This window comes from Castor canadensis, chromosome 9 (genome assembly GCF_047511655.1).
Source record: "Castor canadensis chromosome 9, mCasCan1.hap1v2, whole genome shotgun sequence".
NCBI classification, from domain to species: domain Eukaryota; kingdom Metazoa; phylum Chordata; class Mammalia; order Rodentia; family Castoridae; genus Castor; species Castor canadensis.
The window spans coordinates 85304012-85448190 of NC_133394.1; the positions used below are offsets into that span (position 1 = coordinate 85304012).

The 144179-nt window shown below is 40.0% G+C and overlaps 1 protein-coding gene across 2 annotated transcripts; it reads right to left on the reverse strand.

Annotated features, from left to right (window-relative positions):
- Window positions 1-52809: 52809 nt before the first annotated feature.
- Gpat3 (glycerol-3-phosphate acyltransferase 3) lies at window positions 52810-106267 on the reverse strand. Of its 2 annotated transcripts, none has more exons than XM_020159092.2 (13): window positions 106127-106267; window positions 105602-105843; window positions 99626-99692; window positions 73059-73329; window positions 69384-69458; window positions 68758-68847; window positions 67155-67248; window positions 62359-62474; window positions 60601-60656; window positions 60041-60126; window positions 59399-59527; window positions 58693-58772; window positions 52810-54095 (listed from the first exon to the last, which is right to left on the reverse strand). In XM_020159092.2, exons 2-13 carry the CDS (start codon window positions 105740-105742, stop codon window positions 53984-53986), a joined length of 1317 nt encoding a protein of 438 aa, XP_020014681.2. In that variant the 5' UTR covers window positions 105743-105843; window positions 106127-106267; the 3' UTR covers window positions 52810-53983. The 2 variants fall into 2 exon arrangements, with proteins under 2 accessions (XP_020014681.2, XP_073897957.1); XM_074041856.1 differs by lacking the exon at window positions 106127-106267 and adding an exon at window positions 105939-106085.
- Between the last annotated feature and the right edge of the window lie 37912 nt (window positions 106268-144179).

Genomic DNA, 144179 nt, shown 5'->3' on the forward strand with positions numbered 1-144179 from the left:
CACCCTCAGAGTGCTTCCTTCTATACTGCAAAGCCTGGAAAGCTAAAGACACAGTTCTGACAAATGGCTGGAATTCTACATGCTATTTAGGTGTGACCCATCCAGTGAACCTGAGCAATGTCTGAGGTGAGAGCATACCACTGCATACTTTTGACATTTCCTCTCGTTCTGTAAATAAGCCCAGCAGGGAAGTCCAGCAAAATGCCCCATAATGTGATAATTTGGTACAAAAGTTTCAATCACTGAAAATACAGGCTGGTGTTATGACTTAAATGTAATGACCAGAGAAAGCCCACACAGGTAGCCAACTGGGAAGTTCTGAGGTTCTAGCTACACACTGAAATCCATTCGGTCCTAGCTCAGACTTGGTGTCAACCATGGAAAATTTTTCTCCAGCTTTATCCTCAATGATACTTCCAACACAGAGGCAGCAATTCCAAGAATTCCCCACTTCATTAGTACCGATCTTTGTTATCCCCATCCAGAGAGATTGAGTTGAGAAAATACTGAAGGTACAGTGACCTTCCTATGCCTCCCACTCCTCAATATAGGCCCACACGGTCACCCTCCCTTCAGCCCTACCTATTCCAAGAAAATGAGTATTTGACCTACTCACATTCTCACAGAAGTGAGTGGATGATAACAGCCAAGCACTTTCTATTCTTATTTGGATTATTTTTTGGCTGCATCACCATGGGCCACCCCCCCACCCAATGGCTGCACTAGCGAAGAACCTATCACTAGCTCTGTGGGAATTAACAGGACATGGGCAGGTACTTTGCCAGTGTATATCATAGCAGGCACAACACAGTTCTGGTTCAAGAGATGGTAGCAGTGACAACCCCAACGTGGGGCTTTCTCACCAGTTGCACCTGCAGGAAATCCCATCCTCTGTCACTGAACTTCCCCCACCTCTTCACAATCCTCTTTTGTATTACAAATACTTCACCAGCCTTTGGCAGGCAGCAAGGCAAACCCCTATTTCAACTATCTCCCTAAATGAGAACATCTAAGAAGGTGTCCTTCAATAAAAAAAAGATACTTTTCTGAACACGCTTTTCACCACACAGTCTCATAATTCATGGTTACTCACTACTCTTTGTTGTATAGTTTATAACTTACATTGTTTACACATGTGTTAAGTTGAACCCTATGGAGCTGCTATTTTGCAGAGCAATTTCATATGGTTCAACCTAATGCTTTAGATTTGTGTGGGATAAGCAATGGGTTACATATAATATTCTCTAGATGGTTCCAAATATAAATGAATTTATGACAAATATTTCTATACTACCTTGTAAGGTGCTTCAGAGCAACATAGTGTTTTATTCTCATTGTTGTAAACCTTACATTTACCATAACACCTTATACATCAAACTACTCAATAAATGTCTGTTAAATAAACGGGGAGTGTGAATGTCTTTCATTAGAAGCCTGAAACAGCAGGATTTTTCTCTGCTCTTCCATTCCTTTAAAACCTACTCATAATCAGCTTCCCACAGCTCCTCCTAGATTTCTACCACCGTTACTCATCAGGCTGGTCTATTTGTGCTGCATATTACAATTTCAACTCCATTGGTTTCACTAAGTTTATACCATCTTGCTATTTTAAGTTCATATTGCTGATCTCTGGTGAGCATAGGTCCTTCTCCTTCATTACTGTTTTAAGTATTTCCAAATTCTTGAAATACTGTTTTGTATACTTCCAAATACCGTTATGTTCACAGAGCTTCTTAATCTGAGGGTAGTGACTACGAGAGCTAGTGGATAAAATTCAAGTGATCTAAAAATTTGCACAGGAAAAAAATTCATATTTTAATTTTCATTAACTTTTAACTAAAATTTAGTCTTTCCTTATTAGTGCAAGTGTCAAATCACAATGAAATAACTAGAACTTAGAAACTTAAAAAAAAAACAGAGTGTGTATCTATACCTTATTCCTCAAAAGATACAAAGAAAACAGAACTCATTCTAATAGTCAAATTATAAAAAAAAATTCATAGTTATTTCCAGGGAAATTTTAAAAGAGAAAGATTAACATGGGACTAAAGCATTTAGAAATATTTCTAAATATTAGAAATATTTCTAAGTATTTGGAAATATTTTAATCATAATCAATTCAAAATTCTAAGCTACCTTACTACACAGGACAACCTATGCAGAGAATCCCTATTTGCTTCAGTGTTCTACGCTTCAGACTAATCAAACCAGGCTAAGGGCTTCCTTTCTGGTCCCCTAGGGTTGGAGCCAATCTGGATCAACTCTCAGACCTGAGAATTTGAAGACAAAGATGGAAAGTATCATTCACTCAGACTGAATTGACTCATGAAGAATTTACAAAATGTTGAAAGAGGGGTGGATGGATTCAATGGTACATGGAGAGATTTTAAAAGATGGACAAATAGATGGATTGATAGAGAAAGACAAATAAGCAGGTAAAATTATATCCAAAAACTATGAGGAAAAGGAGAACAGAAAGATATAGTAAATGTCTCTTGACCTCTGCCTGCACACTAGAGATGGTCTCCAGTCTGGACAAAGCATTCTTTCTAAAAGCAGCAGGTATGACGTGTGGTACCCACGTGCTTTACTAAGTACCTGTTTCAAAGCATCTTGCCTTGGCAAAGCTCAATTCTGCTGAGCACACTCTCCTGTTAGGAAGGCTGAACCCTGATGATTACTAAATAAGAACATAATTAATTATTTCTTCAACTGAATAGTCCTGAATTCTACCACAAATCAATCAGTTCTTCTAGCCTAAGAAGCTCTGACTCTATTTTAGCTCAATGAAAGCAAAATCAATGAAGGCCAATTATAGCCCATCTCGTTAGAGTATGCAAATGGTATACCATACAAATGTGTAACAATTACCTCCTGAGCAGCGGAGGAGGCTGGAGGCACCAATTGTGGACTGCTACTGGCCCCTAGCTGCTCAGGCCTCACAGTACGGCCTTATGTGGATTCTTGGGTAGGAGATCAAGGGAGGGTTTCCTTCCTCCCTTCTTTCCTTCCTCTCTATCTCCTTCCCTCACTTCCTCCCTGCTTCCCTCCCTTCTTACTTCCCTCCCTCCCTTCCTCCCTCCCTCCCTCCCTTCCTTCCTTCCTTCCTTCCTTCCTTCCTTCCTTCCTTCCTTCCTTCCTTCCTTCCTTCCTTCAAAATCATGCCGTTAGAGGCTCACATGCAGAAAGCATCATGTTGGATCATCCAGGTTGTGGGGCAAGTGTAAAGGCAGATATTTGATGTCCAGGGATATTGATCTATAGTCCAGTGTCTCATCTGAAAGCTATTTTTTCTTACAATTTACAAACCTGAAGCCTGATTACATGGTACCAGGAAATTTCTAAGCAATGATAATGTATTTGTCACAAGAGGCCAAACAAGCCTCAGGCACAGACGTATCTAGAGGGTTGATAGTCAAGAAACACTGAAGAGATGCAAAATAAAGCTCACCTGCCCCCCATCAGGATTCACTGATACCCACTGCAGCCTGACCACAGGACTGAAATTCCTACCACTCTATCACTTCTGAGAATTAAGGCATTGCATCTGCAGAAAGCCCCTATTAAAATGCAAAGGCACTGGATGGAAAGAGTAGATAACCAAGATACTGGTTCCCAAACAGGCATTTGCACATACCATCCCCATTTTTCCCCATATCAGAGAGTACTCCCTATGGCATTATTTATCGTATTTCATTGAACCTAAGACGTTCTGATGCTGACCTTTCTTGATTGAACCGCAAATACCAACTGAAGGCTCTATGGTCCCCTAAGCTGACTTCACAGGCATGGTAGGATAGCATCATTTGCGTGGTGATCATGATTTCAGAGAGGTCTAAATATCAAGGGAAATGTGAACTTTTAGGGCCTGGGTAATATGATAATATTTTTTTCTTTAAATCAACTCACTTGTTTTTCTTAATAAATTTCTTTTTAAAAGAAAACTTTTTGTCATGGTCCTAAAAACCAATATCACTAGCATAAATAAAAGATCCATGTAAATAAATGCAGTAAGAATAGAGGAAAAAAAATAAATTCTAGCTAATATAATTAATCTTAGCCTATATTTTTATTTATACCCCCTTCTAGTGTGTACATTATACTTCAATACCAAAAAAAGCTCAAGAAATAATTCTAGTTTTCAAGACTTTGAGCCTGAAGCCCACACTTGCTTTATTTAAACAGGGAGAATTTGCAGTTTTTGAATATTAAAAACACACTAGTGCCCAACAGATACTTTCTCCTTGACTGAATCACAAAGACTTGAGAAGAAATTGAGAGGGGAATAAGTTTTGCTCTATGTGATTCAAGGTTAAATAATGCTACTGTCCCATACAACCTGGAGGACCATCTCACAGAAAGCCATCTGGGAAGATGTCAAAGAGAGCTCAGAGGGCCAGCCCTGGACATCTGGACAGAGAGGTTCTGGACTGTATCCACAAAAAAAAGAGATAATTAGAGGATAATTGGGAAGAATGAGAAACAAATGTTGTAGATTTAGCCATGTTGGCATCATACCAGAGTTCCCATTTAAATGAGTACCTGTTTATCATTGACCCTTGTAAGAATATTGCTCTTCCACTCAGTCAAGATACAGAAGGTTCTACAACAGCACTAGAAAACCATGTTAGATAGGGAGACTGGACTATGATGCTAAGAATTTGTGAGAAAACTACGCCTCCATTCTGGCATTAATCACTATTAATTTAGTGATTAAGTTTACGTTAGTTCTTTTTTAACCTAATTCTCTTAGTACCAATATATACCAAGTGCCTAATATCTTCTCAGGAACACAGGAAAGACAATTATCCAGGATGGTTTTCACAATAAATTATTTTACATACAAACTGTCTCTTTCCTAAAACAAAACAACCCCTTTCTTTTCTCCTGAGGATATAGCCACTTGGATGTAAGATGCAAAGCCTTGACCACAGGCAGCACCACCTGGAAGTTGGTATTCTGAACAAAAATGACAAAGGAATGGGGAATTTAACTTTTTACCCCAGCCATTGGACTGTCTCACTTATTTTTTGTTCCATTCATCACTTCGTGGTTCTTGGAACTTAATCATTCCTTTTAAAATACAATGACCAAAATCAGCAATTTCAGTCTAAATAATGGTTGATCAATGCTAAGTATTAGAGAATGTGTCTTTGCCCTTTTCATGTCATACTCCTGTTAATACATCTCTCACTCATATTCCTGTTTTTAAATAATAGCATTACATATTGCTGACTCATATTCAATTTATGGTCCACAATACTTCAACCAATTCTTTTAGTACCCTTGGATGCAAATCATCAGGCCTGCACATTTAGATACAGATCTCACTTACTTAAGTTCTCTCTCCACATCTTCTTTTTCCCTTTTCATTCTCTTAAAGTATGCATTGCCTATTTCCAGAATCCCATTCTCTTGATCATGCAGAAAGGTTTTTCAAAAAGACACTGAATATCCTGTGGCCTTTCTCCTGCTTTCCTATCTAATTAAAGGACAACACTCTAGTCTTTTTTTGCTCCTGATAGAGTTAAAAAAAAAAAAAAGAAAAGAAAGAAAGAAATGTTCTATTTCGCCTTTGAAAGTTGCATCTCATTTCCTGCTTTAGTAATTCTGACCTTATTTTTATGAATTTTTCTACAGGAATTTGTCCTTGAAGCTTCAGCTTTCTCTGGACTTTTTCTATTTCAAATGCTTGTGTAGTTCTTTGATAAACCAATCAAATGTTTTGTATCTTCCTCAATTTTTTTGAGATGTTTTTCTCTTTTGCTCTTGACCAAGTTCTGTAACATATTTTAAGAAATCTAATCTCATATTTAAGTAATTAGTTGGCAAGGAGGTGAATGGAAAGAGCCCAGATGAACAGAAATGATGTTTAAAAACAAATTAGAACACCAAGAGTGAATCTCAACAGTAACTCAGGTCTTTGCATAAGAATGATGTGTCAATGTAGGTTCATCAATTGTAACAAATGTACCACTTCTTTGGGGGCACTGATGTCATGGAGATTATGCCCGCACATAGATTCCCACAGGGGTTATATATATGCATAAGCATATATATGTATGTATATAGGTCATCTCTGTATGTTTCTCTCAATGTTGCCAAAGATTTTTTTTTTCTTTTTCATTTTTCTTTTATTATTCATATGTGCATACAAGGCTCGGTTCATTTCTCCCCCCTGCCCCCACCCCCTCCCTTACCACCCACTCCACCCCCTCCCGCTCCCCCCCTCAATACCCAGCAGAAACTATTTTGCCCTTATCTCTAATTTTGTTGTAGAGAGAGTATAAGCAATAATAGGAAGGAACAAGGGGTTTTGCTGGTTGAGATAAGGATAGCTATACAGGGCATTGACTCACATTGATTTCCTGTGTGTAGGTGTTACCTTCTAGGTTAATTCTTTTTGATCTAACCTTTTCTCTAGTTCCTGGTCCCCTTTTCCTATTGGCCTCAGTTGCTTTAAGGTATCTGCTTTAGTTTCTCTGCATTAAGGGCAACAAATGCTAGCTAGTTTTTTAGGTGTCTTACCTATCCTCACCCCTCCCTTGTGTGCTCTCGCTTTTATCATGTGATCAAAGTCCAATCCCCTTGTTGTGTTTGCCCTTGATCTAATGTCCACATATGAGGGAGAACATACGATTTTTGGTCTTTTGAGCCAGGCTAACCTCACTCAGAATGATGTTCTCCAATTCCATCCATTTACCAGCGAATGATAACATTTCATTCTTCTTCATGGCTGCATAAAATTCCATTGTGTATAGATACCACATTTTCTTAATCCATTCGTCAGTGCTGGGACATCTTGGCTGTTTCCATAACTTGGCTATTGTGAATAGTGCCGCAATAAACATGGATGTGCAGGTGCCTCTGGAGTAACAGTCTTTTGGGTATATCCCCAAGAGTGGTATTGCTGGATCAAATGGTAGATCGATGTCCAGCTTTTTAAGTAGCCTCCAAATTTTTTTCCAGAGTGGTTGTACTAGTCTACATTCCCACCAACAGTGTAAGAGGGTTCCTTTTTCCCCGCATCCTCGCCAACACCTGTTGTTGGTGGTGTTGCTGATGATGGCTATTCTAACAGGGGTGAGGTGGAATCTTAGTGTGGTTTTAATTTGCATTTCCTTTATTGCTAGAGATGGTGAGCATTTTTTCATGTGTTTTCTGGCCATTTGAATTTCTTCTTTTGAGAAAGTTCTGTTTAGTTCACATGCCCATTTCTTTATTGGTTCATTAGTTTTGGGAGAATTTAGTTTTTTAAGTTCCCTGTATATTCTGGTTATCAGTCCTTTGTCTGATGTATAATTGGCAAATATTTTCTCCCACTCTGTGGGTGTTCTCTTCAGTTTAGAGACCATTTCTTTTGATGAACAGAAGCTTTTTAGTTTTATGAGGTCCCATTTATCTATGCTATCTCTTAGTTGCTGTGCTGCTGGGGTTTCATTGAGAAAGTTCTTACCTATACCTACTAACTCCAGAGTATTTCCTACTCTTTCTTGTATCAACTTAAGAGTTTGGGGTCTGATATTAAGATCCTTGATCCATTTTGAGTTAATCTTGGTATAAGGTGATATACATGGATCTAGTTTCAGTTTTTTGCAGACTGCTAACCAGTTTTCCCAGCAGTTTTTGTTGAAGAGGCTGCTATTTCTCCATCGTATATTTTTAGCTCCTTTGTCAAAGATAAGTTGCTCATAGTTGTGTGGCTTCATATCTGGTTCAAAGATTTTTGAGAAAATTAGCCTTACATTATGACATTTAATCGCTGTTAGTTTAGTGCTTTTTTGGTCCAATTCTCCTGAATACCAATATATAACAATAATCTCATGCTCCTCTTTGGAAAATAGGAAGGACAATTTTGCTGTGGACCTAAAACTACTCTAAAAAAATATAGTCTATTACAGAAAGAAAGCAAGGAATGTTATGATCTTGCTCAAATTTTTTAACACCAAAAAATATATGATTCCTCTTAATGGTAACATTTTCTTCCTTTTCCTCTTCAATGCTTCCTTTTTCTGAAATATTTCAGAGGAAGATGTTCCATATTATCTCCATCTACCCAATCTAGCATGTGTCTTTGCTGCCCTTTTTCTGCTCTTAAGCTAAATTCCTCCACTTGCCACCTGAGCCCATTTCCTTCTACAATGCCTGCAGCATAGTAGGAATGAAAACCAGATTGGCACTGTTCTCAGTACAAACCTATTGCTAACTCTCTAGTTCAAGACACCTGGACATCTGCAGTACCCCCAACTGTCAACCTGCTTCTGCCCCCACCTCACCTGCAGTGTATTCTCCACACAATAGCAGAGGGATCCTTTAAAATATACATGACATCATGTTGAGCTCTTTCTTGTTTTTAATGCTCTGTTGGCTTTCCATCACACCAGAATAAAGCCCCAACTCCTTAGGTGGCCCACCATCTAACACCCTCTGACCCCTAAACACACTCCTCCCTGCCTTTACTTTTATTGGGCACACTTTTTTGGTACCAGGACCTTTGCACTTGCTGCCCCAGCCTAAAACATTCTTTTCCTTTCACATCATTATTTGTCGAACTATCAGCCTTCATTACCTGGTGCTGATTTATTTTTCTTTATTTTAATGTCCAAAACTGAACATTCACTACATGTGGATGTATTTGTTTAATACATCTCCCCTCCCAGAATCTAAGTTCTATAGAATGAGGATTTTCCCTATTTTGTTCACTGCTGGGTTGCCAGCAGCTGAAGCAATTCCTGGCAAACAGCAAATGGAAGTAGTTTTGGAATGGTTAAGTGATGAAATAATCTTTGGTCTTTTTGCCTGGTGTTTTTCAGACACAAAATTACACACCATGATGAGAACAGACTGCTTGTAGCTCAAGTCTCTGTCTTCAGAAGTGTCAGATGAAAGAAACCTACCTGACTCTACAATAATAATGCCATTTGGAAATACCTCATTAAATACTGTTCTGGGTCATTCATTGCAAGCTCACTAAAAAAATAATTTTTAGTCTATAATTTGTAGAGGAAAATTTTGCTTTGCCCACTGCTCCTTGCCATTGCAAAAAAGACAGCATTGATCAGGGCTTGGGAGTAGAGAGAAAGGCTGAGGAAACAGTCACTCTGGGCTGGGTGGTGAAACCTACAAAAGCAAGAGCAATGTGGTGAGAAGTGCAGTAAGGACTTGAAAAGAAAGCTGGCGTAAGGAAGTTCCAGGAAGAATGTGCTCTCTCCACTGGGACCAAACCACATCTGCCAGGGAATTAAAAGCCCAAATTATAATCACAGTGTGAACCTCATGTGACGTCAGATGTGGTCTGGAATAAAAGCCCTGAAGAGGGAAATAATTGTCCATGAGATCCAGAGACTGTTTCCATAAGCATTCTTATTTTTGCCAATTTTTTTTCTTTTGGTAGCACTGGGACTTGAACTCATGGTTTCATGCTTGTTGGGCAAGCGCTCTACTCTTTGAGCCACTCCACCAACAAGCATTCTTATTTTTGAAAAATGGCTCAACTAGGGTTGGGGGTATGGCTCAAATGGTAGAGCACCTGCCTAGCAAACACAAAGCCTGAGTTCAAATCCCAGTACCACCACACTCAACTAACCAGGCATGGTGGTACACACCTGTAATCCCAGCACTTCAGAGGCTGAAGCAGGAGGATTACAAGTTCAAGGACTGCCTGGGCTACATACATAGCGAGACTCTGTCTCAAAAAAAAAGGAACAAACTTTTTTCCAAAGGAGAAAACCCGTTAAGTTTCCCATTGTTTCACAACCATTAAAAATAAAGATGTGATCTATTTAGCAATTATTCATTCATTTAATCCATTTTTCATTTTAAAAAATATCAGCAAATGTTTGTTGCACACTTTTGTGCCCATTGTGCATATATGTGGCAGGAGGGAGAAGTTGGTTGAAAGCTGTGACATCTAACCTAGGAGAGACCACAGGTCACTGTCTTAGTCAAACAGACCTCAAACATAACCACTCTCTGGTGCTCTTTCTGAAAAAAAGAGTTGATTTTGATCCAAGCATCCAGCAGCAGCTAAATAGTCTAAAAAGAAGTAATTTTGGCATTTATTTGACCATGGCCACAGAGAAGTGGTGGTTTTCCAAATATATTACAAAACAAACAGCTCCATTAAGCTCATCATTATCAAATACGCTGTCTGTTGTGAGAATTTGAATGGTTATTTATGTCTTAATGAGGTGTTACTGGGTGTGGGTTTTATAGATAGTTTTAAAGGACAGAGACTGCATCTTCCAATAATATCCCAACATTTTAATCAAATTGCCTTTTCTCTTCATGCACCTGATGTTAGCAAAGTGCTGGACTTAACTAAAGTCCAAATGATTCAAGTTGTGTGACTAAATTAACCATAGGACCAAGATAAGGTGGGCATGTAGTTTATCCGTTCTTTACACAACACAAACACACACACACACACAAAACACAGCAGAGCAGAAAAGAGAAATCTGAAGCCTTCCAGCACCCCAGGTTCCCCTGTGTAAGTTTCCACAGTGGCTTGCTTGGCATCCACTCCAAAGTGTCTACCAAGTCTTCATGCACTGCAGAAACTTCACAGATGAAAAGCTCATGTTCCTGACTCATCCAAGATGCACTTGGACAAGACTTGAATTCCAGCCTGGGTTCAGAGGGAGATTTCATTTTCCTGGTACAGATTTGGCAAGCAGATCATGGCTCCAAACCCAGCAATGTTGAGCCAGCATCCTGATCCCCAGATTCTGACCCTGGGGTATGCTTCTGAACTTGCAGAGTCGGCATTGGCTTCTGACCCCAGACTCGCACCTAAGATAACATAACCTTGTAACCCACAGTGGGCCCTATGAACTGTTCATTCTCCAACTTCCTGCCTATGCCAAGGTCATAGTTCCTTTGCCAGGCTAGTTTGGGCTATCCTTCTGGTAACTGCTGGAGGTCCAGCCTGGGACCTGCTTCTCCACACTTCCCACACTTGTTCCCTGTATTAAGTCTACTTCTGCATTAAAAAACTGAAGTGGTTTCTCCTATGCACAGCTGAACACTGACTGATAACCACAACCTGACCCAAGAGTGAACTGTCAAAACCAGGAACCTTCTGTTTTTTCCATTTGTCTACAGAAAGTCTTTCTTGAGCCTTATCTAAACAAGACTTTGTGTGGCATTTCAAGGTTTTTTATTTTATACTACTTTAATGACTCCTTAAAAAGAACATAAAATTCCTTTTATGTCTCCTTGTCCTCTCTCCTCCATTTTTAGTCAGCCTCCATTTCCTGGGTCATGGTAACCTCCTTGAAGTAGACACATTAATGCAAGGGTAATAAAAACAAGACGTGCCTTGAAAATATTGGAAGAGAGCTGGGTGGGGCTGGTGGAAGTAGGAAACTCCATTTTTACTTTAATACAAAGCATTTTACTTAAAAAAAAAAAAAAAGCTCCACCCCCCCCAAAAAAAATAAAAATCTAGGATGTCTTAGTTCCTTTTAAGATAGAACACTACAGATAATGTAGTCAAGCCTTCCAAAGTTGACTAAGAGAATGAGAAACTTAGATCTCTGCAATTTTTAAGCCAACTACCATCTTCCAGCAGGTAGCACAAAATTATTGTAATAGTAACAATACAAATAGCGATGATTTGTTGAGAGCCAATGCTATGCAACACCATATGATAGATTAATGACTATTTCCAAACCTCACCATCATCATGAGACATCATTCCTTTCTATAGATTAAAAAGCAAATTTAACCCAAAGCACAAAGGAAACAAGTACATTACTCAGGGTTTTAATTCCACAGTGAAAATAGTAATCCTACCACTACATTCATTCAGTTATTCATTGAACACAAATTTTTGAGCATCTCACAGGACTACATTTCCCAGAGGGCCACACCTTCCACGTCAGGGAATGAGAAAAAGATATTTAGTTCCGTGGAGATCAGGTGCAGTGTACAGCATGCTCACCTGTTGAAATAGGAGATGACCAGAGGTCGTCACTGCTCCGGAAGCCTCATGGGGCCAGCTCTCAAGACCCCAGACTCCATCTCTTCTAAAGAATGCCTTATCCTGATCTCTTTACTTGCTTTTGTGCCTGAGTTTGCAACTCATCACAGCTACTTATTGGCTGAGCAACCTGTTTAAACTCACTGGGCCTCCTTCTCCTCATCTCTCAAGAGAGCACAATGAAATGACCTAACTCAAAGAGGGAGGGTTGTAAGGACTAAACACAGACCATAAGTAAAGCATTTGGAGGAATGCAGGCAGACAGTAACCGTTCAGTAAGTGTTAGTTGTGGTTGTCGTTATCATTACTGACATATTACTCTGGAACCACACGACATTCTATCAGTATTGACCAGAGTATGAGAAAATCTCAAGGTATTCTCTTCCCACAAAAAAAAAAAACAAAACAAAACTTTAGCTCACTCATTTTAGTCTGGCTTGGTTTAAGCCTTAAGCCAGTCCCTGATTCTCAGCTCTGTGGGATATTTAAGTTTGCTTCCAAAGTCAATATTGATTTCTATCTCCCCAAACTGGAAGTACATTAGTACATCCCATTGATCTCTCAAAAAGTGAGTCCCTTTGTAACAGGCCATGCTGTACCACCAAAATCCCAATTCCAAGACTGAAGGACTTACTTCCGCAGCTCCTGGGGATGCTGCCCTCCAACAGTCCTTTGGAAACTGCCCTCTTTTAGCTGATGACACCCATGTCACCAAGTGTTACCCCCATCCCAGGATGAACTCACATCCTTTGACTCACTGATGCAGGAGTATAAAAATCCAGTCTCTGAACCCTACCTGGGAACAACTCCATAGGGTTACCCCAGATGCAAAGTTCCCCCAAGGGTCAGCCACATCACAGCCTAACTTCTCTTCCTTCCCAATCCCTCCCTGATAGTTATTAAGCCTAAAGGCATGCTCCATAACTTCCTTGCATGCTAATCTTAGATTTAGAGTTCACCTCCCAGGTACTATTTGAATGTGTCTCCAAAGTTTATGTGCAAGAAATTTAATCCCTAAGGCACTAGTGTTGAGTGGTGGGAACTTTAAGAGGCGATTATGAGTGAATTAATGATGTTATCTTGGGAGTATATTATTTACATGAAGAGTAGTATCCTTATGAAGGGTAAATTCAGCCTCCTTCTCTCTGGGTTGCACACTGTCTTACTCCTCTACCTTCCACTATGGGATGATGCCGTAAAAAGGCCTTCGGCAGATACAGCCCCTCAATCTTAAACTTCCCATCCTTCAGAACCATAAGCCAAATAAATTTCCTTATAAATTACACAGTCTCATGGAAACAGCCAAGATGCCCCACCACCAACGAATAGATTAAGAAAATGTGGTATCTATACACAATGGAATTTTATGCAGCCATGAGGAAGAACGAAATGTTATCATTCGCTGGTAAATGGATGGAATTGGAGAACATCATTCTAAGTGAGGTTAGCCTGGCCCAAAAGACCAAAAATCGTATGTTCTCCCTCATATGTAGACATTAGATCAAGGGCAAACACAACAATGGGATTGGACTTTGAGCACATGATAAAAGCGACAGCACACAAGGGAGGAGTGAGGATAGGTAAGACACCTAAAAAATTAGCTAGCATTTGTTGCCCTTAACGCAGAGAAACTAAAGCAGACACCTTAAAAGCAACTGAGGCCAATAGGAAAAGGAGACCAGGAACTAGAGAAAAGGTTAGATCAAAAAGAATTAACCTAGAAGGTAACACACACGCACAGGAAATCAATGTGAGTCAACTCCCTGTATAGCCATCCTTATCTCAACCAGCAAAAACCCTTGTTCCTTCCTATTATGGCTTATACTCTCTCTACAACAAAATTAGAAATAAGGGCAAAATAGTTTCTGCTGGGTATTGAGGGGGTGGGGGGAAGAGGGAGGGGGCGGAGTGGGTAGGGGGTGGGGGCAGGGGGGAGAAATGACCCAAGCTTTGTATGCACATATGAATAATAAAATAAATAAAATAAATAAATTACACAGTCTCTCACATTCCATTGCAGCAAGAAGAGAGACTAAGGTACCAGGGAATCCAACCCACAGCATCCATCCTGTAAATGTAAACTTCAAGTTTGCTGCATGTCAAACTGATCTTTTCAGAGTTAATAAGTCCAACTTAATCCTACACATGAACTCTGCAGCTTTGCCATTCACCAATATGGTCTATGTTGAGTCCTGTTTGTATAGTCAGCTCCCCCTTTCTAGTTTTTTATCTTGCTTTATCTAACCTATCCACTCATAAATTTGAAGTATCGGATGTTCAAATAATAATCCTCCCAACAACTTACTCTGGCTGTGGTTTGGGCCTAAGCTCATAAAGCCTGCTTCCTACCTCACTTAGGGTGAGTCCTTTCCCAAGAGGCTCCCTAGAACTTGATGCAAATAGACTCTGTCCAGCTCTCTGGACCCCAGCTACAGACACAGCTGATGATTTCATGGTTTTCTCAATCCACATGACTTACCATTAACTGCTTAGGGTCAATTTCTGGCAGGATATGAGCATACATATTTGCCTTCTGGGCAGAAAAGAGTCTAATTCAGCCTAGTCTGAATATTTTTTAAAAGACTGAACAATTTCTATTCCTTGTGAAAGTAAAAGAAGAGTCTTAGTAGCAAAATTCACCCATGTAAGGCTGAGTTCACACATCCACTGTTCACCTGTGTCCAATGTCCGGTCTGACAAATTGGGGCTCTGCTGTGCAGGGCTGGCACTTTACACCTGTCTCTCTCTTCGTTGAGCACAAACCCAGCCTTAGCTGTGTCTGATTCATGCTCTCATCACTGTCAGAGCACTTGAGGGAGAGCAATCCCCAACACCAGGCCAACCTCTGCCAGTGTGGAAGTCAGTAGGGCTGCAACAGAAGAGAAAAGCAAAGCAATGCGGTTGTGGTGGAGGGAAAAGGTGGTTTCACTCTTCAGTGGCTCCCATTATGGGTCACACATTCATGCTGTACTGACAGCTAGGTGTCCGTGGTTCTGGTCCCAAATGGAATGGACAGGTCTCCTACTCTTCATCCTGGTGAGAGCAGGTAACACAGTGTATGTATTCACAGATGTGTTACCAGAAGAGAGAATAAACTACATCCCAGAGAAAACCCAGGTCCTCTCCCAGAAAGAAAGCTATCACTTCTGAAAAAATCCTATATCAGTATTTTGAATGAATAAATGAAGCAGCCTAATTTTTTAAAATCCTACATCAGCTTTTGTTAACATAGGTCAGATTTTAATCCTAAGAGATTTATCAAATGGATTTGGTTGAAATCTGTGCATCCTCATAATTATAGTAGATAGCAACAAAAGAATAATTTTAGTTCAGGGAGAAAAGGAGCACACAAATTGACAAGAGAAAGAATTCACTCATGTTAATTCTTCATAGCAATTGAATGAAAATGGTACATAATGATAGTATTCTAGCTACTATGTGTGGACTCCTGTGTGCCAGGCATTGTGCTACATTTCATACATTATCTCATTCAATCCCTATGCTTAGACTAGACTGAAGGAATTAAGCCCTGGTTTACAGATAAGAAAATAAAAATTTAGAAGGGTTAAATCCCTCTAGATTACATCACTAGAAAGCAGTGGGGATAAGATTCAAGACTGTCTGACTCATCCCTCTGTCTCTACTCTTTGGCCATCTCTTTTTACACCTACGTGTAAAAAGACACATAGACTCAAACCAAGACAGACACTCTGCATTGACTGTGCTTTCTCCTTCTGTATCTTCTGTATTTGTAACTGTACCTGTCCCAGGGACTGCCCATCTTGGATTAAACCAGAGGACAACTTTACTTGGTGCCCGAGGCCTCTTGTCTGAAGACTCTCACTTGTCAGCTTGGCTTCTATGCACATAGGATGTCCCCAGTGACTAAGCCCATTGTTCTCTCCCCTCACATCCAAAGCCACTTGACCCTGGACGCATTCTCGAAAGTTGGAAGCATGTCTCCCCATATTCTACCCAGTCTTGGTATGGAAGACGATTACATCAGAAGCTCTTATTCATTTTCATCTTCAAAACTTTCAAGTAAGCCCAAACTCATCTTGAAAGCCAGTAGACAAACTCCGATTAAAAGGCTTCCTTACATATTTTTATCTTCTGAGATAACAATAAACACTGAACTGCAGCCATGTACCACCTAAAGACATTTTGGTCAATGTCAGAATGATATGTGACAATGGTCCCAAAAGATTATATCGCCTAGTGACATTGTACCCATCTTAGTTTGTGCAAACACACTCTATGATGTTTGTACAACAATGAATCACCTAGCAACATATTTCTCAGAATATAACACTTTATTAATTGCTGTATAACTGTATTTGCATGACACTTCAGAGCTTCAGATATTTTACTTTATTTCTTTTTAGGGGTGGTCAGTGCTTTTTTTTTTTTTTTTTGGTGGTATTTGGGTTTGAACTCAGGGCCTCACATGTGCTAAGCAGGCACTTGACCACTTGAGCCACTCTACCAGCCCCAGATATTTGATTTTGAATTACAAAAAGAATGCCTGATCACAGCTCACATCCATTCTGAAACAGACATTCCTTCCTGCTATTCCCACTCTATGTGAGGACTTCTTTAGCACTTGGCTGTGTCTCTGACCGCAGGGACTTGATTCGCCAGCTCTTCCATGTAGAAAACTTATTGACAATAGATTTGTTTTGTAATCGCCTGTTCTTGGAGGCCTTTGTAAATGCTCAAAAAACAGTTGTCATGTTGAATTTTATCTTTAACCAGTACAGAAACAAAGCTCAAAGAAAACCTGCCTCTAGAGTTACCAATGCATCCTGCCTTCCCAAGGACTTACCATGGGGGCACAGAGAGACTTCTGCAAACTCCTCAGCTTTGGGCAAACCAGGAGGCTGTTTTATGCCTCTCATATGCACCTACTTAATGGTCAGCCTCCCACCCCCCCAAAAAAAAATCATACATACACCTTTGGCCTTTTCCAAAAAATATAAAAGGGAATCTAATATGACAGATTTAGAGACATTATCAGCTTGAAGACAAATTTTAAAAGACAAGATTGTAGCTTTAAAGATATTTCTTTTCTATTTGCTTTTAAAGAACTTCATGATCATATCACAACCATTGAAAGATACGAGGGGTGGGGAGTGATGGGGGAGAAGTCAGATCCTCAATGTGTGCATCATCTCATGGAATTCCAACGCGATGGGAATGAAAGGTACCTGTGTGAGTCTAGCAACATACTGCACACATGTTTTAAAAAATCAATTTTTCTAAAGAGCCAAAGGGTTAAGGAGAGGTCACAGGCACAATTGAAGAGCCTAAAAGCCAGATATTATTTTTGAGGGACAATAATAGCCTGGTGATCAGTTCAAAAAATCACAGTCATTCAAGATGATGTCTTACATGTACTGGCTTCTCTGCAAAATGAATTTACCTTTTCATTATTATTTACTGAGTGAGCCAGTATTTCATTTGTATGGATTTTATCCAGCAACTATGGAGAAAAAACACAGAAAATCTAATAAAAAGATGAAGCTGCTGTACAATATTTGGAGTCTGTATCCAGCCTTTGGAGGTCACATTGCTGTCTTTTTTTATGATGTTCATTTTAGAAAAATGAAAAAATGCATACATATGGAGATAAGCATTTTCTGTACTCCAACTGAGGGCAAATTTGACCTGACAAGTGTGAAGATACACTTATCAGGAAGGACAGCAACAAGGTAGTGGCAAAAATAAAATCACAACCTCACAAGCAGGCTGGCCCCATTGGCTTATCACTGAAATAATAACATATACTCCCATCTGCCTGGCGAGAACTCAGCACCACCACCTCAGGATGGGTGGTGGGACTGTAACACAGTGAGAGTTAGAACACTGTACCATTCCCCATGGAGAAAGCTGAGCCCTAGGAAGCACGTTCATTAGCAAATCCCCTACTCTTAGAAAAAGGGACTGCCGCTAAACCCCCAACCCTCATTTCTCATCATCCACCATTAATTCTGGGGGGTGGGGAGCTTCACAATTAAACATTGAGTGTATAATGTTGGCATTGTGTTACCATGAGGGTCGAGTTTACTAAATCTTTAAAAATTAAAATCTCTTGTTTGATGATTTTCTAACTTGTATGTCCCAAGAGTTGTGAGGGACCTATGACTCCATTTTAGATTTTCCCAATCAATAGATACAAAAACTATATATAGCTGCTATCACATGAGGGTTCTTAAACTCTTTAGCACAAAAACAAAGTCTTTATCTTCAAAAAGGTTAGAAACCACCCATCCAGTGGGGAAAGTCTGGATAGAAAACATAGAACCCAGAATTTACCCTACCACAAAGACTGACTAGCTTTTGGATCTTACATAAGTCATTTGTCCTCTTTATGCCTCGGTTTCTCCATCAGACAAACAAGACAGGCAGGAAGAAGCTCATGAGGAGGTTTAAAAGAGAAAACATTTATGACCTACCCAGCCTCTTGCCACATCACTAATCACCATGACCCCAGACGCTGTGTGTCTGTACCGCCCAGGTCCACAGCCACTGAGGCAGCTCCAAACCATATGGGTCCAGCCGGAGAGAGTCCACGGTCAGTCAGCACACACAGCCTGCTAGAGTTGAGGCCAAAGCTGTGCCACGGTCCCTGGAAAGGCAGGTAGGACAAGATGGTCTTGCTTTTCATATAAGTGAGCTCTAGGCCCAGTTTACTTGTTGCTGATTTTTCTTAATTTGAAAACTCAAGCTAACTCCTAAATCTTCACTTGAGTGCAGCAATTCCGAACAGTAGCAGTGTCTGACAAAATACAGCAACTGATACTTTAAAAAAACTTTCAAAAATTCAGTACTACAAAGCTATTTGAAATAGCTCTGCATACCATCTTGATGGATATAAATAACATTATTATTTCTATGAAATAACATTAAAGAAGAAAAGTCGAACACTAAATGATATTGCTTGATTATAACTATGCAGGATGCTTATGTGAACATTAGTAAAGATAGAAGATTAGTTTGAATAGTAAAAAGTGATTATTTTGGCAAATTTGGAAGGAAATTCCAATGGGAGAGAGCAATGTACAAAAAAATTCAACATTACTTTAAGTGAACCAGTTTTACACAAAGCACTCTGTACTACTGTCCCGTAAAATGCTCCCTTAGAAACCAGTCACCCTCAGGGCCAAATATTCATAATTCCATTATCTAAGTCCAAGGGTCCATCCTGGTCATTCATTACCATCACCTTGATCTTTGTTCTTCGCTCCACCCAGACCAGAAGCTACAAGATGTTACAGAACCAAAAGTGCGTCCCCACTGGAGATGCGTAAAGCCCCCCAAATGTTTGGTTAGATGGTCTCATCCATCAGAGCTGGGGGGACACAAAGCCAGTCGAGAGCAGAGACTCTGGCTGTATGTTAATGCTGACCTTCTCTGAGGCAACATGTTCTCTTTAGCTTCCACATATGTCGAATCGCTAGGGAGTTGTCTAGCTACACGAATTTTTCACATTTGTCAGCTAAGTCAGTGCTCCAAATGCACAATGCAGCACTTAGAAACATTAGGTGAATTTATTAAATTCTCTGGAGGACTTTGGGTCCATAAAGCAGTAAATTGATTACAGGGAACCGAGGCCATAATATTTTCATCAGCAACAAAAGCAGTCATGCTCCCATATTGCCCATGGCATGTAAAGAGAGACAGTGCTCACTTCACTTGAGCCAGCTAGGCTGACAGCCCCGCAGCCGAGGAGGCAGCTCTGGGATGTGTAGACATAATGTGTCATTGAATCAGTTTCTTTTAGAGGACCAGCTTTCAGGGACACCATGTATAAGGAAACACATCAGAAATATTAACACGCTCTTCCTACTGGGGATTCAGCTATGAATGTTTTCATAGTTAGCCTTGAGATCATGGCCACTCATTGACTTTGCTATCAAAATGAAAAGCATTAGTAGCCAACCATAAGGGATGATGGATTGATATCAATGACATAATTTTGATCCTACACATCCTTATATGTGACTTGGTGACCATGTAACAGACTACCAATTTCCAAAGAGGAAGAAACAACCCCAGCATTTTCTAGGATGCGTATATGCTGGGAATGTTTATAGGTGTTTTCCCATATGTTCTCCTAGTGCTAGCTTTGGAACAACTTTAAGAGTTAGGAATTATAATTCCTGTCTTTAAGGTGAGAACACCAAAGCTTAGTATAGTGAAGTAATTTTCCCCCAATCAGAGCTGATAAGTGATTCAGTTGTGATCCCAAGTCGGGTTGTGTATTTTTTTAAGACTTACATATTTTATGACCCTACTACAAATTATTTGCTACTTGTTCCTTCTAAAATCTTTGATTCTTACAGAATGAAACTGGGTATCTTTCTGCTGCTGCATGGGAGATCTTTTACCCTCTGGAGTATTTCTGGATGGAGGGGAAAGGGTAAATGTGGGGGCAATCCTGTTGGTGTCTTGGCTCCAGAAGTGTCATTTCATTGCCTTTGTGTCAGCCATCCTGGAAAAGGATACAATTATAAACATCTAAAATGAACGTCATTGTCTCCTCTGTGCTGAAGGTGATGGCTCAGTGGCATAATTAGAATCAACACTTCCTCCTTGGTTACCTTCAAGCTAAACTAGGTCTCTATTAGAGAAGTAGAGACCTTGCTACAGACAGGACCACAGATTGAGTAGGTGTCAACTCCTCTTCTTGCACCACAACCCTGACCAAGTTCCAGAAAAGAAGCAGGATCTCCTTGAGGTCTAAAAACTCTGGGCTAAAGGTTAACACAGAAGGAAAGGCTCTTGGCAGACTGCCTGGTGTATGTAGACCCCCCAATGAGTCTGGTTAGACTCAACTGAAACATTAAGAGAGCACAGTCGTTTGTCAAGTCATAAATATCTGAGTATTGAGAGCCACTTTGTTTTAAATACAGTAATTTACAAACAAAATTGTATTCCATATGTGGTAATTTCCAAAGCTTAGTGCAGGAATTCCTGTTCACCTTTAAACTGTATTTCAAGTAACACATGACTTCATAGGAAAAACTATCCATTATCCATCATATCTGAACTTTCCCACCATATGTGCCCTTCCAGAACTGTATTTCCAAAACTGGAACTATCCAGGCCACACGAGGGCATATAATCTACTTGGAATTAGCCACTATTTTGTGTATTTCTTCCCCACACTATTGGCGGCAAGGGCAGAAACTCTCTCTCCCTCTGACTTTTTTGGCTACGGACAAAATGGCTGATTTTATCTACTTTATTGCTTGTCTAATGCCAAAAAACCTATCAACCATTCAGAAATTAATCTAATTCATTTTGAGAATGTTGTGAACTCTTTTTAAATGGAGTCCAAACCTAAAAAGCCTTATTTAATGACACATGATACAGCACCACCTACTGGTACCATTGTCACACTACACCATCATATCCTCCACCCTGAAATCCATCCAATTCTCTCCTGCCCACAAACTTTCCCAAGTAACTTCACAAACAGAACATATTAGAAAGATTTCAAATATAAGCATTTTAACAGTACTTGGTATAAAACCCAGGTCCTCTCTCATGTTAGGCAAATGCTGTATAACTGAGCTACATCCCCAGCCCTTAGAATACATTTCTTACTCTATTTAACCTTCAGGAGAATTACTCCTCACAAGTTTTGCTTAAAAAAGAAAATATGTGATGTTTGCCTTTTTTTTCCCTTGGACTATAAAAGGTAACAGTTTTCTTTAAGTCTGACACCAGTTTCAGAAGTGTCCAACCCAAGCATTTCATGTCTGTGTTCGATGAGCTCAGATATATCATTCCACATGGAATAAATGTATTTCCTTACAAAACACCAAAATTAGCTTTGAGAATAATTGTATAGTTAGGGCTCCACTGTGAACACTGATTTATTCCTGATCAGAATACTCATTCAACAAATATTAACTGGTCAACCAAGTTTGGGAATGCCACAGAGAACCAATTAGACCTTGGCCATGCCAAGAATGGAAAGGATGCACAAGCCATACAAGGTTGTAACTTTTACAGCAGGAAAAACATCTGTGGAACTACAGAACCAGGATTCCTATAGGCAAGGGACATTAAAGAACAGCCTTACAGCTGACCCTTCTGTACCTTCCTGATTCCCTTGTCACTCTGAAGGTCACTGGATGCCTCAATAAATTGTTCTTGTCACACTTACGGTTTCCTACATGAAGCACCTGAATTTCCCTGACTGAATAAATTTACTAGCCACAAAATTGGCAAGCTAAAAGTTCCAGGAAATTGATACTGCCAAAGCAACCCTCAACCAGGGGTGGGAGTTGATAAACACCAGCTTTCTCACCCTCAATAGATCATTCTGAAGTGTATTCTACTCAAGCTTTCAGAAAGTCCCCAGTGGAATGTGCACAGGTATGTTGACAGGACCGTTGTGATTTCAGCAGGTTTAATAAATGACATCCATCTTTTCCACAAATGTTGTCAAACAATTCCCAGGTCAACATTCCAGGAGAGTTTGCTAGGACAATGATTCCCCCACAACACCACTCGATGTAAGTTTCTGAAAAACTTTGTGACTCCCACACTCAATTCTCACTCCAAGTGACACTGGTCCCCAATTAAGACCCAGTAATCAATAAATACTTACCACTAAATTAATAGTCTGAATGATGTTAATAAATGGATTTTAGCCGTGTAGTACCTGCCTATAAAATGCACTTACGACAACTTTGGTTTTTTCTGACTTCTCAACATTTATTGAACTGTTACTATGTATTATACCACTGCATGTGAATTCAATAACCTTTCAAGGTGAGTGCTATATGATCCCCACTACTCAGATGAGGAATCTGAGATGTAGAAAGGTTAAAAAACTTGTTGGAGGTTATGCCACTAATAAGTGAAACCAGGACTCAGACCTTGGTCAATCTTATCCAAACCCACACTCTTAAACGCTACCTGGTCCTCCTCCAATCATTATGCTAAATGTATGTCTTAAAATAAGTCATTCAATTTGCTTTGAGTTAGAAATTTCAATAATACAATGAGCTCTGAAACCAACTAATAAATAATGCAAATTAATTCAAATATTCTCCTTCCTGATTCATTAGTCCTCAAGTGCACAAACCAAATTCTGCTCGGAACAAAAGTCCAGAAAAATGAGAAAGGGGGGGGCAAATATTCCCATCTTTTTAGACATACAATCACTAAATATCTTCCAATCTGAAAGTAATCCTAGTAATACCTCTTTGAGTTCTATTTGTCCCTATTCTCTGGATCAATGAAATTCTCTAATTTCATTGGTTTAAATTTTCCAAAAATATCACTTGTGAAATACATGCAATTCTATACAAATACTATAAATGCAGTCTATATGCAATTCATACTACAGTTACAGATCCTTAGTGCTTAGTAGTGTGATGATTTTTTCATGTCTTTAAGTTCAGGGATATATCTCTAGAAGCCTAAAATGATACATGACAAATATTAAGGGCTCAAATAAGTGTTTATTTGAAATAACATATCAAATGAAAGAATCTTTTAAGTGCTTGGCTCACTAAAATAAGACTCTTGTAGGATTTGTCCTTTTGGGAAATTTTCAATAACATACATGTTAAGTGAACCCAAAATAGGTTAATTCAAACCAAAGGACTTTGAGGTCAAGTTTTTTTCTTAATTGAAATAAGATTCTGAAACAATATCTGCTTGGAAGTGAGGGGGTGGGGGTGAGAGGGAAGAGGTGGGATGAAGGGAGTGGGGCAAAGGGGGAAGTAATGACCCAATTATTGTATGCACATATGAATGAAGGAAATAAAAAATACATTTAAAAAACTCCAAAAAAAGATTCTGAAACAAGAATAGACACTGTGTTTGAACTTAAGTAATGCACATAAAATACTATACTCAGTGTTGATCACATCAATTCAACAGAGGTAACCTTTGAGTTACCTCCTCTTGGGGAGAAGATGAGTTTCTGTGGTTGTGTTGTCCTCAGGAAAGTTACAGTATTTAGGCACTTACATAACTACACGCAAGGTGGGAAAAAGTATGTATGTTAACTTGGGTCTACATGGTGGAATACATGTGTTTGTTCCTTTTAGTTTTCACACTTGCCCAGTAAGTATTCCTACAACTACCACCATGCCTCCCTTAGGGAAGATAATCTGTCCTTTTTCTTCAACTCCAACCACAGGGGAGGATCGCTGGACTCAAGCTGACTATTCACAATGTCCCATTGCCCTGCAATATGATTGGCATGTGACCCTTTGAGACTTTTCTATTTGTACCTGAGTCATAATGTGAGAAAGTATTTGAAATCTGTATTTTGATCAATACTTTTCCTGATACAAGACAGAATAAAACCAAATGGAAATGAGGAACAGGGAGAACAGTGCCTGGTGAGATTGAGGCTTGAACCAAGGCCTTGGTTACCACAGAAATTTGTCGACTTCTGTGAGATAGCTCCTTTTCTTGATGAAGCTAGTAGTAATAAGTTTCCTGTTCAAATCTCAGCAGCCCTCATAAACTTTGAACACAATCTTTTTTTGGCAAGTTGAGGATGTTGAATTTGATGCATTCGTTACAGGGACCACAAGATGGCACCCAAAGCATTCTTCCAACCGCTTCTCAACCATTCTAGCTGAGAGCCAAATTCTGATTTATGCCCTACACAGATTCTCCTAGATTGCAAAATCCTCCTATTTTAGATAATTCCATATGTACTCCAGTAGTTACAATGTGCCTCACAGACCATTCCTGCATACAACGGTTTTTATGAATTGTCAAACACCAAAGCAAACAAATCTGAAAAGGTGAAGTTTGGTCAATATTCAGGAAATTTAGTCAAATCAAAATGCTCTGTGAAAGCTATCATGCCCCCATTAAATTAGCCTGGTTAGCTTCTCTTTATTCTGGACCAAACATAACTTTATATTATTTTTAAGTTGTTTTCCCTGCTGACAGCTTAAAAGTCACAAGTTTATGTCCCTGTCTAAACCAGATTTAGTGTACCAACTGGCTTGAGAAGTCTCTTTAAGACTGACCTTCAGTTTTCAGTAACAACCTACCACACATACATAAATCCAATAACAAAATATATTACATCTTAAAGAGTCTATTTTGTTTTGAGGTGAGTTTATAAAAATGGAAGAACAAGGTCTCTTGGGGGAAAAAAAAAAACAATGTTCCTACTTTTATAACAAAAGTTTCGTGAACTCTGTGGAAAAGCTCTTCCTTCTTGTCCCTCATTTGGACATCGTGTGCTGTAGTCTGATCATAGCTCACAATTTTCCTTTTGACCATTTGACGTAATTTGCCCAGTTTAGTTATTTGATATTTCTCTCCCCTTCTCTACAGTTTTCCGTCTCCATTAGGAAGAAACTAACTCTATTTTGTACCACAATGTTTCCTATGATTTTAGCTTGCACCTCTTTTTCTTCAATGCCCATAATTCATAATTTTGGTCTTTTAATGGGGTCTTGGAGTTCTTGCACAGTCCATATGTCTTCATTCTTCTATTATATCTGTTTTGTCTTCAAGCCCTGATATTCTGTCTTCCTTTTGATTCAGTCTGTTGGGGACACTTTCAACTGATTTTTTTCCTTTTTTTGCGTTAAAGAGTTTTTCATTTCCAGAGCTTCAGTTTGTGTCCCCGCCACCCCCACCCCCAGGATATAAAATTTCCCTTTCATGCCTTGTGTTGTCTTGGCTATTTAATTATATCCTCCTTGAGTTCATTCAGCTGTTTATTTGTATCCTTTTTGAGTTCACTTAGTGGTTTATTCATATTCTCTTTGATGTCTTCTTTCATCTCATTAATCATTCTCATCATCACTCCTTTTAGTTAAAATTTGAGATTTCATACAATTCATTATCATTCTGATCCTTTGTTGTGTGGTTTTTGATGTTTTGAGGTATCATATTTCCTTGCTTTGTTATATTTCATCTGATTCTATGTTGAAATCTGCTCATCTGTAGTCAATTTGTTGGTCTGGGGTTTTAGTCACTTTCAGTCGTTCCTTTGAATTATTCTCTACATTCTGGCAGGACTGGGCAGTGGCAAGGTTGATGTGCTGTTTGTTACCACTGGCCTGGGAGTATAACTCAGCAATAACAAATTCATCAGCACAATACCAAATTAAATATTTACATAAAGTAAGATACCATTTTCAACATTATCTATATAACCAATCACACTATATATGGAGAAGACTTGCATTTTTATGTGGTATAGAAGGAGTTGGAAAAATAAAACTTATTTGCATAGAAGTTACAATTTAGGTAAAAAATAATGAGGATAAGTGAAGAAATAAGGAAGAAAGAAGATGGGGAGAAAAGGAGTGAAGTGTGAGGGCTGCAGCAAACAAACATTAGTGTGTAGGAATATAGTTCAATTATTGTAGAGGGGAGTGCTATTATCAAGGATCACCAAGGTTAAGCATAAAGAAAGGAGGTAGGATAAATCACTTGTACAATAGTTTGTAACAGACAGGAAAAGTGAAAAAAAAAGGGCTATGTAAAAGAAATAAACAAAAATTAAAAAGAAAAAAGTATTGCCTCCTTGTTGAGAAGAATGTGTGCCTACTGGGTTCTACTAGTACAGTAGATACTCTTCTCTAATCTCTGTTTTCTTGGCTTTCTGTCTGCAGTTCTCCTGTTGTGTTTACTCACATATCCCCTTGGGGCCCTGAACTGACCAGGTGCAGCTTGAGGGGAAGGCTCTGGATCCAGGGCAGCTGCTGGGGTGTGGTGGGGCAGTTGCTGCTGAGTAGTAGCAATTGCCAGGTGTTGGTTGGGCTGCTCCTGGGGTTCAGGAGGGCAGTTCCAGGAATGCGAGATGGCAGTTGGGAGTGGGTGGTGGTGTCCCTAAGCACAGCTACTAGGTCAGAAAGCACTCTGCTCACGTTTTTTTCCCTACTCAGGGAGTCCAGTAGCTTCTCCGACTTGTCCACAACAAGCTTTTACTCCCTGTTCCACCTAGGCCTCCACTTTAATGTTTCATTTGATGAGTGATGGATGAATAACTCTGGTTACTTGTGTGTATACTTACATTGCTGGACTGGGCAGTGGGTTAAGGGCTTTAGCCAGCTGGTCTTGGGATAAAGACCCAGATGCTGTGCTCTAACCAACCAGCCTGTTCATTTCTGCACTCTTTCTCTGGGTAAAGACCCTGGTGCTGAGTGGCTTCACCACCACCACCACCACCCACCAGGCAGGGACTACATGTGGAAACCTTTCATTAGCTTGCTTAGCCAAAAACTTTCTCAGGGGTCAGATGTATTTGTGTTCACATGCTGATCTTGGGTAAGTGGTGGCCCTCAGGACTGAAATCCACCCCACTGGCTTGTTTCCATGCCTGCCTTTTTGTACCAGGTGGTGGTGCCCAGATGCCAGTCAGCTTTGTCTGGTGATCCAGGCAAGACTTACGAACCTGCTTTTAGCTCTCAGTACACCTGTTTGTTCACAGGGTGGCAGCCCACACACCACATGGCTCTTGACAAAAGCAAATCAACCAAAAAGAAAGGAAGGAAGGAAAGAAAGAAGGAAGGAAGGAAGGAAGAAACTGAGGGGACATGGAATAGAGCAGATCTTAGATGCAGTGGATTTGCACTTTTAGAGGTTTACTTGGAGTTCACTAATATGATTTTCCTAGGTACTATCTGTTCTTATACTGCACCTTCCTTTAGTTTATTAACTTGCCCACCTCTCCTTTCAGCCATGTACTTGAGGTTTTATTTCTGATTTGTGCAGACACACGAATGTGGTGCCTGTCAGCAATCCACCATCTTGGAGAAAAAAAAAACCCTATTTGGTACTACTATGTACTAGCACCTATGACAATGACCGGCACTCAATAAATATTTTTCAAATGAATAAGCAAATGAGAGTACCAATTTCCTGAACACAGAATTACCATAAAAGCAGTACAATTATTTACCAGGATATAGTCTGTGTTCTGATAAATAATGATAGGTACACAGATTGATTCCAGAGTCCACTGCTATCCAGGTTAGAAAAAAAGCCTTACTCAGAAAGCTCAGCATCTATACCAGGTCCTGGGATCTAACCCAGTTCCAACACATTCTCTCCTCTACCTACTGAAGAGGAGGAGAAGTTCTCAATCTATTTCTGTCCTAGCTAGAGTTCTCCCTAAACTTTCTTAGACATACAGGGATTGTCTGAGTCTATGTTGCTATAACAAAATACCACAGGCTGGCAGTATGTAAACAACAGACCTTTATTTGTCTCACAGTTTTCAAAGCTAAAAAAGTCCAATGTCAAGGTGCCTAAATTTGGTACAGGTCTTTGTGCTGCATCATCCCATAGTGAAAGGAGGAAAGGCAAGAAAAGGAGAGAGAATTGGACTCAATTTTATAATAAATCCACTTAAGATAACTCATTTCTGTAATACATTAGTTTACTCATAAGTTAGTTCCCCACCTCGCAACACCTCCCTGCATTGGGAATTAAGTCTCCAAAACATTACTTTGGAGGACACATTCAACACATAGTGTGGATGAAACCTAATCTGCTCTCCAATTTTAAATAAGTCTTTTGACCAATGAATACCATTCTAAACACACTCTCATTCAGCACTGCTGCTGTGTCACTCTGCTGGTCACTGCATTTTCTTGTTTATTTCTCCAGCGCGCCTGAGAATCAGTGATAAGGCCCCTCAGACAAACAAGGAACAGGGTCTGGCAGAGGTTGTTTGCCCAATGTCATACTAAATGGAAAGCTCATTTTTGTGGAGGATAGTTTGTCTTTTCCTTCAAACAAATAGCAACCCAAGCAGCAGCCCAGTATGCTTGCTTAATTCATGGCTTCCCAGAATGTCAAATGTTAACCTTGCCCTTTCCATCATCTATACTTAGTCAAGAAAGACCCTGACTCCTACCAATAGGAGAAGGGGGCAGTGTTGCATTAAGGATAAAAACCTGACTGGACTTCCTGCTTGGTGTGCTTGCTTACCAGGCCTTTGTCAGTTGCACACCCTTCTGCAAAAGTAAAACTGTTTGCCTTGCTGACTGACTCCTGCATCTTACTCATTAATCCAGAGATTTTTCCAACATTTTCAACCCCAGACTGTTTGATGTTGGAGTCCAAGTTCATAGCATAGATCTGTATGTCAACTACCATGCCAGGGATCAGAAAAAAAAAAAGAGAGAGAAAAGATCTGACACTTGGCCCTGAGTTGTTGACTCTGCTGATAATACAAACTACTATTAGGGATTTAATTACCAGTAGTGCATCAAAAAAGAGAAGGCCAAAAAGAAAAAAAAAAACTGCTATCAGTCAGAATATAGTAAATAGTTCTGTCAGGTTAGGAATGAGGATTAATTTACTCAACATCTGGTCATTCACTGGTAATGTCCAGTAGTGCCAAGATCATAGGACTTTAGACATGATGCTTCTTGTTCTAGCTTCAATCCTGCTTAAAAAAAAAAACCCTACGAGTCTAGTGTTTTGTCTCCATTTCCTGACTGGTTAACTCACAGGAATAATGTGAAGTTCACAGATTTGAAAATTGTAGACTAAAAAGCTATCAATACACAGTTAAGGGTAACTGCTTATACCAATCTAAAGTCACACTGCAAATTTTCCCATGATGGTTTTTAAGCCTATATGTAAATAATTATAATCAGCTCATGAAAAGTTAACAAAGTAAGGCATGACTCATGGCTCCTGATGGGAAGGGAATGATGGGAAAAGACAGGAGCACAAGTTAGTACAATGGTGTTGGTTTTGTTCTGGCTCTGAAACTGGTCAGGGGTTCCATAGTGTTCAATTTATTTGTGTTTCTCACTTTATATGTGTGTGTAACAAATATTCTTTTTATAGTTAAATATTAAATAATAAGTGTCTGGATTATTTAATAAAGTAAATTCTTACTGAAGAAAAATCTATAAAGCAGGAAGTTAAAACTGTATAGACTCTCCAAAAGAAAAGAAATATGTAGAGGGATCCAAGATGGCAACTAGGGTATGGAAGCGGATAGCATGAGCTACATGACTCCAAAACCTCCCTGAGACATTGGAGCCACACTTGGAAGAAATAAAGCACCAACCAGAATCAAACCTTCCACATCCTGAACCCCTAGCCTGTGGAAAGCTTCCCTACAACACATTACACTGAGAAAACTTGAGGGCTGCCACCGCCACCTCAGCTGCCACTGCTGGCTCCAAACCTGCCTGCAAGACATTGGACAGACCAAACAGGTGAGCACCACGCATCACGCAGAATTCCCCCAGCCACCCCTGGGATAAACTGGCACAGCCCTTGGGCAGACTGAGCCCCCCTCCCAAAAAAAAAAACAACTGAATAACAAACAGCAAACTGTACTCTATCACAACAGCAGAGGGGGGTAGAAATGCTGAAAATGCACTGGAGAAAGGGAGAGGAGCAAGGAGCTAATCTCAGCGCAAACTCTCAGTAAACAAATACTGGAAAGGCAGGAAGGCCAAGAGTGGGCAGACGATAAGCCATTCCCCAAAGCAGGGCACGTAGAGGATCACAGAACTCACCTCCTGAGCCAGTGAGCAACATCCAAAGTCAAACTGCCCTACAAAATTGAAAAACAAACAGCAAATCATCATGATACACTGACAGCAGAGAGGACTGACAGAACACTGACCCTATCCCAGAGAAAGGGGTGTGGCAAAAAAATAAGTCCCCAACACAGAAATCCCAGTAAACAAGCCCAGCGAAAAGCCACCTCCAAAGCAGGACAACTAGTGGACTACAGAGCTGATATCCTGACCATAGGACAGCATGCAAACTTAAACTGCCCCACCTCTCAGGGGGTGGAGCTAACTAAGCAGCAGCAGCTGAAGAGTAACATAGCTATCAGCTGAGGAAATCAATATCTCTGACCACACTGCATGATCAGGCAAAGCTACCTCACCTCACAATTTCAATTAAACTGGTAGACAGAAGAACAAAGCACTACTCACAAGCCAATCACCTGGTGAGACCACATCAGAGCTTCTGCTTGTATGTCAAAACCAGGACTGGATGCCAGAGGAGTAACTCCAGAACTTAAACTAAGACTGAAATTCTATTGTTTCTGAACCAGAAACAAATAGAATTTTCTTTCTTTCTTTCTTTCCTTTTTTTTTTTTTTTGGTTTCTTTTTCTTTGTTTGATTTTGAGGTTTTGTTTGTTTGTTCATTTTTTCCTGTTGATTTCTTTGGGTTTTTGTTTGTTTGTTTGTTTGTTTTGTTATTGTGGGTTTTCTATTTTTACTTCTATCCCTAGTATCTTTTTTCTTTCTATACTATCAACTTAACCATCATCATCTTCTCAACCCTACTGTCACCCCCTTAACTCTCCCTCCTTCTTCAATGCTAAAATCCATTGCTCTCCTCCCCAACAACTCGTTCTGCCCCTTGTCACCTACTTTTTCCCCAATCCCTCACCTTCCCCTCCCATTCTCCCCCAACCTTTCACCAGAGTACCACTCCCTCCTACACACTTATCACCAACTGACTAACCTACTATACCAACTTTACACAACTCCAAACCCCTGCAATCCCTAACACAAGCACCCTCTACTACAACAGAAATACACACAAGAACCACAAAACCCAGCAGCCCCTGCACTGTTTCCCCCACTCACCCACCCCACTTCCCACCTCCCACTTTAGGGTCACCCTATCCCATGACCCAAATTTCTATAGCTATCCTTACAAATGTTAACCCCCCCAACACCCACTGTGTATAGATATTGCCACCAAGGGGTTTTCTATATAACATATAAGCTACTGGTCAAGTATTAAACCTGTGAATTAGTTATTATTAAATTACACCAAGACCAGGGACAGAAATAGCACACCAACTTAACAGAAGACCCAAGACAGCCACAAAACAAAAATTAAATCAAAGGAAAGAAAACAGGTGACTAAAGCCACCAACTAACCTATCAAGAACATAGTTGCACAGTACAAAGTGGAGCAGTGGGAAGAAGAAAAAGGAATGGAAACCACTCTCTTCAAAAATAATTTAATAAAGGATTCAGAAAGAAATGAAGAAAACAGACACCCAGTTCTAGACTCCAACAAAACAAAGATAAATGACACCAAGGAACCCAGAGATGCCCACAAAAACACCATCAGAGAAAAATCCTGCAAGTAGTCACTGAGAATTTCATGGAGATGATACTAGACATGATTAACTAAAATGTCCAAGATGCACTCAAGAAATTCCAAGACATCAAAAATAAAAAAGACAAGAAGACACAGAAACAAATGAGCTCATAGGAGCCCTAAATAAACACCAAAGCAAAACAGAGAACACTATAATAAATAGAGAGATAAATGAATTAAAGATGTAAATAGAAAATATTAAAGAGAAAGTGACCCATGATATGGAAAAACTCAGAAAAAAGAATCAATCAGAAACACAAAACACAGTGGAAGACCACTCCAGCAGACTAGAACAAACAGAAGACAGAATCTCAGAACTCAAAGATAAAATAGAAATTAAAGGAAAAACTGAAGAACTGTTAGGCAAACAACTTAAGACCTGTGAAAGGAATATGCAAGAACTCACTGACCCCATCAAAACTTCATCAGGTTTGATTCGCAAACCTGATAATCATGGGCATTGAAGACGAAGAAGATGTCCAAGCAAAAGGGATTTGTAATACATTCAATAAAATAACAATAGAAAATTTCTCAAATCTAGAGAAAGTTATGCCCATTCAGGTACAGGAAGCCTCCAGGACACCAAACAGACTTGACCAAACTAGAGCTTCCCCATGACATATTATCATTAAAACAACAAGTACAGAAAATAGAGAACGAATATTGAAGGCTGTAAGAGAGATTAAAAAAAATAACATATAAAGGTAAACCCATCAAAATCACAGCAGATTTCTCAACGGAAATCTTAAAAACAAGAAGGGCATGAAGTGAGGTATTCCAGGCACTGAATGAAAATAACTTCAACCCTAGGATACTCTACCCAGCAAAACTATCATTCAAAATAGATGAAGCAATAGAAGTCTCCCATGATAAGCAGAAACTAAAACAATATATGACCACCAAACTACCACTACAAAAGACTCTCCAAGGAATTCTGCACACAGAAAATGAAAGCAAACAAAACCACAAGAAGACAAACAGTATCAAACCAAAGGAGAAGAAAAGACAAGGAATCAGAGAGTAACATCAATTCAGCTGCACATAATCAAATCCTTAAAAAACAAAAACAACTAAATGACAGGAATCACCACATACCTATCAATATTAACACTGAATGTTAACAGACTCAACCCCCCCATCAAAAGACACCTTTTGGCAAACTGGATTAAAAAGGAAGATCCAAAAATCTGTTATTTACAGGAGACCCATCTTATTGACAGAAACAAACACTGGCTTAGGGTGAAAGGCTGGAAGAAGATTTACCAATCCAATGGCCCCAGAAAACAGGCAGGAGTAGCAATACTTACCTCAGACAAAGTAGACTTCAAACTTACATTGATCAAACAAGATAAAGAAGAACACTCCACTAATAAAAGGTGAAATACACCAAAAGGAAATAACAATTATCAACTTATATGTACCCAACATCAGTGCACCAAATTTCATCAAACACACTCTGAAGGACTTAAAAGCATATATAGACTTCAACACAGTGGTAGTAGGAGACTTTAATACCACCCCCCATCACCAATAGATAGGTCATCCAAACAAAAATTTATTAAAGAAATTCTAGAACTAAATTACACCACAGATCAAATGGACCTAGTAGATGTCTACAGAATATTTCATCAAACATCTGCACAATATACATTCTTCTTGGCAAATGTAAGAAATTAGAAATAATCCCCTGCATTCTATCTGATCACAATGCATTAAAACTAGAACTCAACAACAAAAACAACAGCAGAAAATACATAAGCAATTGGAAGCAGAACAACACATTACTTAATGATCAGTGGATCATTGATGAAATAAAAGAAGAAATTAAAAGTTTCCTGGAAGTTAATGAAAATGAAAACACGACCTACAAGAACCTATGGGAAACAGCAAAGGCAGTCCTAAGAGGAAGGTTTACAGCCATGAGTGCATATATTAAAAGGACAGAAAGATCTCAAATAAATGATCTAATGCTACATCTCAAACTCCTAGAAAAATAAGAACAAGCAAAACCCAAAACAAGCAGAAAGACAGAAATAATAAAAATAAGTGCCAAAATTAATGAAATAGAGACTAAAAAAAAAAACCATACAAAGAATCAATGAAACAAAAAGCTGGTTCTTTGAAAACATGAACAAGATTGACAGATCCCTGGCAAATCTGACTAAAATGAGGAGAGAAAAAACCCAAATTAGTAAAATCAGAAATGCAAAAGGGGAGATGACAACAAACACCACAGAAATCCAGGGAATCATCAGAGACTACTTTGAGAAACTATATGCCAATAAATTTGAAAATCTTGAAGAAATGGACAGATTTCTAGATACTATGGCCATCCAAAATTGTACCAAGAGGATATTAACTACCTTAATAGATCTGCAACACAAAATGAAATTGGAGCCACAACAAAAAGTCTCCCAAAAAAGAAAAGTCCAGGAACTGATGGATTCTCAGCTGAATTCTATCAGACCTTTAATGAAGAACTAATACCAACTCTCCTTAAACTTTTCCATGAAATAGAAAGGGAAGGAACACTGCCTAACTCATTCTATGAAGGCAATATTACCCTCATCCCAAAACTAGACAAAGACACATACAAAAAGGAGAACTATAGGCCAATCTCCTTAATGAGCATCAATACAAAAATCCACAATAAAATAATGGCAAACCAAATCCAACAACGTATCAGAAAGATTGTTCACCACGACCAAGTCAGCTTCATCCCAAGGATGCAGGGGTGGTTCAACATATGCAAATCTATAAATGTAATATAGCACATTAGTAGAAGCAAAGACAAAAACCATTTGATCATCTCAATAGATGCAGAAAAAGCCTTTGATAAGATTCAACACCACTTCATGATAAAAGCTCTAAGAAAACTAGGAATAGAAGGAATGTACCTCAACCTTGTAAAGGCTATCTATGACAAACCTAAAGTCAACATCATACTTAATGGAGAAAAACTAAAACCATTTCCCCTAAAATCAGGAACAAGACAAGGGTGCCCACTATCCCCACTCCTATTCAACATAGTACTGGAATTCCTAGCCAGAGCAATAAGGCAAGAAGAAGAAATAAAAGGAATACAAATAGGTAAAGAAACTATCAAAATATCCCTACTTGCAGATGACAACATCTTATACCTCAAAGACCCAAAAAACTCTACCCAAAAACTCCTAGACACCATAAACAGCTTCAGGAATGTGGCAGGATACAAAATCAACTTACAAAAATCATTGCCTTTTCTATACACCAACAATGAACAAAATGAGAAAGAATATATGAAAACAATTCCATTCACAAAAGCCTCAAAAAAAATCAAATACCTAGGAGTAAACTTAACAAAGGATGTGAATGAACTCTACGAGAACTACAAACCCCTGAAGAAAGAGATTGAGGAAGACTACAGAAGGTGGAAAGATCTCCTGTGCTCATGAATTGGAAGAATCAACATAGTAAAAATTGCTGTACTACCAAAAGCAATCTACATGTTCAATGCAATTCCCACCAAAATCCCAAGGACATGAATCACAGAGATTGAAAAATCTACCTTAAAGTTCATTTGGAAACACAAGAGACCATGAATAGCCAAGGCAATACTCAACAAAAAGAGCAATGATGGAGGTATCACAATACCTGACTTCAAATGATATTACAAAGCAATAGCAATTAAAAAACAGCATGGTACTGGCACAAAAACAGATATGAAGACTAGTGGAACAGAATAGAAGACTCAGATATGAATCCACACAACTGTGCCCACCTTATTTTTGACAAAGACATCAAAAACTTACCATGGAAAATAGACAGCCTCTTCAACAAATGTTGCTGAGAAAAGTGGTTATCTGCCTGCAGAAAACTGAAACTAGATCCATGTTTATCACCCTCTACTAGAATCAACTCAAAATGGATCATGGACCTCAATATCAGACCCAAACTCTGAAGCTAGTACAGAAAAGAGCAGGGAATACTCTGGAAGCAGTAAGTATAGGCAAGGACTTCCTCAATAGAACCCCAGCAGCTCAGCAACTAAGAGAAAGGATGGACAAATGGGACTTCATGAAATTAAAAAGCTTCTGCACAACAAAAGAAATGGTCTCTAAACTGAAGAGACCACTCACAGAGTGTGAGAAAACATTTGCCAGCTATACATCAGACAAAGGACTGATAACCAGAATATACAGGGAGCTCAAAAAATTAACTCTCCCAAAATCAATGAACCAATAAAGAAATGGACAACTGAACTTAACAGAACTTTTTCAAAAGAAGAAATCTAAATGACCAAAAAATACATGAAAAAATGCTCACCATCTTTGGCCATAAAGGAAATGCAAATCAAAACCACACTAAGATTCCACCTCACCCCTGTTAGAATAGCTATCATCAAAAACACCAACAACAACAAGTGTTGGCGAGGATGTGGGGGGAAAAGGAACCATCATCATACACTGCTGGTGGGAATGCATGCTAGTACAACCACTCTGGAAAACAATACGGAGGCTTCTTAAATAACTATACATAGATCTGCCATATGACCCTGCAATCCCACTCCTAGGGATATACCCAAAGGAATGCAACTCAGGTTACTCCAGAGGCACCTGCACACCCATGTTTATTGCAGTACTATTCACAATAGCCAAGCTATGGAAACAGCCAAGATGCCCCACTAGTGACAAATGGATTAAGAAAATGTGGTATTTATACACAATGGAATTTTACTCAGCCATGAAGAAGACTGAAATTTTATCATTCACAAATAAATGCATGGAACTGGAGAACATCATCTTAAGTGAATTTAGCCAGACTCAGAAGGCCAAAAATCATATGTTCTCTCTCATATGTGGAGTTTAGACCTAAAACAAATGTAGTAATATTGTTGGACATGGGTCACATGCTAAGGGGAGAATACATACAGGAGGATGAGGGAAAGGTAGGAAACCCAAAACTTGAAGGTGTTTGATGTGCAGAGGAGCTAATACAGTAACCTTAAAGTGACAGAGATCACTATGGGAAGGTGACTAGAAAGTAGTGAAGAGGTCTGATAGAGATGAATCAATTCGGTTTGTAATACACATGTGCATGGAAGTAATGCTAGGAATCTCTCTGTATAGCTATTTTTATCTCAAACTAGCAAAAACACTATGTCTTTCTTATTATTGCTTATGTCTTCTCTTCAACAAAATTGGAGAAGAGGGCAGAACAGATTCTTTCTGGAGCGAGGGGGCAGGGAGGGGTGAGAGGAGAAATGGCCCAAACAATGGATGCACATATAAGTGAATTAAAAAAAAAGAGTCAGGGATTCAAACTACATAACTATGTAGGCAATTTGGTGTTCCACTTTTTCATTTAACACTTTATTGTAGAAATTTTGTCATTAAACTTCTGGAACATGATATTGAAAACATGATTTTTAATGGCCACATACTCTTCGTTTTATGTTACATAAATATACCATAATTCAGTTAACCATTTCTCTACATTTAATCTGATCCCAATATTTCGTTATTATAAATAGCATAGAAATTAACGTCCTTATCTTCACATCTATACATATGCAATGTGTGCAGGTGGCATTGCTAAGTTATGGAAAAATTAAGTCCAAACTATGTTCTAGAATAGTTATATCAATTTAAATCTGACTGGCAGTACATGAATTTGTCTGTCTCATCTCATTGTTGGGAATTAATGTTTTTTTAAATGTTCTAATATAAAAAGTGAAAAATGACATATGATTCATTCTGTATGCATTTCTTCAGCTATTACTAAGGTAGAACTTTTCATATATTACTATCCATTTATTATTCCTTTATATGCTGACCATTTCCTTTGCCTGTCTATCTACTACAGTGTTTGATTTTTGCTTTTGTTTTTATTTAGAATTCTACATATTAAAGATAGAAATTGATGAAGAGGAGAGGGGGAGCAAGAGGAGGGGAGAGGTGGCCCAAGCAATATATATACGTATGAATAAATGCATAAACAATAAAAAAATATAGAAATTGAAATATAAAAAAAAGAAATATGTAAACATTCTTCAGGGGAGCTTTTTGTGTTTGGGGTTCTTTTATGAAGGGAATTTGAGGCCACATAGGTCAGGGTAGAAGTAAAGACAACATAACTAACTTATTAATTTATTTAAACTCAGAGCCTACCAAATTTCAGCCATGAAACAGATTTTTCTTTGATTGGTTTTGGTTTTTTGGTTTTAGTTTTGGTTTGGTTTTGGGAAGAGTATCTTTTTGAGACCGAGTCTTACTATGTGTCCCAAGCTGGCCTCAAATTTGTGACCTTCCTGCCACAGCCAGACGGGTACTGGGATTACAGGTGTATATCACCACACCCAACTCAACAGAGTCTAACACCCACTTTCCATTGAAAAATCTATCCCTTTTGGGACAGTATAAGACCATTTCTTTTTCCAAGGAAGAATTCTTGTCTAGTCTAGAGAGGTAGAACATTTGTCATAACTGTAAATTTATTTGGAAGAGCAACTGGGCTTTACACAGGCCATCTGGAGAAAACAAATGTTTCATGGAAGCATGTGAGAAATTTCACTGACAACATATGTAGCTAAATGAACCATCTTGGGAATTGCCAGAAGAATAAAATTCCATTACACATGATGAAGGTATTTCAACAATCACCTCAAAACAAATACACATCAATCTTTTGATTTAACTAAGGCATATGTAAGGTATAGCTATGTTTCTTTTCAATGTACTGACAGCTAAATGTACAGCCTCTACAGAGAGGGGCATTTGGTCCAAACTCTCGGGGATAAGCTTGAAATCACTGCATTCATTTTCTCATGTTTAAAGAAATTGGTCTTCCCACAATTCTCCCTGCCTTTGTCCCCTAAAGCCTTTGCGTGATGTGGAAGATGTCATGGAAGAGAAATAGGCTGGATATAGAAGGTTCCAGGCCTATCCCTGTCACTAATTCACAGAGTGACCTCAAAAGGCATAACCAATCTGTGAGTCATTTTATCACCTATGAAATGAAGAAATAATTCCTTACATCACAATGTTTTTGTGAAGTTATTATTAACACCTCATATTGGGATAATAGTTTACATTTTGACAAATGTTTCAAGTAGATTGTTCCATTTAGTCACAACTAGTTTATCCCCATTTTAGGCATAAGAAAATTGATAAAATATTAGGAAAACAATAAACAAACCCCAAGAAGTCAGTAGCTTAAACCAATAAGGTTTAGTTCTTCCTCGTGTGAGTGTGGTACAAGTGTTCCTGGTCAGGAAGAAGCTTTCCTTCATGACGGAAGAGTCCAGACTCTTCTGTCTTGTGGTTCTCCAGGTCCTCGGCCCTTGGAGTCTTCTCTCTCCAGCTGGCAGTCAGGCAAAAGGGGTGGAGAAAATCCACTCACTGCCTAACCACCTCGTGCTGGAAGCAATCCAAATGACTTTGATTCACATCTCATTGGTGAGAACCAGTCAACAGCTCCTCTCAAATGCAAAGGGCCCCTGAGAAATGTGACCTCTGACTCGGTAACCTCTTCCCAGTGACAATGCAATTCTGTGGAAGAGGAAGCACGACTTCATGGTGAACAGTTCATCAGCTCTGCTATGACAGGTTGTGTCATTATCTCAATGTTCCAGGACTAGTAGATAAAGGTATTAACCATCCATTGTTCCATAGCAAATTACCACAAACTCAGTAACGTAAAATAACATCCATTTGTTTTCTCACGGTTACTCTAGGCCAGGTGTCTAGCAGACATTCTCTGCTTCATTCTCACAAAGCTGCTGTTGGGGTATTGGCCTGGGTTGAGGTCTCATCCAGAGCTCAATTTAGGAAGAACTTCCCTTCCCACTCACATGGTTCTTGGCAACATTCAGTACCTTGAAGCTTCCTTCCTCAGAGCCAGCAAATGAGGGGAAAAGGCAAGAACAGAGAAAGTTAGAGACTACAGTAAGCCAGCTAGCAAGATGGAGTCATATATACTGTAGTGAATGTTGTGGAAGTAACATCACTTCACCTTTGCTACATTCTGCTAGTTAGAAGCCAGAGCTGATAAGATAGATAGACCCACAAAGTCACTGAGGATCCAGTCTCTTTCCAGATCTCTGGTCTGCCTTACCCAGAGTATGTCCTTTGTCCTCCAAGTTCAAGTTGACTACCAGAGTTCCAGGTATCACATCCCCCAACTAGACGGCTAGAAAGAAAAAATACTTTTTATACATACTTCCCGGAAGTCTGACACAAGACTTGGATTCATGTCCTTTTGACATAGGACGCTATAGAAACATTGAATGTACACATCTACCCAAAGGAAAGAGAATAGAAATTTCAGTAGTTTGGATCCAAATTGTATAAAGCTTAAAATTCCAGGCTAAGGTGTTGGATTTCATCTGGGATCTAATAAGGGACTTAGGATCATGATGAAACTGGATTTTAGGAAGCTAGATCTAATAGCAGTTTCAGACTTAGAGGACAGCTGTTCTAAGGCTACTGGAATTCATCAGGGAATAAAAAGGTCTGAATGCTACTTGAATGAGGATCTCAGAGAAGAATAAAATAAGAGAGATATGTTACAGAAGAACCCACTTATGTAGAGAGGGGAGGAGTGAGGGCAAAGACGACTTGAATATTGCCATCCACAGTAACAGGGAGAAGTAGAGACGGGAGAGCAAGGAGATACCACATGGATAAATAGGAAGAAAAATTAGAGCTCTTCAGACCTCTAATTAAGCAAGATGAATGGTGAAGTACAACAGCAAATCTGGAAACAATGGCAGTGAAATATTGTAAGAAAAATAAAAACATGCCACTTGGGGCTCCGTGTCTCATCTAGGCTCTTTGGAACCCACTTTTCCTCATCTGAAAATGAGGATAACAGTTCTTTATCTTAGAGGATTAGAGTTCTTGGTACGCAGTGTAAGCAGCAATTCCATTGAATTTTTCACCTCGAAAGGATAAGAGAGGCATTCACAGAACTTGGACACATGCCCACCTATGTGGCTTCATAGATTGACCTGTTAAAGCAGGAGCAGGAGGTCCTTTCTTTTCCAGGCAATGAATCTGTTGTTTTTAGTAGAAAATTCAGTACTTTGGACTAAGTGGAAAGAACCAGTCTCCCTTATTTGAACTCAGAATTCTTGAAAGCCCCATTCTTGACCATCTACTAATCTGCCCCTCCTCCACACACATACACATGTGTACTGCAGTAGCTGCATCCAGACACCATGAGGTACTCCAGTAGCCAGCCACAGGACCCAGAGCTCAAAAGCCTCACTGACATTATGACCCTGACCTGACCTGGCCCCTGCCTCAAGACCTGGGGACATCTAGCCCCAAGACAAGAGAAAGGGCAGCAGACAACCAAAGCCTTGGCCTAAGGCCATATCAGCAGAAAACCTGAGGTTTCCCATAATAGGCAACTGGATAGACAGATAAGGCACCCAGCATAGAAAAATGTTAGTGTCCTGCTCAGAAGGTATCAGGAAAGATTCTTCTTTAAAGGTCACTGAATGAATGAATGAATGAATGAATACATCCCAAGATTTGTTCACAGAAATAGGCTATGGCTGGAGGCATGGCTCAAGCAGAAGAGTGCCTGCCTAGCAAGTATGAGGCCTTGAGTTCAAACCTCAGTACCACAAAAAAAAATTAGTGTTTGACAATATTCATAAACTAGACAAACCTACAGCAAGACTAATCAGAAATATGGACTATAGAACAGGTGATTAACCCAAAAAGTATTTTGATCTTTTGCCAGAAGGCTCACACTCTTAATTTGACTCATAAATATGTGCCATTCGCAGAGCAAAATCTCCTGCATTGGAATTTACTAGAAAGTACTAAGAGGAGAAATCCAAACATGTAACAGTGTTTCACAATTTCTCAGTATAAATAAAGGCTAATATGACATAATTTACTTTCTTAGAAGTTAAACTTTCAGCCTAAGACTTTGGCTCATGTCTATAAAAATGAATATTCTACTAACGATGTAACCAACTATTTGATGAGAAAGAAATGAAATCTGTAGTAGGAAACAAATGCTTTTTGCTCTAAAGCATATCTGAAAAGAATTCACAGATCTACTTGGAAAAATCTACACTTAAAAAAGTCTAATTTGGACACCACTTTAGCAATCATTATGCCTTTCTTAGCTGAGTGGTTGGTTGTGTGCTGCCAAGACACATGACTTTAATCCTAAACTACCTTGATGCAGGGTTTAAAATAGCAAACCAGAATAAACTGAACACAAGCAACCTGAGCCAGGCATGTGCTGAAGGAGTCCCACTATAAATAAAAGAAAAGAAGATGGAGAAAAAACAGGGTTAAAGAAAAGACCAAAATGCTTTTCTTTGATGCAGCCCCAGATTCCCTATTCCAGGACATGATCAGAAAATGGGTTAATTCTTACAATTGTTTTTTTGGAGGCTGCCATGTTTGTTTATAGCTACAGGAGTCTGAGTACTTTTTCAGTAAAGCAGAATTCCTCTCTAATAGTAGGGACATATCTGCATTTCTGCCTTTTCATTTGCCCCCAAATGTGAGACTACGGCATTGTCAGATCTCCAATTCCCAGTACAAATAAATCCCTCTGAGTTTTTGTGAGAGTCAGCTACATCTTTTAGGTTCTTCTGAAGAGTGGTGTATTCTATGCCAAAAATTATCACCCTGCAGCTTTGGACAAATTTGTATGTTTAGGGTTGACTATGGGGATTTCCCTCAGGCACAAGAGCTAGAATCAGCCACAGATTAGCAGTGAGATATATTAGGACCTCAAGAGTTCTGTTTTTCTCTATCCCCTCCCATAAAGAAAGACTTCAGAAAAGCTCTCCTCCAGTCCTTAAGAGTTTGCAGTAGCTTCCCCTGGCTGCCTGCCCCGGCACTGACCTAAGAACGTGTGCTGTACACCTGCCAAGGAATCCATGCACCATGGCAGCCTCCATTGTCAAGGACGACACACATACTGGCTTTGTTAACGGTGCTACTGCAGTCTGCGATCAGAAGATACTAGTTTTTGTGCTCCAAATGGAAAAAATCCAAGCAGAGCACATGGATGGAATGAGGTAGGATAGTTTTATTAAAAAAAGGGGAGTCACCTGTTCTGCCAGGTGAGGAAAGGGAAGAAGAAGGGGCCACCGTGGGCACAGGTGGAGTCTGCTAGCAGAAAGAATGTGCTTTTCTTTTTCAGATGACTCTAAAACCTACACCACCCCATGGGATGCAGGCCCAGGAGGTTCCCATCCACTCAAGAATGAGTGGGGAGGGGCATGGGTGGTTCCCAGCCAGGTGAGGGTGGTCTGGCCCATCCCCAGGCCACCTGTATGAGCCCCAAACTTTTTCTTCTACCCTGCCTCAAACTCCCCCTGAGAGACAATATTTCAAAAAAAATTCTTTTTTAGGGGGTTTTGAATAGGGATGATACATCTTCAGTATCTGCTTTGAGCTGACAAGGGGTACCTCACTTCCAGGCAGAAACTGTTCTGCACTTATCTCTAATTTTGTTGACGAGAAGACATAAGCATAATAAGAAAGACAAAGCATTTTTGCTAGTTGAGTTAAGGACAACTATACAGAGAGATTCCTAGCATTGCTTCCATGTACAAATGTGTTAAATCTCAAGTTAATTCATCTCTAACTGACCTTTACACTGGTTTCTGATCCTCTTCTCATGTTGACCTCTGTCACTTTAAGGTTTTTGTATTAGTTCCTCTGGAGTGGGGACATCAAATGCCTTCATGTTTAGAGTTTCCTACTTATCCCATACCTCCCGTATGTGCTCTCCCTTTGCCATGTGATCCAAGTCCAACCACATTGCTGCATTTACCCTACACCTAAAGTCTGCAAATGAGGGAGAACATATGATTTTTGGGTCTTCTGAGCCTGGCTCAGTTCCATCCATTTACCTGCAAATGATAAGATTTCATTCTTCTTCATGGCTGAGTAAAATTCCATTGTGTGTAAGTACCACATTTTCTTAATCCATTCATCAGTAGTGGGGCATGTTGGCTGTTTCCATAACTTGGCCATTGTGAATAGTGCTGCAATAAACATGGGTGTGCAGGTGCCTTTGGAATAACCTAACTCACGTTCCTTTGGGTATATCCCCAAGAGTGGTATTGCTGGATCATATGGTAGATCTATGTTTAGATTTTTAAGAAGCCTCCAAATTTTTTTCCAGAGTGGTTGTACTAGTTTGCATTCCCACCTTCTCCCCTCCTCCCACCTCACTTCCAGGCAGAACCTGTTCTGCCCTTATCTTTTTTGAGCTCTCTGTATATTCTGGTTATCAGTCCCTTGTCTGATATATAGCTGGCAAATGTTTTCTCCCACTCTGTGGGTGGTCTCTTCAGTTTAGAGACCATTTCTTTTGTTGTGCAGAAGCTTTTTAATTTCATGAAGTCCCATTTGTCCATCCTTTCTCTTAGTTGCTGAGCTGCTGGGGTTCTATTGAGGAAGTCCTTGCCTATACTTACTGCTTCCAGAGTATTCCCTGCTCTTTTCTGTACTAGCTTCAGAGTTTGGGTCTGATATTGAGGTCCATGATCCATTTTGAGTTGATTCTAGTAGAGGGTGATAAACATGGATCTAGTTTCAGTTTTCTGCAGGCGGATAACCACTTTTCCCAGCAACATTTGTTGAAGAGGCTGTCTATTTTCCATGGTAAGTTTTTGATGTCTTTGTCAAAAATAAGGTGGGCACAGTTGTGTGGATTCATATCTGAGTCTTCTATTCTGTTCCACTAGTCTTCATATCTGTTTTTGTGCCAGTACCATGCTGTTTTTTTATTGCTATTGCTTTGTAATATCATTTGAAGTCAGATATTGTGATACCTCCATCATTGCTCTTTTTGTTGAGTATTGCCTTGGCTATTCATGGTCTCTTGTGTTTCCAAATGAATTTTGAGGTGTGGTACCAGAGGACAGAGAAAGATGGATTAAAATAAAGATTGGCAGAGATAGCATATTGGAATTTCACTAGTTTCTCCTGGCTGGCTCACCATGAATGTAACGGTGCAGTCTGTGATCAGAAGATCCTGGTTTTTGTGCTCCAAATGGAAAAATCCAAGCAGAGCATGTGGATAGCTTTATTGAGAAAAGAGGAGTCACCTGTTCTGCCAGGTGAGGAAAGGGAAGAAGCAAAGGACACAGTGGGTGCAGGTGGAGTCTGCTGGCAGAGAGAGCATGCTTTTCTTTTTCAGATGCCTTTAAAACCTACAATACCTCACAGGAGGAGCACGGGCGGTTCCCAGCCAGGTGAGGGTAGTCTGGCCCATTGCCAGGCAACCTACATGACCCCCAAACTTTTCCTACTTGTAGCCTGCCTCGCTTCTCTGCACCAGGCAGGAAACTTCCAGAAGCTTCAGAAAAAATTACCTGTCTCAGCTAGACTCTGGTTTAATAAGTCAATATTCAAGTTAAGTTAATTGATATTCTCCAAAAATTAGTCTCAGGAAGACATTTAGATTCTATAAGCATTCCAAAAAGTCTATTGTGGGTGTTTTGTATTCAAACCATTAAAATTAGGTCCTACAATGGAGGAAAAACATTCCTCCAAAATGCACATTTATTGGTCTAAGGCTGTGCTTTAATTTTGCCTTGCAGAGTTCTAGGGTGTACAAGAGAATCAAGAGAGGCAAAGAAGACAGGTACTTGTAGCTCACACCTGTAATCCTAGCTACTCAGGAGACTGAGATCAAGAGGATCACAATTTGAGGTCAGCCTGGGCAAATAGTTTTCTGTACCTATCTCCAATATAACCAGAGCAAAATGGACTGGAGGGGTACAGCATCTGCTTTGCAAGTGTGAAGCCTGAGTTCAAACCCCCAGTCCCTCCTCCCCACAACCAACAAAACTGCTCATACTTTTACCTCAGACTTCCAGTCTCTAAAACTGTGAGAAAGTAAATTTCTGCTGTGGCAGCCACCCAGTCTGTGGAATTTTGTTACAGCAGCTGTGACACCACCTTCCTCAAATATTCCTAGCAAACATAATCAGTCATGGGACAAATCAACACGGATGCCCTAAGAGGATGCAGTGAAAAGGATGCACATCGCTTCCTGTGATTCCTGCCAAAATGCACAATGTAGATCACATCGTGAGAGCTCACCAGAAACACCCATTAGGGAACTACCAAATATACTGCACCGTAATTCTCAACAATGTCATGATTATGATAGTCAAGGAAGGACTGAAGAATGATCACATGTTTACTCAGTTTTTAGCAAATATTGATCAAGCTTATGGTGTGTTGGAGAATGGATGCATAACACAAAGAAACATGTGTTTAGAAATAAATATTAATGGCCCCAATACCACCCTCCACATAAAGAAATAAGTATTAATAGCCAGGCATGGTGGAGCATGACTGGAAATCTTAGCACTTGGGAACCTGAGGCAGGAGGACTGAGAATTCATATAGGCTACCTAGCTAGTTTGAGGCCAGTCTGAACTATAGAGAAAGACCTCATCTTCAAAAAACAAAATTAAAGAGAGACAGACAGACAGACAGAGAAGCAAGATAAGGGAATTAAGAGTGACAGGGTCTGCTATTTTTGGTGACTACTGAAGGAAGGGCTCTCTGAGGAGGGGATATTTGCATACAGTTGAACCAAAGTGTGAGTTCTATAAATACCTAGGAGAAGCTTATTCCCAGCTGAAGTAGCAAGTGTTAAGGTCCTGAGGCAGAAAACACTTAGTGCTTTCCAAAAAAGAAGAAAAAGTCCAGAATGATGGAGCAGGCTGCACTGGAGAAAAAGGGTGAGCTGCCATCAGAGTCCATCAAGGCTTGGAGTAATGGAGTAAGGAATTTAATTTTTAAACTCAATGTAATGACAAGCCACTGGGGAGTTTTGAAAGCAGAGTACCACGATTCAGTTCATTATTTACAGTCACCACATTAGCTGCTGTTTACCAAAATAGACTATTTTGGCAACAGGAGGAAAAGCAGGAAGACCTGTGGTCCAGGTAAGAAATGATGTTGGTTTGGTCTAAGGTGGCAATGGGGCAAGGAGATATAAATAGCTTCTAAAATATGAACAGGTACTATTTCAGAAGCAAAAGATCTGTGGATATGCATGACCCTCTCTTACTTGGATTTTGCTTATTTGTTTGTTGGGGGTGGGGGGAGTCTCAGAGCTGCATACCCTTCTCCATCAAAAAACAGGTATACATATGTGCCCTCCCTCCCTCTATTCCTTTTACTCCACATGAATCACTTCTTCAGACTGCTACCAGGCCAGAAGGCTTCATGCTTCCTCTTATGGCCAGGCTGTGTATCTCTCCTTCCAGAGCCCACCTTCTGAAGGACAGGTTTTGACTGGGGCAGAACAGAGCCTCCTGTATGCTGTACTTTGCCTAAAATATGTGTGCATGTCTCAAAGGACACCTGTGACATGCAAGCATTTTCTAAAGAGAGGTATTAGCCCAAGGGACTTACTAGGTGAAGCTATGTTATCTCAAATATTTATCACTCTGTTGGTTAACCAAATTTCTGCAGAAACTACTAGATAGGACAGGATTTCCAAAGTAACTTCTCTGCCCTTCCTGAACAAAATTCTGGTTCTGAAGGAAATTTCCAAACCTGCCTTATAACCAGCACTGAAAAGTCTTCTCAGTTAGGAGGTCTGGCAGAGTTCACTTGGCACTGGATTTAGCAACAACCAGATATCAGGGCTGCTTGAACTCCAGAAGATGGTTGCTGTAATAAACAAATTTTCACCCAGGTCATACCCAAAGGGGAGTTCACACAGGAAACTTCCAGAGAGCTAGGTTCACTCCCTGCTCCTTGTCATACACTTTGATCCATTGACCCTGTGCTATGGCTGTAAGGGGAGGATAGTTTTCTGTAAATTCTTACAGAAAAAATGTCCAGGCATTTACAATCCCAGGCTTACATGAAAAAAAATTAAGAGCCATTCTGATTTGTAGTACAAAGCCCTGAGCTCAAACCTCAGTCCCATCAAAAAATAAATTAAAATAAATAAAAGCCATTCAGACTCTCCTGTAACAGTTTCATTCAAACATGCTTCTCTTGATTTTTCCTTATTTTCCACCTGTTTTGGTGGATTTCCATAAAACTTTGGAAATTTTCAAAGCCATGAGCTTTGTCTTTGTCATTATTGTGTCCCCAGCCCCAGAATAGGAAAGGACACATGATAGGGACTAAATGTAGTTGATAGGCCAGTGGTGTAATCCCCTCAGTGCCACAGAAAAGAAACTGTGGTTTGAACGTTTGTCCAATGCTAACCTGAATGATTTTCCTACTTGGCAATGATATGTCTTAATTAAGTCAGGAATACTAGAGGAGACTAGAGTCTTTGGTCCCAGTCTTCCAGGCTTCCCACTCACTAATCATATCGAAATATTTTAGCTTGTCAAGACAAGATGCACATATGCCATTCTCAGTGCTCTCCTAGGCATCTTTTCCAGACATACAGCCAAGCCCAGCAAGAAAGCAAAATTGCTATAAGCTCTTTTCAACAGGGGGGCGCCCACCATAGGGATTTGTGCCTTCCCCACTCCCCATTAAAAACCATCAAAGGCCTTGATGGGATCCTCAGCCCAGACTGTAAGATGAGCAGACAGAAAATTCCCCACCCACCCGTGATGCCCGACCCTGGCAGCTTCCTTCAGCTGCCTTCCTGCTACTGCTACTGCTATTTGTATTCTCAACCAATGCTAAAAACCTCACTGCTTTCTCTGTGTTGGTGTCTTCCTATAAATCACTTCATCCTATAAAAGTTCTTCAGCAAAATATTTAATTTGCAAATAAACAGTGATGATTCTAAAGGATCACTTTTGCTCTAGAGTAAAACATGCAGAGAAGCTTTTTTTAAGTTTACAGTTGACTCTTTCTAGAGCAAATACCCACCCTCCTCTTAGGTAAGAAAAAGAAATTATTTTGAATGCCTTTGTAAACTAGCAAGAAAGGTAGGACTACTCAAGCCAAGGACTGAGGGAAGAGAGATTCCCAGAGAGGAAAGCAGAGCACAGGGCCCTGCAGTACCTTCCACCTTGCAGGCATTATCAGACCAGATCATTTGTTTCTAGATGTCAAGAGCAGAAGGGACAAAAGACAAAATTGAAGTACTGTCCCCTGCCCAAGGTGTGAACGAACTCTTAAGACCCTTTCCTTCAAAGTAGGATCTGAAAGCACTATATCCTCTAAAAGTAAAGTGGAAATCACCCATCTCCCCACTCCCAGATGTGAGCAAAGTAAGTGACTTACATCAAACTTTAGTGCTATTTGATAGGGAAAAATTATTTTTCCCTAAGGATTTAAAACCACTTTGGCAATTAAAATGAGCTACTTATAAACACAACATGCATTAATCTCAAAAAACATTACACAGAGAATTCACAAGATAACCCTGTTTGTGTTTACAGGCTGGTCTCCCCATTTACAGGGCCCAGAAAACCTCAAGCCAATAATTTAAAGCAGTCCCAGATTGATACTGTCCTAATGCCCAAGTAGGGAAAGATGCCAAGCCAGGTAGTATTTGAGCTTTCTGGGCCATATGGTCACTGTGGCACTGGGCAACTTGTTGTTCTACGGCAAAAGCAGAAAGACAATATGTAAACAAATGGATGTGGCTGTCTTCCACTATAATTTTAATTACAAAAGCAAGCAGGGGGCAGGACTTGGTCTGTGGGCTGCAGTTTGCTATTTCCCACTCCAGAGGCCTAAGAGAATAAGATTTAAAAGGTCAAAAGGTGAACAATGTCATGAAATTTCACAAATGAATAAGACTCTGTACTAGAAGCAGGAGGAAAAAAAAAATCAGACTTGGATGCTCAAAAGATGTATTTTGGAGTTGTTAACAAAAAATATAAAAATCAATAAGCATAAAGTCCTTCTTAAATGAGTTTGCATATTTGAATCAAATATTCATAAAAATGAGAAATGCAAAAGATAAATTAGAAATTCAATGAATTCAGTAGATTTGATAGAATTGAGGAGAGAAATAATTAGTTAAATGGTAGAAACAAAGATTGTCCAGAAAGAGGTACAGATTGGCAAAGAAATAGGAAATGCAAAAAGTGATTAGCAGATATTGGATAGCATTAAAAAGTCTAACATTTGTCCAATCAAGTTTCTAAAAAGAGAGGGGAAATGGGGCAAACACATCATGTAAAGTGATATGGGGGGGAGCATGGATCAAACAGTAGAGCACCTGCCTAACAAGCTGGAGGCCTAGTTCAAGCCCCAGTACCACAAAAACAACAAAAAAGTTAAGAAAGTGATCCTAGATGCAAAGATTAATCTCCGTCAGTCTTGGATTAATTGGAGACCAATAACTTCCAATTTACATGGAGGAAACATTGGAAGAAGTAATAAATCTAAAAGAAGTCACAAAAATGGGAAAATGGAAAAAGAGCACAAAATAAAATGATAAAAGAGGAAGATAGCACAGTGCTAAAAGTATGGTTAAATATTGACCATATAAAATGACAATGATGGTAGTGACAAGATTGTCTGGTTTGGGGATTTAAAAAGTAATTAAAATGAATATCTTAAGTTGAAGGAGAATGGCTGGAGTTCAAGTTCTAGGATCCTAACTTGAGAGTTAGGAAAATGACTAACTTTAGACTTTGATAAGCATGCAATATTTTTGGCGGTACTGGGATTTGAACACAGGGCTTGCTAGACCAGCCCTCTGCCACTTAAACCATGCACCCAGACCATATGTTGAATTTTTCTTTCTTTCTTTCTTTTCTTTTGGTGGTACTGGGGCATGAACTCAGGACTTACACCTTAAGCCACTCCACCAGCCCTTTTTTGGGGGATGGGTTTTTTGAGATAGGACTCACAAACTATTTGCCTGGACTGGCTTCGAACCGTGTTCTTTCCTGATCTCTTCCTCCTGAGTAGCTAGGATTACAGGTATGAGTCACTGGTACCTGGACATAAATTGAAATTTTTATGGTAACTACAGAACAGATAAAATCAGACCACTAATCTCCAGTTTACACAGAGAAAAGAAGTAGTAAATACAAAAGAGGGCAGAGAAAGAGAAGAGAAAAAAGTAGAAAATAAAGCACAAAATAAGATAGAAAAGATAAGTTATTATGTTAGACACAACTGTTTCTCTCACACACTGCTGATGGGCTGTATGAAATGAAACAACCGTTTTGGAAACAGTTGGCATTTTCTACCCTAAAACTGAATATGCTGATATATAACCATGCAGCAATCCTAATTCCTACTAAACTATAAGCAAAAGAAACTCTTGTGAATGTCCATCAGGAGCCACACACAAGTATGTTTACAACAAACCTAGAAGCCGTCTTTATCGTCCATGAAGGGTAAGTGTAATAAGAAACTGATTCTTAATACTTTCTGGGATGCCATCGTGTTCCACTCATTAACCTGGGTATAAAGAGTATGCAGGTGTCTGTTTTTATTATTGCCCTTTAAGTCTACTTGCATACTTTCATGTACACTTTTATGTTTCCTATTTTTTCACAAAAAATAAAAAGATGTAAGGCATAGTGGTTCCCACCTACAATCTCAGCACTAAGGAGGCAGAGGCAGGAGGATTACAAGTTTGAGGCAAGCCTGGGTTACATATTGAGACTTTGACTCAAAAAGAGAGAGAGGGAGGGAGGAAGAAAGGAGGGGAGGGAGGAAGGGAGGACGAGAGGGAGATCAAAAGAATGCCCAAGTGCAACTTATGCACTGAAGGAATCAATCAAGCAAGTCAGCAAGATGAGGTTGACTATGCCTGGGAAGGTCTGCTTATACAGGAAAACCGTCCTGGAGATTGTCCTTTGCACTGGACCACCATTCAGGACTACCTCCCCAGACTGAGTGTGTTTACTGTTTTCATGCACAGCTGCCCATCCCACCCCAGGATGTGCCATGGTATTTCAAAAATCCTTGGAATTCCTCAAACTTGCTGTCTGTAAATATGACCAGGCAGGACAAACCATTGGTATAAAAGTGGAGGGGCTGAGGGCAACCTCCCAGCCCAATTAATGAATCTAAGCAAGGGTCAGGTAAAAGGGTGAATTTCTACCAAATCCTGCCTACTCTTGATATCACATTATAATTACTATACCAAAGACTCAGAAAACTAAATACTGGACACAATATTCCTAAAGCAGGTATAAAATAATATGAGGAAAATTCTAAGGAGCTAAATCTGAGAAATACTAGCTTTCCAGAAACATCTTTTCAATAATATGACAATTCCCCCAGAACTTGAAAACTAAATCAAAGACTTACAACAGGAAAGTTTTGAATGACAGCATTAGATTAGCTAGTGAATAAAAGATAGCATTACTGTTTTCACATGGCTCTTCTTATCAAGATCATCCTAACAGAGTTTTGGGGAAGAGATTGGAAACTTAAAACAACAAAAAAGAGGCGAGGAAGGGTGAGAACATGAGGGAAATCTGTGTGCAGATTTTCTTCTGGGATCCAGTCCATCTTGCTGGATGAAAAGAGTGAACACTGACGGGGCTATCCCAGGCCTGCCTACCTAGGCAGTAAGACAGAAGTGCTCAAGTTCACCTCAAAACAGCTGACATCTGGGACCATAGTCCAAATAACTAGGCTACAAAGAAGATGAAAAAAAGACCATGGTTGATGTTCAAGTTTCCTAGGTGTTCTGGTCCAGTAAATTCCAAGTCTGTCACTGAAATGAAAACAAACAAGCCTCGTCATAACAGGAAGGAATTTAACTTATGAAGAGCTAGGAGGAGGAGGGGAGAAGGAAATAATGCAACACACATTTAAAAATATAAAATTTATTTATATTCATGTTAAGACAATTCACATTCTGTACACTGTTACCGGAAGGGACATAATACTCTTAAGAGTTTACAGTGGCATTAAATTGCTATCAAACATTGTTTATGCTATTTGAGTCGGAAAATGCTTATTTCCCCCTTTAAAAAATTTAAGGCTCAGTTTCCAAGAGGTAATCATACCACTTATTTTTCTGCATAAGAGTCTGAGAAAGTTCGGGAATTGATATGGGGAGGCAGGTAGTAAAGAGCACTTTCATGCACTTTTGCTCATTCGTCTTGAAGATATTCAATGAGATTTTTTTAAAGGCTCTTCTATTTAAAAACATATTTGGTTACAAAAACAAACAAATCAGTAAATGGAAGGGGATCCTTAACATACAAGCAAAAAAAACTAAGTTCTTTACCACCACTGCTGGTTGAAACGTGCTGTCTGTCAGTTGCCTACACATAGATGCACACAGACACACACACACACACACACACACACAGACACACACACACACACACACACACACACACACACACACACACACACACACACACATTTACTTCCACTCACTTTTCTTTGGTGAAGCTTACCAAATAGTATTTCTCTTTCAAAGCAGTAGTTAAAAAAAAAAACTACATTTCCTTTCCATTTTCAGACCAGGTGACCACAGAGCTGTCCTTTCCCCTGAATACAATCCTCCACTTTTTCTTTTCAGCCTTCCATGAGAACATTCCCGTAACAGCCACCTTACACTGATGCATGATTCTACCATTTCAGTACTTGAAGGAAGAGGAAAAGCAAATCATGAAGATAGAGTTTGGGCTATTTGGGGGTAATTTATCCTATCAACACGTTTCAAACACACTCTAGAAGCATTTCTTCATGTATATAGTTCATTCGATCATCAATGACATCATCATTTTACAAAAGGCAGAGTCTGTTTTAACTCAAGAAACTAGCTTACAATTCATGAGGCCAATGCTATCACAACAAAAGCCAAAAAGGGCACCTGTAGGTTCTGCCTCTGGCATAAAGAGGTAGAGACAATCATCGTGTAGAAAAGATTAACAATAAACAACAAAACAAAACAAAATCCAGAACAAAAAACACAACCCTTCCACTTCTATGGGCTAGTTCTGGAAAGCCAAGTTTATCTGCAGAATGCATCAGTCCGATTCCTGCTTGAGCGACCCATTGCCCACAATCATTTTGCTATAATTCTTCTGCTGCTCCTCCTTGAAGGTGTCCTTCACCTTTGCTCTCTTCAGCCCACCATCCCTGGAAATGGAAAGGTGAATATGTAAAAGATACTCCCCAGCAATGACATGAAATGTCTAAATGTTAATACATTCCAAGTGATGCCATGACACTAAAGCAGCTGGTCAACAAGGGGACAAAGAGCCCTAGGAAGCAGGAAAACCCAGATTTCAGCCTCTACTCTAAGCTTACCAGATCTATGTTACTTTGATGAAGGAACAATCTCTCTGACACTTTTTAAAAGTCAGGGCTGCTGTATTCAATATTTGAATTGAAACAAGGATTATTACAACTAGAATGCTTCCCTATATTTTTCCCTAAGGAAAACAAACATTGGTTTTTTTAATCTACTTGTGTCTTGCTGGGAAACCATATGAAAATATTTCAATATACACACAAGAAATGGGGAGGGTAGTGTATATGCATAGGTAAGTTACAAGTGTGGGTAAATTCCTTAAAAATAAACAGATTAACCATTATTCAAATCTAACCTTATATTGATCAATGTGTATTTTGTTTTGTTTGAGTCAGGATCTCACTATATAACCCATACTGGTCTTGAACTTTTAATCCTTCTGCCTCAGCCTCCCAAGTGCTGGGATTACAGGCATGTGCCAGCACATCCAACTACCAACAAGTTGTATTTTTACTCAAAGCACTGTATTTTCCAGTATTTATATTCTTCCACCTTCCAAAACAGACTAAGGATAAAACAGTTAGCAAAATCATAATTTGCATTTGACCAGAAGTTAGTACCTAAGTAAACAACATTCCTTCATTCAGAGTCTGTGACCTTTTGAACTCTCTCCAGGGTGGTGAAATGCAGACCTGTCTGGGTTAAAAGGACTCTGAGTGCCTTTCCTTCTTTGGACTGCAAGAGGAAACAACAGATGAAGAACTGGAGGAGAATGGGCAACAAGTGCTGCTCTCTCTCCCTGCTAGTCTAACATTTTAGATCTTAACTCCTACAAGTATGGACTGAGAACTTGCTTACTTTATGCTGTGATTGTTTAACTTTAACCCAGTTAAGCATGAAGGTTTACCAAGTGTTTTCTGATGGTGATGAATGATCACAGGTTAGCCAGTGAACTCAAAGCCAAGGAACAGAACTTGACCTCCACACGACAGCTGCCTGAGGCCAATGCAATATTCAGGCTTGTGAGTCAAACCTAAAACACAGCCCTCCAGTAAATCCTAAACTTAAACATGGACCATTGTCCACAAATGATCCGAGGATTAGTGTGGGAAGTTCATGAAATAAGAGTGTACATTGTGATTAAGACCTCAGAATTGTCTACATAAGCCTATTTCATACAAGTGAGCTGCCTCTAATTATTTACAGAATTTACATGAATTCTGAACAGTGAAAACTAAACAAGGGAAGACATGAAAATAAAAGTCTTTCTCCTTTCAGGAGATCCAGGCCAAAAATAGGCAAAATAAAAAGTTAGCAATGTTTGACTTTCAGCAACCTAACGTTATTTTTATTTATTCATTCATTCATTTATTGATTTCTTCAGCTATTCTTTTTTGGCAGTGCAAGGGGATAAACTTTGGACCTCAAGATTGCTAGGCAAGTGCTCTACCAATGCCATGCCTCCAGTCTTAACATTATTTTTATTCAGTTCTCCTTCCTGAGCACCCGGTAAACCTCTCCCTACTATACAAATCCCAACTGAGACTTGTCACCTCTAGAGAACTGGAAGTTTTACCCACTTCCCTTTTCAATGGCATCAGATTTTAGTTCTTTCAACAGGCAGCAGCCACACACCAGAGCCGGTTTAAGATCATACAGGAGTTTTCATGTCATCCACAAGAAAATCAGGCCAGATGTGCTGATTCATATCCAATAAACAGGTGACAAGTACATTGGAAAAGGCAGTGAGCATATTTTCTTTTTTAAAAGAGGACAGTTAATAAAAGTAATGTTTTATTATAAAATGGGATATAGCCTGATGGAAGGAAACGGAAAAAGTCTTCAGATCATTTTTGACAGTCTTAGTTAAACTAATCTGATGGTGAGATTGCCCTATGGCTGACTCCCTGAGGCTGCCTGTGTCTCTCAAGGTTTTCTTCCTTTCAAAGTCAGAAAATCCAAAGGGTTAAGCCTCTCATAATGACCTCAGAATAAGAGCAAGAGGGCTGGGATGCCAGGTAAGAGGGAGGGTTGGAAAGGACTGTAATAACAAATAGAAAAAAAACAAAAAAAAACACAAGAAGAAAAAGCCAGTTACCCGTATAAACATAGATCATTAAGACATTTCTAGACTGAGGGAAGTCTGTAATTTTATGATGTTATGAGGTCTGTAATTTAGTTTAACATTTCCAGGTTAGAGAGTATATTACAAATGTTCATCTTAACCTGTATCATAGGACAAATCAGTTGTCTTAAGTCAAAAACCGATACTGTCAGGGGTGTCAGCCAGCATTTAATCGGAAGATCACCTTTCAGAGATGCCATTACAGGGCTACCTTCATCACTCATCAATTTCCAAAGCTTTGTTAGTTAACATAACGAATTTTAAAAATGGCTTTTCATTATAAAAATTAGTGACTTGTTACTAACAATAGCACAATGGATGTCAGGCTTTCCTGGGGTAAAACTAACTATATTCAAGATAGGTGAACAGGTAAAATATTTTAGTGATATGCCCACTCTTGAACAAAGAAGTCTAAGATTCCAGTCAGCCCTTTCTCTAAAGGCTCACTTCCTAAATAATCCTGGGCCCCTCTACCACGTTTCTGAGAGTTCTGGTTACCTGCTAACTCTGTTAATCAAATCCTAGAATTCCATTACAATTGCCTACAAAAGGAAATGAACTTTTTGGTGTTTTTGAAACACTAAAAAAGGCATCAAGGACTTTATTGAATTTAAATACAGACTATCTGGTGAGAGCTTACTAATGTATTTGTAAGAATTTGGTCTCCCATTACAAGGTAGGCGTATTTAACCCTCACTGTTTTTTCATTTTGTTTTTTTCTTTCTAATCCTCACTGTTAAACTGAATGTGTCTCTTCCTCCCAGATTTATATATTGAAGCCCTAACTTCCAATGTGATGGTATTTTGAGGTGAACTTTGGATGCGGTCTTAAGGACAGGGCCTTCATAATGGGATCGGTATCCTTACAAGAAGAGACACTAAGGGCTGGAGTGTGGTTCAAGTGGTACAGCACCCACCTAGCAAGCATAAGGCCTTAAGTTCAAACCTAGTCCCACCAATAAATAAATAGAGAGAAAGAGAGACACTAAGAGCTTGTTCTCTCTGTCCACGCTTCCAGAAAGAACAGGTGATGGGAGTCATTGGAAAAGCCTTTTGTGGCACAAGGGGAAAGCCCTCCCAGAAATTGACTCTGTGGGGCTCAAAGATGGATCAAGTGGTAGAGTGCCTTCTTAGCAAATCCAAGGCCCTGAGTTCAATTCCCAGTGCCAGAAAAACAAAAAACACACTATTTTTCTGGGCATATTGGTACACACCTATAATCCCAGCTACTTGAGAGGCACAGAAAGGAGGATCACAGTTCATGGCCAGTCTGGGTTAAAAGTTAGCAAGTCCCTGTCTCAAAAACAAGTTGTGTGTGGTTGTGTGTGCCTGTGCTCCTAGTAGGCAGGAGGTAGGAGGATTGTGGTCCAAGGCTGGCTGGGACAAAATTAGCTAAGACCTTACCTGAAAAACAAACTAAAAGCAAAAAGGACTGAAGGTGTGTCTAAGTGTTTAGGAAGCACTGAGCTGAATCTCAGAGCACTCCAAAAAAAAAAAAAAAAGAAGAGGAAAGAAAGAAAGAAATTGGTCATGTAGATATAGCACCCTAATCTCTAAGTTCTAGACTACAGAACTGTGAGAAAATAAATTTTTTCGCTTAAGACACCAAGTCTATGGTATTGTGTTATGGCAGGCCAAGCTGGCTAATACACTCATGTCTAATCTTCCTCAAACAACAAACGATGAAAGCCATAATTAACCATGACTAAAATATTGGTTTCCTTTCAAGTGTTTAAGTTTTCTTTAATATAATTACAGCTATAGCTAAATATGAGTAACCCATGTCCTAATGTCCTATTCCTAAAGCCACTCTCCCTTTCTTCTTTAGTAAAAGAACTCCAAATTTTAGTGAAAGACATGGCCATCCAATCAAAAACTACAATTCCCAACTTCTTTTGCAGCTGGGTGTTATCACATGAATTTGAACACTAGCCAATGGAGAGAAGTGTAAAATGCATGTCCAGTTTCCAGGGTGTGCTCTTAAAGAGATGAGAGTGTCCTCTTTAAAATTCCTTCCTGCTCCAGGAATGGGGGAGGGAAGATAAAGCAGAAGGATGGAGGAGGGTAAATTCAACTACCATATATTATAGGAACTTTGGTAAATGTCACCATGTATCCCTAGTACAACAATAATTTTGGAAAAAGGAAATTAAAAAATACAGACTGAGTTGTTATACCAGCCTAGGCTTCCCATGTTTAAGTGAAAGAGACAAACTTCTTATTCAAGCCCCTGTTAGTTTGTATAAACCACTACGAGCTTTGGCTAAGCCTATAGCTAGCTAACATAATAAATCACATTATTAATAGTGATTTTTTTTTTATTATTAAAAAAATAGCTCTTCTGAAAAGTTTCTTACCAGGGAAGTTCAGTTAATCCTCCTTGCACTGCAATAGCAGATTTAACCCTGTTAGCAAACTGAACTGCATCTTCTCCTTCCTGGTTAAAAAAAAAAAAAAAGTGCATATCTTGAGTATAGAATTCTTAACACCATAAAATATCTCATAATCAAAAGTTATTTTAAAATATAAGATTCACATTTTAAATAATACCTTAAAAATCTCATAAGCATTAATAATTATTTTAAATATATGACTCACATTTTAGCTCAAATACTTTCTGTTCTCAGTCAATCATCACAAATACCATTTGTTCTATTGAGAAAATGCATGGGCTCAAGGAGTGGCTCAAGGACAGAGCACCTGCCTACAAAGCACGAGGACCTGAGTTCAACTCCTGGTATCACCAAAAAAGAAAATGCAGTGCTATGCCAATTTTTTTTTAATCATGTGCACATCTTTATTAGTCAAACCCAAGATACAACATTCCATGATCTCTGTAGGTTCAGTAAACCAACAGAAATTACAAAAGCATTATGGAAAAGGTCTCTAAATATAAAATGCCTTGATTTGAAGAACACTAAATGCATTATGAAGAAACAATTTATTTGCTGAAAAGGCAGAAAGGCATGATGTGACAAAGAGCGACACCCAGATTTTTAGGTAAAGGTTTTCTTTACTTTGATTAGACAAAGCAACAAAGACCAGGTGCTATTGAAAGGATACCTCTTTGGTCATGGGGGGCATGTACCACACATCACAGACGATAGCCCAGCTGGTCATCACTCGAAGCAAGTAGCTCACCATGTTGTATTTACTACTGTTCCAAAATGCATCACCAAACTGGGGGTTATACTAGAAAAGAAAAGGAAACACGTCCCAATTAGGAGCTAGGTGGTAGCTTCAGTTAGCCATGTCAGTGTTTATGGGGTAGCCAACTAAGTAGCTTTATCAGACCTCAAGAGATGTTACTTTCCTTATAGAATTCATCACAAAATGTATTGGAGCCAAGTGCTTATCTAAACAAAGCCCCAGAGTGCTACAATTAGTTATTTACATGACTAGTAAGTATTTATCTCCATACTTCACTGGAACCAGGAAGTCAATGAAAGTGGGGACATTATCTGGTTTGCTTATCTCTATGTCCTTAGAATTTAACACAACCTCTGTCACACAGTGACCCAGTACATATGAGAAAGAGAGAGAGAGAGAGAGAGAATACAAATGGGGCAAAATGTAAAGAACTGGTGAATCTGAGCAGAGTGCATAATTGTTGCTCATTCTTGCAAACGTTAAACTCCTAATTATATCAAAATTAAGTTACCAATCAATGTCACCACCGCTCCTTTTTTTCCAAATTTGTTTTACCTTCATTGCAACTGGGTATATGGTTCCTCCGATTTCAAAGCTTCCCTTTTTAAACATCATGACTGAAGTATTGTTGATGCAAGTTCCTGTAGGGGACAGAAGTAGGGAAGTAAGTCATCTTTTAAACAAATTTAAAAATGAATTTCTTTTATATAAAACAATTTAAGATATCAAAATTGCAGACATTTTTCTACCACTTCACAAGTCAATCCCTACTTAAGAAATATCTCAATAGCTCTAAGTGGGTTTAATATAAACTTTTACTTTACTATTAAACACTATGGGTTCAGTTTCTTCACAATAGTTGACAATTTTGATATAGTTAAAATACCATCCTTAAAAAGTCATAGACCTTCCTAATATCACTGCCCTAAATCAAAAAGGTACGATGGCTTCATCAACTCTCAACAGAAAGCAGGAAATTAATAGCTCACAACCCATTCCTACAGGACAGCAGAGATCTGGCTGAGACTACCAAGTCTAGGGCAACTGTATTCTTCATATACTTCTGATGGTTCATTGTTTTCAACTACAGCTTGGAAGTCAGTCTCCATTCTTACCTTCAGGAAAGATTAATATGGGTAACTTTTTTCTATCAGCAATATGTTCTTTCAATCTGTGAAGAAAAATAAAGAATAAAAATTCTACCTTTAAAAAGAAAGAATTGGGAGTTCTTTTTGGTATTCTGCATATTCTACTAGCACAAATATAACTGCAATGAAATAAGGAGAAAAGAAGTAAGAGACAAATAAAGGAAATAAACTCAGCTGTTCCCTTTCTTAAAAAGTAGAAGAAGGTCTGCAATATTTCAATTTCTCTAATTCCATAGTGAGTGATTTTCTGGGCTTTCTTTCTACTTGTTTCTTTTTTATTTTGCTTTGTTCAGTACTGGGTATTAAACTCAGGGCCTCCCTGTTGCTAGGCAAAGGCTCTACCATTTGAACCATGGCCCCTAGTCCATGTCTACTCTTAACTTCCAGATAGACATGTGACATGAGCTCTGTGTCCTTCTCCATGTACTTATATTTCCTCATCTAAAAAGTAAGAATATTGGTCATTCTGGGCCTATCTGCATTATGGTCATTAAGTGGGAGACTTCTTAAATAAGTTAGGCTGAACTTTCCTATGAAATAACAAACCGTAAGTTGGGTATGGTGGTGCACACATGTAATTCCAGCTACTTGGGATGCTGAGGCAGGAAGAACTGTGAGTTCTTGGCTACACTGGACTATGTAGTGAGTCCTTGTCTCAAGAAGAAAAGTAAAAGAACACACCATAAATCTGAGAAAGCCTGATGTTCTTCCAGGTTTAGGGTGTATCCTTGCAGTCAGCCCCATACTCTCAGCTCTGCTTACCAACAGTTGGTAAGGACTGAGGTAAAGAGATGGCAGCTGCCAGTGTCCCATTGCTAAGCAATCTCTTCCAACCTGAAGCAGATTTTAGCATCATTCAAGAGCACAGGCCACCTTTGCATTCATACAAGCAACAACCACAGTGCATTCAGTTAAAGTCATCAAGCAAAAAGCTGTTTCCTTGCAAAAGTTCCTAGTAGCTCATCTCCACATCAAACCCCAGTTCCTTCTCCTCTACTCCCATACAGATCTGTTAGTTTGGCTAAGTGTCCCCCAAAGGCTTAGTGTTAGAGGCTTGGCTGCCAGCCTGTGGTACTACTGGGAAGCAGTGGAACCTTAGGAGGTAGGGACTAGGGAAAGAAGTTAGGTCACTGGAGGACTGCCCTGGAAGGGAATATTGGGACCCTGGTCCCTCCACTCTGTCTTGCTTCCTGGCCACCAAGAGGTACACTGACCTCCTCTGCCATGCCACAAGGTACTGTGCTACCACAGGCCCAAAGCACGAGAGCCAAGTGACCAAGGACGAAACTTCTGAAACCATGAGCCAAAGTTGACATTTCCCCTCATTAAATTGATTGTCTCATGTGTTTTTGTCCCAGTGACAGAAAGCTAACGTAAGATCATTATCTGTATCTGTCCTGGGCTTAAGTGGTATGGTCATTCAGCTAACAATCAAATATTTATTCAAGAAACATTACCAACTTTCAAGATGGTAACTGGACTGACTATACCTAAGTCACAGCAAGAGAGACATGAGGCTTCAGATCCCATCATATATCCCATTATAACTACACATTTTCTTTCTGATCCTGCTAAATATGACTCACCAGAAAAATCTAACTGCAAACAGAGCTCTGTATATTTTAGTTTTGATCTGTAATGAAGTTCTGGCCTCTTTGGCCAGAAGCCCCAAATTGCTTAGCTTTTCTGTTACCGCTGTGACTACTGAGTAATTTCACTGCTTACCTCTTCGTAACCAGGTGTCGATCCTTCATTTCTGAGCGTTCGAACCAGACATGTGGACAAGCCTTGACCATAGCTCTCTGGAGAATTCCCATCAATCCACCATGAACCTGGCCAACCTAGAAGCACCATGAAAAAGGAGAAACATGTAACGACACAGCTATCCAAAGAAAGAGTTTTGTTTTTAAGTATCAATAAATTCCTATTCCCCATCAGAGATAATATTGGCTGCTTTTTACTGACTGAAGTTCTAAGTCTGATCAAAGGACTTGAAAGGTCAAATGTAAACAGAAAGTATTCTTTATTTAGAGTACATTTGAACATTAAGTTCTGTTTCTACACTACACAGCTTTAAAAAGTGGAGGTCCTCAGCCAAGTATGGTGGTGGTACCTGCTTTTGATCCCAGCACTTGAGATACTGAGGCTGGAGGATCAAGAGTTCAAGACCAGCCTGGGCTACATAGTGAGACCCTGAAAACAAAGAAAGAAAGGAGGAAGGAATGAACGAAGGAGGGAGGGAAAAAGTAGATCTTCCAATTAATCAAGATAACAAAAATGCAAATTAAAACTATACTGAAATACTGAAATGCCATTTCAAACTCATCAGATTGGCAAGGATTTAACAGCTTGCTAACACACTCTAATGGGAAGCAGGCACATTCACATCTTGCTTGTAAGAAAAGATAAGAAATTTGGCAAAATTCTCAAGATTACATGTTCAAAAAATTTTTTAAAGATTACATATTCAATTATTCATTTCAGTAATTCAGGGAAGTTGGGGGTGTGGCTCAGGAGACAGAACACCTGTCTAGTAAGTGCAACACCCTGAGTTCAAACCCCAGTAACACCATAAAAAAAAATCTCAAATCAATAATTCAGGAATTTAGCCTGAAGATATACCTTCAACAAAATGAAAATACATATGTACAATATTATTAATTACAGCATTACTTATTGTAAAATATAGGAAACTATCTAAATATCTAAATATAGAAAAATGGATTGATAAATAATGGTACCTATATACGATGGAGTACTATACAGCTGGAAAAGGGACAAGGTTGATCTCTATCACTCTACCAAGGAATGATTTCCAGCTAACAGAGTTAAAAGAAAAAGGCAAAAGAACAAATAAGGACTGGAGATGTGGCTCAAGCCGTAGAGCACTTGCTAAGTTCAAACCTCTGCACTACCAATAAAGAACAAATAAGAGTGTTACCTTTTGGATAAGACTAAAGGATAAATAATATACTTGAACTTGTTTATCCCTATAAAAAGAAGTAAGAAAGGATAACCAAAGCAATGAGGTTGAGAACCTACAAGGGTAGGAAGAAATGTGATAGAACACATGGAAAGGAGTGACACTATTTTTTTTTTCTTTTTGTGATACTGGGGGTTGAACTCAGGACCTTGTGTTTGCTAGGTAGGCTCTCCTACTGACTGAGCCACTACACTAGCCTGTTTTGTGTTAGTTATTTTTAAGACAGGGTCTTGCTTTATGACTGGGCTGGCCCGTAGCACAACCCTCCTATTTGTGCTTCCCTGTGTAGCTTGGAATGACAGGCATGCACCATCACTCCCAGTCATTGGTTGAGATGGGGGTCTCAAGATTTTTTTTTGCCTGAGCTGGCCTTGAACTGTGATCCTCCTGAGATCTGCCTCCCAAAGAGCTAGTATTACAGGCTTGAGCCATCACACCTGGCCCGGGAGTGACTCTTCTATGTGTATACCTTTTTATTTCATTTTGACAGCTCGAAGAAGGTTCATGTCCTATATACTCAAAACAGTAAAATTAAATCAACACAGACAGGATTAACAAACTGAGAGCAAACTGAAGCAAATGAATCCCCTGTGTCTTGAGTGTATTAAAAAAAGAAAAAAAAACTTAGGTTTAAGGAAGGGAGAAGAACCCAAGAAACTTACAAAGTCTGTATTTGACTACATACCCTCCATCTCAGGTCAAGCAGCAAGAACTACAAAATATCCTGAACTCTTTTTATTACATTTGGGTTTTTTGTATTAAACAGGTAAAGAAATTAACCTTTATTAACCAGGTGAATACAGCTTTGGATGTATTATAGGATTGAGAAAATGAGGAAATATGTTGATATTATTGAGAAATAGGGTTTCACTATAAACAAAAGGTGACTCAAAAATTGACTGAGGGGAAGCAAGAAAGAAGCCTGTAAACTGAATGTGTTGGTATAGATTCAGATTTCCAATATAAATATTAGAAATAAATATTAAAATATAAACATTTTGTACACATGTTTATGCAGACAGACAGACAGAAAGAAAGCCAGGACATGAAAACGTAAGTGATGAAGTACATGAGGCAATGTGTTACCAACAGGTAAATGCGGGTAAAGGGTGTCCCATGTAATCTTAGTATTACAGCTTTTCTATAAGCTTGAAAATATTTTGAAGTTAAAAAAGTAGACGTCTTCCTCCAAGATGAAAAAAAGATGTTTAAAAAAATCATTAAGTGAAGTAATGTGTATGTTAGTTAGTTTGATTTCACCATTCCACAATTATATATATTTATGAAACATGCTGCACACTATAAATATATACAATTTTTATTTATCAATTAAAAATAAAGTCATTTTTTTAAAAAAAGCCAATGGGAGGAAATCCTTAATATTTTTTAGATGTAGAGTTTATGTTTAGCCAAAAAAGAGGCCAATGGTAACGTTGGTAGGTCAGCAGTTCTTCTTTCTGTACTGCCTTGTACCACCTCCAATTCAAATCTGATTGTTTTAGGTTTCTAGCACTAACCCATTGGACAGTTGATGTTACCTTATGTGAATAAACCTTGGCTAAAAATGTCACTGCAGTTACATGATCAAAAAGCATGGAAAAAGCCAACAAAAGTCTGATCCCCTCAGTCTGTGTCCCCCAAGACACAGAAGAAATATGGTATAGTCTCAGGAATACAAAATTATTAAGCAGTGCAATGGTTTGTGTCCTCAGAATTCATATATCCAAAACTTAGTCCCTAACGCAAAAGCACTGGGCATTAGGGCTAAATGAGAAGTGTTTAGGTCATGAGGGCTGGGCCATTATAAAAAGGGTTTCGGGAGCAAGTTCACTATCCACATTCTTGCCCTTCCACCATGTGATGACACAGAAATAGAGCTTTCACCAGATACCTTGATTCTGGACTTCCCAGCCTCCAGTGCACCAATAACTTTCTGTTCATTATACATCACCAGTATCTGATACTGTTTAGCAGCGTAAAACAGTCTGAGATAGGAGGCTGGTTGCCTGAGCCTCTGTCTCCTCATGCAATAAAATCTTAGTCCTAACCTCATAAGGTTACAGGGAAGGTTATATATAATACATGTGAAAGTAGCTGTCCACATAAACAAAAGGCTTATTACACATACCCAGAACCCAGCTGTTCACATAAACAAAAGGTTTATTACACAGCAAGGTCTGCTGAGGGATGTTAACATGAGAATCCTTGGCCAGGCTTTAGGAGCCACAAACACTGAAATTACACAAGAAATCATGTTTGTATGGATGCACATGTATATTGTTTTTTGGTTGGTTGTGTGTGTGTGGTGGTTGTGTGTGTGTGGTTGTGTGGTGGTGGTACTGGGGGTTGCAATTGCTAGGTAGGCGCTGTAACACATGAGAAATGTCCTAGCCCTTTTTGCTTTGGTTATTTTGGGGATAGGGTAAAACTTTATGCCTGGCCTGGCCTGGACCAGATGTGTTAAAACATAGCTGCCCAAGAATTATACCTCTGAACTTATATTTTAGACAGCCTAAACACACAACAATAAGAAGAAATTTTTACAAAGGCCTTCATGCCCCTCACTGATAATATAGCCCACAGACTGTCAAGTACTGGAGCACCCCACAGTCGCCCACCTGCAGCAGACTTAATTAGTAAGGGTTTTCTTCAAATACCTTCCCATGAAAGCCCACCAAACCATCACCACCAGTCACAAGGGCTGATAAATGAAATAAAACCCATCTGCTCTCCCCAAAGCCCAACCCACTACCATGAGACCATGAAAAGATCCCCCAGGAACACCTATTCAGTCACTCTATTCCACACACCAACTTAGGATGCATTTAACCACCATGCAGGAGAGGATATCTTCCATTATTGTCTGAAATTCACCTGATACATGGAGGAGGTATAGGAAATCTTGACAAATTTATAAGGGCAATAGAAAACAAAAGATTTGGGAAAATGCCAAAATGTGTTTCGTGCCCATGAAAGGGTATTTCAAAGCGTGGTTTTAATATGGGCTTTATGGTTAATTGTTAGGTTTTGTTCTCTTTTCTTTTCTTTTGAGACTGTGGACAAAAATCCAAGAAACATAATATGATACAAATATTTTCATTTCTTGCTAGATCCTCATTAAAGAGACAGATTGTTTTTAATTATACATATCTCCCTGAAGGAAGAGAGAACAAATTGTCTGGCTGGACAATTTGTGCAACTCTAAGGAGGAAGATTCTAACGGTGTAAAGTGTAATTAAACTTAGCAGGGATTTTGAAAGCAAAATGTAATCAACTTTATAGAGTCCTATCAAGGTCAACTATGTCTACACTTCAGCAGTTAATTTCTTACCACCTTAAATGTCATGGCTATTTTCTTTTGTCTTCTTGAAATACTTATTCCTTATATAAATATATTATATAACCCATATAGGTACTATCATATAATCCAGTGAAATTTCTAATATGAAACTAACTTCCTAATTTGCCAAAATAAATTAAAATTTTGAGCAATCCATAAAGTACACAATTATTTAAAATATCAATAAGCTGTTCTTACCATAGCATAACACCCATCCGTGGTCAAGATCAAAACATCTATGGGAGATGTGTGATTGGCCACACAAATGCCTCCCTTCTGGGGTCTATACTGCCTGCAATTATAAACAACAGTAAATATTAAACCTCAAGAAACAGTCACTATTTTGCGGAACAGTATAAAGACTCATCTTGTTGTAAGTATACATTTTTTAAAAGTTTGGAGGTATATGGACCCATTTTTAAAAGCTGATACCTATGCAGAATTATGAGAGTTGGGTAAGAGGCCTATGACTTCCCCTCTATAACTCATATGTATGCTTATATAATCTTAACTACTTTGATATTATTTTGATCTTCATAAGTATCACTTTTGGTGCCTTCGTGGTGATTCACAGAGTAAATTTCCCATCATTTCCTCCTTCTTATCCACTAGAACACTGTCAACAAGGCAAGCTTTTCCTATCAAAGACCAGTTAATAAATACTTTAGCCTCTGCAGACCAGACAGTCCCTGTCGCAACTCTGGACTCTACTGTTATGGCACAAAGGCAGCTATAGATAGCATGCAAATGAGTAAGTATGGCTGTGCTCCAGTAAAACTTCATTTATATTAAAAACAAAACAAAACCAGATGGAGGGCCAGATTTGGCCTACACACCCATAGTTTTTGTTTGTCCATCTCTTGCTTGACACCAATAAAGCAAAGAAGTTTTGCTTGGACCTATGCAGAGAATAATGACTTTCTCTTTTCCTTAAAAATAGACACATTTCTGTAATGAGTAGTGAACTCTACCTCATTAAAGCACCTTTTCTACAGCAGGAGTAACCTCTGATCACACTCCTACCAGACCTTCTTCTACAACTCATCTCAAAACTCATAGTCCAATCCCCAAATCATATAATTTAAAATCTTAAGAGGCTTTTTTTATTGGCCTTTTATATTAGTAAAGCCAAATGACAAAAATAAGACAGAAAGCCCAATCATAAAAAAGAGACCACTTTCTAGAACTTTTAAAACAGTGCTATTTTTAAAATTGATATTATAGAAAAGTAATTCAAAGCAGTCAAAGTTCTTTTCATTTAGCTAATGACCTTCCTTGGCTACCTTGATTCTCTGGTTGGGGTGAGGGGAGAAAAATGCAATATTTTGTTTTAAGGATCAAGTATAGAATTTTTAGAAGTAGTGAAGACTGAGACAGGAATGCAGGCCTCCAGACTCTACCACACCACAGGCCTGTCAGATTTGCCAGTTTTACAACAGACAGACCAAGCTCAAAACCTGACTTTGAAACTTACTTGCTCTTAGAACCTAAACAATCAGACCTAGTGTTCCCATTTCTTCATCTGTAAAATGGGAAACAGCACCCATCCCACAGGAATGACCTAGAGGAACACAAGGCCTGCACACTGTAAGTACCCAATTACGAAGTGCTGCTGCACGTTTATTCTTACATTCTACATGATATTGCATGCTGTCATGCCCATAACACTTGCAGGAACAGGGATGAACACACTGCAAGTGTTCTTCTCCAGCTGCGGCCTCCCACCCACCTTCCATGCTCTTGTGATTCCCCTGCTGCCTCTACCTCCAGAAGGGCAGGCACAAAGCCAGCATACACTTACTTGTTATGATAATGAATGGTGCCAGAGAGGGATCGCACACAGATGCGGCAGCAAGTCAGGTGCACCATTTCACTCAGCCAGTTTTTGACGCTGAAGGAAAAAGTAATCATTTTATTGTGCTTTTCTGGGCATTCCTAAGAAACAACCCAAAAGAAGCTTTAATGTACTTGCTCAAAACAGCATCCTCTGTTCTATTCTATTGAACAAGCACAGTTCAATTTCCACAGTCTCACCAATGCATTTGGCATTAAATAGCAAAAATTTACCAAGAGAATTGGACAAATCTCTGATGAAAAATAGCTCCTACCCTCCTAGATAATGATAAATTCCTGACCAAGAAAAACAAGCTTCTTTGGTCTCAGCCTTCTGAGCTTGTCAATATATGTCTCTCTTTCCTTCCTAAGAGCTTCTTGGCCTATTTTCTTTCTTCCCTTCATTTCTCCTTTGAAAAAATAACTTCTTCCAATTCATATGGAAGTATGGTAGAAAATCAAATTAAGATTATAAAGATGAAGTGAGAAGAATTCTAATAAGTGGGTTGAGACCATACATTTAATGCAATCTGTAAGAACTAAACCAATACTAGGATAATCCTATTTATGGCTGGATAGAAGAAAACATTTCACCTGCTGTCTGGTAGCTGCCCAACCAGTGTAGTTCCTATAATCATCAAACTGATCCCAATGAAAGCCAGGGTAACCCTGCAAAAAGAAAAGGTTCATAAATAATGAAACTATAAATAAGTTTTCAAGCACATGAGGGAATATTATCCAGCTATTAAAAGACTTGGTACTATAGATTCTGACATGATTGTATAGAATGTTCCATGATACTTGAGAGGAAAAAAAGCAAAGTTTCAAAATTAATTATATAGAGCATGATATCATTTTCAAAGTAACAAGCACATATGTGAAACAAGTCTGTATATGCATAGAGAAGGCCTGGAAATCTGTTCAGAAAACTGTCAAGTTCAATCCATGTAATCATCCAAGGGCTAAAAGAGCTAATGAAGGGAGTATATTGAAAGGCTTTTTCATAGTAAGGACAACAAAATATTTCTCCATGTAGGAATCCTTTACTGCAAATCTTTCTTTTGTTCCTTTGTATGGTTCAAGATAGCTCAGAAGTTAACAAACAAGGTGACTTATATCCATATAGACATTTTCTTATTTTATTAGTGTTTTTAATACACTTTCCAATCACTTTACAAGAAGAAGTCATTTTTAGAATATAAACAGAATTTTTTTAAAGTTGAGATTTAGAATCCTTCTAAATAAATAGGACTTAGATAGAAGGGAAGGGAAAATGAACAGCCTAATCACATTTTATTGATAAGATTCTTTTTGAGTTTCTTAAAACTATTTTGAGAAAGGAGAAACTTTAGATTATCTCATTGCCTGCTCACATCCAGCCAGAGGCCTACCTGTGTCCTCTTTCTCAAAAGGACCTCTCCATGTTTTGCTGAATGCATGGAGTTACAGTAAACCACTAAATCACAAGGACCCTGTGGGTCTGGGGAAGCTACACTGGCTGCCTGTGGTCAATAGTCAGGAACAGGAACCTCTCCAGGGTCAAGCTGGTTGATACCTGATATGTCTGTTATCTTTACCTCTTGACTAGATGTTGAGAGCACAAAACAGTTTATCTTAACCTATCTCAGGTTGTATATTACAAGACGCTAAAACAGCAGCTAACACTATGTGCCAGACAATAGTCTAAGTACTCTTCATATATAATGCATTTAAACATCCCAAAAGCTGTCGGAGGCAATCATATTTTCGACATCTTCATTCTACAGATGAAGAAATTGAGGCATAGAAAGGTTAAATAACTCATACAAGGTTACAAAGCCAGTAAGAAGCAGAGGCAGAATTTGAATCCAGGATTCAGGCTCCAGAATCCATGCTCTTAGTCATTATGGTAGGTTATTATTATTTAACGCAGTTGTTTAGGATTATTTAATATAGAAAAATAGCTTAAGACAGTGGTGTCAACCTAGCAATGTACTCTCAAAATGCCTCCCAAAGACCCACATGCTAATGGCATGGTCACCAGCCTGTGGCACTACTGGGAGAATCTTTAAGAGGTGGGGATAGTAGAAGGAAGTGCTACCATTGAGGTGGACCTAAAGTGGATATTGTGACCCCAACTCCTTCCCAACCAGCATGTGATGAGTAGCTTTGCTCCACCACGCACTCCCCACCATTATGTTCTGCCTCACCACAGGCCCAAAAGCAATAAGGCAGATGATAAGGACAAGAAATCTCAAACTGTGAGCCAAAATAAACTTTTCCTCCTTGTAACTTGCTTATCTCAGGTATTTTATCACAGCAATGGAAAGCTAACACAACAATGTATACTGACTGCTGTACTGATATCACGTACATTATAAAACATCTGAAAACGCAATGAATGTAAAAGATGAAAAAATATTGTGCAAAAATTTTTAAATATAGTATTTTAAAAGCATATACAAGGACTGGAGGCGACAAGTGAGAAACCCTGAGTTCAACCCCAGTACTGCCAAAAATAAAAGCATGTACATTGATACTGAAAAAAATTGCCATCATTCAAACCTCAGTCAAAATATAATTAATAGCCAAGCGCCAGTGGCTCACACCTGTAATCCTAGTTACTCAGGAAGCAGAGATCAGGATGATTGCAGTTCAAAGCCAGCCCAGGCAAAGTTTGCAAAACCTTATCTCGAAAAACAAAAATCACAAAAGAAGGGCTGGTGGAGTGGCTCAGGGTGTACCCCTGAGCTCAAATTCCAACCCACAAAATATATCTATATAATTAATAATATTTATTATCCAGGAGTAATAATGTACACCTATAAGCCCAGAATTCAGAAGGGTGAGGCAGGAGATTCATGAGTTGGAGGCTACATAGTAAGGCCCTGTCTCCATATAATTATTAGATCATATTATTTTGTTTATATCATATATAGTATTATATATTTTACTTATATATTATTTATAATTAATATTTTGAGTGACAGGATAGCCTTTTGAATATGTTTCCCTATTAATAGCTTACAATATTAAATCAAGTCTTGGTTTAACATCTTTTAATTGGTATCTCTAGGTGCCATATTTTCATATCAGCCACTGATGTAGTAACTAAATCTTTCTTTAATATTATCCATCAATTATACAAAAGTTTTCAAATAATGAGAATCACTTGTTTGTACACATTAAATTAGGATGGGTACTATTATAATGTGTTTAGCAATTAAGTAAAAACTCTTGGAACTTTTTATTTGGTACATTAACAGGCCAGAAAATTTTATTTCCCAGTTAAAATGAACCAACATGAGAGTTCTCATTGATAAAAGAGTTTTATTAAAATACAGTTCGCATGCCATATAATTCACCAATTTAAAGTATTCAATTCTATGGTTTCAGACTTGTGCAACAAGCACCACAATTAATTTTGGCACAATCTGTTTTTGAAATGTTCACTAACCCTTATTCTTCCTCCCTCTCTTAAGCAATGCTGTCCCTGTAATAAACCTAAATGAGGCAAGTGTAGACCACCCATAGTGAGGGGTTTCAACTCATGCGCCAGTGTTAGTTGGCTGACAGCAGCTGCCTGGAAAGCTCTGTTGAGAGAAAGTCAAGGCCGCATCCAGGAAAATGAAGCAAGACGATCACCCGCAATGCTGTGGCTGGTACTCATGCACAGTCCCTGCAATCACCGTGCCAAACAGATGCTGGCCATTTGCAGCTTCGCCCACTGCCCGGTGTCTTCAATGTTTATGAGCCACAAAGTGCTTTTCATAAACTGGGCTTGATCCTGCCTCCTGATCAGGTAGCACTCAAGCCTAGACGAAGGGAACCCAAGTGGGGAACTTTCTAAGTAAAATAAGTGGGTGATCATAATGGAATTGGATGGAGAAAACTCATGCTTCTGAATGGCCCCTGCCATGTGGTAACCAGTCTCTGGAGTTTTTTTTTTTTTTCTTTCTCCTCTATGCAGTTGTACAGTGTAAGTTGTAAAGATCAGCAAAGAGAAGCAGTGTTTCTCATCATCTCTTACTCTTTGGTTGACACGCTGGTGCATATTAAGATATAAATCACTTCTCCTCTTCTAACTTCCCCTTCCTATCCATCCTCAAACTGCGAAAATATATACCAAAGTTTTCATTTGAAGAAAAAAATGTGAGAGGACAATAGATACTTAACACTTTCCTTCAGAGGTATATGTGGGGAGGGACGGAATTAGCACCACAAACCTCTTCTGGGCATCACATTCGGGATCGGGTGATTATACCATAAATTATCAGGTAGTTGACTTACCTCAGGGGCAGTAGGACACAATAGCGTATCAGTACGCCTAGAACCCACACCATAGTGAGCTTGGGGCTGATGTACTGGAAGTTTATGTTGGTTCTTGTGAGGAGGTTCCATGACACTAGCTCCTCTGAGGAGAACCTCTGGGTCACTTCATCTTCCACAATAGCTTCAAATCCCTTCTTGGAGAAATAAAACACATCAGACAGCTCAAAGTCCCTTCCTCGCAGACCAGAGAGCCCTTTTTCCATGGGTGACTCATCTCTTTGGATAATACCTTAAAAAAAAAGCATGAGGACATGAGAAAATGCCATAGGACAGAAGAACAATGATTAAAGGGGCAACAACTTTCATGCATAGAATACAAGAAAACGAGCTTAATGGGTGGCATGAAGATTTCAGAACTAAGAGACCAGCAATTACAGTTGGAAGCAAGGAGGAATCAGCGTCTGCACAAATGGCCTCTACCCAATGGTTTCAATTAATAATGGAAGAATTTTGATTCTCAAAACCCTCTTCTTGTATTTCCTCCCTATGTACTGTCAACAAAAGAACACACAAGAACAAAAACTCCCCAGATGTAGATGTAAAAATAAAGACTTCTGTTCTTCCCAATAAAATCAAAATGACAACAGATATTTACCAAATATAGCAAAAGCTGATGCTTTTAATGTATAAAATTATTTAATGAGAAAACACAGGCTCCTATAGAAAAGTAAGCAAAGCATGACTGAATTCATAGAAGCAACAAAGATAATAAATATATCAACTGGCTTACATACATTATCTACAAAACTTTTGTTTCATGATAAAGACCTATGACTGGAATGACACAGGTACTCTCATATTGTACTATACGCCTGTGGAACTAGGAGCAATGGGTTTCAAAACTGGTTTGACATGAAAAGACTAAAAGTAGTTTTGGGTGATGATCAGTAGTTCCAATTCTAGGAATCTGTCATAAGAAATCTGTTCAATGTAGCACTCAGCATTATAATAGACCCAGATAATGATAAATAATGCATTCATTTATAAAAACGGCAAGGCTAAGTGAAAACAGATGGGATTTTAAACTAGAATAACATGAAGGAGAAACTATTAAGTGGTTATCTTTGAGCAACAGGATTAGGTTTTCTTTTTGATCTGAAATTGTTTTTTCCATAAAGAAAATAATTCAAAGATTCTTAAAGCAGTATAAATATTTTTCAAATTGAAAAATGACTACTGCCCCCAGTTCTAATTATCAAATATGAGTAATAAATAAGAAGGTCTACAAATAATAAAGAGTAACTACTTACACAATACATAAGTTGGCAATCCATTTGTTCCTCTAAGGTGTATCATAAAGGAATTACTTCCTACATTAGGCAACAAAGAAAAATCTTTCCTTCTGAGGTGGAAAGAAGATCCCCTTGGGTTTTCTCACTTTCCAGTCTACCAGAAAATCAGAACCCCTGGAGAGTAAGAAGAGTGGTAATCTCTCCCTCTTTCTTTTTTTGTTTGGTTTTTTTTTTTGGAAGAAATGGCAGCATGATGCATTGGAGGAGAAAGGAAAGACAGCCTGATGTTAAAAGTCAGGTTTCAAGTTCTGTTTAGGACAACCACCAGCATCGTGACAATAATAAAAGAGTGGGAAATATTTAGTTTCCTTACAGAGCTGACAGTTTGTGATTTCAAGTTCGAGTTTTGTTTTGTTGGGGAGGGGTTGGTTTTGGTGGGGTTTTTTTTGGTCCCACATGTAAAACTAATATCTGATCACCTTAAGAATTACAGAAATTAAGTAAGTTCTTGAATGGTCATTGGGTCATCTTTCTCAAGAGTCAGTTCTAAGTAGCTAAGCTTCTCTTCACCTTTAGTCAGTGTCAGAGGATGGATCAAGACAGTGTCCCTACTGAATTACTCTCCTACTCTATAGGCACTGCAATACCACGCAGAGCAGATTACTCAACCTCAGTATTAGGCAATATTTAGCAGTGCAAGAGTTTCACTATTTAGCAATACATAGGTTTGTTTTGGTTTTGTCTTTTTTTTTTTTTTACATCCAGATGGGGAGGAAGTGCAAGGTATTCAGCAAATCTCTGAATGAAATACACTAGGGACAGCAGACAGACTTTCTAAAAATACTCTCTTCCGAAGGGCCAAAGATAAGAAAGCAACTTTAAGTTGCTTCATACTCTGTAACCGAGCCAAGAGAGCAGAGATCTGTGACTAGAAACCAGCCCCACAGGCCACACACTTGATGTGCAATGTTTTTTCTGCCCTCTCACCTACTTTATTCTGTGCAACTCAAATAAAATGCAACTCGATTTTTATTTTAGTTAAGCATCTTTCAAACATATGTGGACAGGGGAGTGGGGATGTACCTCAATGGTAGAAATGCTTGCCTAGCATGTACAATACCCTGGGTTTAATCCCCAACATGCAAAAAAAAAAAAAAGTATGTAGATAACTACAATACATCTAACTGACAAAGGATGAGTTTCCAGAATATACTAAGACATACAAAAAATTAGGAGAGAAAAAACGTCAAAGAACTCAGTAAAAAAAAAAAGGCGAAGAATATGGCAGGCTAATCATAAAAGAATAAACCTTTATGTCTAAACATTTGAAATGATATTCAGCCTCACTATAATCAAGAGAAATAAATGCAAACAAAGCCACGAGGAGATTCTATTTCATACCAATAAGATCTCTGGTAAAATTTTTAAATCTGGTAATATCAAGTATTGGTGAAGATGTGCCACCTGAGGATGTAATTAGTACAAGCATACTGGAAAACAGTTGGGCACTGAGGAGAAAATTCAAAGAGACTCAGAGCCTGACTCAGCAGGTCCACTCCTAGGTATGTCTCATGGAAGATCTTTTTCAAATCAAATTTTATCAAATGTACAGAAATGTTACAGCAATAGTACCCTTCACCCAGAGTTACTAATCGCTTTCATTTTGCCACATGTCCTTTATTGCTCTGTGTCTATATGTGTAAAAAGATTTTTTTCTCAACTACTTAGAATAAATTGCAAACATCATTCTTTATCCCCAAATACTTCAGCAGATTTCCTCAGGACACAAAGATTCACTTAATCAACCACAGTAAAATTATCAAAATCAAGGAGGTTGGCATTAGTGCAACAGAAGTACCTAATGTACAGACCTTATTCAGATTTTGATAACTAGCTCAATAATATCCTTGAAATCATTTTTCTTGGTCTAGGATTCTACCCAGGCTCATACCTTACATTTACATGTCACGTTTTTCCGATTCCTTAAATATGGTAAGATTCTTTTGCCTCTCATGATGTTTTATTTATGAAACCATGTGGTGGGTGCACATGACATACCAAAAGCATGAAAATAAAAAGTTACATAGAACTAACAGTTGTTCCTATGACAAAATATCTATATTTGGTGCACAATATCTGAAAATGAGTACTATTATTAAATTAGGTGTCAAAAGAAGTACTACTAAGAACATAGTGCTGATTCCTTCCTGAGATATATTAACTATGGAAGGTCAAAATTACCAATCCAATTTATAGTAACATATGAACTATGACAGAAAAAAAATAATCAATACAATCAATATATATGAAACACTTACCATGTACCAAGCATCAAATTACAGGTTAGCAAGGAAAAGACAAAATATTTCTTTTGGCACCAAGTAACGTTCATTAGTAAAACAAAATTTACATATCAACTCGCATTTCCATTGGTCAAACACTGATGATTCCAGAAAATTTTTACTTTTTTTTCCCTAAATCAGTTTTAAAAAGTAAGACCATAAACATTTGAACTTTGCCCTTACACCAAATGATTTGGCCAAGCCAACACAGACTATGCTTGGATAAAAAGCAAATTAGAACTAGCTCTCTGTCTAATGTAAGAGATTAATTGCACAAGCTGCCCTGTGCCCCTGTGTCTTTAGCAAGCTGCTGGTATATAAATCATAGCAGATATGAAAGGCCTGTGGAAATGGAGGCAGAAGTGAAAACTATCTCAAACATAATTAACTCTAAATTAGCTGAGTGAACACTTGAAATAACTGGCCACTTATAAATCACACTAGTTTTTCCATTCTCCAGTTGTAGAGTAACCTTTCTAGATAAGCAGTTAGGAAATTCAGGCCTACTACAGAACAAACTAGGACATAGTGACTTTAATACAGAAGTAAACCCTTAACCATCAAAGTTCCAAATGTCAGCAGCTCAATGTTCAAAATATACTCTCACAGAAACCTTGTTTGAACTGGTCTATTGAGTAAGAACCCTACTCAAAAGCCTATCTCAAAAACACAGGTGAGCTAGGCGTCAGGTGTGGTGGTACACTTGGGAGGCTGAGGCAAGCAGATTCGAGTTCAGTGCCAGTCTAGGCTACATAGCAAAACCCTGTCTCCAAAAAAAGAACATAAGGAATCATATAGCAGTAACAGCATGAAATAGCAATCTCTCTTAACACTATTTCTATAAAAAACATTTAAATTAAATCTCCCAGTGACTGGAAAGAGACATCAGGGGAACATTCTAGGGAATTGATAATGTTCTATTTCTTGATTTAGATAAAAGATAAATGAGTAAGTTCACTGAACATTACATGAAGTTGTGCATTTATAATTTTAGTATCTTTTCTCTGCATGTCATTCTTCTACTCTCCTCCCCAATTACTAAACAACTGGACAGGGAGTTCACTTGCTCCACCACCCAACCCATAAATGTGGTTGATTTGACTAAAGAGACCTAGGTAGAACAGTTATAATGACTAACTGTATACCAGTGTTGAGAAGTGACATGGACCAGTCCCTATGGGATTCATGAACGGAAATATTCGGTGCCAAGGAAGAGGCTTGGCCAATGTTTAAGAATTACTTAGGCATAAAAAGATACCACTGATTTGTCTCATTCTCCAATTCATTAATTGTTACAGATATTAATATAGTAATTACTGTACCAACTACCCAGTCACATAACTGCACAGATCTCTAGTCTACCTTGTGCTGCCTTTTTTCACAATAATTTAGCTGTAACACTGCAAAGCTAAGCTCTAAACATATCATGTTCAAACCATTCCCTGGGCTATTGGTCAATTTACAATTTTCAGGACATAAGTTAGGCAGTTTGGCTATACTTATTTTACAGTGGCAACTTTGGGTTCCCAATTATCTCTTTATTCCTTCCTAAGTAATTTATTAAAAATCTATTTTATTGTTATTAATTTAGTTAAGGGTAATAATAGAATTAGGGTCATATTTTTTAAATGTCCATTACTTGGGATGCATCACAAAGAAAGTAAAAAGACATGACATCTAGGCTCACTTCCAGGAAAGGACATATTCACATTGTGTATTCACATAATTCACGTAAATTATACCTCACATTGAGATGAGAATATGGTATGGCTAAGTGCTTATTTGTATATTCTATAACTTACTTAAATACTGTATCTCTACTTAATATTTTTAGTTAAAAAAATACTTTCTTAAGCAGGGAATAGTGGTATATGCCTGGAATTCCAGCATGTAGAAGGGGGGAGACTGAGGCAGGAGGTTTGCAAATTCCAGGCCAGACTCAAGGGAAACCCTGTCTCAAAGTAAAAAAAAGCAAAACAAAAAATACTTTCACAAAGGAAGCAGAGGAAAAAAGACAGATGAAGCAAATTCTTGCCAATTGTTTGGTTTGAACTCGGGGCCTCGTGCTTGCTAGATAGGTACTCCACCACTTGAGCCACTCCACCCCTTGATAACTGTTCTGCGTAATGGGTCTGCATTGCTACTGAGAGTGCACAAACATTTTTGCAATACCATTTCTAATAAAGTTAAACATTTTGTTGCTTACCCTACGGCTCAGCTATTCAAAAGGCAGCTGAGTACAACAGTGTTTGTAACAGCTTTATTCTTAATGTCAGGCAATATCATAAAGGGTAAACAAATTATTGGTATTTGCATAAAGGAATATTCCGCAGCAATTATTTAAAAATCATTAAAAACTATTCATTGCACATATGAATAAAAGAAAAAGAAAAAGAAAAATCAACTATTCATTACAACATGGATATGTCACAAATACTATACTAATGGGGGGGAAAGACACAAAAAAATGCATATTGTATTGTTTCATTTATGTAAATTTCAAAAATAGGAAAAACTAATTGATGATGACAGAAATCAGAAGAGGTGACCACTGGGACTGAGGATGAAGGACATACCCTGGGCAGGGGCTTGAAAGAACTTTGAGATCACAGATAGGTTCTTTAGTTTGATCCAGGTAGAAATCACATATTCATAGCTGAACATTAACAATTGTGCATTTTAATGTATGTAAATTATACCTCAACTTTTCAAAAAAATCAGATAAATCTTACTTTTAAGAGTCTTCCAAATTTTTATCTACAATCTCAATTACAGATTTTGTCACTGGAGGTCAGAGGGGTCTCCAAAGAGACTCTTGAGAGGGAAGGGACCCCTACTTCACCTCCACAGGCCCTTGTCTCCAACACAGAACAGACATGAGGTAAGATACGAGGATGGCAGAGTTTTATTCACCAAGCAAAGCAAAAAACAGGCCATAAGCCATAAGCAGGTTATGGGAAGTGAGTGGAACACAATGAGTCTTTGGACGTCACTTTCCTGCAGATGTGTGCTCCCTTGTTCTTGACCATTATTGTTGTTGCAATGGATTTTTTGGGGGTTGCTTTGTTTGTTTTCTTGGCAGTACTGGTGTTTGAAGTCAGGGTCTTCCACTTGCAAGGGAGAAGTTTTACCACTTGAACCATGCCTCTAGCCCCTTTTGCTTTAGTTACTTTTGAATAGGGCCTCGTGTTTTTGCCCTAGTCGGACTGGACTGAGATCCCCCCTGTTTATGCTTCCCACCTAGCTGAGATGTCAGGTGCATATCACCAAGCCCAGCTATTAGTTGAGATGTGAGTCTCACCAACTTTTTGACTGGGCTGGCTTGGACCATGATCCTCCGAATCTCTGCTTCCCAAGGTAGCTGAGATTACAAACATGAGCCACCATGCCTGGCCCCCAGTGCTTTTTGCTTTCATTTAATTTTGAGCAGGGTCTCATGCTTTTTGCTCATAGCCAGCCTCCTACCTTCACTTTCCATGTAGCTGGGATGCAGGTGTGTACCACCACACCTGGCCTACTACAGTGTTTTGATGTTATCCAGCTGCCCCAGAGACATTAAGTCTTGGCCAATTTTACTAAACCTGGGTCATTGTGACACAGATGCCAAGTCCTTTTCTTACAAGCATTCTTGCAACCAAAGGAGTCATTTTAACAAATGTCTTTCTCAAGATAAGTATTTTTCTTGAAGATATGCTTGTTCAGGTCTCAGGGCATATTAGTAGTCTTGCTTGGCAAGGTCAGAAGGGATGTTTTGCTATCATATCCTACATCTCAGCAAGGGTGAGACTGAAGAACCTGGCTCCTGAGTCCCGTGCCTCCGGTCCCGAATTTATCCTGCCTTGGCTCTTGCCAATCATACTTATCCTTCCTATGTGTAGTTTAAAATCTTCCTTCTTAAGTAGAAGGCAACCAACATTTCCTGAATGTTTCCTGGTGTCAGGCTTTCCACTCAGCCCTGACATATCCGCTGATGCAATCCTCGCACTCCTCTAAGGTAGTAATGTTTTATTCCCATTTTAAATGTTAGGAAACTAAGGCTCAGAGTAACCTGCCTGGAGCCAAAGAGAATGCAGAGTCAGGATTTGAGATCAAGTAAGTCTGTGACTCCAAAACCAAATGTTTCTTTTACCTCAAAGCTTCCTAGTTCTACACCACTCTGTCCAGCACTTGCCTTTTGAAAAACCCCAAATATGTAAGATCTTTCCAATCAACTCTGCCCACTCCCAGGTCTTCTTGTCAAGAAGGCAACCAAGTAGCATTTCTTCTTAGTATCTCTTCTACTTTTGAGAAAAGGTAAGTTTAATTGTTATAGGAAAACTTTTATGTGGCCTGCATCTGGGTAAGTACTTGTCACTGATTCATTTACACTTGATCATCTGTCCCAGAAAACTGTAAGGTTTTTTTGGTTTGGTTTGGTTTGGTTCTGTTTTAGTCTAACTGGAAAAGGAATCTTTTGTTTTCTTTTTTATTATTAGCATACATTAATAATACAAGAGTTTCTTTGTGATAATTCCATAGATGTATACAGTGTACTTTCAACAAGTTCACTCCATCCAGAGAAGAAATCTTGTACAGCCTGGAACACGCTTGATTTCCTTTTGATTAGGTATCTGAGCCTTCCCATAATAAGCCCAGCAAAAACCGAAAAATCAGCCCTCAAGGAGTGGTCCAGCCAAAGTCCCTCAGTTCTGTGGTTCAGTCAGGTTTAAGTTGTAGGAGGAAGCTCTTCTGCTCAGGTTATGATTGTGGCATCAATCACAGATGTCCTGCCAGTATCTTTACTCTTCAAGGCTTCCCCAAGGCAGAGTAGCTTCCCTACACCTCTTGCAGATTAGTCAAGGTTTAGAGAGGACAATCGCCCTTAATTTGCTGGTGGTGTTGTTACAGTTAGATAAATTCTCAAACCTTCTCCCACTTTACTATCATCCAGTCAAGGTTTAGAGGAAACACTTTCTAGTCCCTTTTGGTTCAAGGAGACAAGCAACCTTGCTTTATATATCCTCAGCCATGACTCCAGAATTGAGTTCAAGGTCAGATTTACCATGAAGCTGAAGCTTCAGGGTCCAAACCTGCATGTGCCCCTCCCAAAGTCCTATATCTAATTATGTGTTAATAACTTTGTATTCCTTATTAGAGAGGGCCTCCAAATTATAAAAGCTTCAGGCTCCCACAAAACCTGCATTTACCCCTATCTCTGAATCACACCATCATTCTGTTGATTAAAAAAACCAGAAATACAAATTCAGTTGATTTAGAAGAGGAAATATGCACAATGTTACCAATCTTATTACCAGTAAGTAAGTATTGAATACTGGGAGGTCACAGATACATCTTCCCCCTTAATTTCACTGATTATCAATAATCTTTTATTCATTTGATGGCTACATTAGCAAAGTACTACTGGGCTAGGAGAGTAGCTCAATGGTAGAGCTGCCTGCCTAGCATGTGGGTTCAATCCCCAGCACTGGGGGTTGCGGGAAGAAGAGCAAAGTGTTAGTAAGGGGTTGTTGCTTAGGTACTGTGTTATTTTAAGATTTCAGGTTTCTCTAATCTCAGAGTGGAAAGATTAGAGAAAATGACAAATGGAAGACATAAATACAATAGGAAATGAAAAAACTCACTACATAAAAGATTTACAAGTTTTGTGTAGTGGAAACTCTGCTTTACAAAAGCTAGACTATAACAGGTCTTATTAAATACATCCATAAAGAAAAAAGGGAGAAAAATCAACACCAGCTCTCATGACCTTTTCCATACTTGAAACATGTGGTTCCCTTATCTTCCTAACTACTGCTCAATCATGATTGCTTGTTATAAAAAAAAAAAATCATTACAGTTGTGAAACTATTTGTGCTCCCCTGGGTAATGTTGACCCAGTTGGCACATTTAAAATACTGAAGAATAATGCCCCAAGTCAGTGGCTTACACCTGTAATCAGGAGACAACGATTAGAAGGATCGCAGTTCAAAGACAGCCTGGGGAAATAGTTCACAAGAACCAATCTTGAAAATCCCCACCCCAAAAAAGAGCTGACAGAGTGACTCAAATGGTAGAGCACCTGCTTAGTAAGTGTGAGGCCCTGAGTTCAAACCCTAGTGAAACCAAACAAAAAAATAAAACCACGTATAGAATGAGGATTCTTAATTTTATAACCCTCTACCTCACTGAAACTGAAAAGCTTGCATATATATGAATAGCATTCATTTAGAAGATACAATGAAAGAACACACTACATTTATAATAGCAACTAAAACCCAAACTTAAGAGGAAACGCATAAAACCTACCTGAGGAAAACTTTTAAAACATCTCTAGAGGACACAAAAGAAAACTTAAAGAAATGGAAAGATATAATATCCTTGAAGAATAAGATTCAACACAATGTCAAACTTTCCTTGGTTAAGTTTATAAATTTAATACAAACCCAATAAAAAGAGGTAGTTATATTTTCTTGGATCATACAAAGCTGAATCTCAAGATCATATGGAAAATAAGCAAACAAAAATAACAGGAAAAGCAATGAGAACAACTATTTCTATCAAGTATTAAAATAATCTCTTAAAGCATTAATAACTAACTTAATTAAGACAATGTCAGTGCATGAGAAGACCACAAACAGAAGCAACAGAGCAGAAATCTCAGAAATAGATCCAAACACATACTAGAGTTACAGAAATTATCAAGACTGCATCTCAAATCAGTTGGGTAGAGATGGAGTCTCACTATGTAGCTCAGGCAGGCCTCCAACTCCCAATCCTCCCACCTCAGCCTCCCAAGTACTGGGACTACAGGCACATACCACTACAACAGACTCAGAGTCTGACTTTTTAATAATGTTAAGACAATAGGACAAACACACCAGAATAAGTGAATCAGAGATTTAAATATAAAAAAAAACATAATCAAAGAAAATATTATGGTTTAGATATAAAGTATCCCACAGAAAGCCAGGAACTCAGCTCAGTGGTAGAGTACCTGCCCAGCAAGTGGGAGGCCCTGAGTTCAATCCTAAATATTGCCCAAAAAAAAGAGCTCGTATGTCAAAGGTTATCAGCTGATGGACTTTTGGGAAGTGACTGGATCCCGAAGGCTCTAATGTAATCAATGGCTTAATCCACTGATGGATTCATAATTTGATGGCATTATTGGGAAGTGGTAGAAACTTTCAGAGGTGGGGCCTGGTTGAAGGAAGTAGGTCACTGTTCTTGGAGGCTATTTCTTGTCCTGGGCCCCTTCCTCCGACTCTCTCTGCTTGTTGGCCACTCGATAAGCCACTGGGCTCCATCAAGCCCTGTTACTCATGATACTCTCCCTCCCCTCAGGCCTAAAGCAATGGCGTCTGCAGGCCATGGACCAAAACCTCTGGTACCACAAGCCAAAATAAACCCTTCCTCCCTTCAGTTGTCTTCTCTGGGATTTTGTCATAGCGCTGAACAGTCTGACTAACACGGAAAACATTGGAGAATACCCTTAAAATCTGGCAGAGGGGAAGTCTTTCTACTAAAAAACTCAAAATCCAGAACCTCTAAAAGGCAATACTGATAAATTGTCCTACATAAAAATGAAAAATTTCCACATGGTAAGAAGCCTAAGCAAAGAGAAAATGTAAATCACAAAGTGAAATATTTTGTGTTTCAGCACAGATGCAAGGTAATCATCTCAATACAGTAAAAGATCCTAGAAATCAAAGAGAAACAACAGTCTGGTAGAGTAACGCTCAGAGGATATGAGTACTTAGGTTCTGGAAAAAGAAATACAACTGGGCCTTTGCATGAAAATGTGCACAAAAGCTGACACTTTATGTGAGAAATGTAAACTAAGATTAACCTGTCTACTCCTTGCCTATCAGATTGGCACAAATCCAAAAATGTGACACATATGCAGCTGTGAGGAGACAGACATTTGCATATACTCCTAGTGACAGACTGATAATACAGCTATCATGAAGGGTGATCTCATACTATCAGTCAAAATCACAAGGTCAACCAAGCAATACCATTTGTAGGAATTTATGTTACAGACACATTTACTGCAGCAGCATTTTTTAGCAGCAAAAGGTGGAGAAGTGCAGGTAAAAAGAAGAATTTACATTCATATGATAAAATTTGTTACACTCTTATAATAAGATAGAAAGGGCTGCTAGGTGTGGTAGTTCATGCCTATAATCCCAGCACCTTGGAGGTGGAGGCAAGAGGATTGTGAGTTTGAGGCTAGCCTGGGCTATGTAGCAAGACACTGCCACTAAAAAAATAGAAGGAAAAGTCTATTGGATATATCCAATAGTGAAAATTGCAAGATGCAAAATATGTTTATTACATGTTGTGTTTGGTGAAGTTAAGAAAATAATAAACACTTGCATTGTAACAGCATCTTTGTAAAAGCAGAAGGAAACACTGGAAAAGATACATGAAACGAGGTAGAGGTAGTCAGTAACGGGTGGAAGCTACATTGTCAATCAAGTTGAATTTACTTCTTATGCAAAAAAGTAAAAGGATGTTTAAAAGGATGTGCATCACCTCCACCTTATTTACAGAAAAACATGCACACACCTGTCCTTTGCATATTCACCTGCTGGCCCTCCCAGAATCACATCCTTTGATGGCTTAGCACGTCCTCAGAATTGTAAAGACAAACAAAAAACCTGCATTTCGACCTCTTGCCTCAAAACCAAGCCACCCTTTCATTTCAAATCTTAACCAGAAATATTTAATTTCTGTGTTAACTTTAGAGGTCCCTAATAATCCCCCACCTCAGATGAGAAATTCAATGTGTTCATTTCTAGAGGAGTTGATAGACATTTTTATTCCTGGGAGGAAAACACAACACCAAGGATTATCAGTGGACAGAAACATGAGGAAAAAGAGAAAATATATGGTCTCCCTCTTTGCTTCCATTCACTCTGCTCTTATTCTTTCCTGACTGATCCTTGTCTGTTTCATTTATCTCACTCTGCATCTTTTCTCTAACTTTTCCCCCAGCCTAGGGTATAGCTCAGTGGTAGAGCGCTTGTCTAACATGTGTGAGGTCCTAGGTTCAATCTCTAGCACAACATGAAAGGAAGGAAGGAAGGAAGGAAGGGAGGGAGAGAGGGAAAGAAGGAGGGAAGAAATCCACCATTTCAACTTTCACCCTCTGCAAATAACTCCCAAAGATCTACCTACAGACCTGACTTCTTTCCCAAGCTTCCCACTTTCTTTTGGTTGCTGGGAAACTCCACCTACATCTCCTCCCACTCCACTGCTCAAGTCTCTATTACCTTCCAGAATGGCTTCCCTTCTACTGTCCCTACTTTAGCTACTTCCTTGACCTCTTCCTGTCTAATCCCATTTCCACAGAACTTCCAGATTCATCATCTCAAAACCTTAGACCCTCCCTCATCAGAAGAATTAATTTCTTAGCCTGGCATTCATTCCAAGCCTTTTAGGATACAATGTAAATCTTCCACTCCCTCTCCATCCTCACTCATGCTAACTCCAGCCAAACTAATATTTCCTAGGTTCCCTTCCTCTCCTACCTTTGCTCACAATTTCTTTTATTTGGTCCCCGTTTTCCTAAAATCTATCTGTTTTTCCCACCATAACTCCATTCCCCTTTCTTGCTTTCTTTAAGTTTACGATCCACCAAGTCTAGTCATTATATGGAAGGGTTGTCTTAACGATAATAAAAACCAAGTTGCATTGAATTCATAAAGTGTCATTTTAAAGTTTCAAGATTAAATCAGGCTTGGCCAAAGGACAAGGCTTGGCCTTGTTGTCTGAGGCTCAGACTGGAGTGGCAACTGCATGTCCTCCTTTTTAATTAAAACTTCTCTCTTCCTAAAAGGAAAAAAAAAAATCCCAAAGGGTGTTAGTTCTTTTATCATCATCATTCCAAGTGCTTGTTTTTCTCTTTCCTTATGCAAAACCCTGACACACATGTTCCTCTACCAGTTAGCAATCTCAGATGTGAGCTCATTTACAGAAAGCCAGCAGGCTTCAGAGGCTTACCATCCTCACACACTCGATATTGCAAAACCTGCCAGCATCACACCCTAATGTCTAGGGGTCACGTGATGAGTCAAGGCTCTGATTAGCATACATGAGTCAGTGAAATGAGGAAATTAACTTAAGATGTGTGCCAACGTCCCTGCAGATGCAGAAAGAGGAAGGGAAATACATGATACACTGATAGATACCAACCTACCGAGCAAAAACGCATACCAAGTTTAGGAAAAAAAGGAACAGCATGTACACCTTGCAAAGACTTTAATTACATTACTGCACTCTACCAGGTAGGTGGATGTTATTAATTACATATAGCCAAACCCTGCACTTTATCCAGTCTTCAACTCCCTCTCTGTCTCTCTCTCTCTCTCTCTCACATACACACACACACAAAGGAAATGATCTCTGGAATTCATAATCAGTTTCCTTCATTTAAACCAAGAGAGGACTGAGGTTATACCTCAGTGGTGGAGCAAGTGTTTATCATGAATGAGGCCCTGGAGTCAATCCCCAGTGCCATTAAAAAAAAAAAAAAAGCCAAGAGAATGTTACTTAAAGGGATATCATCGCTGCCGTTACTACTTACTCGAATAACCTAAAGAAGAGTGTCATTTGCTATGTATATTCACTGGCCCCCAAATACTTTAGCTTTTTATAAAGCCAGTGTTCCCCAAAATTGCTGTTCTATGCAAGTAGTGCATTTTCTAATATATTTAAAAATGAAAGGGCCAAAGTATCACACCCACAAAATTTTTCCTCCTCATCCCTGCCTCCCCATGCTGCAGGGTCCACTCCTGTACCTAGGTGACACAAACAGGTATGGGCAGTCATTCCAGCCCAGACAAAAGCCAAGGCTCAAAAGGGTGAGCAGTAGACAATGCCTCACTCTTTCATCTTGATCTTGCCCACCGACTGTCCCCAGAAATTACGGGAGATGTTAAGGCTCTGCCTCAGATGAACTTTCTGGAAACCGAATAGTCCAGTCAGTCAAAGCTCTTCTGTAGGCAATTCCAGCTCTGGAGAAAACAGAATTTTGAGGAAGAGAAGCTGGTAAAACCAGACCTAGGAAAATAAATGAAGCTCCCATGACACTGCTCTGAGGTTGCCACACAAACAAAAGGGGAAGGTCCTTTGCCCATCCCCAGCCATCCAATCTTCACTGGCTTCATCCCACTCCAAGCCAAGAAAAGGATTCCACAAGTCTAGTGGCCTCTTCTCAGCCCACACAGAACAACAACTGCTTCCTCCCCAGACTTCTGTGTACACAGCGCATTGCTCTGACACCAGTCCCTCACCTTGTTGAGGGACTGTTTGTTTGGGAGCTTAAGGACCTCAGGAAGCAAACACACCTCTTAGAGAAAGGAGAAAGGCAAAGTATAATTAACAGAACTGAAGAGCTTCCCTGCTTCCTCTACCTACAGAACAAGCAAATCCCACTGCAACAGACACAGACAGAAGGATCTTAGAATTTTTATAGAGAATTTATTACAACCAAGGCAGCTAGGCACTAGAAAAGAGCTTTGTTATATGACAAAGCTCAAAATCAACTGTCTATCCTATTTGTCAATAATCTCTATATAATCTACCTGCTAGCCTAGTCCAGTTTTCTGATCATTTTTGGATCACAAGAACTTTTTTCTTACATACAATTTAATTCTTTCATTTCAATTTAAGCCAACTTTTATGGATAGGAGGAAAAATGGGTTTGCTTCCTCTTTCTATTAGCCAACTTTAATGATCATCCCTCTATTTTTTTCTTTTTCTAAATTTGATAAACAGCTTTCACAGCTCTCGGATCCATTCTTACAGACTTCAGAATTTCCTCTTTCCCACCCTTAATATAAGCAGTAGGCTGCACTCATCTATGCCTTTACATCAAATCTAAACTGCTTTGTTGTAAGGGCTCTGAAAACTAATTTTGCTTGTCTAAACTGCCTTATTTCTGTTTTGTCCCTTCTATAAACTAAAGACACTGCTAATTAAGCTTCTCCTTCATTTCCCCACTCTAGAACATCTTCTTATGTTAATCCCAGTCATCTCCACATAGCAGGCCCAACACCAATTTATACACACATACATACATACACTCTCTGAAGTCCCCCATCCAAAATGATCTCCTCTTATGCTGCACTTAAGAACTGTCTTTCTGAGGACTGGGGCCATGACTCAAGGGGTAGAGTGCCTACTTAAAAAAAAAGTCTTTCTCAAGCATATTTCTATGCTTGTCAAATTCAGTAATATTCACACTGCCCATCTCTCATCTCTCATGAACACACAGATATTGGGGATGTTTCCTAAACTAGGCTAAGAGTTATTTGAGGGTATGCCCTCGTGCGGCACATGACCTAGGCCCAAGGAAGATACTCAGTAACCATGGTTCTTGCCAGAATTGATGATTCAAACAGCTCATCACCGTGTAATTAAACACGCTGTTTATGTACTGTAGCATCTTTTTAGGTTCTGGTTTTGCCTTTTCGCTGCTAGTTGTCACTCTGCCTCTGACATTTTGTGACAAGCTTTTCTCTATCATGTAACCAAGCCCGTTTTTTATATTCCATTTTAGAACATTATCTTTGGGTAAAAAATGTGAAATTAAGTCTCTCGCTCTGATGACTCATTCATCAAAACCATCAGGATTACTTTAAGACTGGAGGTGAGGCTCATGTGATACAGCACCTGCCTAGCAAGCATGAGGTCCTGAGTTCAAACCCAATACTGAAGCAGGCTAGAATTACAGAAAGTTTGGGGCTCTTAGAAAACATATGACTTAATATTGTATTTCAGATTGAACATTCCTCTCTTTCTCTGAGCCTTCTTTTCAATTGCAAATGTATGTAGGTTATTCACATCCTAGCTCAGAGACAACTAAAACCACCCTCACCTGGCCCAGGGACCACCCATGCCCCTCTTCTCTCATCAGTTATTGGTTAGGAATCACCAGGTTCTTCTCTTCCCATAAGTTACCATAAGTTTTAAAAGCACCTGGGAAAGAAAAAGACTCCATGATTTCAGCTCCCACCTTGTCCCACCATGCCTCATTTTTCTAATTCCCATCCCTAACTTTTAATAAACTCCATTACACCCACATGTCCTGCCATGGATTCTTCCATGTAGGTCACAAAGAATTTCTAATCAAACAACAACATTACCATTAACAGTACCACAAAAAAGAAAATTAAATTCTTTCTTTTTTTTTAACCACTGAATTAAAACTCCACCCCCAATATTACTTTAAATTCTATTCCTGTTTCCTATGTTGTTTAAAACCCTAATTTAACAGCATTCAACCAACTACAATCATACTTTCAATTATGTTGAACTCATCAGTATACCCTCAAGCAATAAAACCAAATCCATGCCAAGACCCATCTCCTCAGCAGCTCTCCTCCTTTCAGTTCTGACGCACAGTGTGAGAACTGTTGTCTACAGTCCAGATCAGGGCTGGTGCAGAGGCTTCATCAGAAAGCCAAGTCCAGATTACCAGGCTGTGAGTAGCAGTCTGCTGGATGGTGTTGGGAGTTTTGACGCCACATGGGGTCAATGACATGTGGTGATGTCTGCCAGGGTGATGGTGAATGGATTTCCCTGACCCTGTTATTTGAGATTAGGATAGAATCAAAACATGTAACCTAATAAAGGTAACTTCTGTATTCCTTTTCCTACATGGTTGGTACATCTATGGTAGAATAATCCCCTCCTTTTTTTTTTTTATTGAATAATTTCTTTTCAGTGTCCCCTGGTTTTCAAATCTAAGTTAAAAATTCTATAGAGTAAATGCTCATATCCTTCCCAAAATTTATACTTTGAAACCTAATTCCCAATGTGAGAGTAAGACATTTGGGAAGTGATTAAGCCACGAGAGTAGAACCCTCATGAATGGAATTCATGCCCTTATAAAAGAAATCTCAGAGAAATCCCTCACTTTTGCTATTCGAGGACACAGCAAAAAAGGCAGCTGACCTTGGACTACCCAGCTTCTGGAACTATGAAAAATAAGCCTCTGTGGCACACAGCCATTCCAAACTATGGTATTTTGCTACAGCAGCCCAAACAGACTAAAACAAGTATTAAGCTAGAAGTTAAAGATTTACTTTTTCTCTTGAAAAAGACAGATGAAAAAATCTATTTCTTTTTTAGTCATTATATATTCCAAATGATTTACAAAAATTTATAATCAATGCTGATAATAAAATGAGAAGATTTTAACCCAAATATAAATATTAGCCATGGAATCAGTCATGTGTTTTGAAGCATGAAAGGGGAGAGTAGGTTACAGACACTGTAATTACCTGTCAGTCGACACTACAAAGAAACCAACAGGCATAGAGATATGAGGCAGAGTTCATTTCAACAACTAACATTTTCACAACTCACTCAATATACTGTTTACTCAGATCTTGGTGTGGATTTGGATATAACTAATTTGATTAAACAAGAAATTCCACAACACAGAACTTTCCATAAAACTCCATTGCCAAATGAGCCTTTGGTTCAATTAAAATACTATAGTCATAGTTTGGCTTGCTAGGCAGGCACTCTACAACTTGAGCCATTCCTCCAGCCCTTTTGGCCATGGTTATTTTGGAGATAGGATCTTGCTTTTTGCCCAAATAGGCCAGGACCTCGATCCTCCTATTTTCAGCTTCCTGCTGTGGCTAGGACCACAAGTGACACTACCACATGCACTTTGAGATCCTATCAATTGAGATAGGGTCTCAAAAACTTTTTTGCCTGGACTGGCCAGGAACCACAATTCTCCCTAGTAGCTGGGATGACAAGTGTTCACCACTGTGCCCAGCTATTGATTGAGATAGGGTCTTGCTAACTTTTTTGCCTGGACTGGTCTCGAACAGAGGTCCTCCAGATCTCAACCTTCCAAGTGGCTAGGATTACAAGCATAAGCCACCAGCATCAAGGTTTATAATGTTGAATATTCTTAATAGATTCTTATTTCTTCAAAACTGTTGAGGGTTTCCTGGTAAGTGACTGTGTAGTAGGAAAAAAAATCAAACTGACTGTTTTCTTCTACTGTACCCTCAACAGCTCACTTCTGTGAGTCGAATGAATAGGTTACTATTCCCCACAACTGCCCAATTCTCCAGCACCAGCTGGGATTCTGGTGATGCAACTCAATTCTGACACTTTCCTATGGCTTAAAAGCTCAGTTCCACAAGACTACCTCTCAGGTGCCAGTCTCAAGTCCAGGCCTCTGGTACTTCTGACCAACAGGCTATAAATTGGAGATTCCCACAATCCCTTCTTTAGGTTCAATAACTTGCTAGAATGGCTCAGGAAAACATTATTTGCTATTGGCAATTACTACCAAGGGTATTTTAAAGGACACGAAAGAACAGCCAGATAAAGAGGAGCAAAGGGCAGAGGTCACAGGCACCTCTGTCCCATGGAGTGGGTGTGCCTCCCTCCCAGCACCTGAAAGTGTTTGGGAATCTGGAAGCCCTTTGAGTACTGGCAGGGGTAGGGGGGTGAGGGGGTGGGGAGTGGGATTATGGCCTCATTACATAGGTATGATTGAATGTTCAGCTACTGAGGATCAGCTCAACCTTCAGTCCCTCTCCCCTCCCAGGGAAGGCAACTGAAAGTCCAACTCTCAGGTCACAGGAGAACCAGCCTTACCCTAGGGCTGTGCAGAAGATCTCCACCACCTTCTGGCCACCCATTAGCATACCAAAAGACATTCCATGCTTCAGAGATTCCAAGGTTTTACTAATCAAGCTCCAGCCAAATATGTATTTCTTTTTAAGTCACAGTGACTAAGCCAACAGCAGCAAAGGAGTTGTCATTTGTAGAAGAGTCATCTTAACTAAACTTTCTGTGGGAGAATTAGGTTTTGACCAGAGAAGCGAGGAAGGGCTGGCCACAGAACAAGGCATGGTAGGGAGCAAGGGCATTGGAGTAGAACAAACATCCACTTCTCTCATGAGAAAAGTGAGAGTTAATAAGACCTTCCTGTAAATAAATTTGTAGAGTAGGTCAATGTTCAACAAATGGTGGTGATTATTATTATTGGTGGTGGTGGTCTCTTATCTACAAATTAAAAAGCAAAATGGAGAAGCTTGACTGGGATTTTATCTGGGAGGCAGGGTGGCCATCAGAAATGGGGGGATGGGGGTTTAAAATACTTCTAAACTGCCAGGTAGCAGGAGGGGAGAAGGCAAAAGGAAAGAATACTGAGGGGTGAAAAAGATGGAAATAACTGCATATATACATATGAAGACAGCATAAGGAAACCCACAAAGCACTGTTTGAAGAGGGGGTGGTGTAAATTGGAATACAATAGAGGGATTGAACTTGAAGACCAAGGTACTCTGTATGCATGTGTGGAATTATCACAATGAAACCCCCTCTGTATTACTGATGTATGATGGATCAAAAGTTAAATAAAAACTAAAGTAAATGTCCAGCTGGATTTTCTACATGCTGAGATGATTACTCCTCTCAACAATAATGAGCGTTTCTCCAAATAAAGAGGGATGTACTCTTGAGTAAACCATCAGGAAAGGTCATGGGATCCTATCTCACTTTCACCTAATTGCTGAGTCTGTTCTCAACCAGCTTTCTCAAACCTGTCCGGAACTGTGAGAAGCAGGTACCCTCTCCCAACTACTGAGGGGAGTTGGACCAAAACAGCTGTCACCACCCAGATCTCTGAATATAAGACTTAAGACCTACTTTTGGTTGGTCATATTAAAAAAAAAAACCAAAAGCCAAATTTCACTGAAAATAAGGTGAGACAGAGGGCATGCCATTCACCTTGTTTATTGTTTTATGAAAGATGAAACAGTCTAAAAAATAATACAGCATACATCTTATGAACTTCCTAACTGGTCTTTTAAAGATGGTAGCCTGCCTTCCTTTCTGTGATTTAGAGCTCATTCCCAACCTCTCACTTCAAATGCAGCTATCCTACCATTAATCTGATCTGACCTTTTACCTTCTTTTTTCCTGCCAGATCATTTCATCCTGCTTACTTATCACTGGTCAGCCAGAAGCAAATGCTAAATCATCACAACAGTGTCTTATTGGAAGCTGCTATAATAAAAGAATCATAGTCTGGGTGTCTTATAAACAGACATTTATTTCTCATAATTTCTCAGAGTTCTGAGACTCATCACATGGAAGAAAGGGGCTAGAGAGCTCTCTGGGACCTCTATTTATTTATAAGGCCACTAATTCTATTCATTAGGGCTCCATCTTCATGACTTAACTAATCCCCAAAGGACCCACCTCCTAATACCATCACTTCAGAGGTAAAAAAATTTAAACATATCAATTTGCAGGGGGACATAGATATTCAGTCCATAAAAAGCAAAGTTACTTTCAAATAGGTGATCCAACTTTAAAGCAAAGCAAGTCGCTTGAACCTAGGATGTAAACTACTCACAGAACACATTCTCATTGGGTTACGAAGTACAATTAGAAAGATTTCTTTTTCTACCATTCCATTTCCTTAAGGAGCATACCTCCTGTGTACCATCTAGTGATCTCTGCTAACCAGCTACTCACACAGTCCACTTCCTCCACCCACACCTGACCTCGTAATTCCATCCTTCCCCAAACCAGCCTCCAAAATCTAGAACCCTAGTCTAAAAACAAAAATCGGTCGTGCCAATGGTGAATGTGCTATTCTAAGAGCAGCAGTATACAAGTGGGTGAAGGGTGAGTAAGGGAAGGACAGGGGAGGACTCTGCTCCCCAGGGACATTTGGCAATGTCTGCACACATCATTGGCTGCCACAATAGGAGTGTCGTATTGTCATCTAGCAGATAGGAGCCAGAAATATTACTAAGCATCCAACAAAGTAGGTGATTGCACCCCACAAAAAAGTTACCTAGTTAAAAGTGTCTGTAACAAAGAGGTGCAGAAACCCAGCCCCCAGAGGCAGCGTATTTCTGTCAACAACTCCTTTGCCCAGCTGTGGTGGCCAACGCAGGCCGAGGCATGAGGAGTACAAGCTGAAGGACCAGCCCAGGCTACATAGTGAGACCCTGCCAAAACAGGAAGAAAAGAGAAGGAGGGAGGGAGAGCGGAAGGGAGGAAGGGGTGGGAAGGAGAGAGAGAGCGAAATAGGATTTCACTAACTTTTTGCCCAGGCTGTCTTTGAACTTCGATTTTCCTAATCTCTGCCTTCAGAATAGCTGGGATTACAGGCATGAGCCATCACACCCCGCAGCTTCAGATATTTTTAAACTAAAATATTAGATATAGCTAAATCCTTCCTCTGTCATGCGCTCCCACCATGCTATATTGTGCCACCCACCACAGGCCTAAGGCAGCAGGAGGGAGAAACTATTAGCCAAAAATAAACCTATTCCTTTATTAAATTGACTATCTCAAGTATTTATCACAATGACAAAAGCTGACTAACGCATCTTCCAAACCCCATAACTGGATTATTTTGCTCTCTGCAAAAAGCTAAACAATATTAGTATTTTATTAATAAGATAAGCCCATTAAATGTATTATGCTTCATATAGGAGCTGGTTGTGTTCAGAGTTCACACCAAGACACTAATACCTAATTAGCGTAGCCAATTTAAACCCAGAGTTGAGGTCGACAGTGTACCTCAGTGGGAGAGCACTCACCTAGAATATTTAAGGCCTTGGGTTCAATCCCAGAACCACAAAAAAACAGCTTTTCCAAAACAAAATAAATACAGAAAAAGGAAATTCCTCCAATTTCTGTTAATAAAATAATATCCCACATTTTCTGTGATTTTAAAAGATTTTATTAATATCATAAGTAATATATTCAGGATATCAATATGATTAGTCAAATACCTCACAAAAAGAATTCCAGCTGGCAGAGTGGCTCAAGTGGCAGAGCACCTGCCTTGCAAATGTGAGGCCCTGAGTTCAAACTCCAGTACTGCCAAACAGTAAAATAAAATAGAATTCCAAGAGTAAAATTAGAAGAAAATATTAGGCAACCTGAATTCTCTCTGAATAGGTACAAGAAGTTTACCTTAGCATTTTGTTCTCGGAGTGTCTGGATGGGTGGAGGGGGCATGAGATACAAGGAAGAAGAAGAATTTAGCACAGAGCTAAATTAACGGTAGCTACATGACCCAAAATCATATGTGACGTTTCAGCCGGAAGTGGATTTATATTTCCCATCACCAGCCATGCCGAGTTGAACCAGAAACATGCCAAGCAGCCAGGTCAAAATGCCTGTGCCACAGCTCAATGTACAGTATGTGTATTATGACTCACTCTCAGGTCAGATGCAGGCTTTCTTCATGCCTGTTGACCTTTGACAGGTAATCATTCCAATGTCCTAGTATAATGTAATTATAGTGGAATTTATCTAGAGTCACTAAAATTATACAATTAATTATATTAATTCAGAATTACTGAGTCAAGCCTAGCAGTATCCTGGAAATCAGTCAGGTACCCAAAGAATGAGTTTGACAGCTCTCAAAAGTCAAATGGTCTCTTGTACTATTTACAACAAACAAAAGTAAAAGTTGATAAAATCTCTCAGTTGGACCCCATCCCAGAACTCAAGAGGTGCATCTATGGCTGGAGTGTGAAAGCACAGCTAAAAAAATGAACCCTTTGCACTCTCTTTTCCTGTCCCAGCCATTTGTGCTGTGGCTCTAGCACATCTCTCCCAGGGAACAAGAGCCCCTGAAGTTCATGTAGCACAGCTACGTGAAGGGGGAAAGAAAGATTTATCTTCACCTTTGTGGTAACATGAAGTAAATTCCTTCAACCTGGAGGAAGATGCAATCATGGAGCTTTTAAAAGAGATCTTGCTGGGGAAGTGGCTCAATGTGGTAGAGGGTCTGCCTAGCAAAAACAAGGCCCTGAGTTCAACCCCAGTGCTGAATTAAATAAACAAATAAATAAAATTTAAGAGCTCTTACAAGTAGTTCCTAAGGTCAACAAATTAAAAAGTCTTCAATAAAAGGCATGCTAGAATATGGTTAAGGGCAGAAGAGATTTAACCACAAAGATATTTTCCTATATTCAGCTTTCAAATGACTTACTTAATAAAAACACAGAAGAAATATAATGCAGGAGAGACTTAACTGAGGACAGAGACTTTTAAAATATGTGTTTCAGGCCGGTGGAGCGGCTCAAGTGGTAGAATGCCTGCCTAGCAAGCACTCGGCCCTGAGTTCAAACCCCAGTGCCACAAAAATAATAAGCAAATAAATAAAAATAAAATGTATGTTTCATTAAGGAAAAGAGCAACAGAAGGAATTCTGCATGTGTGTGTGTGTGTGTGTCTGTGTGTGTGTGCAGAAAACAAAACTATCTTCCCTGTCTAGCCAATCTATACCTCTCAGCTCACCCAAATCGATTACCAGGATGATATCATTCAGAGACACTCAGAATCACACCCGCACTCCTGCCTGGGCCCCCGGCCTGCCCGTGACCCTTGCCTAAGCTGACTGGATTCACACTGACTTGTGCTGTCATTGGCTACAGTACAGACACATGGTGCCCCAGAGACGGAAGATTGCACCAGCTAAACAGACAAGTGTTCCATGTGTTTCATCACCCTCTGTCATCTGTCTACGACTGTACACTACTTCTCTTGTGATTCAAAACACAGGATGTACCAGCCCAGCACACACCCCATAAGTCCTGGCAACCCAAGCACAAAGTCGGCGTAGGAGCAGAGGTACACAGCGTGACAGTTCTAGGATTCACAGAGATGAACACAGCACAGATCGCATGTTGTCCTTTGCTTATTCACCTATTTTAGCATTTGTCCCTGTGACCTGCTGAATGACTGTCTTCCCATAGGCACCTTGTCTCAGTCACCTTTTGGATCCCAGCTCACAGATGCTCAATAAGTTTATGAGTCAATTCCCAATTTCAAGGCTAAAAACGACAGCCACTGTAAATAAAACAGTACAAATGGTATAGGCATCAGCCTCACTCTAAACCATTAGATTTACCCTTGTTCCTCCTGTTTACTTTCATTCTTCTCTGGAGGTACTATGGAAAAGACCAGGTAAGGCAAATGCATGACAATAATAATTCGCCAACAGGTAAAAGTATTCATTTAGTCCTCACTTCCACGTAGCCTTAAAAAAAAAAAAAAAAGAACAACTAAATCTATACTACTAGATACCCTCCCTGGGAGGTTCTAATCCCCTTATCCCTCCAAACTGAAACACCCTGTGCTCACAACCACAACAAACCCAATCTATGAAGTCCACGGAATTACACTCATGACCAATAACATCCCAAATCTCAAAAAGCACAGCAGAATATCAGCAGCAAAGTTTGTTCCCCTTAAATCATAGGGACACACAATAAATATATACCCAGAGAGGGCTGGAGGTGGGGCTCAAGTGGTAGAGCACCTGTTTTGCAAGTTCCAACCCCAGTCTCACCAAAAAAAAAAAAAAAAAGCCCCCAGAGAAATAAAACTTAGTAGATCTGATATATCCAAGAGAAGGTATCTGGCAATTAAAAGATCACAAGTAACTAGCAATATCCATGTTGGTTTAAGTGTACACAAAGGTCCACTAGCTGACTCGGTCATTTGAAAATAACGATCCTTATACAAAATGCTCAAATGTTTGCAATCAAATGCTTTGTTATTCCAAAACAGAGCAAACAACTTCTACAATTCCTTTTAGACAATTCAGCAGAAGTACCTTACAGTTTGGCCATTTTTACTTCTAAAATTTTCTACAGTTTTGAAAAACATAGAAAGACTTTGCCTTTTAATTAAATCTAGGGATTACTTAGCCACTACGCTTACAGAATTCTACTTCTCTGAGAACCCACTCTTAAATAATTCTTAAAATTCTCACCCAAGTGAAAGAGTCCCTTTGGACAAAAGCAAAGACAGGAACTAGTTAGCTCAGATGATTGGTCAGTTCACTTCTACAAGAAGCTAACATGTGTCATATGCGAAAACAATAGATACCATGGGCAAACGCAAACATTAAATAAAATTTAAAGTGTTTCTTCAACAGGACTTTTCTGAGCCTTTGTCACCATGCAACAGTACTTTCCAATAGGAAGGAACAGTATACTATGATTCTCAAGCTTATTTCACGAGAGTACTTTTATTGTTGTTGTTTGGAATTTCTGGTGCTAGGGATTAAACCCAGGGCCTCATGTATATGCATTCTACTACTGAGTTACACTCCCAGCTGAATGTCTTTTTTTTATTATTATTTCATGTCATGTACAGTATTACCAATTAGTCTTCAGCAGTAAAGCATATTTTAAGGACCATACTTTATGGGCGCTAATAAAACCTCAGTTATAGGTTGTAACTCCCAGGCACTTCAGTTAGCCCTGCTACGGTTTGGATGTGGTGTAAACAAGTCCCCAAAGGCGCATGTGTTGGAGGTCTGGTCTTCAGTGTGGTAGTGCTAAGGCACTGTGGATCTTTAAGAGCTGGGTCCTACAGAGAGGTACTGGGTCATAAGGGTGCTGCCCTTGGAAGAGATTAAGTTAATTCTCCTGCAACCCTGTGGTAATTCTTGCAGGTATGAGCTGACCCCTGACACACACTCTGTCTGCTTTCTGTCTCACCACCTGCACAAACTACACCATCCACCATGAGTTCCCTCACTAGGACCGAGCTGATGCTGCCACCACACCCTTAAATCTCCATAAATGTGAGTTAAGTAAACCTCTTTTGTTCATGAGTAGCCTGCCCCAAGTATTTTGTCAGAGTGATGAAAAGCTGACTGATACAGTCCCCCTGCCTTAACTATTAACTACATCTTCTAAAACCATGGGCAGCCATCTTCAAATGCATGCACTTAGAAAGTAAAGTGATACCTGTAAGAACATATACAAAAACTAAAGCATATCACTACCTTTATGATAAAAAGTGAATCAAAACTCAGGTGGATACTATTTTGCATTAAGGACAGAGGTATGAATGATCCAAGGCCTATAGAAAGCACTGCTCTCTGCACATTTCATGGACATTTATTTTAGCAATCATAGTGAAAAAGAAGACTCACCAACAGAAGCTGAATTTTTAAGAACCGACTCCTTTGGGGCTCCTTTTTCAATTCGTATTGTGGCCCACTGTTCAAAAACAAGAAGTATTCATTTAAACTCTCCCACAGACACAATGTAAAATACTCAAACCATGCTTAATATAAGTGAAATTAATCACTAACTACTGGCACTCTTTTAATCAAAGAGACACCTACCTTAGTGTACCTCAGATGGAGCATTACAAGTCCTAGCTATGCTCATCTATTAGTCACTGATAACGTCCTAGTTAATGAGCAAAGGATGATATTCACCCTGTCTAAATCTCCTTACGTATGTCTGTGCCCTAGTTAATTACTCCTTGAAAAGGCTGTAAAGGCCAGAATTGCTGGCGCATGTTTATAATCCCGGCATTCTGGAACCTGGTGCAGAAGGATCTCAAATTCAAGATCAACCTGGGCTACATACTGAGACCCTGTCTCAAGAGAACAGGTTATGGCATCAAGAATGTCTAGGTTTGAGAGGCTGGGAGTGTCGCTTTTCAATGACAGAACACTTGCCTAATATGTGAGGCCTTGGGTTCAATCCCCAGCACAGCAAAAAGAAAAAAGTCTGGGTCTGAAATAACTATATATTAGGCCTCAATTTCCTCATCATAAAATGAAGGTGACCACAGGGCTGCTGTCAGGATTAAATGACATAACACATGTAAAGACCTAAACACCGGGCACAAAGTATAATGATTATTTTCATCACAAACTAAGCATTCGGGTGTACAAGAGGTATCAGAAACAGGCTTTCAGAAAGCAGCAGCATGCACTTGGAAATCAGGAAAGAATCGGTGAAATCACTACCTGAAGAACCACCTGGCTACTTACCTATTAAGATATATAGGGGAAATGTTACGAGTTTTAGGATCTACAGGCTTGGAGAGAATTTAAGAGCTAGAAAAACAACTCCCACTTTGAATATATGTAAGCATGTAAAAAAAATATACCGGAATGTGACTTTTCTTTCTTTCTTTTTTTTTTTTTGGCAGTATGGGGGCTCAAACTCAGTATTTCGTGCTTGCAAAAAAAAAAAAAAAAGCTTGCAGGGGCTTTACAGTGAGTCTTTTGGGGGTTTTTGGTACTGGGTTTGAATTTTTTCTTTTCTTTTTTTTTGGAGAGTGACACTGGGGTTTGAACTCAGGGCTTCTAGGCAGGTGCTTTACCACTTGAGCTACTCTGCCAGGTGGTAGAGTATCTGCTTTACAGACAGACATTTCTTGCCTTATGCATTTCTAAAATTATTTACCATTGAACATCATAGCTTAAAAAGAAGTCCAAGTAAACTTTTTCAAATCAGCATTCCAGAAAACCACTAAATGCTGGTTCTTATTTTAAAAATAAGCAATTAGGACCTGGTAGTATCGCTTAGTGGTACAGCATTTGCCTTAAGGCCCTGAGTTCAATCTCCAGAACCAAACACACACACACACACACACACACACACACACACACACACACACACGAAAAGGAAAGGTGAGAAAAGAAAAACTGAAAGGTGATTAAAATGAGATGTAGAGGATTATAATTTAGAATTGTAATCTAAATTGACTGAATTGTTAGCAAATAACAGGTAAAAAGCATTGCAGTAATTTTAATGGACCATAAGCCCCCATGCAGGGACAAAAAGACAGACTGATTCATACATCAGGCAGAAACCTCAGTTACTGATAGGCACAGATAGGTGTGTTCACCAGAAAGATTAAAAGCTTTTTTCCAAATATATTAGAAAATAGCTGATGGAGAATGAATAGCCTAATGTTTGTGAAGGTCGAGGAGCGTGGCATGACCCGACTCGTCAGGACCCCCGCACAGCAGTGCACCCAGCCAAGCAGAAACCTGCCAAGCGGCTCAGAAGAGCTATAAATAGAAGCCTAATCTTCCTGGCTTCAAGTGGCAAGTCACTAGTGCTAATAAGACTCATCTTAATCTGGCTGCATCCTTTTCTATTCGTCCTGATTTAATGCAAACGTTCTCAAACTTGGACCCCATCGTTTCTCAATTGAGGTAATGGTTGATTTCCACAGTTTTCACTTAAAGCTTTGGCACTTACTTTGTAATAAGACAAGATGAAATAAAATTTTGGACACAGTGATTGTCAACCCTGGAACTCGCTTTTCTACTGTAGACATGTAATTTTGTATTTTATATAAGTGTTGTTACCTCAGACTAATTATCCCATGCACATATGATAGCAAATATTGGTCCTTTGTGGCAGCTAAGGGCTAAGTTATATCCCTTCAAAATTCATTTGCTTAAGCTAACTCCCAGAACTTTGGAATGTGACAATATTTGGAAAGAGGGTCTTTTATTTCTTTGGCAGACTGTGGTTTGAACTCTGGGCTTCATGTTTGCCGAGCAGGTGCTCTACTGCTTCAGCCACACTTCCAGTCTGTTTTGATCTGGTTATTTTGAAGATGGGGGTCTCTCACACTAAGTGCCTGGACTGACCGTGAGCCTCAATCCTTCGGATCTCAGCCTTCCAAATAGCTAGGCGTGAGCCACCATCGCCAGGCTGGAAATAGGGTCTTTAAAGAGGTGAGAAAGTTAAAATGAAGACCTCAGAGTGGGCTCTAATCTTATCTGATTGTTGTCATTATATTATAAAGAGGAAATTTGGATACTCAAAGATATACCAGAGATATGAAGCCTAAAGAAAGACCATGTGAGGACACAGTGAAAAGATGGCCACCTGCAAGCCTAAAAGAAAGGTCAAAGAATGAAACCAACCCTATCAATACTTTTATCTTGGACTTCCAGCCTCCAAAACTGTGAAAAAATAATTTTCTGCAGTTTGAGCTGCCCAGTTTGTGTACTGTGTTATGGCAGCCCTAAAAGACTGACTATCAAGCAACGTTCCTCAAATAGCAAGTGACATTCCTCAACAACGAGATACGCTACAAAGACAGTTTCAGAACGCATAGCATCTCCTGGATTGGATTGCTCCAATGGTCTGCCCTACAACAAACAACAGCTTTGCTCAAGATAAGCAAATTTGAAGGGTGGAAGAGCAGCCATTTAACGGCAAAGAGACTGCAGTAGACAGCCATTTCCTTCAGCCAGTCTACTCATCTACGCGTTTGCTGCCAAGAGTCTGACTCATACCTCCTACCATCTGGAATGCCCAGGCAGGAGGTTTTCTTTTCACAGTTTGTATTCCTAAAACAATTTCCTCCACTATTAAGTTATCATATGATGTATATGTTGCCTAACAAATTATATAGAGAGACAGATATATCCTTTGGAAATCACTGATTTAGAGACTCACTAATGTTATTCTAAACCAAGTATTTAAGCCTTGTCCTCAAAGAGCTTGCCATATCAGGGACTTAGGCACACATCTACAGACACCCAGCAATGCAGGAAGTGCTTAATAAGTGATTATTACATGAACTGATAGGCTAAGGAGTCAGCGAAGAGCATATTAACTCAATGAGTTACTTGACAAGTAACAGTTACCACAGCTGGCACATTTCAACCTCCAGAACTTGAATTTATGGTCATAAAAGGCCACTCATTAACAATGAAATTTGTAAAAGTAAACATTTAATGGATAAAACTAAATGACCCTTTAAAATTATATACAATTATAACCAAAGAAACCTGAGAAATACCTAATTCTGATCAAGAAGCCCAAAGAACATTCTTGAGACTAGAATGGAAAGAAAGGGAGGGAGAGAGAGAGGGAAGGCAGGAGAAAGGAGAAGGGGAGAAGGAAGGAAGGAAAGAAGGAAAGGAAGAAGGGAGGGAGGGAGGAAAGAAAGAAGAGTCAGTTGAGAATTTACTAGGCAATAATTAGTAACAGAAGGTCTTGAAAGGAATATAGTAAAAGGCACAGTATTTGTCCAGAACTAAAGGTATTCTCATACTAAATGATTCACACAATTTTTAAGGGAATTAGCCCTACGGTTGTGAAAAGTAATCTACTGCACTAACCGCTGCCTTACAGAAATGTCTTTGAAACTTCTAACTAACACTGTTCTAGTTGAAGGATGGAAAATCCTGGGATCTTCTCTGATGGGCCTAGCTGTTCCCAAACACAGGAACTCCAGGGAGCCATACCCAACATATGAGCTGGCTCACAATGACTCTCCATTCAAATTCCATATATGCCAAGCACCCCTCTGACCCAATAACTTCATTTTAGCAAAGATAATTGTTCCTTACACTGCCACCAACCAGGTTTCCAAGTTAAATGGTGCTATCTCCTACTCTAACTAGAAACTTCACATTGAGAAAACTAAACTCCTGGATTGGCAAGAAGTCTCTTCAACTCCAGATGGACAAAAAATTACCCTTGGGGTTCTTTCAAACTAAAGATCAGATCCTGGTTGAAGATAATCCATCAAATATAGCAATTTGCTAGACTAAGAACAAAGAGCTGGCCTGTCCCCTTGACATCTCTCCAGCTATCCTAAAACACTAAAGCAAGACAGACAGGAAAGAGTTAGCACCTGGAAGCCAGTGTGTGATTTACCCACACTCAGTTCTCCAAAGGACATTGTTGTCGGGAGAACAGCGCAATCATTTCAGAGGTCACACAAAGAGGGAACCAGCTGAAGAAAACCATTTGCTGTAAGGTGGGTATTCTGAAGAAGGGCTAATGGTAAGAAGCTTCTAAAAACTCACAGCACAGTGTGGCCACACTCAGAACCTAACATCTCAAAGAAAATTCCAACACTGGGAAACATCTCCCAAATAGAAACAGCAGAACTTTTTAAACATGAGGGCCGAGGATAAAGAATCAAATATAGTATACTGCAAGGACTCACAAAGAAATATACCCAAAGAGCAAGTTCAACAAGAATCAGGAGTAAAACAAGACATTGGAAGCCAATGTCTCATGGTTTAGAAAAGTATATCTGGGAACTACTCCATCACGGAGAAAGAAAAGCAGATAAAGCCAAGTCTTATGGGCAGACAGAAAATAAGGGCAGAAAAAAAATGGGAATCTATCTTAGAAAGGAATGGAAAAGCTAGAGAAACACAGATGCTAGAATCTAAGTAATCATATTACAATTTTAATAGTAACAAGCACATCTATACATATGTGCCCCTAACATACAGGCATCTCTCTACAGCTTGGCATATTTTAATTCATTAAAATAACTGTATAGAAATAGGTGTTATTATCACAAGAAGTAGCTGACCTTGCTAAGGTCACATATTGAGAAACAGCTGGGATTCTGGTACTGCAGGGAAGCAAATCTGTACAGTCTGCAGGACCTCTCCTGAGTTAAGCCTCCTGTTTCCTATACTTCATTCAAACAAACCACTGAAACCTCCTGACTGTTTCCCCATCTGTAAAAGGGAACAGCACTCCTCCTCTCTGCCTGACAAAGTCTTTCGAAACCTAACAGAAAGCTGCAACTGCCCCTACTACACTCACTTGCATCTAACATCTTTGCCTGCAGAATCCGGAAACAATAGGCAGGCAGAGCTGAGGTCAAAGAATATACCTTTGCAAAGGCATTTCAGGTGCTGTTGGTTAGATAAAATTTCCATGACTGCACTAAAATAAAATCAGATCCTTTTTCTGCTATCCAGCAATTGACTTCTTATCTTGGGCATAAAGAACAAGATGCCTTTCGGGACAGGACGCCTTAGTACATGAAAGGACCTCTGAAACTTGGGGCTATAAAAACTTCAGGTGAATTAAGTGACAGTAGCACGGCAATCATGCATATAAACAAAAGGCTGTCTCACGGTTATTCCAACCAGTAAAATAAGTGAGGACAGAACCAGGCCAGAGTGGTTCCAATAAGGTGGTCCAGTGGTCTCAGCCGGGATCCCTCCTCCGGGTCTACGCTGTCTTGCCAGAAACTGGAATGTACCCCCTTCGGGCCCACTGACCTTGGGGACGGGCCCCCGGTGGCCCTCACAGCTCTAAACTCGGCCCCCACCGCCCAGAGCAGCAGGGGAGAGGGGGGCCGCCTCCTCTCGGGTGCTCACCTCCAAAGTTTTCACCAGGATCTTCATGTAGATCTCAGAGATGCCCAGGGACACTCCGAAGGCCGAAGGCAGCAGGATGAGGCTGAGCACCAGCGTCAGCCAGGTGGACACGATCTTCCCGACCAGGTCTGTGCCCTCCATGGCTCGGCGCAACCACTCAGAAGAGGTCGGCGGTGTTGGAGATCCGAGCGCGACAACTGTCCCGGACCCCAGGCAATCTGGCCGCCTCCTGGCCCTCACCTCTGCGGGGCAAACAAGGGAGGAAGGGAAAAAACTTTCAGAATGACGGCAATTTCCTTCCTTCCTCCTCGGGCTCCTCCTCGCCCCAGAGGGCTACCTCTCCGCTAGAGGCCCAGGCGAAGGCTGGAGCCAGCGACCTGGGTGGCGCGGACAGGAGGACCGAGCTGGGGACGAGCGCAGGGACTCCGCGGCGCGGTCAGAGCGCACCAGCGCAGCCAGGAACGCGCCCCACCCCGCGCCTAATTTCCTCTGGGTGGCGATTGCGACAACGCGGCGGTGACTCACCGAGGCCCTCCCGCAGCGAGATCCCCGCCCGTGCCCTGCACCTCGCGCGCGGCCCGCGGGCTATGCTGGTGACTGGTGACTCTCCGGTGGCCGGCGCCCTTTTTCTGAGCGCTGCCTTTGCTCCACCTCCTCCGCCACCCAACCCGGCGCTCCCGGGCCCGACCCAGCCCCGGCTCCGCAGCCTCCTGGGAGGCCTCGGGCTTTCCCGCGCCCCGCCTCCCTCGGCGCTCCCAGCAAAGGTCACATCTGCAAAATGTTAGCAGCTCTGTCACCCACAGAATGAACTACTGGCGTAGCCAGCACTCTTGAGAAGGTCTTACTTGTGTGCGTTTAAAACCACCTCTTGGGAAAGGTTTGCAAGGCGAGAAAAACGCAGGGCGTTGTTGAGCAGCCACATACGCCACTGTGGGCTCTCGCACCCACCTCCACCCCTCTGGCCCTCCCCTGCGAAACTGCAGGACTGGATCTTCCTTATCCGCAGAGAGGAGAACGTTCTCTCCATAAATCGCCTAATCCGCTCAACCGCCATCTCCCTGGCACAGAAGAAACCCTGAAGCCAAGCGTGGTAGTGCACATCTGTAATCTCAGCACTCAGGAGGTGGAGGCAGTGGGATCGCGAGCTCGAGTAACTGTCAGATTCCAATCCCATCTTCCCCTTTCATCCACCAACACAGCGGCACAGACCCTGCAGAAAATGCCAGGCTGACAGGAGCCTCCTGGAGGTTCAGTCCCTGCGCTGCTGTGGTGCTATCTTTGTTAGAGCAATGGAGGGCAAAACCCAGAATGTGTATCTGCTCCAAGGCGTTCAACTGGTTTTTAAGAATAAGCACGAGAAAAGAATATTGAGAACCACCTTAGCTGGACATGGGCGGCTCACACCTGTAATCTAGCTACTTGGGAGGCTGAGATCGGGAGGATGGCAGTTCCAGGCCAGCAAGGGGGAGGCAGGGGGAATATGTCTCAAGAACTATCCCCCCTGGTATATTTCTCAGAAATACCAGAACAAAACGGACTGAGAGTGTGGCTCAAGCAATACAGTGCCTGCTTTGCAAACACGAAGTCCTGAGTTCATACCCCAAACCCCAGTCCCACACTCCAGAGAGAGAGAGAGAGAGAGAGAGAAACAAACTGCTCAGGGTACAGATTACCACTGTATCAGATCTAAACCTCTTCACTTTACCAAAATCTCTTACAGGTAATGTGGGGTGTTGTTGCAAAGCTGGGGGAAAAAAACCTGGGAGGGCCAGCAGCAAACTGAATTGAAACAGTGTTACTAGCAAATATTTCAGTCTGCCATGGTGTGGAGAAAGCCAGGAACCAAGAAAGGGATAAACCCCTTTGCAGAGATTGTGTTTGCCCTTCTGACCTCCTGCCAGCTAGGTGTCACAAACTCCCTCCCTAAGAAGGAGGAAAATAATCAATTTATGAATGAATAAGTGCCAGAGGGTGGATTTCCCAAAATAAAAGTATGGTTTCCTATTTACTGAAATAAGGAAAACCACTTGATGGAAACTACCAACATCCCTGCTGAAAATTATATATCTATTATGTATTTAACACAAAAGATTACACTGACTCCTTTAGCACTGTTCATTCAGGCAAAATGCTTACCCTCTTATTTCCTCAAACCAAAGTGATTAAGGAATACAGAATGATTATACCAAAGTCCACCCATCAAAGGAGACAGCACACGCAGCTTTGTTTTTCTGCTTAGCCACACTCTGGCACTGAGTGCACACACTCTCCAGTAATTTTTATTGCTGATAACTAAACTCCAGGAACTGGCTTTGGTTTGGGAGTTTTGTTTTGAAGGAGTGTCACAAACAACAAAGCTCTATGTAGAGATCAGGAGGCAAGCTGCTACAAGTGCAAAAATTCTTCTGGCAGAAAACACAAGAGAACCAAAATCCAAAATCAGCTCCCAAGGGTAACAGAGGCTCGCCTCTGCAATGACAAGGAAGGGAAAGAGTCCAGAATCACCCTCCCATGTCTCTGTCCTCCCATCCTGCAATCAGGACTCCCCTCAATTAGCTGTGTTTGTTTCTTAGGCCTGCCTTAACAAATCACCAGAAATTTAGTGTTTACAGGAAGCCAGAAGTCTGAAAAGTTCTCTCTCTCTCTCTCTCTCTCTCTCTGTCTCTCTCTCTCTCTCTCTCTCCCTCCGTCATTCCCCCCTCTCTGTGCTGGGGATCAAACGCAGGCCTTGCACATGGTAAATGATCTGTGACTGAGCTATGCCCCCACTCTTCTCTTCTTTAATTTTATGGTCCATCCTTGGGAATGATGTTATCTCAAGGTCTTTAGTTAATTACAATTAATCTGCAAAGACTTATTTTCCAAATAAAGTCACATTCACAAGTTACAGGAGTTAGGACTTGGACATATCTTTTGGATGGCAGCAATTGAACCTTCTGTGCTTCCCATCTTTGTAAAACGGGGAATAACGCCTTCCTGCAGAAGTTATTGGGGTTGGAACGTATGTTCTTAAAATTTAGCTGACAGTCAGTGCTCCATAAGGAAGTTGTCCACAGTCCTGTTTTTCACCTCTTATCCTGGCGTGTGATTTAACAGCACTCCTCACTCTCAAAATGTTCCAGTTGGGATGACAGACCACATGTTCCCTTATGCTAACATCATTTTCTATATCCCTTCTAGTCCTAAAATACTGAATTCTTTGACAAAACTCACTGTGAAGTCCATCCAGTTTGTCACTGCTCTGCCCTCAACCAACTGGATATGAATTTAGAGACCTAAGACCAAATGAAACAGCATAGGAGACTAAAGAAAAGGCAGTAGGGCCTAGTCCAGAATTTCTAAAACGTTAATGTAAGACGGCCAGGGGTTCTTGTTTTAAAATGCAGATTCTAAGTCAGAAAGGGTGGGATGGGCTTGAGATGCTGAATTTCTAACAAGGGTAGGTGATTCTGTTCTAATAGTTCCTCACACTTTGAGTAGAAAATGCTGGGTATGAACAAAAAGGGAAGTTTTACATTTAATTGATAACAAAAGACCATGAAGATCCAGATAAATTTCTGGGCAGTAAGACAAAAAGAATAGATCCAAAGAGCAGGCTGGTACCTGAGAACTCCATTGTGTTACTTGCCTCTTCTTCAAGCCCTGCTTTGGCAATAGTCATCGCCATTGGGGACATTGTGTAGGCAGAAAGACTCTGAGCACGTGTCAGGACTTTCAGGAAAGATGCCTATGGCAAGTAAGAGGTGACAACTGGAGCTAAGTGACAAATACTGATTTAGGGAGTAGGTGCCTTAGTCAGCTTTCCGTTGTCACTATAACCAAAAACAAAAAAAACCACCCGAGCTAATTACCTTGCAAGGAGGCAAGGAGAAAGACTCATTTGGCTCCTGGTTTCAGAGGTTTGCATCCATGGCGCCCCATTGCATTTGGGCCTGTAGTGAAGCAGCGCCCGATGGCGGAAGCTCAAGGTGGAGGAGGCTGCTCACCTCGCAGCATCCCAAAGCTGAGAGAAAGAGGGGGTGCCGCAAGGGCAGATGGCCCTTCAAGGAGGACCCCATCTCCTAAAGGCTCCTCCACTTTCCGATGGCACCACACGCTGAAGGCCATGTGGGACTCAGGGGACTTAGGGGACAGTCACGATGCAAACGATAGCAGTGAAAAAAATCGAAAAGATCTGGAGGTAAAGCAGATTTCCCAAGCCCTTTACTCAGCACACCAGTCCGGAGTTGTCTCCAGTCTCTTTGACCTTTCTCTTCTCTGATTTCATTTCGTGCCTTTCTTGGATCTTCATATTTATATATGTGCTCAGTCATCTCACTAAAGACTGCTTAGTATCAAGAAATTAAATCATTGATCCTGGCAGGTGGGTCAAGCACATAATCCTAGCTACCCCGGAGGATCAAGTTTCAAGGCCAGCTCAGGCAAAAAGTTCGCGATGCTAGTCATAATGGCACACTCAAGTAATCAACAAGGGGAAGAAGATGAGGCAGGAGGATCATGACTTTGAGGCCAACCTGGGCTACACTTTGGGCTGGTGAAGTGACTCAAGTGGTAGAACGCCTCCCTAGCAAGTGTGAGGCCCTGAGTTCAAACCCCAGTACTGTCCCCTTCCCTCCTAAAAAAGTTTGCAAGGTGACCCCTCCCTATCTCACCAATGGTGAAGCAAGATAACACTTGCCTGTCATCCTAGCAACGTGGAGAAGCACAAATAGGAGGATTGCAGTCCAGGCCAGCCCCAGCATAAAGCAAGACACTCTCCAAAATAACCAAAGCCAAAAGGGCTGGAGTTATGGCTCAAGTGTAGAACATCTTCCTAATAAGAGCAAACCCTGAGTTCAATCCCAGTATCACCACCACCAACAACAAAAAGAAGCCTTTTCTGGGGGGAAGATTTCATTCTCCAAACCGTAACAGGCAGACAGCCCAGATTCTCTGGGCTCTGTGTGTGGTGTTTGAGTTTCAGTCTCTTCTTTGGTCATGTGAGTTTAATCTTCCTTAATGGCTGAAATATCAAGCAAGGAGGTCAGATCTTTAGGTAGATAAGCAAACTTCAGAGAATCCCCTCTTCTAGCATCTTGTTAAGTGATTCCCAAGTAACTAAAATTTAAAATAATCAGGGCTGGGGTTGGAACTCAGTGGTAGAGCACATGCTTAGCATACACAGTCCTGGGTTCAATCCCCAGCACCCAAAATAAATTAGCATATCAAGGTGCCATATTTTGGCTTTTTGAGACAAAGTATTATTATGCAGCCCATGATGGCCTGGAACTCTCAGTCCTTCTGCTTCTTCCTCCCAAGTGCTGGGATTATAGGTGTATAACACCACACCTGGCAAGCTGACAAAACCTTTCTTTTCTTCCCCTGGTTTATGTAGAACTTCTTCCTGCTTCCCACCATAGACACATGCATTTTTCTCACTCCATGATCAGGAATCCAACATGGATCCTACTAATTGCTGAGTATAATTATTCTAATTTGCATTGCAGAGCTGGAAAAATAACCACAGAATGGGTCCAAGAACTTGCTGGGACCAATGTCAGATGAAACTGAGCAAAAACTCCACTGAGCACTGTGAGATAGGGAAACAGAGAGGACAAGGAAGGGAAAACAGAAAAACAAATCAAATGTTAAAAATAACCCTTTCAGACGGTCACTGGTATCTCAAGCCTATAATCCTAGCTACTCAAGAGGCAAAGATGAGGAAGATCACAGTTCAAAACCAACTCAGGCAAATAGTTCAAGAGACCTTATCTCAAAAAACCCATCACAAAAAGGGCTGGTGGAGTGATTCAAGGTGTAGGCCCTGAGTCCAAGCCCCAGCACCGAAAAAAAAAAATTAAAAAAAAAACTCTTTCTGTAGCATCTGTGTTGATTCCTGCACACAGAGCTCTGATCTTACAGAGTGATCCCACATAGGACCATAAACAGTCCTACTAATGCACATACTAGACCTTAAAAGAAAACTTGTTAAAGTGTCACTAACAACATCAAAGGTGTTCCGGTAGAGTGACAGTGAACAATTATGTGCCCTCTGTTAAGTCTCTTTCAGTGTTTAAAGTCATATAGCATTAAGGATAGGAACCATAGGATAAGACTCTGAGCGTAGTCAAAGTAAATAATTGATTAGCCAATGGCCAGTACAAAGAAATCCGACACAGATCAGGATCTCAAGAATGTAAACCAAAATACTTTACAGCGGTCAGAACAGCACATCTCTTTCATGCCTTTGAGGGTGTACTTATCTTGCTTGTGAATAAATCTGCCTAAATCTCCCATCTGACTTGTCCTTTAAAATTCTTTTCTGCAGCCAGGCACCGGTGACTCATGCCTGTAATCCTAGCTACTCAGGAAGCAGAGATCAGGAGGATCAAGGTTCAAAGCCAGCTAGGGCAAATAGTTTGTGAGACCCTATCTCAAAAAAAATCATCACATCAGGAGGATCAAGGTTTGAAGCCAGCCTGGGCAAATAGTTCCTGAGACCCCATCTTGAAAAAACCCTTCACAAAAAAAGAAAAAGAAAAAAGATGTGTGTGTGAGAGGGGGAGGGGAGGGAGTTGCTGGTGGAGTGGCTCAAGATGTAGGCCCTGAGTTCGACCCTAGTACCAAAAGAAAAAAAATTATTTTCTGCAGCAAAGTCAAGAACTCACACAGCCTGAGTTGAGGTCTCTCTCTCTCTCTCTGTCTCTCAGGGACCCCTGGGGACACACATCATGGTGATAACCTGACCTCTCTCATATTTTCCGTAGTGGACCAAAGTGGTATTTTTAGTCTCCTCAAAGAGATCAGGCTGCATTAAAGAGATCTGGGTCTGTAACTGGCTCAAGTCTGAAAAATAATTGAAAGACAATGACTCCCTGTTTTGCTATTCAAGCTGGACTTGCATTGATAAACCCAGAACCCTGCTGCTTATACAGATCACATAAGAGTTTAGTAAAGATGGCCCATCTAGTTCTTTTCTTGTTTTGAGATAGGGTCTTACTGTGCAGCCCAGTCTGACCTCTAAACTCATGATCTTCCTGCATGCTGGGATTACAAGTGTGTACCTGCACCACCAAAACCATATTCTGCCTCTGTCTATTTCTTTCCTGTGTGTGTGTGTGTGAGTATGCGTGTGGTACTGGAGTTTGAACTCAGGGTCTCACGCTTACTAAGCAGGAGCTCTACCACTTAAGCCATTCCCTATTTTGTGTTGGGTGTTTTCAAGATAGGGTCTCACAAAACACTTGCCTGGGGCTGGCTTTGAACTTCAATCCACGCCTGTAATCCTATTTCTTTTCTTTCTTTTTAAACTTTTTTTATTATCATATTGTTGTACTGGGGGTACATTGTGACATTTACAAAAGTGATTACAATATATCATAGTTGCATTCACCTCCTCCATCAATCTCCTTTATCCCCCCTCCCTTCATTCCTGGAACAGTTTCAACAGGTCTTATTTTTCCATTTTCATACAGGAGTACATAATATTCCCACCACATTCAACCTCCTGTACCCTTTCCTTATGCAATCTATTTCTTTTGATCAATTAATCAACAATAAGTTTCTACGAGTCATATATTCGGATCACTGCTTTAACTCTATTGTCTTACCATCATCACACCCACTCGTCTTTGGCAATTAAGTGCAGACTTGCTTCAGCCTCCCTGGAGAGTCATTATCCCCACTATATTTAAGGCCTAGTTCAATGATAGAAGTTTCCACTGAAAATTCTGACTTTCAGAAATAAGCAACCTTTTCACAAATTCTGGGATTCCTCTCACAAACTTTCTTCCTTTCTTCCTTCCTTCCTTTCTTTCTTTCTCCTTCCTTCCTTCTTTCCTTCCTCCCCTCCTCCCTCCTTTCCTTCCTTCCTTTCTTTCCAGGCACTCTACCATTAGAGCCATGCCTCCAGACCTTTTGCTCTGGTTATTTTGGAGATAGGGTCTCGCTTTCTGCTTAGGCTGGCCTGGTCCTTGATCCTCCCATTTTACTCTTCCACCATAGCTGGAACGACAGACATGTACCACCATGCCCAGCTTTTTTCCATTGATTTGGAGTCTTAAAAACCTTTTTGCCTCATATGGGCTAGAAATGCAATCCTCCTGACCTCAGTCTCCCAAGTAGCTAGAATTACAGGTGTAAGCCACCAGCACCAGCACAAATTTATTTCTTACAGTGCTTTACAGAGAGGTGAAAGGTATGTCTTTAGACCCTCCCCACATAATCAGCTCTTGCCAGATGAATCCTCTCTAAGATTCCAATCCCTCTAAGGCTTTGGATACCTTTCTCTATCATATAACAAAGCAGCTCTGGTATTTTAACTTCATTTAGTATAGAACACCTGTAGATTCACATTTCAACCAACCTCTCAAACTGCTAGAGTCCTTTGTAGCCACTTGAGATAAAATACTGAAGCCAGAATTTTGCTTAGAGAACCCATTGTATCTGTCAGTCAAACTTTCTTGTTGCTGTGACAAAATACCTGAGAAAAAAATTTAAGGAAAGAAGGATTTCTTTTTCTTTTTTTTGGGGGGGGGGGAGGGCTTATGGTTTTGGAGGTTTCAGTCCATGATTAACTCTCCCTTGTTTCTGGACTGAGTGAAGCAGAGCATCATGGTAGAAGGGTATGGAAGAGCAATGTTGCTTACTTCATGGAGACCAGGAAGCAGAGAAAGGGAGAAGTCTTTGGGAGTATAGTATAACCCATCATGGTCACACTGTGTGCCTGCTTTGGCTAGGCTATGATTAAGTTGGTATAAGACAGATTCATAGGAAAGAAATATTTAATTTTGCACATACCTATGGGAGTCCCACAAAAGATCAGACTCACAGAAGGACCAAGTGCCTGACACCTTCACAGCATCCCACACTACAGAAAGAAATAGGGACTTGGGACTTCTGGGGGTGGTGGAGACAAGCTATGTGAAGGTGAGATGAACAGTTGCCTTGTTATCAACATGAAGATGCCTCAGTGGCTTAAGTAGTAGAGAACCTGCCTAGCAAGCACAAGATTCTGAGTTCAAAACCCAGTATGACCAAAAAAGAAAAAGAGTCACCTTAGTAATAAAAATTAACTTAGAACAGTCTGTTCTTGATACAGGCAGTTTTACAAATGTAGAGTTCCTTTATGGATTGTAAATTTCTATTACAAAGCAGCTTTTCAGAGCTACTACTGTGTCTGCAGTTTCTCAAAATATGACCAAGAAGTATATTTTGGGGTGTCATATCTGTTCTCCTACAGTCACATTTTCAGGTGCTGTGTCCTGAGCCACATCACAGGCTAACACTAAGCTCACATTCCTACAGGACATAGCCCCCTACCTCTCCCAGTGTTTTATTTGTTGGTTGGCTTGGAGGGGGTGTTGTCATTATTTTATTTTCTTCCCTTCCCCTCCCCCCCTCACAATCTTTTGTCATCACTCTGTCATTGTTGCATTTCTTACAGTAGAAGAGACTTAGGAGGAAAAGGACATGTTCTTTGTACCTAAACACCAAAATTTTTCTTTTTTTTAATTATAAAATTTTTATTTTTTTTATTACTCATTTATTCACATGTGCATACATTCTTTGGGTCATTTTTCCCCTCTGCCCCCTAAAATTTTTAATTAGGTTATATTTGTAATAGTAGGGGATTCATAGTGACAATTCCAATTCAACTTATGTTATACATTGGTTAGATCACTCCCTTTGTATCTCCCCCTCAACCTCCTCCCCCTCCACTTAAAGCAATTGCAAGAAGTTTCTTTGTCCTATTTCATATAAGTATAAGAAGTCCATCAACCATATACCCTCACCTTAATCTCCTTCATTCACCCCCCAAGTGCCACACACATATACACACACTGTACCTATGTTACAGTTCTGTTTTTCATTATTAATATTTAAGTCGATGTCCAAAGGGGTTTCTTAATGTACCCTACTGCAAGCATAGTTTACTTTGGTCTGTTCAACCCCTTCCATTGCTCTCCCTTACCCCTTTACCTCTCACTGCCCATTTTTCAACAGCTTTCAATACACATCCTTATATCCTCTACCTTCACAGATGTTATGTTTTACGATATTACTGATGCTCTATCATTCTCTTTTCCTTCCCTCTTTCCCTGAGTTCCATAGAGTAGTTCCACTGTTACAAACATGTTCTACATCTGAGTTTGTATATGATCATGCTTGTTTTCATGTATATGTCTGTCTCTTAGATCTATCTTCTATGTATGAGAGAAAACATGCAAACTTTTTCTGCACCTGGCTTACTTCACTTAACATGATGTCATCCAGTTGCATCCATTTACCTTCAAACTACATGTCATTATTCCTTATGGCTGAGTAAAACTCTGTTGTATATATATATACCACATTTTCTTGATCCATTTATCAGTTGTAGGGCACCTTGGTTGTTTCCATGACTTGGCTATTGTGAATAGTACTTCAATGAACATCGGTGTACAGGTGTCTCTATTATATCATGACTTACGTTCCTTTGGGTAAATGCCCAGGAACAGTACTACTGAATCATATAGCAGTTCTGTCTTCAGCTGTTTTGAGGACTCTCCATGCTGCTTTCCATAGTGGTTGTACTGATTTGCATTCCCACCAGCAGTGTATAAGGGTTCCTCTTTTGCCACATCCTCACCAGCATTTGTTATTGTTCTTGCCCTTGAATATGGTCATTCTAACTGGGATGAGATGAAATATGTATTGTTTTGATTTGTATCTCTTTTATAACCAGGAAAGTTGAACACTTCATGTATTTGCAGGCCATTTGTACCTTTTCCTTTGAGAATTCCCTATTTAATTCATGTGCCCATTTCTTCATTAGGATGTTGATCCTTTGAGGGTTGAGTGTTTTGAGTTCCATGTAGATTCTAGATATTAGTCTCTTATCAAATGAGTAGCTGGCAAAGATTTTCTCCCATTCTGTAGGCAATCTCTTGAGTCTGGTGACTGTTTCCTTTGCTGGGCAGAAGATCTTTAGTTTGATGCAGTTCCATTTGTTCATTTTTTTCTCTTAAATCCCAAGTCTTTTGAGTTCTATTTAGGAAGTTGTTCCCTACACCTATCTGTTCCAGTGTATTTCCTACTACTTCCTGGAGTTGTTTCAACCACAAAAAAAATTTTAACCCCAGCCTATTTCATTCTTATCACTTGTGCAGCCTCTTTCACTGAGCATTTGCATTCTAATATTGATGAGCTGTAGCCAGCCCAGTAATCAGAACCTTGTCCACCAGGACTCCAAGACCTCACCATTCAAAGTTCAACATTTTCAGTACCCCTAAGAGCTGAATCTCAGGAAGAAGCAAGTCTTTTATTTATTTATTTATTTATTTATTTATTTATTTTGAGCCACTCCACCAGCCCTTTTTTGTGATGGGCTTTTTTGAAATAGTGTCTCACAAACTATTTGTCTGGCTGGCTTTGAGCTGTGATCCTCCTGACCTTTCTTTCTTCTTTCGCCCCCCACCCCCCATCCCAGGGTGAACCTGGCTCCTCACACATTTGCTAAGCATTTTCTCACTCTACCACTGAGCCACACCCTAACCCTTTCTTCTTTAATTTTAAAGAAAGGTTAGGGAATGACCAAGTACTCTATGTCCCCAGAACAACAGCAAGACTGAAATCCCATGGATTTTGGCACCCCTGGGAAGGATAAAGAGATGATAACAAAAGAGAATAAAAACAAAGGATAATAGAAACATTGGTAAAAGTTTCCATTAAGAAACATCTCATGGCCTTGGCCATGGCTCAAGGGATAGTATACCTGCCTAGCAAGCACAAAAGGCCCTGGGTTCAAACCCCAGTACCACAAAAAAGAACAAGGGGAGGGGGTAGACAGAGAGAGGGAGAAGAAGGAGGAGGAAAAAAAAGAAAAGAAAGGATGCTGGCAGAGTGGCCCATGTGGTAGAGAGCACCTGCCTAGTAAGTGTGTGAATCTCTAAGTTAAAACCCCAGTTCCACAAAAAAAAAAAAAAAAAACAAAGAAAGGAAAAGAAACTGCTCACTTGCTCACTTATTCACTTGGGGAGGTTTGTCTTCCTCAGAAAGTTTTACTTTATCCCTATAATATCTGTTACATAATCTACTCAAGGAAACCAGAACATGCCACCCTCATATGCCAATTTGGTATACTGATTATTTCACACTAAAGCCACTTGAGAAATGGGAAATGGCACTTGGAATGGGCTATACAGCTGGCTTGTTTTTTTTTTCAGCACTGGGATTTGAACTCAGGGTGGCAAGCTATAAACATTCCTTTGAGAAAGATGACTTCCTTGCCAGTTGAAATATAGCACCAGAGGAATCTTTAAGTTTTACTGCAATAGTATTGTTGGGTCTGGAGACCCAAGGCAGATGAGTGAGCGTCCCATCCCCCGTGGACAGCACTATCATCCCTGCATCCTGAGGAGATGGAGGCCTGCATTCCTGAATCCTGAAGGAGAGATACAGATCTGCCACAGAGCTGATGAGCAAAATGCTCTGAAGATTGTTTCCCCTCCCCCAGTAAAGGTGCAAACCAAACCAGTTCACCTGAGAAAGCCCAAGAATCCATGGCCAATGAGAAAAACCCACCTAACCCAGAGTTAAAACATCCATAAAAACCCCAGCCTTCACCTGAGCAGCGAGCCACCGGCTTCCGGGCTCTGCTGTGCTTCTCTAGCTGTAGTGCTTCCTTTCTCTCTAATAAATCTCACTTTATACAACAGCTTTGGCTCATCATTCAGCTGCCACACGAGCCAGTTCTCTGGCCTGTGAAGACAAGGACCCTTGACACCGGCACGTACCATTTTGGCGACACATGAAGGGACCCAATCTCTTCTGAACCAAGGTCCGTATAGGTTGTGCCAAACTGGGAAAGGCTGCCTAGGAATGTGACCATGAGCGTCCAGCACTCCAATGGAGTCTGTTTTCCAGGAGAGACCACCCATCATGGCCTAGCTACAATGGAACTCTCAGGTCGACCCTCTCTCTCTCCCTCTCTCTCTCTGTCTTGTTAAGGAGGGTTTCTCCCTTGGGAAACTGAGGAAAAGCTCCAAGCCCATTACAGCTGTAAGGCAGGCAATCTGAGGGAACTCAGACACCAGGCAGGGATTATACCATACTGCCAATGCTACATGGGCGGAGCCCAACTTCAGTGCACCAAGGATTTTTTTCTTTTTTCCTCCCCTTTAACTCTCTCTCTTTCAAGATTTGACCTGCTTAGGAGCTGGTGGAAAAGAAAGCTTGTCTTCAAGCCATAAAAGGTGTTCTGGCCAGGGCACTTCCCAGTGTCATCCAAAGGTTGGAGACACAACTTCCTGACCTGCCCTGAGGCTCCAAAGACAGCTAAATCTCCAATCCCTCCAGCCGTGCCTGAGGCAAACAGACAATCAGATCTCTCATGCTTCCTTCATGGTTTCAGTGACCCAAAAATGGAGGTCATCCCTTGCTTCCTGTGCTCCAGTACTGCCCTCAGGCAGGATCAACCTGGGCAGCAGGGATGACCAATAATCCCTCATGCCTTGAGCCTGGAAACTCTCTTTTCCCCCAACACTTATCCTCTCTTTCCTCTTTTCCCCCAACGCTTATCCTCTCTTTCCTCTTTTCCAAGCAGTTCAGGATGAATGGCCTCACCCTTTTGTTCTAAATAGCTGTGAACTTCCTTCAGTGAGTTTGGAAAATACACCTGTTCTGCTCCCTCCATGGTCCCACCTTGTCCCTTATCTCTATCTTCCCCTCCCTGGGCTTACTGGGATCCTGGCTTCCCATGAAAAACTTGTAGCATGATACCTTATGACTTCAGTTATTCCAAATAGTTTGCCAGGCCTCTCAACTTTAAATCAGCTGCTAGGCACCTGCAAGGCAAAAGCGCTTACAAAAAAACTGCAGCCACCACTCACGCCCTAACTCCACCCCAACAAGGGGAGGAGGGAAAGCAAACAGGTGCACTGAGCACAGGGATGCTGGCCCTTAGGCACAACCAGAATGCCTGCCATAGCTAAGAGAATCCATAGAGAGGACCCAGCACACATCCAAAGCTGCCAACCACACAAGGCAGGGACTGAGACCTGTCGCCACTCTTCCTAAAAGGGATGATATTAAAATAAATGCACGCAGGCACGTGTACACAGGAAGGGGGGAAGGGCGACACGCTGCAGGATGGGATCACTCATCCTGGGTGTACCTTCTAAGCCACCCTAATATTCAGAACCTCCTAATGGGTGCTTCCCCCTTCAACAGGCAATGGTAGGAAGAGGGCAAGTCTATGTCCCCTTCCAGTTATCAGATCTAAGGGAAATTAAAAAAATATCTGGGTAGCTATACTGATCACCTGACCAATACATTCAAGCCTTTATCTCTGTGATCCAAACCTTTAAATTGATATGAAAGGATATTATGCTTCTATTAGACCAGACTCTTTCCTCATTAGAAAAGCAATGGATTCTGGCCCAGGCCACTCAGGTTGGAAATGATTACCATTTACAATGAGCCCCAATACCCATGGCACCTGGAAATGTGGGAATGAATGTGCCTACCTACAGAGGCACAGGCAGTCCCCTTGACAGATCCACACTGAAAATCAGAATGGTAAAGGGGGCTGGTGGTGTGGCTCAAGCAGTAGAATGCTGCTTTACAGGCACAAAGCCCTCAGTTCAAATCTCAGTACAGCCAAAGACAAAAAAGATATTTGGGGCTGAGGACATAGCTCAGTGGGAGAATGTCTCCCCAGCATGTGCAAAGTCCTGGGTTCAATTCCCCAGCATTGCTAAATCAAAAAAAAAAATGGTGAGGAGGATAAATGGTGTCAATGCCACTTAATCCATTTCATACTGGAAGGGCTAAAAAAGACCAAAGTCAAACCTCTAAACTATTCCCAGGTGACTGTTGTACAGCAAGGCCCTGAAGAAACCCCTTATCTTTCTGCAGCATCTTAAGGATGCTATCAGAAAGCACACCACAGGGAAACCAGAGTCACAGGTGGGAGAGGTTCTCCTCAAAAATAAATTTCTAACAGTCAGCCCCAGATATTTGTAGAAAATTCAGTTTGTGACTGAAGGAGAAAAGTAATTGGATCAACTAATACAACTAGCCATGTCTGTGTACTATAACCAGGACATTACTAACAGAGAGAAAGATAAGAGACATCATGACCTCATTGCTGCTGTCAGAGAGGGCCCCACCTGACTGGGGCCTGTATCTCAAGCTTGCTACCATGGTGGACAGGAGGGGCACTTCCACAGAGAATGCTCAAGGGGGACATCCCAGGAGACAGCCCCACCCCCAACTGGGACCCTGCCCTCTCTGCAAAGGTAACCACTGGAGGTCTAAGTGCCCTCATCTCCAGATGGAAGGCGAGGTGCCACCTCCTATGGATTGATGGGTCCTGGCCTCCTGTCCATTCTCACTTCTTAGCATCCAGGTTGAGAGCCTCAGGGTAGCCATAATGACAGAAAAGCGAAAGGTCATTTTCCTATTAGACAGTGGAGTGCATTTCTCTGTCTTACCTTTCTCTCCTGGTCCCCGGTTCAGGGCATATCTGGCCAGCCCCTAGAGTGCTACTTTACCCAGCATCTAGCCTGCTCTTGGGGAGACCGCCACTCCTGTCACTCTTTTCTCATAGTACCTGAAACTCCAGTGTCCCTGCTGGGATAGGATTTAGTATCTCAATTAAAAGCTCAAATTCTCCTCTCCCCAGGCAGCTATCTCTGCTGCCCCCTCCTTCAGGAACAAATAGATTCCACAATGTGGACTGATGGTGTGAGTGTAGGGTGAGCCAGGATGGCCCTCCCTATTCAAATAAAACTCAAAAATCCCTCACAGTTTCCACACCCAAAAACGATATCCCCTCAAGCTGAGGGACATGAGGCCTTATGCCTATCATAAATTCCTTAAAAAAAACAAAAGGCTACTAATTAGTTGCTCCAGCCCCTATGATAAATTTAAAATTCTTATAAAAATTGTATTTAAAATTTTTAAATACAAGTTACAAAGTAAACAAGTGGAAAGGATATACTTAGGTATTGAGTGTATTTTTTGAGAAGTTAAAGGAAAAAAGGAATGTTTCTTTTGGATGAGAAAGGATTTTGTAAAAAAGGATTTGTCCTAAAGATTGTTTCAAATATGGAGAGGAGGGATAAGGACAAACCATCAGAGGGTTTAGAATGTTATATGAAGGTTTGAGTAAGTTTTTAAAATGTATAATAAAAAGCTTCAGTGTGTGATAAAGTTAAAGTTGACTATAAGCTAAGAGTTGTCTAAAAGATTTTTAGGGTCATATCAAACTAAAGTCTAATTCTCTATGTCTATAAAATAACAAGGTTATCTTAATATTGTTCTGCTCTAAGTAACATATACCAAAACTGTTACAGGGAAAGATTTTATCAAAAAAATTACTTGTGTTTTCTATTGATCTTGTCAAGCTTTAAGTACTACTAAATCAGAGTTCATTTACATATTTGCTCATGCAAAGGTCTCTTAAATGACCACCTTATAACTGTGTTCTGTGTCTATACTTTATCTAAATATGGTACAAACATTTACAAAGTTAAAAGTGTCAATTTATATAAAATAATAAGCTAAAGCTCTCTTTTATCCAAAAGTGTTACATTTAACCTACATCCTGGCTTGTGAGGCAGCTGAATGATGACCACTGCTTAGGTATGGTCTTAAAGGGACAGACTCACTCCCTGAGTCATCAGGGAATCAACCCATTCCTCTGTTTCCCACTCCCCCATACTATAAAGCAGCCTAGAGCTTTCTTGGGAGTTACAGGATTTTGTAGAATCTGGATTCCTAGATATGCAGCCCTTAGCAGACGCCTTTTTATGCTCCTTCTAATATTCTTATTTGGGTCGTATATAATAAATGCTCTCTCCAGATTTATATCTCAACAGGTCCAAAGGATCAAACTCCAGCTTTTAGTCATGGAATACTCACCTCTGCCTAAGCATGAGCCCTCCATCCTGTTCTATCAGGGGGGCCCCTAGAAACTACATGGGTCAACCCCTGAGACAAGTACCATATCCCCTATCCCCCCATCGCCCCATTGTCAGCACAAAGCAGCTAGATGAGTCATCACCCCTCTTCCCATAGATCTGATAACCTAAGGCAGATGAGTGAGCGTCCCATCCCCCATGGAGAGCAATATCATTCCTGCATCCTGAGGAGATGGAGGCCTGCATTTCTGCATCCTAGAGGAGAGATACAGAGTCTGATAGATCTGATTTGCTGATGAGCAAAATGCTCTCAATATTGTTTTCCCTCCCCCAATAAAGGTGCAAACCAAACCAGTTCACCTGAGAAAGCCCACGAATCCATGGCCAATGAGAAAAATCCACCTAACCCAGAGTTAAAACATCCATAAAAACCCCAGACTTCACCTGTGCAGTAAGCCACCGGCTTCCGGGCTCCACTGCTCTTCTCTAGCTGTAGCCTTTCCTTTCTCTCTAATAAATCCTACTTTTTATACCAGCTTTGGCCCATCATTCAGCTGCCTCATGAGCCAGCTCTCTGGCCTGTGAAGGGAAGGGCCCTCAACACCAGCACGTAACAGTATCTTCTATATGCTTACCTCCCCATTGTTTTCCACTTCTGGAAGCTTAACTTGCTATTTCTTCAAAATGTAGCTTCATTATGGACAATGCTATATAAGCCAGAGTTCTACACCACTGCTTTGAGCTTTTGAGTTTTCTCCTACACGATGAGCACTGCATGTGTGAATATGTTTGCTTATTAGTTATATTAATCTGTCAATTTGTCTTTTTCACAATGCGAGTAAACTCCCTGTATAGCTATCCTTATCTCAACTAGCAAAAACCCTTGGTCGAAAGGTATATTATTGCTTATACTCTCTCTTCAACAAAATTAGAAATAAGGGCAAAATAGTTTCTGCCTGGAAGCAAGGGGGTAGCGGGGGGAGAGGGAGAGGGAGAGGGTGGGGGCAGGGGGAGAAATGACCTAAATATTGTATGCACATATGAATAAAATAAATTTTTTTTTAATTGTCTTGCTCTACAGCTTACCATGGTTTGCCTGAGTTACTCAAAGTTCATGTGCTGGGAACTTAATCCCAATATGAACGTGACCTCTAAGAGGTGATTAAATTATGCCTGCTCTGCCCTCAGACATGAGTAATGTCATTACTGTGGGAGTAGTTCCTGATAAAAAGTAAGAGTCTGGCCCCCTTCCCTCTCTCCCTTGCCCACGTAATGCCTTCCACCATGTTATAACACAGTGACAATACCATTATCAAGTTAGGCCCCTCTGTCTTGGACTTCCCAGCTTCCAGAAATGTGAGCCAAATAAATTTATGTTCATTATAAACTACTAAGTTTGTGGTATTCAATTACAGCAGCATAAAACAGACAGAAAAATTGGCACCAGAAGTGAAGTTGTTACAATAACAAATACCAAGAAATGTGGAAGAAGTTCTGAAGTTGAGGAATGGGAAGAGATTAGAATAATTTGGAGGAACATACTAGAAAAAGCCTGGATTGCCATGAAGAGAACATTAAGCACAATTCTGGTGAGGGCTCCAGAGAAGAAAAGAGCTAGAGGGAATTCTGATCTTCACAGAGATTACGTGAGTGGCTGTGGCTAGAATATTGGTTAAAATATGGACAGTAAAAACCATTCTAATGAGGTCTCGATGAAAATGAAGAACAAGTATTGGAAATTTCTTGTGAAGTGACAAAGAACTTGTATGAATTATATATATGTGTGAAGGAAGAACTTAAGAGTGATGAACTAGGATGTCTGGTGTAAGAATTGTCTAAGCAAAATATTGAAGGAGCCCTGTGGCTACTTTTAACTGCTTATAGTTATAGAGAGAAAGAAATGATTTAGAGACTGAATTTATAATGCAAAGGGAATAGATTTGGAAAGTTTACAGTCTGCCCATATAAAGAACATGAAAGAAAGCATTTGCTAAAGGGATTGGCATTGACAGAAGAGATTCAGGGGCTAGTCAGAGAGACAATGGGAGAATGATCCCAAAGGCAGTAGAGAGATCTTGCAGGCAAGGTAGAACCTTAAGAGCAAGATTTCCTGAGGAAAGCCAAAGCCTTCTCTGAATAAATTAGTCAGTGGTGATCTGGAATAGCAACATAAAATCTACAGTAAATCTACCTTATTTATGGCTTTATTATATGTGGGTTTTGGTAGTATTGGTATTAGAACTCAGGGCTGCATGCTTGCCAGACAGGCAGTCTACCATGTGAGCCACAACTCCAGCCCTTTTTGCTCTGGTTATTTGGAAACAGGATCTCTCTTTTTTACCCAGGCCAACCTAGACTGAGATCCTTTTATTTTAGGTACCTTCCATCACTGGGATGACATGCACAAGCCACCATGCCCAGTATTTTTCCATTGAAATGGGGTGATATGAACTTTCTGTCCAGACTGGCCTGGAACGGTGATCTTCCCAATCTCAGCCTCCCTGGTAACTTGGGATGACGGGCACATGCCACTGCAGCCAGTTACTGGTTGTGGTTGGGTCTTTCAAACTACTTCCCTGGCCTGGTCTCAAACCATGATCCTCTCTATCTCAGTCTCCCAAGTAGCTAGGATTACAGGCTACACGTGGTTTTGAAAAAGACAGATCAAAAGAAAAATTTTTTTAATCAAAGAGATTTCAAAAACAAAAAAATTTAATTTCCATGTGCACACTACACAGCCCAGCTGATGTGGAGAAGCTCTCAGTCAGTCCCACAATATCCTCAGATGCGTTTAAATAATTTTGTGATCTGCTGAATGTTTCCCTTCCTTTAATTTTGTAAAAATATGTCTCCAAAAAGCAAATAGTGCCAAAAAGCCAAGTAAAATTTATGGTAATCCCACCAAGCTTAAAAGAGTGTGTAATGTGCTTAATTTGAAGTGCTAAAGTAAAAATTTTAGATTTGTTGAAAAGTGGCATATCTTCAGCAGACGTTGGGCAGTGATATGGAAAAAAATGAATCAAACATCTGCAGTATAGAAGTGAACTCTATGCATTCTGAGCATTTGCTGTCTTTCCTCAGTGGTGGTTTTCTTGGAACCATGGACCAGGAGATATGAAGGGACTACTACACTACGATGGGCCGTCCCAACCACAAACCTAGGAAGGTTGAGGAGAAATTAGTTTTTCCCTGACACTAAAAACCTTCCCAAAACATTTCTCCAACTTTGAAAAAATCCTTACATGATTATAATAACTAGTAGAACCTTGAACAGTTTAAATTGACTTCATATTAGAATTTTCTGGATGACGGCAACATTTTACTTAGCTGCTGATACAATATCTAGCTCTCTGACCTTACCCACTACCTCTGTAGTGAGAATATTACAACTATACACACACACACACAAACACACACACACACACACACACACACACACAAACATGTTTTGATGATTTTGTAATAGGTACTTCAAAGCTGCTTTCACTGAAAAATCACCGACTTGTTACTTGGGCTCATGAATTAGCTGAAATCAAGATAAAAGCTAGGCATCCAGGCCTCCATTTTGAATCTGTGTCCTTTGCACTGGGCCATTCTCTTTTCAAGTCACTTTACAACCATCTTGGACTCTAGAAAGGACCAAACAAAGAAAGGACCACCTGCCAGGCAACAATGACTTTTATGAGCCCCCACCACCATCATCACCAATTCTGAGACAGAGCTGCCAGACCACCTGTGACTGCCATCTGTGATCACCAGAACACACATTTGTCTAGAACTATTTAATAATTATATATATATATATATATCTCCTGCCCCCAATTCTTCCTCTTATTTAAACCCAAAACAAACGTCTGTATGGGGTAGATGGATTGAAACACATATTTTTCCTTTTCCCACAGGGAAGATAGATTGAAGTGCTACCTTTCCTCTTCCTGTGGTGCCCATGCCACGTAATAAGCTTCCTTTCTCTGCCATTCACTATTACTCATCTTTTTATTTGGTGTATTGAGGCAAGTGGCCAGACCTGACCTATGAAACTCGGGAGTTTGGGCCTGCAGCCTAAAATATCCTGTAATAATTTGGTAATTTTAAGCATGGATTATATATCATTAATAGTATAATCACACATCAAGATAATTCATAATTGGAAAAGATGTCATAGAGATTATTTTAGTTTTTGACAATGCTAGGAATGGAGACCAGGGCCTCATGAATGTTAGGTAAGTGCTTCTGAGCTATACCCTTAGCTCTGAAAATAAAAAATTCTAAAAACTAAAGGCAGCTCTGAGTTATATGTTTGGATGGATGTTGTCATGAGCAAGCTACATCAGTAACATAACCACATACATTTATCTTTCCACAATCTCAGGATTTATTAGTTAACAATAAATTCATAAGTTACATCAATTTTGTCAGCTTTATGTTATCAAGGATTCTTGATTTCACTTGGTACTCATGGCCATTGGCAAACACAGGTTCTTTTATTTCATTCTAATCTTAATTACTAATATTAGCTTTCAGATCACACATAACACATCACACAATGATATGTAAGCTGCAGAATGGCTAAAAAGGAGTTAAAGTATCCATACTGTTCAAAGGGACCTTACTGAAGGCAAGAGCAAGAGATCTGATACAGATGGAGTCAGTATCAGATAAAGAGGGAGTCACCACAGATAGTTAGATACAATTAATATTATGAATGAATATTAATACAATTAATATAATGAACCCAATCACAGAGCTGTTCTCTGTGCAGAACAATGTGCAGAACTTGTTCAAAGCACAGATTCTGCACAGAGTGGACTCAAGGCACAGTGAGGTGGAAGGTGGATCATACTGAGCTGAAGCCTGGGGGGCACAGTGGAGAGCTCACTGGTCCCATGTTGCATATACCAAATGCAGTGTGATGGTGGGTATGTGTTACCACCACACCCCAGTGTGAGCTGCCATCCTTTTATATGATCCAGGAGAGAGGGTTGCATCATTCCTTGGTCTGCTGTTTGATAGGCTCGGGGGCCTGGTTTTTCTGATACGGTTTTGACATGCTCACATGTTTGTGTATTCCTGGTTTAATTTGATGAATTCATAGGTGGTAATTTTCTATTTGTGTGAATAAGCTATTTATTGGTCTGTGCCTCATGGTTTATGCTAAGCAGATGGTTATGTCTTTGCACAGGCAAGATGCAGAGTGGTTCTGCCTCAGCACTTGCCCTCAAAATGGAGCAAAATGCTGTTCTATAAAATGGATTCACTCAGGGTAAGGCATAGCCTGAAAGCTGTTGTTATGTACAGTCTGACTCTCATAGGTGGTAATAGCTGGAAAGTGGCATTTTTAATGCCAGTTTAAATTTTTTAGAGGTACCCTCCTCTTACTAAAGCAGAATAAAAGGTCAGGCATGAGAGTGAAGGTCTATAATCCCAGTACTCAGGAGGCAGAGGTAGGACGATCATAAGTTTGAGGTCAGCCTATTCAGCCTATTGTACATGGTGAGACCCTACCTCAAAAAAAGAAAAAATACAAGGCGGAATTGATAGTTAAAGAGACCAACAAAATGTATCCCAGCATTAGTCTTGGTTTCTTTTATTCTGCAAGTTCAAAAATTAAAAACCTGTTCTAGTCATGGCAGTTGACTTTACATAATTGATTGCTGTCACCACCCTCTAACATATGGTGCTAGAGTTCATTTCTGCACTTGGAGCTGACAGCAACAATTAAAAAGAAAAAAACTTGCTGACTAATTGGCAGCCTTCATGTACTCTGGCTTCTGTTCAAAATAAATTCTCTTCAACTACAGTGATGACTGTTATAACACACTGCTATTATTTATAATGCTTTCATCATTACTGTGTTTGTCTCCTTCTAGTATCATCCACCTGGAGTCCTGAGGGAAAAAACAACAATCTATCTATTAACCCAGAGTTCAGCTGAGCAAAGTTTAAAACAGGTAGTAGCATCAAGGACTCTGGTTTCTTTTCTTTTCTTTTTTCAGCAAGGATTTATTTTAGTATAACAGGATAAAGTATGGTGAAAAGGTGAGTGGGTTGGGGGGTAAAGAGAAAGAGAGAGAAATATTTCCTGTCCCCTATGCAAGACTCCCAAGGATCCTAGTTTCTTAGCACGATCCCTGTACTTGAATTATTCCCACTGTTCATATTGTTATTTTAGCGAAAACATTTTTTATTTTACTTATATTTGAGACTATTGGATTTTGTTCTCTCCAGAAGACGAATGACCTTTTAGGCAGAGCCTCAACATAAATGCTGCAAGGAAAACTGATACCCATCCTTGAACATGAGTAAACAATCAGGTAAAGATAATTATCTCCCCTGTGCTTCTGAAAACAGAGTCCCTGGTTCCCATGGGGGTCACAGGCATACACTCCAAGGTCCGTAAGTCCTCCATGAGAGTTTTCTGCTACATGGATAAGCATGAATAGTTGTATTGCTACATTTGCACTTACAAGTTAGATGATGGTAGACAGCAGTCATCTACTCCTTAAATTCAGCGTTTCTCAAAGTATATAAACATCTTTTCTAAGATCCAAGAATTCTCTGGTTTGAACATCCCGTGAGGATGGTGATATGGTTCTGAATATATAGAGCTTGAATGTACAGGAATGTTATTTGAAACCAGGAAAAGCACAGTCTATGATAATACCATTAAAGACCTTAAAAAACCAGGTAATTCACTTACATATATGTGTTGGGTGAATTCATGAGCACATAAGTCTCAGCCTCTTAGATTTTCCTATTGACCTGCCTTTACAAAAGTACTTCTGGGGGTGAGGGAGCATTTTCTTTGTGACTCCTCTCCTACCTGGTAAATACTATAATAGGCTCCGCAGCAATTCTAAACCCACAGCCAATCAAATGTATGAATCTCTTGTAGAGAACTGATAAGACAGCCTAGGAATGAACAACCCCAATGAGGCAGGTTCCTCCTGCAGAATTCTTACAGTTAGAAAAAGTGGGCTGGCAGAGTAGTTCAAGTGGTAAGAGTATCTGCCTGGCAAGTGTGAGGCACTCAGTTCAAACCCCGCTGCAAAAAAAAAACACCCCTTTCCTTCCCTATCATAGACTCAAACCTGAAAGCAGTAATTTAGTGGAGTTGCTTATGTGAATAGCTACACAGTATATTATAGCAAAAAATGACACTGAAAAAGCTAATTAAAAAAGAAAAAGAAAGAGTGAGAGACAATATCAAAGGAGAGGGCCTAGCACTAGCTTCAAAGGCTCTTGGTTTCATGATCAAAAACTTTATTTGGAGAATGGCAGAGTGGTTCAAGTGGTAAACACCTGCCTAGTAAGTGTGAGGCTCTCAGTTTAAATCCCAGTACCACCAAAAAAACTATTTGGGGTTGAGGGTGTGGCTTAATTGGTAGAGCACCAGCCTAGCAAACATGAGGCCCTGAGTTCAAACCCCAATAATGGGGGAAAAATGAAAACTTGATTTGGTTGAGCTCTTTTGTAGATTCATGATAATAAATCTGATTTAATATTAACCAAATTCGGAGGAGACTGAGCTGTGAATCACAGAATGCCAAAAGCCATGTACAGTGCTGTAATTTTCTTTTCTTTTCTTTCTTTCTTCTTTTTTTTTTTTTTTTCCAGTATTGGGGTTTGAATTCAGGGCTTTGCATTTTGGAGGCAGGTGCTCTACTGCTTGAGCCATATCCCCAGTCCCATGATGTGTTTTTCCAGTAACCAAAACATCTTAGAAATATAGTACCTTCCTCTTCACTGTGTCAAATGGATGAAAGAGCAAACTCACAAGCAGGAGAAACCAGAGCAAGAGACCTGTATAGTGTCAAGGACTTTCACATAGGGCTAGGAAAAGCCTAGAGCAGGATCACTGCTGTGTGTTTGAAGGACAAGTCACCACTCTCTCATACCTCTTCCAACAAAGCTGTAGGGACACCACCCATCAGTTTCTCTGGTCTTCCTTTTTCCAGATACTTCCTGATTTCCTGTCCTCTGTCTTTAAACAGTTAAGTCAGTAAGATCACAGGTTCCAGTTGTGTTAGTCATATTCTAGCCATTCCTTTGGGAAATCTGCTGGCATCACCTTTGTGAGTGTTACTATAAGAAAAATGATCTTTTCTATCAACGTATTTGTTACCCTCTTAGATTACTTAAAAATTCTTCAGGTCACCATCTTAGGTGACTTGCATGTTTAAAGAGTCCTTGCTTCTTCTTCCAGATTCCTGTACAACTCCATTGCCCACCAAACTATACGCCCAAACCCATCCCCCAAGCCTTTTAGCCAATCAGGAAAGATTGTGAACCTTTGACCTGGACAAATCCCAGGTGAGGGGCAGGTACACCTGCATCAGGGATATAAGGAGGAGCCACTGTCAGCCATTTTGTGCTTGCGTGTTTGCTCAGCAGGAGTGAGCACATGCTTGCACCCTCTTGATCAAGAAACAATTGCGTCAAGATTTTTTGTCTTTTGTGTGTCTGTTTTCCACACCAGAAGTTTATTTTTTTTTCATTTAATTTTATCTTGTTAAGACATTTTTTTTTAATTTTTATTTTATTTATATGTGCATACAATGTTTGGGTCATTTATCCCCCTTCCCTCACCCTCTGCCTTATCCCCCTGCCCCCTCCCTCTCTCCCCCACCCCCTCAATACCCAGCAGAAACTATTTTGCCCTTATCTCTAATTTTGTTGTAGAGAGAGTATATGCAATAATAGGAAGGAACAAGGGTTTTTGCTGGTTGAGATAAGGATAGCTATACAGGGAGTTGACTCACATTAATTTCCTGTGTGTGTGTGTGTTACCTTCTATGTTAATTCTTCTTGATCTCACCTTTTCTCTAGTTCCTGGTCCCCTTCTCCTATTGGCCTCAGTTGCTTTTAAGGTATCTGCTTTAGTTTCTCTGTGTTGAGGGCAACAAATGCTAGTTAGTTTTTTAGGTGTCTTACCTATCCTCATATCTCCCTTCTGTGCTCTCGCTTTTATCTTGTGATCAAAGTTCAATCACCTTGTTGTGTTTGCACTTGATCTAATGTCCACATATGAGGGAGAACATATGATTTTTGGTCTTTTGGGCCAGGCTAACCTCACTCAGAATGATGTTCTCCAATTCCATCCATTTACCTGCGAATGATAACATTTCGTTCTTCTTCATGGCTGCATAAAATTCCATTGTGTATAAATACCACATTTTCTTAATCCATTCATCAGTAGTGGGGCATCTTGGCTGTTTCCATAACTTGGCTATTGTGAATAGTGCTGCAATAAACATGGGTAACCAAAAGGTTATTAATTCCAACATTACTCACATCTCTTCAGCAATACATTTACTAGATTTTTTTTTGCGAGGGGAGAGGCTTGGAGTTTGTTGTTATTGTTGTTACAGGCTCTCACTAGCTAGTCTAGAGTGGCCTCAAATTTAGGATTCTCCTGCCCAGTTTCTGAATTTGGGGATTATAGGTATGCACCACCAGTCCAGCTTACCAGTATCCCACCACCACATGGAATGTGAAAGCCACAAATGGCACATTATGCATAGTTTCAGAATAAGTAACTGATGGAAAAATGATGAGAAATGAAAAAATATTTTCATTCTCAAAGGATGTTCTTATTTAAAAATTCACTCAGTAAACAAATGGGGAGGGCATATCATGACTCGTGAGGGATCCTAAAGGAGAGTAAAGTGCTCTAGTGTCTGGTGAAGAAATCAAGAAGGTCCATAAATATAGAATAACCTAAAATGAATCCATTTTCACCCCTTCCAATCCATTTTCCATTACTGGAGCAGTCACTTTGAAAGTAAACATCACAGTGCAACCCCTGTACTATTAACACATGCTAATAATATTTTAAAAGGTAAGCATCAGTGTATTGGGGGCAATTCAATTTTACAGTCATATGTAAGACTTTTCTTTTTTTTTTTGGCTGTCCTGGGGTTTGAACTCAGGGCCTCATGCTTGTTAGGCAGGCACTCTACTCCTTGAGGCACCCCACCATCCCTATTTTGTGTTGGGTATTTTCAAGATAAGGTCTCAACAACTGTTTGCCTGGGCTGGCTTCCAGCCATGATTCTCCTGATCTCTACACCCGGCTCATGTGCAAGAGATTAACAATCTAACATATGGTGGTTTTGCCAAGCCCAATTCCATCCTCACTGCTCTTCTAAGTGAAGGTGAAGATAGTGGGTCCTTCCTGTGGCTCTGGGACAAAAGTTCTGAACCCCTGCAAGCAATTCTTGAATAAGCCCACCTCCACCTCCCCAAGGCTGACTCCTTTGTTGTAATGTAATGCTTAGTAATCATACACAACTACTTAAGAGTCTAAACACAGTGCTGATAATGTCTAAGATGTCTACATTCTTGTTTTTCTTGTTTACTCCTGAAAACAAATACTTGCTTAATAATTCTGTAACTAAAGGGTCCATTCATGTGATTTCCCAGAAAAAGGAACAGTTCTCAGTTGACTCAATATGAGATTCCAAAATGTATTTACTTTTTTTCTCTCATTTCAGCTAACCCTTTTTCCAAGTTTTAATTATTACTGTAGAAGCATTCTTTGCAATAAGAGACTATTAGTCAGCATTCTCCAGAGAGATGAAACAGATAGGAGAGAGAAAGAGAGAGAGAGGAGAGAGAGAGAGAGAGAGAGAGAGAGAGATGATAGAGTAGATAAGATAGATGATAGACACATCCATACATGTATGCCTGCATGCATAGCTATAAATATATGAGAGAAGCTGGTGGAGTGGCTTAAGTGGCATAGCACCTGCCTAGCAAGTGTGAGGCTCTGAGTTCAAGCCCCAGTACCACAAAAAAATTATAAATATATGACAGGAGATTTATTAAGGGAGGGGATTTATTACTGTCTGTAAGCTGGAGACCCTAGGATACTGTTAGCATGGCTCAGTCCAAGTCTGAAGGTCTCAGAACAATTACACCAGCTGATGGTATAATTTTCAGCTAGAGGCTAGAGTCTTGAGTTCAAAGGTAAAAAGCCTAGAGTTCAGGTGTCCAAAGATAAAATAGAAAAGTGTATTCTAGGTCTCAGAGATAGGTAGATAGACTCATTGACCTTTTTTCTGTTTTTGTTGTCTGACTCCCTAGATAATTAGATAGTACCTACACACATTGGATTTTTCCCACCTGGTCCATTGAGACTCACATACTAATCTTCTCCACAGATACACCTAAAAATAATGCTTTATCAGACTTCTAGATATACCTTAATCCAATCAAGTTGACCCCTAAAATTAATCATCACAGAGGTGCTAAATTGAAAGCTGCAAATAGAGCTTTGGTAAGTTTGGAAATGTCTGTTCTGTCCCCAGCTTACATAAGATCCCTCTTCCATGGCCATAGGTTCAGGTAAGGCCTGGACCTTGGATTCAGATAGTAGTAAGTTTGAATTGCAGGAAAACATTAAGCCTGTGTTTCTTCCTGAACACAATGTGCACAGTACCTCATAGGATTAGTAAGATTACGTTATGTAGTGCAATGAATGCAAGGTGACTGCCCAAAGAAAGCATAGCATTTGCCAAATTCCTTAACGTCCATGAGCCTCAACTTTTCCAATGACTTTGTTGTAACAGAGTTTAACTAATGGTTTGATAAGAAATGAACAAGTCCATAAATACAACAGACACACAGGACTTCTACACTTCCTGCCTTCATCCCATGGCCAGTCAGTCACAACTTTTACATGACAAAAAATCAATTTCAATTCTCTGACATGTTTCTGTGAAGAGTAAATCACCACAATAAAAACAATGAGGCCGGGGGCCAGTGGCTTACACCTGTAATCCTAGCTACTTGGGAGGCAGAGATCAGGAAGATCATGGTTCAAGGTCAGCCCAGGAAAGATGGGGAGACCTTACCTTGAAAATACCCAACACAAAAAAAGGGCTGGTGGAGGGACTCAAGAAGTAGAGCACTTGCCTAGCAAGCCTGAGGGACTGACTTCAAAACCCACTATCACCAAAAAAAAAAAAAACAACAATGAAATCGAAGCCAGTGGCTTCAATTCACTACTCAGTAGGATCACGGTTCAAAGCCAGCCCAGGCAAATAGTTCATGAGACCCTATCTTGAAAAACCCTTCACAAAAAAGGACTGGTTAGAGTGGCTCAAGGTGTAGGCCCTGAGTTCAAATTCCAGTCCCCCCCAAAAAAAACCACATGAAATTGAGATTAAAAATAAATATATTATTGGAGAAAAGCTATACTCTCAAGGAAAAAAAAAACCTGAAAAGCCCAACTGAATGATATAATATATGACCTTCAAAGTACATTCTCTAATATATCACTGATTTCTTTCTTTGATAAGTGAAGACAATAAATTTCAGAAAAGAGACAGACTTTTAGAAATACAGCCACTTCAAGAATATTCTTCTTAAGAAATTCTGATTTTTCTTCTACCTTAAATATTTTTTAAAATCGAAGTCTCAGGCTCTGCCCTTCAGAAATATTCTCCACCTGGGAAAGCTTTAAAACCCGATGTATATATATATTTATTTTTATTTTTTTTTTTTGAGACAGGGTCTCACTATATCACCAGGCTGGCCTCAAATTCTCAATCTTCCTGTCTTTGTCTCCTGAAGTCTGAAAATGCATGTGTGTGCCACCCAATTTTGTAATTCTTAAACCACTTCCTAATCCCAATATTCTTCAGCTGCTTACACAAAATCATCATTCACTTGTCCTAGTACATTATTTTTACTTGGGACATAGAATTGTTACTAATTTATTTAAAATGGTGTCAATGACAAGAAAAATGCTCAGTGGTCCTGATGCCATTGGTCTAAAGGAGCTGTGGAGGGCAAGACCACTGTTTTGTGTGCTGATGCAGGTTTCCCCTTAGAGGTACACTCATTCTCCCTGCCAGTCATCCTGAGAGGAGGTAGACTCTGGGACAGGAAATAAGGAAGGGACAGTATACGTCTTATGGCAAGAAGGAAGCAACAACTCTTCTGTCATAGGCTTAGATTCTGAGGTAGAGAGTCTTAAAGTACAGAACTATAGTAGTGTTGGATTGGGGGCAGAGAAAGTTCTATGAAAGTTCTTTCTAGTTTTATATTATTCTTTACTTCCTGAATCTGTAAGCCTTAACCAAAAGCTGTATCAATTGCTAGGCCAAGAGCCATTCTCTGCCTCTTTGTCCCTGTAGAGGTCATACATTCCACAATATCATCACAGTCCTGTGGATTAAGAACAACAGGTGTGGTTATGTATGTATTTTCTACCACTGTCATAAGTTATTTATGGAATCATTAATCATTTTTACTTCTGCTTTTCATTGTTGTGTGTTTAACCAAGGAGTCTAGCGATATACAAAAATGTCTGTCTCTTAAGCTTTTTTTGAGGATTATTACATAAAAATAAGAACAAATACATAAGAAACCAGTACTCAGGTGCACTTTCTACCTTCTAACAGAGCTGCAGTACTATGGGAAGAGCAGCTGGATTAAGAAGAGAGCAGAGCTCACACTCTGGCACTGCCACTAACTGGGAAGGTCATTTAATTTAGGATCCTCCAATGTCAGCCATGTAAGTTCCAAGTCCTGTCAGGTCCTCCTGGTCTGTTTACTTTTTTAATTTTTTGTAATCATATAGTTGTTGAACTGGGGTTACATTGTGACATTTACCAAAGTTCTTACAAAATATCATAGTTGAATTCACCCCCTCCATCATTCTCCATTATCCTCCTCCCCCCAATTCCTGGAACAGTTTCAACAGATCTCATGTTTCTATTTTCATGCATGAGTACATATTTCTGCCACAAATTCACCCCTGCTGCGCCCTTTCCTTATATCCACTCCCCACGCTGGTACCGACCCCCCAGACAGGACCTGTTTTACCTTTCTGTTCTCTGTTTTTGAAATAAGACATTTTTGTTTGTCTTAAGATAGCTCTACTATACAGAGAGTTTCATTATGACATTTCTATGCACATATATATTGTATCCCAAATTGGTTCATCCCCTCTATTTTTCTCCTTTCTGCCTTAGAACACTTCTTATGGTGATTTCAACTCATTTAAAAATTCTATATTCATTCTTGTATCCACTTGGTCTGCTTAAACAACTCTGAACTCCAAAGAAAAATTGTCATTATAGCTCAAAAAGACAATGAGCTGTGTGGGTCATCACTGTTTACTTAAAAGTTTTTCGAATCTTCCATCACAGGTAAAAATGTAAAGTTAAGCTTTTCTTTATAAACACCACAAATCTTAAGCTAAAAAGCCTAATGTTTTTCATTTTGCTTTTGTATAGTAGCACAATAAAAGTTACATATTGAAATATAACTAAGTTTCGGGTTACAGTTCAAAGATTTACAAAAAGGAACATTTAGCACATTAACAAAGAGAAAACTTAACACATTCTCTCCCCCTTGTATATCATTCTTAAACCTGAAACAGAAATATTACTTGTAAGCATAAAAGAAAAGGAATTAATTGAAATTTTGTATGATTTTCATTTCCTTGACATATTCTCCTCTGAGCAAATATATAAGCAAAGAAAAACATACAGTTGGATGCCAATGGCTCACAACTGTAATCATAGCTACTTGGGAGGCTGAGATTGGAAGGATCTAGGTTCAAGGCCAGCCTAGGAATATAGTTCATGAAACCCGTCTCCAAAATAACCAGAGTAAGGACTGGAAGTGTGGCTCAACACATAGCTTACTTTGCAACTCAAAGCCCTGAGGTCAAACCCACCAAACCCACCAAACCCAAAACAAAAAAACAAAGGCCACATATAAGCACAGAGAAAATGTAAGTTGGTAGTAGGTTCAGTCAGATTTTATTTGCAAAAGTACAATAATATTTATATGTAGTTAAATTTTTTAACATTGGAGCACACAGATTCTATTGTGTATATACCAAAAAGGGAAACATTCATAATTTTAGCTTCTTTGATTAAAAATGTGTGTTTTAGGCCAGGTGCGGTGGCTCAAATCTACACTCCTAGCTACTTGGGAGGTAGAGGATCATGATTTGAGGCCAGATCATGCAAAATGTTCCCAAGCTCTCACCTCAACCAGTGGCTGTGCACAGTGGTGCATGTCGTCTCCACCTGGGATGCACAAATAGGAGGATTGAAGTCTAGACCAGCTCAGGCATAAATCAAAACCCCACCTCAAAAGTAACTCAGGCAGGGGCTGGTGGAATGGCTCAGGTGGTAGAGCACCTGCCTAGCAAGTGGGAAGCCCTGAGTTCCAATCACAGTACTACCAAAAAAAAATTTTTTTTTTCTGGGCACCAGTGACTCACACCTGTAATCCTAGCTACTCAGGAGGTAGACATCAGGAGAATGAAGGTTCAGCCCAGGCAAATAGGTCACGAGACCCTGTCTTGGAAATACCCAACACAAAATAAGGGCTGACAAAATAGCTCAAGTAGTAAAGCGCCTGCCTAGCAAGCATGAATCCCTGTGTCCAAACCATAGTACCACCAAAAGAAGATAAATAAATAACCAGTGCAAACGGGACTGGGGACTTGGCTTAAGTGGTTGAGCATCTGCCTAACCAGCACAAGGCCCTGAGTTCAAACCCTAGTACTACCCCCATACATGAAAAAATGCTGCTGCTCTTCCTGCTGTTGTAACAGAATACCACATACTGTGGTAAAGACCTAATCTCCAAATACTGTTACATTCTCAGCTGATATGAATCAGGATTTCAACATAGAATTTTGCAGGAGATGCAATTCAGCCCATAATAATTGTGAGTGGAAAGAAGAGGTCAGAATCAGGTATTGTGTCTTCTTTATGTGTATAAATGTATATACATGCAAGGACATACAGTAATAATGAAAGTCAGGAGGTTTCAGTAAACAAATTTTGGCAATTCAACCTAATAACAATTGTAAGTAAACATGTAAACATGTTAAAAATTTCTGAACAATGATAGTAAATTTTTTTGTTTGTTTTAACATGTGAGGGTGCTGGGGATTCCCCCACCCCCAAAAGCAATGACAGTCATTTTTTATAGCATTTTAATCACACGGTTGCTTCCATTCACTCATATACTGTCTTGCTGTTGTTCTTGGTGTTTTGTTTTGTTTTCCAGTGCCAGGGCTCAAACCCAGTTTCTTCCATATACCAGGCAAACGCTTTCACTTTGAGCACATCCTCAACTCTCATTATAATTTTATAACTTTGTCCAGGTAAATATTTTTAGTGTCCCTTCTGTGATGATCTTGCTAGTTTGAAATTAAAATACATTCTGGGGGATGGTGGAGTGGCTCAAACTGTAAGAGCACCTACCTAGAAAGCATGAGGCCCTGCGTTCAAACCCCAGTGCCGCAAAACAAAAAAAAGTACCCCAAAACCCCAAATACAATGTGGGATGGGGGTGTTGCTTGTTGCTTTTGTTGCTCAGTGGTAAGACACTTGCCTAGCATGCACAATGCCAGGGTTTGATCTCCAACACCATAAAAATAACAACAATAACAAAAATAACCCTACTAAATACATAAGATAGCCAGTGTCTAGGCAAGCGTTTTTGATGATGTGTTTTCTTTTATCTTCTTTTCCTTTATTTTTCATGTATAATTTCAATAGAGAGCAGAGAGGGCGAGAACTTCACAGGTACAGTCAATCAACTGAAAACTCTTAGCCTGAAAATCTTTCATTTAAAATACATATAAATATATACATACATATACAAAGGAGATAACTATCTCTGCAGAAAGAATTTAAAGCACTTGCAATTTTTTTTCAGGTCAGAGTTCTTTTTGTTGTTTTTTGGTGGGACTGGGGTTTGAACTGAAGGCTTCACACTTGCAAAGCAGGCACTTTACCACTTGAGCCACACCTCCAGTGCATTTTGCTCTGGTTATTTTGGAGATGGGGGTCTCTCAAACTATTTGCTGGGGCTGACCGTGAACCATGATCCTCCCAATCTCAGCCTCCCAAGTAGCTAGGATTACAGATGTGAGCCACCAACTCAGGCCAGGTCAGAGTTTTATGAGTTTGGAGCCAAAGCTTTTTTCACACTTATTTATTCACTTGCTAAGAGTCTACTATGTGCCACAATGGTAAGAAAAATTCCTGTTCTCTAAACTTACTGCCCCGTGAGGGGTAAAAGGAGTAAACACCTACAATACAACCACTTACAAGCACCACAGCATATGGACTGCAAGAGCATGTTGATGCTGCAGAGGAGCACCTCAGCCTGATCCAGACATCCAAGGAAGCTTTTTAGGTTCTATTACAGAGAAACCCCCAGTATCTTTTGAACCCCCAGTATCTAGCACAGGCTTGGCACAAAGCAGGTGCTCAATAAATGTTCCAAGTGAATGAACGAATGAATGAGCTAGGTCAACCCTCCAAGCCCAACTTGATTACTTCATCATCAATAGTAGCAGCTTTTGTGTCTTAAACACTTGACACTTATTTCTCACCCCCTCTTTTCAGAACCAGAAATGAAAAGTATTTACTCAAACCATTGAACCAGAAAGACATACTATTTTGTGCTTTTGCCTCTCTAGATTGAGAGTTTGGCCATCTTGCCTCATTCTAGATTTAGGTCAAATTTACCTAGTTTGGAGAAATAACTTATATTTGTATCTTTTCTTACAGATTCTGCAGATGGCTACTCATACTTGAAGTATGGCACAGAGGATCATTCCAGAGAGAATGATAAAAAGGTGAGCAGAAACTTCAGCAAAAGAATTTACATACCTTCCCTAATCAACAAGTATTTGTTAAGATGCTGGATGCTGAAGGCAATGCATTGATTTGGATTTGTTTGTTTTTTGGTGGTAAAGAGGTTTGAACTCAGGGCTTCAAGTTTGCAAAGCAGGTACTTTACCACTTGAACCACACCTCCAGTCTGAATTTTTTTCAGACTGTGTGTGTGTGTGGTACTGGGGTTTTTTAACTCAGGGCTTCACTATTGCTAAGGAGAAGCTCACTTGAGCCACACAACCAGCCCTTTTTTCTCTGGTTATTTTTGAGATACATATGTCTTAGTTTTTTGCAGGGGCTAGCCTGGACCATGGTCCTCCTGTTTTATGCTTCCTGTTGTAACTGGGGTGACAGGTGTTGGCCACCATGCCCAGTTTTTTCTGTTGAGATGGGGTGTTGTGACCTATTTTTCCTGGACTGACCTAGAATCATGATCTTCCCAATCTCAGCCTCCAAAGTAGCTAGGATTACAGGTTTGAGCCACAGGACACTGTTGATTTGAACACTTTCATTGCATCTTTAAAAACAACAACCAAACAGCTTTACTGCAATACAACTCATGTATTATAAAATTCAGCCTCAAAATGTACAATTCAGTGGTTTTTAGTAGATGTACTTATTCTGGGGTTTGGTGACAGTTCTGCTGAATATCCAGTTCACTTTGTGATGTCCAACATAGTGTACCGTCACCTAAGGGGCACTTCACAGTTTACAAAGCACTTCTGCCTGTGTTATCTCATGTACTCTCACCACGCCTATCAGATAGAATACTAGGAATAACAGGGGCCCTATTTGAAATCAGTGTGACTTACTCTTCTAATCAAAGATGGAGCAAAGAACAGAAGTTTGGCTAGGCCTACAGGAGCATTCTCTAGTCATGTCCACTTACTGCCTGGAGGGGGCAGCAACAAGGTCAGCCACACCTTGGAGGGAAGAGAGTAAAGCTAGACTTAGCTAACCAGATGACTGAGTCATCAGTCTGTTCTGCTGAGTGGGCAAAGTCGTTGGGGGAAATTCTTTTGTCTGTGGGCATCAGAAATAAACATCCTGCTGGGAGTCAACAAAGAGCCCCTCTTTCCCTCTAGTCTTGGCCCCAGTTCACCTTCCTCAGTGTTGACTTGTCACAACTGCTATGATGATGAACTAAGACTTGCCCTAGCTTACTCATCACCCTGTAAGATTCTTCATTTGTGAATGTGAAGAATAAAAGCACTTATAAGCTCTTATTAAATAGTGGTTTACAAAACTTATGACTACCAGAATTACCATATTAAAAACTGCCAATTCCTTGGCCTCATTTCTGATGATTCTAATTCATTATATATCTGTACTGAAGACTGAGAAGCAAATTTTTTTTTTTTGAGATGGGGTCTTGCTATGTTGGCCAAGCTGGCCTTGAATACCTGGGCTCAAGTGATCCTCCTCTCTCACCTCTGAGTAGCTGGAACTATAGGTATATGATACTGCATTCAGTGATTTTTTTTTTTTTTGACATGGGGTTTCCCTATGTAGCCCAGGCTGGCCTCAAACTCTGAAGTGCTGGGATTACAGGTATGCATCATGACACCCAGCTGGGACAAAATATTTTTAAAATGTTCAAGGAGTGCTGGAGGGGACTTGCAGAGTGGCTCAAGTGATAAAAACTTGCCTAGCAAGTATAAGGCCCTGAGTTTGAATCCCAGGACCACCAAAAAAAAAAAGTGCTGGAGGGCTGAGATTGAGGGCAGAAATGAGAGGGAAGCATATCACTGCATACCCACATGTAAAATTTGTCTCCTGCAATGGCACAAATTATTTCAAATTAAGAAACGCAGTCTAAATAGAATAAATATAAATACTAGTTGATTCCTAAATTGTGGTTTGGGACCCATTGATGTGGCAACCTTTTGGTGATAGGTACCAGTAAGCCATGAGAGATGGAGAACTGCAAAAGGAATCTAAAATGGAGGATTCTTCAAGGTCTCTGGTCCTTGAGGAGGAAATGTTAGGAAGCAGGTAAACACAAGCGGTGACCACGGGAGGAAGACATCAGAAGGTCTGTTACAGAATATATTGTAATTAAGCTTTCTGACTCACAGGTGACCAGCCTCTGTTAGAATCAACATAACCCACAGGGTCCTGGGATGTCACAAGATGTTTTTGACTCCCCCACTCACCCTAAGTTGGGTCAACAACAAACAGTTCCTAAAATAATAGATCTTTAACCTAACAAAACAAAGACCCAGGACCCCTAGGGTATGGGGAACACAATAATCATTTGTACATTGTAATTCTGTGAACCTCTCCTAGCCTGGTGACTCTGCTGCTTATCTATGACCTCAACCCTGTAGGCTGGACCTACAGATAGGAATTTCTCACAATCTCAATAAATTCTCAAATCCAAAGGCTAATATTGTCCTGACAACCTGTTTTTGGTCTATTGAAGTATATTCTTTTCCTAATAACTTAGGAAAGTATTATTACCACTTTTGCTATATTTTGTGTCTGCCCTGAATTCTTTCCACTGATGGAAGAATTGAGATAACTGCATTGACTTTCCAGTAATGTAAGCAGTATGTCTCACCCAGCATTTCAAATTGTTTACTAAGGTTATGCATTATATATTGAATTTAGTTAATTCATGTTTATACAAGCACTTGATTATTTACGCATCTATTTTTGATGCATTTGTAGTACCCAGGAATGGAAATCTGATTTCTGACATTGTATCTCTAGGAAATAAGGATTTGGTTGATTAAAACCCTTGAGAGCTGCAATGATTCTTGGCCTAAACACTGCATTCAAATTCCTATAGTAAGAGACTTGACCAAATTTGGCTTCTAACAGCTAAAGGCCTTATTATGGCAACTACCAAGCCTGCTTTGGAGTTTCTGTCTGGAAAAGCTTTGGACTGGCAACAGAATCTACTATTTGTTCTGTCCAGTGCCTGACAACATGTGTGGGGAGCAGATTATGAGATGCCTATGAGAACTTGACAAAAGCACAGCTGTGTCAAATAATCTGCAGGCTGAGTTTGGCATGGCCCCAGCCGCAGAAGGGAGGGAGGGCAAAATGCAGCACAGCTGTTTTTCCTAAGATGTTTACTTCAGAGAGTAGCAACCATAGGTTTCTCCTGTTACAATGTCACGCCCTCCCCAAGAACTGTGGCTCCACCTCCTTGTTTGCCATTGTATATAACAGACTCATTGAAGGAGGTCATGGGTTGGTTGGCTACTTGTGAGGCTGCTGCTGATGCTGGCAGCTGCTGTTGTGTGTCTGTGAGTCTAAGGACCAAGAATTTAGGACTTATGCTAGAGATTAAAGAAAACATGGGACAGTGCAAGTCTAAAGAGTAAGACTTTTTTTTTTTCATTTTTCTTTTATTATTCATATGTGCATACAAGGCTTGGTTCATTTCTCCCCCCTGCCCCCACCCCCTCCCTTACCACCCACTCCACCCCCTCCCGCTCCCCCCCCCTCAATACCCAGCAGAAACTATTTTGCCCTTATCTCTAATTTTGTTGTAGAGAGAGTATAAGCAATAATAGGAAGGAACAAGGGGTTTTGCTGGTTGAGATAAGGATAGCTATACAGGGCATTGACTCACATTGATTTCCTGTGCGTGGGTGTTACCTTCTAGGTTAATTCTTTTTGATCTAACCTTTTCTCTAGTTCCTGGTCCCCTTTTCCTATTGGCCTCAGTTGCTTTAAGGTATCTGCTTTAGTTTCTCTGCATTAAGGGCAACAAATGCTAGCTAGTTTTTTAGGTGTCTTACCTATCCTCACCCCTCCCTTGTGTGCTCTCGCTTTTATCATGTGCTCATAGTCCAATCCCCTTGTTGTGTTTGCCCTTGATCTAATGTCCACATATGAGGGAGAACATACGATTTTTGGTCTTTTGGGCCAGGCTAACCTCACTCAGAATGATGTTCTCCAATTCCATCCATTTACCAGCGAATGATAACATTTCGTTCTTCTTCATGGCTGCATAAAATTCCATTGTGTATAGATACCACATTTTCTTAATCCATTCGTCAGTGCTGG

Bases quoted from the DNA above. Each gene is read 5' to 3' on its own strand.
- Gpat3 (XM_020159092.2), bottom strand. From the start codon at position 105,742: ATGGAGGGCACAGACCTGGTCGGGAAGATCGTGTCCACCTGGCTGACG. The intron at 99,693-105,601 runs GTGAGCACCCGA...GTTTTTGAACAG, and splicing joins TCCTGGTGAAAACTTTGGAG to TGGGCCACAATACGAATTGA. The intron at 68,848-69,383 runs GTGAAATGTTTT...TTTTTCCTTCAG, and splicing joins GGGCAGCTACCAGACAGCAG to CGTCAAAAACTGGCTGAGTG.